This window comes from Dipodomys merriami, unplaced genomic scaffold, assembly GCF_024711535.1.
Source record: "Dipodomys merriami isolate MVZ:Mamm:240054 unplaced genomic scaffold, mDipMer1.0.p SCAF_574, whole genome shotgun sequence".
Lineage (NCBI taxonomy): Eukaryota > Metazoa > Chordata > Mammalia > Rodentia > Heteromyidae > Dipodomys > Dipodomys merriami.
In genome coordinates, this window is record NW_027206151.1 from 571,037 (window position 1) to 677,500 (window position 106,464).

The window sequence follows — 106,464 nt, forward strand, 5'->3', positions numbered from 1 at the left end:
GCCCGCCGGCAGGGAAGAGTCACTTTATAAAAGGCAGCACCTGGTCGCCATTAGCGGCCGCTTTTCCAGTTTTTGAAAATCCCATTACTAATGAGAGAATTCTTGAGCCGGTTTCCTACTTCCAGCTTAAGGATTTAGTTGAGGCAGTCAGGACTTATGGAGTGACGGCCAATTATACCACTGCCTTGCTTCAAAGGCTAACTATTAATGCTATGATTCTGTGGGAGCAAAAACTGTTCAATATTTTCCTGAATTAGTGGCTAAACAGGCAATTTTGATCTGAGAAAAAAAATAAAAATAAAAATTAAAAAAAAAATAAAAAAACAGGCAATTTTGGGTATAAAGTATTGTTTAATGCATTTTGCAAAAATTCCAGATAAATTAATTATTCCATATACCCGTGAGCAAGTTGAAATTTTAGGTTTTAAGTTTTGCCTTTTTTGTTTTGTGTTGTGTATTCTACTACTGACTAAATGGTTCTAAAATACTGGGCATATCTATGCTAAAATTTTCATCACATCTAATGAGTTTTGTCATTTCAGAATATTTGTTGGTCAATTCTTGATAAGAACCAGGTAAGCTCTACTTATTCTACTTGATCTCCATGTTGCTTTAATTGAAAATAATAAAGGGCTTTTGTGGCAAAGATTTCAGTTCAAAGCCAGCTCGGGCTAAAAAATCCCTAAGACTCCATCTCCCAGCTAAACTCTGCAAGTGGTACTATAACTCAGTGTGGTAGAGTGCTAGCCTTGAGCGGAAGCGCTCAGGGACAGTGCCCAGGCCTTGAGTTCAAATCTTGAATACCAACTGGGACAAGCCATCCCAGCAACGAGCACCTAGACTCAGCCAGTCTAGGGAACAAGGGAACGTGGAAAGGAGTAAGAGGAGATGATGTCACATCAGCTACTTTGTGCCTGCCCTTTCAAAATTAACCTGAGCCGGGAGGTCAGTAGAAGTAAGAAGCCTGCCCATCCAATGTCTATACCTGTCTACCTATTAACTGAACAGGGATTTATATTCTTGCCTTTGTCACCTGAATTCTCTACCTAGTCGCCAGATGTCAGAAGTAACTAGGGACATTTCTACCAACATTTTCAGCCCCAAGTCCTTCCTCTTGCCATTTATTTGCTCTCTAGTTTTTTTTTTTTTTTTTCCAGCCCCTCAATGCTCATGAGACTTCTCCAGATTTCATCTAAGGACTCACGCAACCAAGGGACAGCTGCTGTTCACTACCTTCTCTGGGAGGAGACCAAATTCCAGCCTTTTACCCCTATTGTCGACGCCCCTTGTCAGCAGGAAGTAGCCAGAGAGAATCCTCGCCCTATTTCATGATTATTAAAAGGCTGGAATGTAAGGTCCGCTCCTGGATGGCGAGCAAGTTGAAATTTTAGCAGCCACAATGGATATGTGGGCAATTCTTGTTTGCTCATTTCCAAATGTAATTGATAATCATTATCCTAAGCATCCTCTGCTTGCCATAGTTAACAAAAATTTAGTGTATTTTCCTGTTGTCACTTCAAAGGAGCCCTTGGTTGATGCTCTAACCATCTTTACGGATGGATCAAAATCTGGACAAGGTGCCTTTTTTGTTCAAGGACACAAACAGCCGGTAGTCTTTAATTTTCGGCCGAATGTCCCACAGGCTGTTGAATGTTTAATTGTGCTTGAAGTTTTTAAAAGATTTGATCAACCTTTTAACTTATTTTCTGATTCATTATATGTTGTAAATGCCGTTGCTTCTCTTGAAGTTGCTGCTTCAATTAAGCAGGCCAGTACAATTTCTAATGTTTTATTACAGATTCAATCCCTTATCTTAAACAGAAAACATCCCTTTTATATTGGACATATTCGTGCCCACTCTATGTTGCCGGGCCCGATGGCAAAGTGTAATGATTTGGTGGACCAGGCAACTCGGGCTATGGCTCTGGTTGCTGCTGATCCTGTAGAATTGACAAAAGACTTTCATAGATTGTATCATGTACCTGCTAATACCCTTAGGAAAAGATATAATTTGTCCAGGCATGTGGCAAGAGATATTGTTAAAGCCTGTAAATCTTGTGTTACCTTTCTTCATCCTCCCCATGTGGGGGTAAACCCCAGGGGGTTGAGACCAAATGCCCTATGGCAAATGGATGTTACTCATCTGACAGAATTTGGTAAGTTGAAATATTTACATGTGTCTGTGGACACCTTTTCCGGTGTCATTCATGCCACACCTTTGGCAGGAGAAAAGGTGTCTCACGTCAGAATACACTGCTTAGAAGCTTGGGCAGCTTGGGGAAAGCCCCTTAGACTCAAGACGGATAATGGCCCTGCTTATACTTCCCATGGTTTTCGCGCCTTTTGCGCACAAATGCAGGTTGCCCACACCACCGGATTGCCCTACAATCCTCAAGGACAAGGTATAGTGGAAAGAGCTAATAGAAGCATAAAAGAAATGCTTCAAAAACAAAAAGGGGGAGTTGCTGAGTCCGCGTCCCCCAGGGAAAGACTTTCTCTTGCGCTCTTTACCCTTAATTTTTTAATTCTAAATGACAACGATCAGTCTGCCGCAGATCGGCATATGACAAGAGACTCCATGGATACTAAAGACATGGTTATGTGGAAGGATGTTATTAATAATAAATGGTATGGACCGGATCCGGTAATAACGAGATCCAGGGGAGCTGTTTGTGTTTTTCCACAGAGTCAAGAAGTACCTCACTGGGTGCCAACGAGACTGACCAGGCCAGTGGAGACTGCAGAAGAACCCCATCTTGAAGATGCCATCCACTCGTCTCCTGATACAGCTGATCTTCCTGCTGTTAGCAACAGTGCTAATAGCAATCCCTGTGATAGCTAAACCGATGATGCTGTGGGCTGTCACAATTTACTGACTGGATTGCCTCTGTGGTGTCCTTTGTCAAAGAGCGGGTGGGAGTCGGAATGTTTTTAGCCTGCTGCTTGGGAGGATGCGTGGTCTGCCTATGGTTGGTCTGTCGCCTTCGAGCCCAAACCAGAAGGGACAAGGTTGTTATCTTGCAAGCATTAGCCGCTTTGGAGAGTAGATCCTCACCCCAGATCTGGCTGTCGGCCCTAAGAGGCAGTTAAGCCTTACCGTTCTGCATAGCCTTAGCACCCCGAGGGATCAGGGGATCCCATTGCACCGGGACAGGTATGCAATTTGCAATTTGGGACAGGGTGCAAGGCAAGTGCACTGCACTTGAGGAGATGGTTCTCATCTCCTCAAGAAGAGCATGCTGGGTTGCAAGTGGGTTGATGCCCAAGATCCCACCTCTGCAAAAAAGGCATCGGACGGGCCTGGTCATCACTGGGGAAGGCGCCCCTCAGGCGAAGGCCAGTGCAAGGTCCTCTCATTAATGTCTTAGACAGAGGCCCAACCTCTACTCTTACCTGTTGCCATAAAACAAAGAAGGGGGAACTGTAGGGAGCCGAGGCGAGACTCCGCCCACTCCCTTGCAGTTTTGAGGATTACCACTCCAGACGGTGCTTGGCGCGTGCGCGAGCAAGGTAGTGTCCCCAGCCAATCCCATGACACCTGGTGACGGTAAAAGGCAGGCGACCAACAATAGAAAAGACCCGTGTTCGAATTCCCTATATAAGCGGCTGTATTTCGGGTGCACGCTCTCTCGCGCCCAAGCTCTCCTACAACTAAAAGGCTCTCCAATAAAGCGTGATCTGAGAAGACTCCTGGAGTGGTGGTCGTTTTTCCTCGCTGGTCGAGTAGGCGGTCACTACAAGTGAGCCTGCCACACTCACCCAAATCTTCCCTACCTCAGAAAACATAAAATGAACACACACACTAAACAAGACAAACAAGTGGCCACAAAGACAAAATCAGGTCTCAGTGAATGGGGCGACATCTCACCACCATTCACTTACTAGGGGACTCAACACCCCTACTCACCTCCAGAGGATTTCTTTTTTCTTTTTTCTTTTTTTTAGATTCCTGCAAGCATTGACCCAGGGGCCTTCCAAGGCGGAGGAGAATTTCCAGTCATCTTGGGGCAAGGGAAAAAAAAATCCCTAGCGGCCGTCCCCTCAGACTGACAGGTTCTCCCCCACGCTCAGACCCCCTGAACCAAGGCCCAAGGCTGAGATCTAACTGGGGCCACTCGCAGGTGGTCAGTGGCAATTTCATAATTGACAAACAAGCAGGTTCCTAAAACCTGACAATCTGGGCTCGAGCTGTAACTTTTTTCCAGTGATCTAAAGTCAGACTTAAGGGGGTTGTTAGTTGCCACCCCTTCACTTTAAGGACAACAAGACAGACAACAGAGACAATTAACATTAAACAGAAACAGAGGAAACCAGGACTGCAAACAGAAAAAGCAACTTCAGATGGTAATGGCCATCTGAACATGTTTTTTGTTTATGATAGCCTGAGCCTCTGCCTTATCTATAAATTCAGCCTTCCAGGTTAAATATTGACCTCTGGTCAGGACCGATTGTACAATCTTATTCCATTCATGAGGCAGCAGGTGTCCTCCGTTAAAATCAATAAGCGGGCACCATCTCTTCCCTTTTCTACCTCTTTTAAAATGTCCCTGATAATCCCATAAAAACTAAAAAAGGCCTCGGGAATTTCTTCTCCTTTAGCTGCTAAATCATTAATATTTTTCCCTACTTTACTCCAGGTAAGGGGATGAATGTCTGGGCCACTCAAAATTAGCCAAGGACATTTTTCCCCCGACAAAACAAAAAAATTTTATAAGATCCTTTCTTTTTACTCTTATTCCTCTCTCCCTAAGAGCTTCCTTCATTTCCTTTATAAATAATGGCTCTTTAGACAACATCTTGCCCATGGTTTATGGGACGGCAAACTTACCTCGACTTCCCACGGTGCACGAGTGATGCGATGTGGGCGTCTCTACCCTTAGATTATTGGGGATCCCCGTCTCCATCACCGTCCGGTAGGCCACCATGCCTCGAGCCCCATGTTGGGCGCCACTTGACCCGTCCAGCAGGTTCAGTTATTCGTTAGGCTCGAGGAGGCGCCTCCTAAAAACCAATGGTGGCGAGAGAGAAAAGAGACCAAGCGCATAAAGGAAGACAAAGTCAGTCTGAGTCGCCTCAAGGTCTGCTTTATTAAAGTGAGGCAGGGTTTATATACCCGAAGGGACAGGGGAAGGGAAAGAATGAAAAACTTTGCAGAAGCAAGGGTGAGAAGTCCCAGGGTCAAGGATGGGTCATGCTTTTCCTTTGGCCGTTGTGCTAGTCTAAGAAATATTTATGGTTAGCCAGGCACCACTTGCTTAGGGCTGGAGATAAGAGAAATATTTATAGTTAGTCAAATGTTGTCTGCTTAGGGCTGGAGGAATATTTATGGTTAGCCAAATGTAGTTTGCTTAGGGCTGGAGGAATCTTATCTTTCCATACACTTTCTTGGCTCCCAACATTTTAGTACTATCACAGATTACTGACAAGTTCCTGTCCCTACAAGGTAGATAGTCATGGACATAAGGCATGCTTACAAACTATCTTCCCATGACCTCCTGGCTCTGACCAATTTTTGAAGGGCCACGCACCAATGACTCTAGGATCTGACATTTTTGCCATCCAAGCAGTGGCTTACTGCCTCTGGATGCTCCTCCATTGCTCTTGTCCCATGAGTGTTTTCTCTACACTGAGATAAATGCCTCATTTGCATTTCCCTTAGCTGGTCGCTGGACTTGAACTCGGGGCCTGAGCACTGTCCCTCAGCTCTACAACTCAAGGCTAGCACTCTGCCACTATGAGTCCCAAAGCAACTCTGCTTGCTCTTTCAGCACTCTGCTGGCTGAGTAGAGGTGACAGTCTCACAGGAACCTTTTTGTGCCCGGGCTGGCTTTGAACCAGTTTGCAGATCAATGAGTCTTATAAAAGGCCACTTTACTTCAATTAAAAGCAACAAGGTGGTCAACATAGAAGTAGCTATTAAGCATGCTCTTACCTGAAACTTGTTAAGAGCCAAAGTTACATCTGACAAACTTATAAGAATCCTCTGTCCTTTGCTCTTGGCTTGCTGGAAACTTAAAAAAACTTATAAGAGCAAACTGGAATAGCAATTATTTTGGTAATCCTAATTTTTTTACTTTGAGGCAAATGTTAAGAACAGTTTTACTTTTAAACTTTATATCCAAAAATCCATTCCTATTTTTAAGCCTCCTATTAATCTCTTTTATTATTTTATATTTTAGTTTTTAGTTACATTAAAAAAATCCCTTAAAATCTTGAGGCCAAGTGTCACTCATTGTCTCTTGGCTGCTTGTTTTAAAACAGATACACATTAAAACTTTTAAACTCAAATTTTTTCTTAATGCAAGAATTACAATCACCATCACTCTACCAAGAAGTTAAACTTAACACATTTATGACTTTTAAAAACATATCCCAATTATAAAACATCATAGAAAGCAAGTCACATTATACAAAAACATTTTTTAACCCTCTTTTTAAGTCCAAGGGGCAGTTTTAGCACTACTAAGCAGATCATCACATCACTAATTTTTACCATCATGTTTTTAGTATTTATCTGTAGAGAAAAAGGACAGAACAAAGCTGGGCCACTTGGCCCCTCCTGTGGAATGGGCACGCACCTAATCTCACTCTTTAGGGTTAGATGAACTGCGTTTGTGCCAGCTTGTCCTCTTTCACCATGCGTGGACTCCTCCCATGGCCCGTCCCACCATATATGGCCAGCTGAACTGCACTTTTACCTGTTTACCCCTTGTCCCCAAAGATAGGTCTTTTGTTGGCTTTTAAGTTTTTTTCCTTTTCTTATCTCTTGGTTTTTGAATGAAAATACACAGTTTTAGACAGACAGAACAGGTAATGTCTTTTACAGTGTTAAGCAAACTTTTATATTTAAACTTTTAATATTTATCCCCAAATTTTAGCCAAGAGAACTAAATTTCAAACAGCCAATGCATTTTTGTTAAGCCAGATAACTTGATTACAGTGTAAACAGCCTTATGCATTTTAAAATACCAGATTTTTTAATTTTTTAAGCTAAAGAATCCTTAAAAAGTCATTTAAAACAATGTGAATTTTTTTTTCAATTTTTGGTAATGTCCAAACCTCATAACCTTTTAAATTTTAAACTTAAGCTCACAATTGTTACAGCATGTTGATAATTTTTATCTTGAACATGTTCACAAACACATACAAAACACACACAGATCTTAAAGCATGCAAAAATCAAAATCAGTTGTACGTACATTTAAAACTGGTACCAATTCTAAAACAGAACTAGACAAGACAACAAACAAAGGCTGAGTTGGGACTGAGTTTATCTTTATCTCTACCAGAACTGTGTGCTGTTTTCACTCAGCAAGCTGAATCCAAAGTCTCTGAGTGAGCCTGCCACGCTCACCCAGAACTTCCCTACCTCAGAAAACATAGAGCAAACAAACACACTAAAGTAAACAAGACAAACAAGTGGCCACAAAGACAAAATCAGGTCTCAGTGAATGGGGCAACATCTCACCACCATTCACAAGTGGGACTCAAACCCACTTACCAGGGGACTTGGACCCCCTCTACTCACCTCCGGAGGATTTTTCTTTTAGATTTCTGCAATCGTTGGCCCAGGGGCCTTCCAAGGTGGAGGAGAATTCCCAGTCATCTTGGGGCAAGGGAAAGAAGTCCCTAGTGGCCATCCCCTCAGACGGACAGGTTCTCCCCCATACTCAGACCCCCTGAGCCAAGGCCCAAGACTAAGATCTTGCTGGTGTCACTTGCAGGTGGTCAGTGGCAGTTTTATCTGGCTGCGAGTTCTCCCTGCTGGCCCTTTTAAGTTATTGTTAGATCCTCCAGGTTTTTCACCACCCATCACCCCCCTACTTCTGGATCCAGAGAGGGTGGAGGAGGTGGCAGTGAAGGGTAGAAAGGGGGTCAGTTTAAAGTGTAAGTAACAAAGAAGGAGCTAGAGAGAAACAGATATTTGAAAGACCCTAGTCCCCTAGGATACTTTCGTCAACGGGAGGGCGCCCCAGAAAACTCAGACTCCAGGCCGGGAGATGCAATAAGCAAGAGGAGTTTATTTGATGTTTGTGCAAACGGACTCTCTGTCCCGAGCAGACAGGGAGCCCCGAGCAGCAGCTACAAGCCTTTTTAAAGGCAAAAAGCACAAGATTAACGCATAACACAAAGCATCCCATGATTAGTCCATTTAAAGGTCACCATATGCACCAACAATCACTTTGCCACGTGGGAAATTTTGTAACACTCTTTGTAAAATGACTGGCCCATGGTTGGTTTAAGGGGGGTTTACATGGTTACAGGCCCATGATTGGTTGACACTTGGCTCAGCTTATGGTCTTGCCAGGTGGTCATTGTCAAGGTTTGTCTCAGGGATTGCTTAATTAATCTGGAACTGAAAAACATGTACTATCTATAACCGCTGTCCTTGTCCTGGGTGGGCTGATATCCGGACATCTGGGCCGGCCAATATCCTTGAGTCACTGCCCAGTTTTATCTCCCAGGGAAGGGGGTCTGAATGCAAGCATATTTATAGAAGCAAAATCAGCAGTTAGCAAGATAGTAATGGTAATGGTAAAGTGAGGTTTTAAATTTTTAACCCTTCAATATTGAGGGGGTGTTAGCCAGTTTCCTCCGGGCTCTTGCATCAGGATGAATCTGAGAGAAGAAACATTTCAAGAATTCCAAAATACATACACAAACATTGAGAAAAAACACATTTACAGCATGCGCGTTGTAGGCTGTCAGACAGAAGGAAGGTGCCGGACTACAGACGGGCCCAAATGTCCGCACTAGTGGATAGTTTACCCTGAAGGGGATCCGGGGGACGTCTCCCACAGGCCCCGTTGGCTGTCTTATAGCGCGTCCGCCAAGACTCTTGCCAACCCCAATACAGAACCTGCAGGCTACACAGATACCAGACAATTAAAAAGCAGCAATGTTTTAACTTACAGGCCATTTGCACCATGGTGTCCCTGAATCCTTTTTTCCAAAAAAAAAAATTATTTTTTTTTTAAGTTTTAAAACTAATGGTTCCTTCCTCCGGGAACCAGGGGTATACTTCCTCAACAAAGTGAAAGACACATTCTAACTGACTCTGTCTAACTTTCACTCCTTGAGCGTGAAGCATACCCTTGAGAGCCTGCACGTATAACGTGCGGCTGTTTCCTTGCCCCATAATTTCTTACTCCCGACTACACTATCACCCGCTCTTTTTCTGGACGCGTCCTCTTACCTTAGCGGGGTCCTCTGCCTTGATCCCAGGTTTTCAGGGTCACTGTTCGGGCGCCACTTGCCGGAACCAGCCGGCAACGAAAGGGACTCCTGATTTAGGGGGCGAGGACGGAAAAATAAAGACATAAGACAAAGGATGGGGTTGGGAGGTCTGCAGCTCAAGACTGCAGCCCCGTTTATTTTTAACTCTCCTTATTTATACTATTAGAAGTCAAGAGGTAACCTAAGGTCACCATAGTGCAGAAAAGCAAGAAAAGTCTTTAATAAAAACAAGGGTGCTGAAAGAAACAAGACATGGTCAACTGATAGAAAGTAAAACAAATTCTACAGACATAGCAAGGCAAACCCGGACACCTGGTGTTTTTCATGAAAGCCAGTTCCTTGTACATGCCTTTAAGTGAGCACAAGGGTCAAGATGACCTTGGAGCTTTACTGTCAGCTCCCAACAGTCAGTGATTATGATTTTGTTACCCGTATCTTCTATATAAGTTTATCTGATTTGGGGAAGGAAAGGGTAATAACCAAGGACAAAAGGTGAGCCAGGGCAACAGCAATATCCACAAGACATGATGTTGGAAATGACCTTTACAAATTCGGGAGAAGGGGATTTGGGGAGAGCGGGGGGGGGGGAGAGGATAGGGGGGAAGTGGGAGAACACAAGGGGAGCTACAGGTTCAACAAGAAATGTCCTCATTACTTATGTAACTGCAACTCCTCTGTGTATCACATTTACAACGAAATTAAATTAAAAAAGAAAGAGTGATAATGGAGAAAGATTTCCACTTAATTCTCTACAACAAAATTATGCCCTGTACAAGTTATATACCTGAATAAGGCCTCGGGTTAGAGCCTCAGTACTATATAGACCCCCTCCACAAAAAACGCACATATTAGCTAGAGATACATGCTATATTCAGCAAAAGGCACATACTATGTATATTGGTGTACCTTTTAAAACTAGAGACTACCTCTAAAAATTAGTCAACTGCCTTTCTTTGCTTTTTCTTCCCACTGAATTTTCTAGTTGATTTCCCAAAGTGGAAGAGGGCTCATAAGTTAATTTTCCCTTCTCCACAATTTCCAAGTGGTGATCCAAGTGTCCTGGGGCAGCTAAGACAATCTGATTGGAAGGTAGAAGATGTTTGCACTACTTAACCTCTAGCCTGTCTGGACCGGTCACACATGCCTCATGTTACATTACATAACCCTACCCCATCAAACTCATGTAAACATGATCTGAACGCCCTTGCTGTATCAAGGGGGAGGGCGGTCTCCCACCCCCAGGACTGGCCTATGGGCTGGTGAATGGTTGATGTGTTTACTGGCAATGTGACAAGGATCACATATTGGCAAACCCAGCCTCATCCTTGCCAAACCACAGATGCAACTTCCAATAGGCAACTACTCTAGGGATCACACTTTGAAGTGTTGCCCAGCGGCAGCTAATAACCAGCCAATCCCTGGGGCCAAGGGAAAGAGCAAGTGTCATTGGTTGGTGGGTCACCCTCCTCTCAATAATGCATTATAAAAGCTTTGCTTTCCCTGCAGGTCATCCCTACAAGTCAGCCCAGGACCCCAGATGCCATGGCTGCCCTTTGCATCACCGTGGCTCTGCTGGTGTGGATGGCCACCCTCCTGGTCATATCCTTCTGGAGGCAGATACTCAGCAGCTGGAACCTGCCCCCGGGGCCCTTCCCACTGCCTATTGTTGGGAACTTTTTCAGTGTGGATTTGAAGGATATTCCTAAGTCCTTAAACAAGGTAATATAAACATTGTTATTTTAGGGACAAAGCGTTGGGAATTATCTTATGTGAGGGTTTTAAATTGTTATCCAGTACTAGCCTAGTTCAGAATTAACTGAATTAATAGTAATATCCAAGAGTGATAACCAATGGTACACCTCAGGCATGCAGCATGCAGAATGGCTTTGCCACACAAGGACCATGTAGTGGGATGACTGTGAGGCTGATGTGGCTGGCATTGCCCCGGGGCAGCTGTGATGTAATGTCAGGTGCATCTTGGCTGGTGTCACACCATTAGATGCCAAAGCAATGACAACAGGTAAGTGCTGGCCCGTGATGTTTCACCAGAACATCAGGCCCTGTGTCCTGGGCATGTTGTGTGAGTTGACTGAAGCCAAATGCCATCAAGCAGATCTGGCGCTTGACATTTGCTTTAGGGTGTTGGTAAGCACTGCAGAGAGGATACAGGCTATGGGGCCACAGACTGTAGGTCAGCGGGCAGCATCATGGGGTCTGTTGCCACAGGGAAGAGACATGAGGGGCCAATGTCCACAGATTTGGTGTCCAGGTAAAGAGAGGGTTTCCCTGCAAGTAATGCAGCCTCTTGTGGGAAGTGTCCCCACATCAGGCTAGACAAAGACAGCCTTTCCCCAGATCCCTCCACAGCCAAAGTCTTAATAACGCCTGGCAGTGTTGTTCCTGACCCACTCTGTGCTGATCCCCACAGCTGGCAGAGCGCTTCGGGCCTGTCTTCACTCTGCACCTGGGTTTTAACCGTATTGTGGTCCTGCATGGCTACAAGGCCGTGAAGGAGGGGCTGTTGAAATACAAGAATGAGTTCTCTGGCAGAGCGGACATCCCTGCCTTCAAGGAGTATGAGAACAAGGGTGAGTCCACCTCCTAAGCAGCAAGTATGTTCAGGCCCACCAGGGACAGGGACGTGCCCCTCCCAAGTCCTACCCAAACAATCGTAGTGACAGCAATGACAGTATGAAATCAGAAAGACAAAACAGGGGTTAGGGGCCAGCTTAATTGATGGAGCAGTAGCCAAAGAGCAAAAGCGTTAGCTACTAACTTTTGTCCTGGTCTCAGATATTTATAAAAAAGAAGGAAAGAAAAAAGAAAGCCAAAAGACCCTGACCATTTGGGGATGGGTTGTCCTTGTATGAAAGCTGCTGTGAAGTTTTTGTTGAGTAGGTGCTGTGAATTGCTTATCCCAGAATGCCCAGCGCCCAGCAAGTACCTTATAGACAGCAGGTACCCACATACACTTGTTGGAGAAGGGCCATGGATAAATGAAGAGGAGGGAGGAGGTAGAGAGGAAGGGACAGGGGCCTCTGGAGTACAGGAAGCACAAGGCGCCAGAGACTCTGCTTGGCAGGAACAGAGTGGGGCTGTGGCAGCCCTGGACTGCTGAAACTTGTTGCAAGGGACGCAAGTCGCTATTAACACTTCCAAGGACAAAAGAACATGGTTTTAGATCTGTTCATTCCAAATGTCTCCATGCTCCTGAGAGTCCAGCAGGCCACATTCTGGAGGAGGGAAAGACAGGGTAGGACTGTGTCCTAGAAGGCTGCTGAGGGGGAAGTGCTCAGTCTTCCCAGCTTGAGGTGCCAACAGAGTCCGGAGGCCTTCAGAGCTTCGTGAATGAGATTGCTGGGAAGCCGCAGTGCCGCGAGTTGAGATGTTTCGAACTTGATGGTTAAAATCCATGGGAACAGAAGGCCACACAAGAATTTTGTTGATAGGCAGAAAGTGGCTAGCTCTCTTGATTTGGCTGTGGGGGTTTCATTTTTGTTTAGCATGGAGAAGACTAGCGGTAAGTGTAAAACCAAAGAAAATAAACTGCCACTAAGACGCAGACATCCAGGAAGGGTTGAACGTGCCAGAGAAACAAGGCCTGCCCCTTCCCTTCTTGGGGACTTGTTGCACAGTTTCACATCACAACTGGTACTGAGCCTCTGATGAGGTCAGCCCAGTCCTCCTGTTTCTTTGAGACTTGTGCAACTGGAGTAAATTCTGCTGGCCCCTATTTTTCAGGAATTATTTTCAACAATTCTCACACCTGGAGGGATGTCCGCCGGTTTTCCCTGAGCATCCTCCGAGACTATGGGATGGGGAAACAGGGCAATGAGGAGCGCATCCAGAGGGAGGCTCGCTTCCTGGTGGAGGAGCTCAGGAAGACCCAGGGTGAGTATTCCCAGGCAGACAGAGGGAGGAGGGTCCTGGACAGGCCCCGAGAAGGCTCTGAACACCTGGAAGTGGTAGGCAGCTACTCTCCTCCAGGAGAGAGTGATGATGCTTCTCAGCACTACTCTCTTGATTCATTTCCAGTTCTGCTCTGTGATGGAGCAGGATGCACACCAAGTGTGCCTGCTGCGTTCTAGAGAGCACTGAACAGTGAGGACAGTGGAGAAGGCCCTGTTCTCACAGGGACTGGTGCGGACTCAGTGGAGGCTGAGGGGTTGGCCAGCCAGCCGTGGCTAGTGTCCTTCCCCAACATGGGCTCCAACATCTCACCTGTTTTCCAGGCCAGCCCTTTGACCCTACTTTTCTCATTGGTTGTGCACCCTGCAATGTCATTGCCGACATCCTCTTCAACAGGCGTTTCGATTATAATGACAGGACGGTTCATAGGCTCATGCGTTTGTTCAATGAGGACTTCTACTTGCTTAGCACTCCTTGGCTCCAGGTAGTTATTTGGTTCCTTTTCATTAATCTTTGGTTGTACAGTTACCATAGAAATAGAGGGTCAATTTAGGTCATATGGGATAGAAAGGTTTAGAAAAGCCCTCGAACAGGAGCAGGTCACAAAGTATTTGACTAGATAGTTCCAGGAGCCCTTTAAGAGATGTCTATGCGTCCATGAGCATCTTTGTCCTAACCCAACCATGCTTTTCATCCACAAGTCAGCACATTTTCATCACAGAGATATAATGCCTGGGAGAATAATTACTCTCACCACAAAGACATTGTTGCTCAAAATATCCTAAATTGTATGGTTATCTCAGGCATGAATTGATGTTTGGGGTTTATGATCCCAGCACATAAAATAATGTGGCATCCAGAAAAATATACAGTAACATATTCTTCCTTTTAGCTTTATAACATTTCGTCAGGCTACCTACGCTTCCTGCCTGGAAGCCACAGAAAACTGCTTAAGAATGTGTCTGAAATAAAACAGTACACACTTGAAAAAGCCAAGGAACATCTCCAGTCTCTGGATCTCAACTGCCCGCGTGATGTGACTGACTGCCTGCTGGTGGAAATGGAGAAGGTATCTGGCATAGAATAGAAGGTGGATGTGGTATATTTTTCAGACTGAGGCCATATCCCACTTGCTGGCATCTAGAGTGTTCACCCTGGTTGCTCTTGATGCTCTTTTATTGTTAAAGACACATTGGGCTCAGCATGACCACTGAGCTCTTCTTTCCACTCTTGGGAGGATTGGAGAAGGGTGGATGGGCAGGTGGATCTCTCCTTCAGTTTCCCAGGCCGGATAGGGCTGTAGTGCTTTCAGAATCCTTCAGAACAGCGGGTGGCACTTATTCCTCAGCAGTGCTAGACTTCTCGAGGTTCTGGCCCTCCCCAGTTTCATGGTTTTGTAACCCCTTGGACTAGTCTGGCCCATTTGGTGAGGCCCCTAGTACCCTTTTATAACATGTCAATGCATGCTAATTCCCCATGGATGGCTTCTGAGGCTGAGACTTCTCCTCCTCAGCTGAGCCCTCGCTGCCCAAGTCTGGAAGAAGACTCAGCAGCTCATGCAGCTGGAAGCACAAAACCTGGAGGCCCTCAGTTCCCCCAGGAGAGCCCTAGCTCTGTTGATGGAGATAGCTCTGTGGCCTTGTTGAGGAGCTTTGTCCTCATGTTAGCTTGTGTTCTAAGAGCCTCTGTTTGCCTATCTGTGAGGCAGAGATGATCAAATCCTGGTTGAACCAGGAGATCCTGTCATACCACTGGTTCTACTCTGCTGAAGGGCAATAGATATCACTTTCAGCACCTGGGGACAACATCTCACCCAGTACCTGTCTGTCTCCTACTCCTCAGGAAAAACATAGCAAAGAGCCTGTGTACACACTGGAAAGTATTGCTGTGACCTTGGCAGACCTGTTCTTTGCAGGGACAGAAACTACCAGTACCACTCTGAGATATGGGCTCCTGATTCTAATGAAATACCCCGAGATTGAAGGTATGCACATAACAAACAGAAGCCTGTGTGTCATGGTTGAGTCTCTGCATGACTAGTCTTAAGCCTTTAGGCCTCAGCTGTCAGCCTACAGCTGCTTGTTCCCTTTCTCAGGATCATGGAATGACTTCCTTTAAGGGGAGATGTCCCTGTGGTTCCTCTGAACACTGTTATCCCAAGCCCCACCAGAGCCTCTGGTTACAAAAAAGAGAAGCTCCTCACTGAAGTAGGGAGAGGACATCAGCCTGCATTCTGTCTGCCTTATAAACAACGTCTTTATGACAGTGACAACAGTGTGCAGCTGCCTCCGGTGGAGCCTGGGCTTAGGCAGAGCTGGGTTCAGGGACAAGGCTGGAGTTGTCTTGGGACAACTGAAGATGGAACCTAGAGAGAAGCAACCCAAAGCTTCCTCAGAGCCACATCATTCCACAGACTTCCCAGCCGCACATAGGCAGGTAGGCTCCATGTCTGGAGCAGGCCTGGTGCAGGCAAGGAGGCCTGGGCTTGGTGTGCAGAGGGTCATGCCCTGGCCCCGCCCCCAGCCAGGTAGAGGCAAGGTGAGGACAATTCAATGGAAACAGCTTGTTGGTGCTAACCTCCAAGTAACGAGAAGTGGGGTGAGGGCACCCGTAGATCCGGAGCCCTGTCACCGTTTTTCCTTGGTACACTCTGTCCAGAGCACTGCTCCAAGCACACTTGCTGCTGACTGGACCTGGACTAAGTTCTGGGCAAAGGGCAGTCCTTCAGTGCGCTGTGTTCTTCCAGCTCACCAGGTCTTGAGAGCCAGTGTGGAATGAAGCCATGGCCCCAGGCAGTGGGTGCATGAGAGGTCCAGGGTCAGGCCTGATCCCTGGTCTTTCAGCCAGAAACGTTTTTGTTTTTTGTCACACAGAAATGTGAAGGATGAAGGAGCCAGAAGTCCAGAGAGAGAGATTGTATGCATGGGCAGCATGTATAAGAAAAACTTTTTTGCAGTAGGGGATTGAACCCAGGTCTTTGTGCATATTAAGCATGAGCTCTATCCCTGAGTCATGCTTCAAGCCCATAGAAAACCTTTGACCAAGCCGTGTGCCGGTGGCTCATGCCTATAATCCTAGCTATTCAGGAGGCTGAGATCTGAGGACCGTGGTTCAAAGGCAGCCCTGCAGGAAAGACCGTGAGACTCCTATGTCCAATAAGCCACCAGAAAACCAGAAGTGGCGCTGTAGCTCAAGTGCTAGAGCGCTTGCCTTGTGCTGAAGAGCTGAGGGACAGCACCCAAGCCCAGAGTTCAACCCCACAACCTACCAAAAAAATTAAAAAAAAAAACTTTTGTCCACTGTGCCATGAGAATTAAGTTTGGATCACTTTACCATGATAACCATGATCTAAGAAAGATTTAAAATGATTAATTTTGAAGCTGGGTACCAGTGGTTCATGCCTGTAATCCTAGCCATGCAGGAGGGCAAGATCTGAAGATCGTGGTTCAAAGCTATCCTGCGTAGGAAACTCCATGAGACTCTTATCTCCAATTAACCACCAGAAAAAGGGAAGTGATGATGTGGCTGTCATGGTAGAGTGCTTGTCTGGAGCTGAAAAGCTCAGGGACAGTGCCCAGATCCAGAGTGTGAGCCTACCACCGACAGAAAAGTTATTAATTATGAGGAATTCCTAATAGAGTCATAAAGTAAATATGACAACTCCCCAACGCTCATTGCCAAATTTAACATGTACATGTTCAGAGACAGCCAAAGCCCTACCAACTCCTGCCTGCCTGCCCAGAGATGGCACTGTTTCAGGTTTGCTACCTATTGTCCCTCAGAGCCTTTACTATTAACTCAATGCCCATTCACACCTTTGCTGTATACAGCTTAACACTCTACCTGGTTTCCATGCTATAAATGACATATTGAAGTTTGCTTTTTCATCGAATGTTTCCTAAAGTTTATTGGGTGATTTCAAACAGAGAAGGATTGAGAAATTTTCTAATGGCTGTATTACCTCTGGCAGAGAGGGACTTTCAGATTCCAAGTAGTCTGTGGCCAGGTATTATGGGACAGATCTGTAATTCAAGCTACTCTGTAGGTGTTGGCCAGCCTTGCAAGAGATACTGGTGAGACTCAATCTCCAAACAAAATAAAAATCTAGGCATTGGTGGTTCATGCCTGTAATACTAAATACTCAGGAGACTAAGATCTTAGAATGGTTAATCAAATAGGGCAGAAATGTCGATGAGACGATCTCCAATTAACCAGCCAAAAGCTGAAAGGGGAGCAATGGCTCAAGTGGTAGAACACTAGCCTTGAGCATCAACCACAGGGACAGTGTCCAGGCCCTGAGTTTAATCCTCAGACCAGCGTGCACACACGCTCACACACGCTCTCTCTCTCTCTCACACACACACACACACACATGCACACACATACACACACACATACACACAGAGGCTAGAGCATAATTTGAGTGGCAAAATGTTTGTGTAACATTCTCAAGCTCAACCACACAGCACATCCAAAGAAAGGGGAGTATGCATGTCCAGTTCCATTGTTACCCCTTAATTGTTTTTTGTATTGGTCATGGGTCTTAAGCTCTGGGTTTGTTTCCTGACCCACAGTTCTTCAGCTCAAAGTGAGCACTCCACCGCTTGAGCCACAGCACCACTTCCAGTTTTCTAGTGGTTTATTGGAGATAAGAGGCTCACAGCCTTTCCTTCCCAGGCTGGCTTTTAACCGCGATTCTCAGATCTGAGCATCCTGAGTAGCTAGGATTACAAGCGTGAGCCACCAGCGCCCGTCTTCCCTCATATAATTTTGAAGCACAGAGCAAATCAGCCATGGGCAATAATGACAAGTATTTCTCTGCAAGAAAAAAACTTCAAAGACCTTCTTATTGTTCTTTATTCCTGAAAATAAGTGGATAAACCATCATTAGGTAAGATAATAGATTACAAGCTTTCTATTGACTGAATATCAATCTCACATCCAGGAATGTGAGGCCTTAGGTCTTGTTGACATTTATAGGGGAATTATCCAGATTTTGAATTACCTGGGTACCAAATTTAAGATGAAACATAAATGTGACACGTGGTGAGAGGGTGATTGGATAGATGTGTGCATGGATGAGAGGTGCATGGATAGAGGGACAGGCATGTAACCAAGGGGTGGGCAGGTGAGTAGGAGGGTGGCATGAAGATGAACGGGCAGGTGATAGGTAGATGAGTGGGTAGCTGGAAATCGGATTAGATACACGGGAGGATGTGGGCGGGAAATCAACTTATTCATCGATTCTCACATTTTTATTAGCACCAATTAATTGTACCAAAGGGTTTCCTTTAGACATGTCCATATGGGCATACAATTTACTTTGATCAGGATCAGCTCTTTAAATGGATCTCATTCATATCTTGGCAGAGAAACTTCATGAAGAAATCGACAGGGTTATTGGGCCAAGTCGCGCCCCTGCCGTCAAAGACAGGCTGGAGATGCCCTACATGGATGCTGTGGTGCATGAGATTCAGAGATTCATCAACCTTGTGCCCTCCAATTTTCCCCATGTGGTGACGCGGGACATCATGTTCCGAGGATACCGGATTCCCAAGGTCAGAGACAAGATGAAATGCCTCCTGTGAGCCTTGTCCTGATGACTGGCTCACCCTTGGCCTGCTGGGGTCCAGACAGGAATTCCAGGGCTTCTGTCGTGAGGGTGACTGGATGGTGGTCCAGGTCAGCACTCCCACGCTGTGGAGTGCCACTGCCAGGGATGTTCTCGTGTGACTTGGTGACTAGAGAAACGTGCATACTAGGAGAGTACATTCCTAAAGGAGGCCTGGAAATCCTAGCACATTCTAACCCCAGGAGCCAAAATCACCAGCCAAGACCGGGTTTTTGTCCTGTGAAGAGTTTCAGGTTGTTATCTCATTTAGGATTGACTCCTGGTTGTTTTCCGTCTAGTCCTTAACTAAACAACTTTCCTAACTAGATATTTAATATCCTGCACAATAAAAATCAGATAATCTTTTATTCATTGGGACTTCCAGGTGAAAGACCATATTTTCTAAAGCTGACTGACTGATGCGTCTACTTTTTCTAGGGCACAGTTGTAATTCCAGCCCTGGATTCACTTTTGTATGACAGCCAAGAATTTCCAGAACCAGATAAATTTAAGCCAGAGCACTTTTTGAATGAAAATGGGAAGTTCAAGTACAGCGATTACTTTAAGCCATTTTCTGCAGGTAAGCAGGGTCCCAGAGTAGTGCTTTCCAGGGTCACATCCTCCACTCCTCATTTCCACTCCTTGTCTGTCTTGCCATCACCCCAACATGGACCACACCCAGTCCTGCCATGCCCCGGTTTGTATGTAGAACATGATCTGAGCATGTTCCTCCCTGTTCAGAGAAGTTAGATTACATGTTTTATCAATTCAGTGTTTTGGATGGAATGCGTTTTTACATTCATTGTTAAACTGTGTTTACTTTACTGGACATAGTAAGAATATATCAAAACCATATTTCTTGCCGGGTGCTGGTGGCTCATGCCTGTAATCCTAGCTACTCAGGAGGAGGCTGAGATCTGAGGATCACGGTTCAGAGCCAGCCCGGGTAGAAAAGTCCATGAGACTCTTACCTCCAATTACCCATGAGAGAACTGGAAGTAGTGCTGCTATACCGAAATTCGGGGCCCCCCAGAAGACCACCAGAGACCACGATCAATGTAAGCAACAAAGCCAGTTTATTGCAAGCTCGAGCTTGGTCCTCCGCGCACATGGTAACTGGTGACGCTAAGAGGCCCTGAGCATAGAATCAGCACAGTTTTTATAGTAATGAACAAACAACTTTAAGGAAATTTTACATAAGAAATTACATGATTGGTTAACATTTACATTTAAAGCAAGCTAAACTGGGCAAATAATGATTGGTCGATCTTTACAGAAAAAATGTCCTTGGTCCATAGCTTGACCGAAAAAGGTTACTAGTCACACCCGGACCAACAGAATGCATGGCATGTCTTGCCCCGGGCTCTGAAGAATGGGTTGGTTAACAACTCTTAGTCCTAGGTGGGTGGGGGGGCAACACCACTTGGGGGCTAACACCTGCCTTAAGCAAATGCCATCTATGGCTCCAAGAATTGTGCATGGCTTTCTGTCATAAATTCCTAGCATTGGGGCTAAAATGGATCACGAGTCAAGTCGCAGAACTGAGATAGAGTGTTAAACAAAAATGGAGTTGCTTAGGTTTCTTAAAACATTATATTTCTTTCCTAGGGCCTTACTGCCTCGGCCTCCAGGAGGGGCGTTACACCTGTGGGGATAATTCTGAGGACTTTGCCCCCTTGGTCAAGGCTGTAAACCCTTTGAAGTCTTTTATTAAGCAACTCTAGGCTCCCAGGCTGACATTCCACTACTAAGTAACTAAAACCAGTCACAGTTAAAATCATACAAAAACCATACAATCATCCAGTACAAAGCAATTCATACAGAAGCAAAAATGGCTGTTAGGTGCTGTCATATATATATATATATATATGTTTTTTTGCGTTCTTCAGTGCTGTGGCTCAAGTGGTAGAGCCTTCACCTTGAGCTGAAGAGCTCAGGGATAAAATCCAAGCCCAGTAAGCCCAGAGTTCAAGCCCCAGGACCAATAAAAAAAAACAAACCCAAAACCTATTTCCTAATTCCTCATCATTTTAAACAAGGCTTACTAACCAAAACAAAACAAAAGCCCTGCAGCCTTTGATTCCGTAGTCTCTCTCTCCTTAGGAAGTAGCAAGGCCTTCTCTGATATGACTGGGTGCCTTGTTCCCTTGCCAGTGCCTCACCACGGTTCTGGTGAAGGAAGCTGCTAGGACCAGCTTGATAGATGAACACCTCCTGTTTGAACGGGCTTCTAACCTCAATCACTGCCTTTCCTGGGGAATCAGGGGGAGCGTTAGATGTTTCCTTCTCCACAGGTTGGAAACAATTTCCCTAACCTAATGCTGTTTTTTAAAATTTGATTTAACAACTCTTTATTGTAACTTTTTGTTTTTATTTATCAATACTTTATTCTGACACTAGTTATTGCAGCTGAGTTCTGCATGATTGTTGTAGTATACAAACTGGTCCTTGAATAAGTTACTAATATTCTTGTGTTTTGTCAATAAGATGTTTTGTGCTTCTCATCGTCTGGGAGGGTGTCTTCTGCTTTAGGCTGTAGTTGCCTATAGCCCCTCCTGCTCTCCCTTTGAGGCCCTACTATTAATAGTGTTAATAACCTCTGGAGGCTCCCTTCTTGTCTCATCAGTATTGTTACTTCTAGGAAAACGAGTGTGTGTCGGAGAAGGCCTGGCCCGCATGGAATTGTTTCTGCTCCTGTCTGCTATCCTGCAGCATTTTAATCTGAAGTCTCTGGTGGACCCCACGGCCATTGACCTTACCCCGATTGCAGTTGGTTTAGGCAGCATCCCTCCACACTACAAACTGTGTGTCATTCCTCGGTCGGACTGTAAACAAATGTACCTCAGAGACCAGTGTCTGGGCGACAGCCTACAGAGCCCCTCAGTGTCAGGAAGATGGGCAGTGCAAGTGGATGAATTAGATCAAAGGAAATGCTTTCCAAAGTCGGTCTCCATCTAGTGATGCCAAGTCCAAGGTAGATGTTGTGAAGCTAAACTGTGCATCTGCTCCAGGCTGTGTTCAAATCTGGTAATTAAATCTGGTAGCTATGAATCTTTTGCTGTCACTGGTAGCTCAGTTTTTCTGAAAAAGTAAGTCTATCTCATTCACTAGTTAGTTCCTAGAAACAATTAACAAAAGAAAATGGGATTCTCTAGGTTGGCAAAGGGAGAAGTAATATGGTTTTGGTAGGATTTGGTAGTCCTGTCAAAAGCAAGTCACCTTGCTTTAGAATGAGGAAGCAATTCCTTGGGCTTCAGTGTTAACGACATTCTCTCCTACATTCTAAGGTAAAATATGCATAACAGTTCAGTACAATCACTTCCAATTATATCTTAAATATTAAAGTGTGACTTTGTTTTTGGGAAAAAGACTTCTAGTATGGCACAGACTGGCTCTGTCGGGACGACGGAGGACACCTGGTGGAGGAACTGGAATGGGGGGGAGATGGCAAACAGACAACTCACACACAAGAGGAGTGGATGCTGAGTGCAATTTAATGCAGAGGATAACAACCTTTTCTAGCAAAAGGCTACACAATCTTGCTGCAGGGCTTCATTCTTGAGTGGTCACCAGCTGGTTGCCTGATAGGCACTTGTTTCCGGCTTATCTCTATTTTTAAGAAATACAATGGGTTTCGATGTTTGTCACCAATTAACCATTCCTTTTTTCTATAGAGGCCTTAACTGTCCCTTAAGATCTTTCCTGTTCCTTCTTTAATAGTAAGCACCAAGGAGGCCTAGATCTAGCAAGTCTCTTAGTAAATGAAAGAGAGTAACAGGAAGTTCTTTCTCTTAAAAGTAGTTATCCCAGCAATTGCCATACATTCTTTCTGTTCTAGCCATGCCTACAGCTTCTTGTAAATCTCTTACAAACAATTCCTTCTGCTGAAGTGACATCGTGAAACCCCCAATACTTTTATATTTGCTTATGACTTGTCTACTAGCCTCCATCAGAGGGGCTTTCAGGGTAGCACTTAACTCTGGTGAGTTAGTCGTATTTTTAAGACACTCATCAGATGTTGGAGTTGTCAACACTCTTAAGAAAGAGCTTTGAATAAGGGAATGTTGAGCATGAGTAAGTACAATGAGCAGCAGGAACAGTAAAAGATTAATAGGCACTCCTATACAGTGAAGAAAAGAAAAGCAGGGACAGAAACACATCTTTCCCAGGGGCTTGCCAGCCTTTACGGAAGGTAGGCCTCTTTGAAGCCCCATTCTCTGAGGTAGACTTCGGTGAAGTCCCATTCTCACAGATAGTCTTCTGTGAAGCCCCATTCTCTGGTCTGAAAGCAGGTTTCCCTTGCTAAGCACACTCCACCGGAGTAGGCGTGGCACTAGTATGTATTCTCTCATGAAAAAAGGTAAAAAGGAAGAATGAAGAATAATGGATGAAATGCTAATGTGAAACGTGAGAGGGGTTGGTTCCTGACCCTGTAGGCCGGCACACATAGCCAGCTTTGCTGTGGATAACACTGCCTCAGCATCCCCCTTTCCCGAGGGATATGAGCGACCCCTCTCCAGTGCACACACTTCCCACCACATTGAGCTGGCAGTGCAGCATCTCCCAGCCTGTCTCTGTCTCTGGTCCTCCTCCCTCTCCCTCAGAAGACTGCCTTATGAATGGGCCACCCAGATAGTTCAGGGTGATCTCCTCATCTTAAGGTCCTGAACTCAGTTATGTACTCAAAGGATCATATTAATAGGAGTAGGATATGGGCATCTTTGGGGATACTGTTCTGCAGACCACACCTTCCAGCTCATCCTCCCGGGACACTACTGAGGCTCAGAGCTGACAGACAGGCTGAAGGGACAGTCACTCCACAGAAAGCCCTTGCATTTGTCACCATCATATGTCCACAGCACAAGACTGCTTTCTGAAGAGTGTGTATCAAAATGTATTTTAATTTGTTTTGGGTCAGGAAAGTATCAGCTTAATAGATTCCAAGTTGCCAAATTCTAAGTAATGAGGGGGAACTGCTGGGGCGGGTGTGGGAGCCTTTGGGGCCCCTGTCTAACCGAACGAAGTGTCTTTAAGCACTAGTCCTCTGAGGCTGACATCCTGGTCAGCTGCTTCCTCAGTGGTTTCCTGAGCCTGGGTTGTGACAGGCCTGCTGTCTCCTCAAGGGAGGAGCACTAACCCCAGAGTTGATGTCACTTTGGAAATAAGTCTTCCTTAAGAAACTATCTACTGCTACCAACTGCATTTTCCAAAGTAAGGACAATAAAGCGTCAATAGAAAGGGTATGGGTAACGGAAGGAGAAATGGCGGTTGAATTGGAATGGGATGCTCGATTCAGCTCTCAGCAGAGACATTCAAGTCCTGTTTCCAGGCCACGCTCTGTCTCAGGCTTGACTTGTAGGAGCACATGCAAGTGACCAAGACTGTGGCTCCCGCATTTCATTGCTGTTAAGGGTCTTCCTGGATACTCATGAAATCACACAGGGCAGTCTGATTATTCTCTCCTCTCTCTACTTTTGGCTGGTGGATGATGTTATAAACCTGTAGATACCCCGTGTGACATGTATTTACTGGTCACTCCAGTGGGCCAGGCCTTGCTTCCTTCTGGTTCTGTACTGTAGCAGCAGTGTCTAGTAGGGAAGACCACAGTGTCAGGCCTGCTGAGTAGACTCAGTGCCCTCTTTGGAGGAGGAAGAACATGACCGAGAGCTCTGAGGGCTGAACAAGACAAGAGTGCCATTGTGCTTTGCTGCACCACAGTTATCCAGGCATAGAAGTTGTCCAAGACAGGCTGCTCCCTCATATGCTCTGTTCCCCAATAGTTACAGCCACAGATGCCCAGAAGATCCACTCCTTGGAAGCTATCTAGCTATCATTAAGCATACTCCAAGCCAGCCGGGCGCCTGTGGCTCATGCCATAGCTAGCTACTCAGGATGCTGAGATCTGAGGATTGTGGTTTAAAGCCAGCCTGGGCAGGAAAGTCCGTGAAACTCTTATCTCCAATAAACCACTAGAAAACTGGAAATGGCTCTGTAGCTCAAGTGGTAGAGCGCTTGCCTTGAGCTGAAGAGCTCAGGGACATTGCCTAGGCCCAGAGTTCATGCTCTCAGACTGACCAAAAAAAAAAAAAAAAAAAGAATACTGTAAGCCAGGGTCCAGTGGCTCAATCCTGTAATCCTAGCTACTCAGGAAGCTGAGATCTGAGGATCACTGTTCCAAGTCAGCAGGAGCAGAAATCTCTATGACACTCTTCTCCAATTAACCACCAGAAAACCAGAAGTGGCACTGTGGTTCAAGTGGTAGAGTGCTTGCCTTGAGCTGAAGAGCTGAGGGATAGTACCCAGGCCCAGAGTTCTAGCCCCATAATTGACCAAAAAAAAAAAATACTGCAACAACTTCAGCACTTTGGACAGTATTTAATAGCTTCCATTCTCGGGACCAGCCCACTTTTTCACCATATTTTCCCTTCTTTATTGGCATTATTGAAGTGTGATTTATATATCATAAAATTTAATCCATTTTATACAGTTAATGAGACTTCCTAGGTATACCTTCATGAAGATGCCACCACAGTGGCCTTTTCAGTGGAACATTTCCAGGACCTCGGAGTTTGCTTCATACCTGTTACAGGTAGGATGTAAACCCCATCCTCAAGCCTTGGTCACCAACTTGATGTGCGTTCCAGAAGGCCCATGATCCTGGATGCTACTCAAACAAAGCTAGTGACTTTCCATATGGAATGGCTTTTGCTTGTAAGAGAGATGGAAGGAATTACAGTTCAAGGCCCATCTGGATAAAAAGTTTGTCAGACTCTATTCCCACCAAGGGCGGTGCTCTGTGGCACATGGCTATTATCCCAACAATACAGGGAAACACGAGTAGGAAGATCGTGGTCCAGAACAGCCTGGACATGCAGCAAGACCCTATTTCAAAAATAAGAAATTACAAAGGACGGTAGAATGGCTCAAGCCATAGTGCCTGCTTAGCAAGCAGTATGAGTCCTTGAGTCCAAACCTCAGTACTGCCCGGGCTGGTTGAAGAAAAGTTGTTGGGGTGAGGAAAAGACAGCCTTTGGAGAGCTAGCAAACCAAAGGAGATGAGGCCATTTCTGGCAAAGACCTTCCTGCCGTGGAGTTTCTGGTTTAGGGCTCTCTGGGGTGTGTGGGCACATCAGACAGGCAGTCACCAGGGCAGTTTCAGATGTCAGGTGGTTGCTCCTCGGATGCATGGTCTGCTGCTCTCTGTCTGCCACCGCTTCTTCTGCATCTGTAAAGCTCAAGAAAAGTTACTGATTATAGGGTCTTACGACTCTTGTCATTTTAGTTCTTGTTCCTAGGAATAGTTAATTCTGTAACCATTAGTAACTGAAAAAGCATCTTTCCCCCAGAGAACATGGGACAATAGCAAACAGCTAATTTCCCCCTAGAGAACAGGAACAGTAGCAAAGAACTGGGTTTCCCCAGTGCACAGCATTCCTGTGCTCACAGGGGAGGTAGCGTTTGCTGGAGAGGAGTTTTTAACCGGTTCAGTGGCTTTAGTCAAAGGTGATTCTGCATTGCAGCTAGTGGGAAACCAACAGCATACGCCCAACTGCAGGGTCTCCAAGATTAGATCCTTAAACTCCACTAAAGGCAAGTGGAGCTAGAGGCTTTGTTTGGCCTTTTCATTAGTAATACTTCCTTAGTGTTAACTCTGCAAGAAAGTGGTGGAAATAGAGTTACACGCCCTGAAGAAGACGTGTCTTGGACATTAGCATTGTCAGTGCTGGCGTGGCTCACTGTGGCACACCGTTGGTGATGGATGGTGACAGGACCTGGAGGGCTGGCAGGACGTGTCTTTCGCCTCTCATTGGCCACAAATGCATAGAAGGTGGAGTGTGACTGGTTTCACCTCTCCTCAGGGAGAGACCTTGCTCTGTGCACTCGATACCACTGTGATACCTGGACACCAAGCCAGTAAGCAGTGCTGGGGTAGAGGATGACTTGGAGGTGAGGTCAGTGTCATGTCATAGATGATGGCCTCCAGGGACACAGTATGTCTGCAGTCAGATCATGAGTCAGTATGGCCTCAGTGTTCACATTTTCTACTGCAAGTAGCCCTTTCTGAGTGCCTGCAGCATGGCGAGCACCCACTTCAGACACCACAATCACTGTCTTCTGACTGCAGTCTACATAGCCCTGGCACCATGCTTATACCCACTGGAACCCTCTTTTTCCCTCTCTCTCTGTAGCCTTCTTACATTTTCCCCTAAATGTATTGATTTGCCTGGAGTTTGAGCGTGGAGGAGATCATCAGCAAGCCTGAAGGCTTATAATCATGAGGTAGGATGGAAGATCAGTCTCAGTTTGGTAATAAATGCTGGCAATCTGTGTCAGCTGATCAAACTCTCTTTGTGTATGTCTTCTCTAAAATGAGGATGATAGTCTTTCACTCCTTTTTTGTAGTTTTGTGAAGATTTTTATTATCGTCTACTGGTTGTAGAAGGAGTTTCCATCTTTTTTTGTGTGTGTATGTCCGGTCATGGGGCCTGAACTCTGGGCCTGGGCACTGTCCCTCAGCCCTTCAGCTCAAGGCTAGCGCTCTACCACTTGAGCCACAGCGCCACTTTCGGCTTTTTTCTTTTTGCTGATGTGGTGCTGAGGAATCGAACCCAGGGCCTCAGGCATGCAAGGCAAGCACTCTGCCACTGAGCCACCTTCCCAGCCCATGGAGTTTCCATCTTAATACATCCAAATATGTTTATTTCCTCTTGATCATACCCACCCCCTATAATTCTCCCTCATAAATTCTCCTCCCTTCCCACATTGGTGTATGGTATCATTTACTTCTGCAGTTTTTTGCAGATTTTTCATCTGGATGACCTATCTAATGAGGAAAGCAAGATAATAGAGTCTGCTACCATCACTGTCTTGAGAGCTATCTGGGCTTTTAAATCCAGTAATGTCCATCTGATGACTTGGAATGCACCAACATTTGATGCATTTATGTTACTAGTTATTGTCTCTTGATACCTTTTTTTTTTCCTTCACCATAAGCCAATGTGGTCTTATGTCAGTAAGATGTGGTTCTTGTAGGCAACAAGTGATCAGGTCTTGCTTTTTAATCCTGGTTATCATTCTATGTCTTTTGCTTGGAGAATTAAGACTCTTAATATTCAGTGTTATTACGGAAAGGTATGAATTGATCTTTGCCATTTTATTGTTTATATGCCTGATTCTTTCCTGTTCTTCCTTTGCTTATCTCCTTATCTGATGAGCTTTGTTTCGTGCCTATTTTCTTTCTTTCTTTGTTTCTTTCTTTCTTTCTTCCTTTCATTCATTCTTTCTTTCTTTGTTTCTTTCTTTCTTTCTTCCTTTCATTCATTCTTTCTTTCTTTCTCTTTCTTTCTTTCTCTTTCCTTTCTCTCTTTTTCTTTCTTCCTTTCTTCCTTTCTTTCTTTCTTTCTTTCTTTCTTTCTTTCTTTCTTTCTTTCATTCTTTCTCATTTCTCTCTTTCTCTCTTTCTTTCTTTCTTTTTCTTTCTTCCTTTCTTCCTTCCTTCCTTTCTTCTTTCCTTCCTTCCTTCCTTCTTTCCTTCCTTCCTTCCTTCCTTCCTTCCTTCCTTCTTTCCTTCCTTCCTTCCTTCCTTTCTTCCTTCCTTCCTTCCTTTCTTTCTTTCTTTCTTTCTTTCTTTCTTTCTTTCTTTCTTTCTTTCTTTCTTTCTTTCTTTCTTTCTTTCTTTCTTTCTTTCTTTCTTCTCTTTCTTATGAGTTACAATTCTGATGGGTTACAATGTGCAAGGTAATGACTACATTTCTCATCAAGCATTGTTGCCTCCTCCTTTGTTTCCCCTTCCCATCCTTTCCCATTTCTGCCCCACCCCCTCGCCCTCCCCTTCTTCTTATTTTCATGATTAACTTCATCTTCCTCATGTGTAAGGCTGCTGGTTTTAAGTTCTTTGTTTCCGGTATTATTACTGTTACTGGGCTTCTGTTGGCCTTCGGAGGTATTGTGCTGCTTTTTGTTGTAGCTGTTGTGTTTCTGCACTGAGAGCCACATATCTGAGACCATCTCATTGGTTGAATGAGTTAAAGGTTTGCGGTCTTGCAGCTCAAGCATTCACAGTGCTCAGAGAGCATTGCAGTGGAGGACTGCAGAGTAGTTTCACTCCATAGCATTGGGAGATAGCTCTGTGGCCACGCTTCTGCCTCCCCGTGTAAGGCACCACACCTCGTTCCCATGCCCCTCAGGTGGAGGAGAACGAGCTGGGCCTCAGGTATTTCCATGTGTTTGTGTTGGTGTTACATGTCAGTAGAGGGTGGTACCAGTCAAAGGTCAATCGTCCACTTCTGTGCTGCTTCCGTCTTTGTGTACTGTAAACCACTGCTGGGTGTAATAGCTGACTGCAGTGTTTGGCTATTGTGACAGAGCTAAAAATGCTACCAGGTGCCCAATAACCAAAGAACACACACACACACACACACACACACACTATGGCATATTACTCAACAATAAAGAAAAATGAAATTCTGTCATTTTCAGGAAAATGGACTGGAGATCATTATACTGAGCAAGGTAGCCAATCTCAAAACCCCAGTGACTCAAAATTTTGCTTATTTATGGGACCTATACCTCATTTATGAAGCCTACACCTAAAATTGTGCTAATACTTATGTGTTACCATACTTGTGTGGACATTTCTTTATATCCATGACTATTGCGCAAGTTTAGCATACATCGTCCACAGCCAGTTTCCTGTATATACCAAGCTATTCTCCAACTTGGGTCACAGAAATTGAATTATTCCACATTTTTATTGGTATTGTTTGTCAACTGGTAGTGCTTTTAATTTATTTTAATTACTAAAGATGTATAGCACATTTCATATTTACTGAACATTTAGAAATTTCCTATATGAATTAGATATTAATCTCTTGATATCTTTTTTGATGAGTTATCTATATTTGCCTATTAAAAGTATACAGTTATATGTGACAATATAATTTGCTCCACATTTTGCTTACCTTTGCTTATCTTTTTTTTTTTTGTCAATCATGGGGCTTGAAATCTGGGCCTGGGCACTGTCCCTTGAGCCACAGCACCACTTATGGTTTTCTAGTGGTTTATTGGAGATAAGAGTCTCCTGAACTTTCCTGCCCGGGCTGGCTTAGAACTGTGATCCTCAGATATCAGCCTCCTGAGTAATTAGGATTACAGGCATGAGCCACCGGTGCCCAACTTGCTTATCATTTTTGATTGATGCCATTTAATGACAATTTTAACTTGGCATGCACTAACTGCTGGAAATATAAGTTCCATTATGAAATTTTTATAGATGCATACAAGGTATTTTAATCATATTCCCCCTCCTACTAACCAAACTTATTTACCATTTGCCTTTCCACTGGTTATTCAAATATGAAATTTAAAATCTTTAATAGTTATCATGTCTTAAAACTCCACATGAGTGAAAACATGTGATATATGAGTCTGAGGTATTTTGCTTAACCTCATGCTTGCCAGTTCCATATACATTCCATATATATTCTCCCTGCAAATGACAGGATTCCATTATTCTTCACTGGACATGTATATGTGTATGTGTGGGCATGCACTCATACACATTTGCCTGATACATTGACCTATTGGTGGACACTTGGACTGATTCCATGGTTTGGCTGTTATAAGCAGTGTCATGCAGGTATCTTTCTTATATTCTGCCTTTGCTGGATCCTGTAGCAGTCTACTTTTACCTTTGGAGGAATCTCTATATTGTTTTTGATAATAGATAGGCTAAATTATATTCCTACCAACAGTATATAAGGGCTATAGAAATAGATAATTCCAATGCAGGTTCATGTGAATTTGTCAACTTTTTTCTTTACAAGTTATGCTCTACATTGGGTGCTGATGGCTCATATCTATAATCCTGGCTACTCAGGAGGCTGAGGTGTGAGAATTGTGATTGGAAGCCAGCAGTGGAAAGAAAGTCCATGAGACTCTTCTCTCCAGTTAACTACCAAAAATCCAGAAATGAAGGTGTGCCCAAGCAGTGGAGTGTCAGCCCTGGGTAATCAAGCTAAGGGTCTGAGGGCCCCGAGTTTAAGCCATAGTACCTGCACAAAATAAATAAATAAGATGTAAAAGGTACAATTTAAGAATGATTGTCTAATAACCAGTTAATGAAGTTTGTATTCAAAATCAAACATTTAACGCTATGGCCCTTTGGTATGGTTTTAGGGTTAAATGATAGTATCTTTTCCTTTTCCTTTTATTTGACCCAGCGATGTTGATACATTTGCCATTCAGTAGGCATGAACAAGCACCAGCCTCTTCCCAAACTCTGGTCTCTCTCCCCATCAATATACAAAGCTTCCTCCACTGTTCTGACAAGTTTCTGATTCCACACAGACATGTCCTCTCATCCCGTTCACTTTAAAGATTATATTGGAGCCATTTTGGTCTTTATATTTTCAAGGTGGGCTGTACATTTATCTAAAAGTAACCTGTAAAATGTTTATGAAAACTTTATAATAGTTCTGTGTATCAATTTGGACATAAATTTAATACAAGAATTTCTTATTCATGACCAGAATGTCTGTCCATTTGTTTAGTTCTTTTAAATTTTTAATTATATAGTTTTTTTGGGAATGATTATATAAATATGTCATTAATACAAAAAGTGATTTTTTTTTATATTGGAAGAATCTATTTAAAAATTTTTGCTCTTTCTTTCCTTCTTTCCTTCTGTCTTCCTTCCTTCCTTTCTTTTTTCTTTCTTTCTTTCCTTCTTTCTTTCTTTCTTTCTTTCTTTCTTTCTTTCCTTCTTTCTTTCTTTCCTTTTTTCTTTCTTTCTTTCTTTCCTTCTTTCTTTCCTTCTTTCTTTCCTTCTTGCTTTCTTTCTTTCTTTCTTTCTTTCTTTCTTTCTTTCTTTCTTTCTTTCTTTCTTTCCTTCTTTCTTTCCTTCTTTCTTTCCTTCTTTCTTTCTTTCTTTCTTCTTTGTAAGTTATGAGGCTTGAACTCTGGGCCTGGGCACTGTCCCTCAGCTCAAAGCTTGTGCTCTACCACTTGAGCCACAGCACCACTTCTGGTTTTCTGGTGGTTTACTGGATATCAGAGTCTCACAGACTTTCCTGCCTGGGCTGGCTTTGAACTGCAGTCCTCAGATTTCAGCCTCCTAAGCAGCTAGAATTCCAAGGGTGAGTCACTGGTGTCTGGCTTATTTCTTTTATACTATTTTAATCCCAGCTGGAGTAGAATGAGTAAAATTCTTTTGAGGGGTACGATGCACTTCTGTGGCACTGAGGTATAAATGTAGGGTTCCTGCCATCGTGTCTGCATTGTTCATTGATGAGCATGAAACTGACGATTGGTCAGGTTTTCAGTTTGCCTTGGTGAAGACAGAAGAGAGCCTTCTGTGGAGTGTTCTGCAGTTACAATCTTCCCACAGGCTTAGCAGGTGTGAGAAGTCCTGTTTGCCCTTCAGTTGGGGGTTCCTGTACCTTAGGTGCTCTGTGTTCACACACCAAGTTCCTGACTGGAGGAGGACATGCTGTGGTACAACCTTACAGAGAGAGACTGAAACCTTCCTCCATGGACCACACTGTGAGCCAGCCTGGGGCTGACCAGATGCATAGACACGAGGCAGCGCTTGTCCCAAGTTTCTGACTTGTGACTCGGGCTTTTGGTAGTCAAGCACCACTGATGTGATGCTTTGCATTTCCCTTGGGTTTCTGGGTAAGCTGCAGCCTATTCAGGGCCTAGCAGGCTGCTTTCTCCACTCTGCAGCCAATTCTTGGTGCTGTTTGTAGGAAAACAATGTTGTTTGCTCCCAGAATGTTACATAACAGTTCAGACTTGGAGGAAGAACCAATTGGCAGATAAGAGAATACATCACATAAATCTCAATTCTTTGATGTGGAAAACTTTGTCACTAGTCCAAGCTGTCTTGCCCTTTGGACACTGACTTTGCACATTTGGTGCTTTTGTTGTACTTGGAAAGATTTTGCCTCTGTGATGGTTACTGTTTATAATGAGAAATCTTATTGCATTAGACACTGGTTTAACAAATTTTTGTTCTGCAACCTTCTTGTTTCATTGGAAATAGAGTTTACCAAGGCTGGACTCCTCTTACCATACAAAGTAAGAAAATATTCCTAGAGGAGAGCCCTCACATCAACTCTTTGGAGTGGTTTACAACACTACCCCTGTTCTACTCTGTTTTATTCTGTAGCTTTCTAGATTCCCAGAAGTTTAACATTCTTCTATCTTCCATCATGCCTAAGGAGTTATGGCTGTTACGTGTCCTCTTAGAGATCTTCTGGCATATTTCATACTCCTTCTCGTGAATATGAAGGAAGGGAGACATCTGATCTGCCTCTAAGCAAACTTAACTGTGTGGAAGAGACCAAGGGGCAGGAAAATGGGTATTTCACATATGTCCTTTGTGTAGCCTGTCCTCTCCCCATGAAATCTGTTTATTTCATAAGTTTTGTCTTCTTTATATTTAAATTTACTTCATTGTTATGCTAGAGCTGATATACACAGGGGTTACATTTGCATGAGTCAGATAATACATTTCCTTTCGTACAGTGTCATCTGTTCCCTCATTCTCTTCCATTCCATCTCCACCCACGAGTTGGGTAGCTCACTTTCATCCATGTCCATTGCACTCTACTGCTGCACTTTTACACCCTTTTCCCTCCGGTTCTGTGCCCTCCCTCCCTCGCCTTCCCACAGACAAGCACATGAATACACTGTATGTAAGGTAAAGAATACAGCATCACCAAAAAAGAGAAAAACACATAAAAATCTTTTGTTTTCATAGCTTCAGAGTTTGTTTCAGAATGTATATTATTTTATATAAATATGAAGAGGAACTTAGGCATTGTACCTTTGTGATTCTCTCCTAAGACTATCCTCTTTTGGTCTCATTGTATGGGGGTATCTAGAATCCTGTGTAATTTGTCATATTCCAGTGCATTTTAGATCCAACTTCTGCATATCAGAAAGAACATGCACTGTTTGTCTCTCTGAGCTTGGCTTACCTCACTGAACATGACTTGTTCTGGTTCCATTCATTTCCCTGCAAAAAACATTATTTTGTTCTTTCTAATGGCTGTGTACAATCCCATTGTATATAAGTACCACATTGTTTGGATCCACTCATATATTGTGGGGCATCTGGGCTGTTTCCATATCGTGGCTATTGTGAAAATCTGGTTTTAAGTGTAGAAGATTTTGGGAGCATGCATCCAAGACAGACAAGATATAATATAAAAGATAAGACTAAACACCAGTGTAGCACAAATAATCATTTGACTGTAAATATGAATATTCTAATAAGATATAATAAGATAGAAGAAAATATATTTGAACAAATTTAAAACTTTTATTCTGTAACTGAAAATTCCCAAGAGCAGAAGTAAAATGGTATGTTGCATGAGGAGTAGAGAAAAATACTGATGAAAATCTCTTATTCAAATCAGAAACTTAATTATTTCAGTAATTAAGAATATAAATACTTAATTAGAACATATATACTATCCAATTAAATAGCAGTTACTATAGATTAATAAAAAGTCATTGTAATTCCAAAACATCAAGAAAGAGAAGGAACAAATAAAATATAATCAAGCCAGCAAAAGACAGGGAAAGAGAAGGGCTCAGGGGCTCACATGTCTGTGTATACACACACACACACACACACACACACACACACACACACACACACACACACACACACACACACACACAAACGCACAGCACAGTACCAGATTTACCAGGGATATTATAAACATGATTAGTTCTCCTATTAAAAGGAAAACATTTCCAAAAAGGTATTGACACTTATCAAGAAAATATAATGTACGGATTCTTTTAAGTGTAGAATTAACCAAGATATGCCAGAAAAGTACTAGAAAAAGACAATGCTTGTAGCTGTAACAATCAGCAGTGACAGTGCTCATGCAGTCACTTTTCAAACAGAAAATGCATTGGTAACTACTTGTGGTTATAGTGACCAGTGGTGACGCCTTGTCTGTGTAGTGAACAGCAGTGACATCTTGTGGCTGTAATAATGACTGGGGATGACTTTTGTCTGTAACCATTACTGGGGATGACCTATGCTGTAATGATCACTGGGGATGACTTGTGTCTGTAATGGTCACTGGGGATGACTTGTGTCTGTAATGATCACTGGGGATGACTTATGTCTGTAATGGTCACTGGGGTTGACTTATGTCTGTAATGGTCACTGGGGTTGACTTGTGTAATGATCACTGGGGATGACTTATGTCTGTAGTGATCACTGGGGTTGACTTGTGTCTGTAGTGATCACTGGTGATGACATGTCTGTAGTGATCACTGGGGATAACTTGTGTCTGTAGTAATCACTGGTGATGACTTGTGTCTGTAGTGATCATTGGGGTTGACTTGTATCTGTAGTGATCACTGGTGATGACTTATGCTGTAATGATCACTGGTGATGACTTGTGTCTGTAGTGATCATTGGAGATGACTTGTATCTGTAGTGATCACTAGTGATGACTTGTCTCTGTAATGATCACTGGGGATGAATTGTTTCTGTAGTTATCACTGGGGATGATTTGTCTCTCTAATTATTATTGGTGATGACTTGTGTCTGTAGTGATCACTGGGGTTGACTTGTGTCTGTAGTGATCACTGGGGAAGACTTGTGTCTGTAATGATCACTGGAGATGACTTGTGTCTATAGTGATCACTGGTGATGACCTATGCTGTAATGATCACTGGAGATGACTTGTGTCTGTAGTGATCACTGGGGATGACCTATGCTGTAATGCTCACTGGTGATGACTTGTGGCTCCAGGATGACTGTTGATTACCTGTGCTGTAGTGACTAGCAGTAATGATCTGTGTCTGTAATGACCAGTGATGAGGACATAACCGATACCACTTTCCAGACTTTTGCAGATAGGATAGGCCATGTTATAACCAATATTTAAAACATCTCTGGGGCTGGGAAGGTGGCTCAGTGGTAGAGCACTTGCCTTGCAAGCCTGAGGCCCTGGGTTCAATTCCTAAGCACCACATAAGCAAAGAGAAAAAACCCGGAAGTGGCGCTATGGCTCAAGTGGTAGAGCGCTAGCCTTGAGCTGAAGAGCCAAGGGACAGCGCCAAGGCCCAGAGTTCAGGCCCCACGACCGGACCCCCCCAAAAAATCTCTGATTTTTGTAAATGTCTTTGGAAGTGCTCTCATTGTCCTGTTGCAAAGGATAGGTTAGAAAATTTCTTCCAGAAAGAGAGAGGAAGAAGCTTTGGAGTCTTTTCTTCTAGAAGGAAAATGGGAACATTAGCAACATTTTTAACATTAAAAATAAATCTTAGGACAGAGCCTCAGAGGCCTGTAAGTCATCAATAATATCTGTTGGAGACCCGAAACCTGCCTGAGAATGCTCTGGCCTCTTTCAAACACCTAATTGACAAGTAGCCGTTCTTGGAAATTCCAAGGTGCATATTTAGATAATATTTGGCTAACCATAAATATTCCTTTAGCCCTAAACAAACTACATTTGGCTAACCATAAATATTCCTTCAGCCCTAAGTAAACTACATTTGGCTAACCATAAAACTTCTCTTATCTCCAGCCCTAAGCAAAGGGCGCCTGGCTAAACCATAAATGTCTCTTAAAGAAATCACAGGAGACACCTTTAAGATTAGCACAACGGCCAAAAGGACAAGCACGACCCATCCCTGACCCCGGGACTCCTCACCCTTGCTTCTGCAAAGTTTTTTTCATTCTTTCCCTTCCCCTGTCCCTTTGGGTATATAAACCCTGCCTCACTTTAATAAAGCAGACCTTGACGCGACTCAGAATGGCTCTGTCTTTCTTTATGCGCTTGGTCTCGATCCTCTCTCACCCCCCTTGGTTCTTTTAGGAGGTGCCCCCTCGGATCCCCCACAAAATTACCTGGCCTGCTGGACAGGTCAAATATCCAGTCCAAAAAGAAGAGAAAAGAAGAATATTAAAAAAAAAACTATTTAAAGAGTAGTGGCTGGCCACAACAGATAAATGAGTTGAAAATTGTGACACACAGACACATGTGTATGTGCATGTGTGTGCAGTCAGTCAGGCTGAGAGAGACAAAGGGAATCTGTTTTCTATTATATGGAAGTTATAAATTATAAACAGATATGAAAACATACATAGGGGTATATGCATATATACATAAACATCTGGTCTAAAGTATGGCATTTGCAGGGGAATATTGCAATGGTGTAAGTCTGAAATACGTGTTGTCAGGAGCAGAGAAAGTCAAAGTGTGGTGACAGAATGGAGAGAGGCAAGATGGGCAAATATAGTCACAGTGGTCAATGTGCATATGTGACAATGGAACCATGTAACTAGGGGGTGGATGGGGGCTGGGAAAGATAGTAGAGAGCAATGGAAGAGGTGACATTGACTGAGATGCTCTGTACTCATAACCTGGTGTGTTGAATTTAAATCCATGTAGACATTAGAGTTAAAAAATTAAAAGAGAAATAGTGACTGAAACCTCCCACATCTGACAGAAAACGGATCTATACGTGCAAGAACCTTAGCAAAATCCACACAGACGAAATGAATGCAGAAACACCTAGATATGTGATAGTGCAGATAAACACTCTGGAAAGCAGCGGCACAGAGCAAGATACCATGGAGAGCCTCATTTCTCACACAGCATCAGATTCACATAAGAAGTGCTAGGGGAGTCTTCAACTCCCATTTCCTAAGCAGAGAGCAGGAAACATTTCTTTGTTCTATTTCTTCCTACTTTAACCTGGTTATAATCAGATAAGTCCTTATTTAAAACCTGGGAACAGAAGGTGGGGATGGTGCATTCAAAATGCTGAGAGCAAAGTCTTGCCAACCAAAAACTCTGTATACATGAAAAGAAGAGAAATATAACCGGGAGCAGGCCATAAGCAGTCCCGTCTTACAAGAAACACTAACGAAGTTCTTCAGGTCAAAACAAAAGGGCCCTGGATAACAATTCAAACTCCCTGATATACAGAATGAAATTACAAAAGAAATATTTTAGAAGGCATAAAATAAAATTCAAAATCATAAAAAGAGAATTAGTCGCATGTTTTCTTTCTTAATGAAGTTTAAAATGTGGAAGCTACCTCGGGGAGGTGAGCTTTGACTCACTTTGGGCTTCATCCATTACCATATTGTTTGGGTGTTTTACTTTTCCAATTAAGAGTATCTCTTCAGAGAGGCACAGTGGCTCACACCTGTAACATGAATACTCAGGAGGCAGAGGCCAGGAGGATCATCATTCAGAGCCAGCTGGGGGAAAAGTTAGTGAGACCCATCTTGACCAAGCCGATGGTTGGGTGTGGTGGTGCATACCTGTCATCCCAGCTGTATGAAGGAGCAAAAATAGGAGGACTGATGTCTGTGCCAGCCAGGATAACACTAGACACACCATCCCCCAAACAGCTGAACCGGAAAGCACTTGGGGCTTGGCTCAGAGGTACAGTGACTACCCTGCAAGCACAAGGTCCTACGTCCTAACATTTATAAGTAATCCACTGTGATATTTATTTTCTAATATCCCCAGAGATGTAGAAAAGCCCAGGATGGCAATACACAAACTAAGATCTTTACAGATTACCAGGCAGAAGACAAAATAAAAATCAGTACCTTCATTATTACCACACATAAAAAGTCTCCATAAAATACCTAGAGATAGCTCTCAGGAAAGTGGACTATCTCTCTCTCTCTCTCTCTATATATATATATATAGAGAGAGAGAGAGAGAGAGAGAGAGAGAGAGAGAAAGAGAGAGAGAGAGAGAGAGAGAGAGAGAGAGAGAGAGAGAGAGAAGGAGAGAGGGAGAGAGAGAAGTAGACAGAGAGAGGAAGAGATGAAGAGAGAGAGTCAGTACTAGTCTTGAGCACAGGGCCTTGTTCTTATTTTTACATTTTTAAAAAGTGTTAATAAAATGTCATTAATCAAAATCAATTGAAAGTAGCTAGGTGTTGGAGGCTCACCCTGTAATCCTAGCTACTCAGGAGGCTGAGATCTGAGGATCACAGTTAAAAGACAGCTCAGGCAGGAAAATCTGTGAGATTCTTATTTCCAATAAACTGCTAGAAAACTGGAAGTGATGCTATGGCTCAAGTGATAGAGTGCTCATCTTGAACTGAAGAGCTGAGGGACAGTGCCCAGGCCGAGTTAGACCCATGACTTACAATAAAAAAAAAGGACTGAAGGTTTTGGAAATGAGTTTTTTTTTTCATTTTTTAATGTACTATGTGATATTTTTGTTTTCTTTTTTCCTTTGTTTTACCCCTTGTTGTCAGTGATTACGATTTTGTTACCCCATTTCTTGTATATAAGTTTATCTGATTTGGGGAAGGAAAGGGTAATAACAAAGGGTAATAAACAAGGACAAAGGTGAGCCAAGGCAACAGTGATACCCACAAGACATGATGTTGGAAATGACCTTTACAAATTCGGGAGAAGGGGATTTGGGGAGAGCGGGGGGTGCGGGGGAGGGTAAGGGGGAAGTGGGAGAACACAAGGGGAGTTACAGGTTCAACAAGAAATGTCCTCATTACTTACGTAACTGCAACTCCTCTGTGTATCACATTTACAACGAAATTAAATTAAAAAAGAAAGTGATAATGGAGAAAGACTTCCACTTAATTCTCTACAACAAAATTATGCCCTGTACAAATTATATCCCTGAATAAGGTCTCAGGTTAGAGCCTCAGTACTATATAGACCCCCTCCACACACAAACGCACATATTAGCTAGATATACATGCATATATTCAGCAAAAGGCACATACTATGTATATTGGTGTACCTTTTAAAACTAGAGACTACCTCTAAAAATTAGTCAACTGCCTTTTTTTGCTTTTTCTTCCCACTGAATTTTCTAGTTGATTTCCCAAAGTGGAAGAGGGCTCATAAGTTAATTTTCCCTTCTCCACAATTTCCAAGTGGTGATCCAAGTGTCCTGGGGCAGCTAAGACAATTCTGATTGGAAGGTAAAAAATGTTTGCACTACTTAACCTCTAGCCTGTCTGGACCGGTCACACATACCTCATGTTACATTACATAACCCTACCCCATCAAACTCATGTAAACATGATCTGAATGCCCTTGCTGTATCAAGGGGGAGGGCGGTCTCCCACCCCCAGGACTGGCCTATGGGCTGGTGAATGGTTGATGTGTTTACTGGCAATGTGACAAGGATCACATATTGGCAAACCCAGCCTCATCCTTGCCAAACCACAGATGCAACTTCCAATAGGCAACTACTCTAGGGATCACACTTTGAAGTGTTGCCCAGCGGCAGCTAATAACCAGCCAATCCCTGGGGCCAAGGGAAAGAGCAAGTGTCATTGGTTGGTGGGTCACCCTCCTCTCAATAATGCATTATAAAAGCTTTGCTTTCCCTGCAGGTCATCCCTACAAGTCAGCCCAGGACCCCAGATGCCATGGCTGCCCTTTGCATCACCGTGGCTCTGCTGGTGTGGATGGCCACCCTCCTGGTCATATCCTTCTGGAGGCAGATACTCAGCAGCTGGAACCTGCCCCCGGGGCCCTTCCCACTGCCTATTGTTGGGAACTTTTTCAGTGTGGATTTGAAGGATGTTCCTAAGTCCTTAAACAAGGTAATATAAACATTGTTATTTTAGGGACAAGGTGTTGGGAATTATCTTATGTGAGGGTTTTAAATTGTTATCCAGTACTAGCCTAGTTCAGAATTAACTGAATTAATAGTAATATCCAAGAGTGATAACCAATGGTACACCTCAGGCATGCAGCATGCAGAATGGCTTTGCCACACAAGGACCATGTAGTGGGATGACTGTGAGGCTGATGTGGCTGGCATTGCCCCGGGCCAGCTGTGATGTAATGTCAGGTGCATCTTGGCTGGTGTCACACCATTAGATGCCAAAGCAAAGACAACAGGTAAGTGCTGGCCGGTGACGTTTCACTAGAACATCAGGCCCTGTGTCCTGGGCATGTTGTGTGAGTTGACTGAAGCCAAATGCCATCAAGCAGATCTGGCGCTTGACATTTGCTTTAGGGTGTTGGTAAGCACTGCAGAGAGGATACAGGCTATGGGGCCACAGACTGTAGGTCAGCGGGCAGCATCATGGGGTCTGTTGCCACAGGGAAGAGACATGTGGGGCCAATGTCCACAGTTTTGGTGTCCAGGTAAAGAGAGGGTTTCCCTGCAAGTAATGCAGCCTGTTGTGGGGAGTGTCCCCACATCAGGCTAGACAAAGACAGCCTTTCCCCAGATCCCTCCACAGCCAAAGTCTTAATAACGCCTGGCAGTGTTGTTCCTGACCCACTCTGTGCTGATCCCCACAGCTGGCAGAGCGCTTCGGGCCTGTCTTCACTCTGCACCTGGGTTTTAACCGTATTGTGGTCCTGCATGGCTACAAGGCCGTGAAGGAGGGGCTGTTGAAATACAAGAATGAGTTCTCTGGCAGAGCGGACATCCCTGCCTTCAAGGAGCATGAGAACAAAGGTGAGTCCACCTCCTAGTCAGCAAGTATGGTCAGGCCCACCAGGGACAGGGACGTGCCCCTCCCAAGTCCTACCCAAACAATCGTAGTGACAGCAATGACAGTATGAAATCAGAAAGACAAAACAAGGGTTAGGGGCCAGCTTAATTGGTGGAGCAGTAGCCAAAGAGCAAAAGCGTTAGCTACTAACTTCTGTCCTAGTCTCAGATATTTATAAAAAAGAAGGAAAGAAAAAAGAAAGCCAAAAGACCCTGACCATTTGGGGATGGGTTGTCCTTGTATGAAAGCTGCTGTGAAGTTTTTGTTGAGTAGGTGCTGTGAATTGCTTATCCCAGAATGCCCAGCGCCCAGCAAGTACCTTATAGACAGCAGGTACCCACATACACTTGTTGGAGAAGGGCCATGGATAAATGAAGAGGAGGGAGGAGGTAGAGAGGAAGGGACAGGGGCCTCTGGAGTACAGGAAGCACAAGGCGCCAGAGACTCTGCTTGGCAGGACCAGTGTGGGGCTGTGGCAGCCCTGGACTGCTGAAACTCGTTGCAAGGGACGCAAGTCTCTATTAACACTTTCAAGGACAAAAGAACATGGTTTTAGATCTGTTCATTCCAAATGTCTCTGCGGCGGACCAGGTTCTTTTGGGACGACGGAGGATACCTAGGGGAGGAACCTGGAATAGGATGGGGATATGGCAAACAGACAACTCACACACATTAGGAGTGGATGCTGAGTGCTGAGTGCGATTTAATGCAGAGGGTAACAAACTTTTATAGCAAAAAGTCTCCATAAGAAAGGGCAAAAGGTTACACAATCTTGCTACAGGGCTTCATTCTTGGATGGTCACCAGCTGGTCACCTGAAAGGCACTTGTTTCCGGCTTATCTCTAAGAAATATAATGGGTTTCGACGTTTGTCACCATCTAACCATTACCTTATTTCTATAGAGGCCTTAATTGTCCCATAAGATCTTTCCTGTTCCTTCTTTAATAGTAAGGTCACGGAGACCTAGATCTAGCAAGTCTCTTAGTAAATGAAAGAGAGTAACAGGAAGTTCTTTCTCCTAAGTAGTTATTTCAGCAATTGCCATACATTCTGAAAGACCCCAGACCCCCTGGGGTGCTTTCTTCAACAGGAGGGCACCCCAAGAACCAAGACTCTAAACCAGCAGCTGCAATAAGCAAGAGGAGTTTATTTGGCATTTGCGCAAATGGGCTCTCTGTCCAGGGCAGACAGGGAGCCCTGAGCAGTGGTTACAGCACTTTTAAAGACAAAAGACCACAGGATTAGCATATAACACCAGGTGTCCCTGGGACTGGCCTGTTTAAAAGGTCACTATGTACTTTAGCAATTATTTTTTTACTACCCGGGGAAGTTTATAACACTCTTTGCAATAAGACAATTAGTGCAGATGGAGGTATTCACTCTGGGAGATAAGGGTTAGGAGATTTACAGTGTTACAGGTTTGTGATTGATTAACAATTTGGCCTAGTCTGCAGAGCCCACCAGATGGCCCTTATCTTGAGCCCCCTAAACCGGGAATTTCTGCACAGGAATGCCGAGGAACATACTCTTTGTTCCTTATCTTGGGTCCCATTTGGCCATTTGGGGAATTTATTTGTTAGCTCTTTATTTACGACTACAGAGCTTGTCCCAGGGCCGACACCTATAGACTCCGAAGCTTTTTATATATCTCCAGGGAGGGGAAGGGTCAGTGCTAGCAAGTTTACAGAAGCAAAACCAGCAGTTAGCATTTGTAAAAATGTAACTCTAATTTTTAATCTTTCACATTCCTTCTGTTCTAGCGGCACCTATAGCTTTTGCAAATCTCTTACAGACAATTCCTTCTGCTGGAGTGACTTCGTGAAACCCCCAATACTTTTATATTTGCTTATGACTTGTCTACTAGCCTCCATAAGAGGGGTTTCAGGGTAGCACTTAACTCTGGTGAGTTAGTCATATTTTTAAGACACTCATCAGATATTGGAGTCGTCAACACTCTTAAGAAAGAGCTTTAAAATAAGGGAACGTTGACAATGAGTAAGTACAATGAACAGCAGAAACAGTAAAATATTAATAGGCACTCTTAGGAGGAGAAGAAAGACAGAAACACATCTTTCCCAGGGGTTTGCCAGCCTTTTTCCAGGAGTAGGCCTCTTAGAAGCCCTATTCTCCGAGGTAGACTTTGGTGAAGTCCCAAAACTTGGAGATAGGTTTCTGTAAAGCCCCATTCTCTGAGGTAGACTTCGGTGAAGTCCCAAAACTCAGAGATAGGTCTCTGAAGCCCCTATCTTGGTCTGATAGATGGTTTCCCATGCTAAGCAGACTACACTGGAGTCGGCGTGGCATGTCTCCATGCTCCTGAGAGTCCAGCAGGCCACATTCTGGAGGAGGGAAAGACAGGGTAGGACTGTGTCCTAGAAGGCTGCTGAGGGGGAAGTGCTCAGTCTTCCCAGCTTGAGGTGCCCACAGCAGAGTCCGGAGGCCTTCAGAGCTTCGTGAATGAGATTGCTGGGAAGCCGCAGTGCCGCGAGTTGAGATGTTTCGAACTTGATGGTTAAAATCCATGGGAACAGAAGGCCACACAAGAATTTTGTTGATAGGCAGAAAGTGGCTAGCTCTCTTGATTTGGCTGTGGGGGTTCATTTTTGTTTAGCATGGAGAAGACTAGCGGTAAGTGTAAAACCAAAGAAAATAAACTGCCGCTAAGACGCAGACATCCAGGAAGGGTTGAACGTGCCAGAGAAACAAGGCCTGCCCCTTCCCTTCTTGGGGACTTGTTGCACAGTTTCACATCACAACTGGTACTGAGCCTCTGATGAGATCAGCCCAGTCCTCTTGTTTCTTTGAGACTTGTGCAACTGGAGTAAATTCTGCTGGCCCCTATTTTTCAGGAGTAATTTTCAACAATTCTCACACCTGGAGGGATGTCCGCCGGTTTTCCCTGAGCATCCTCCGAGACTATGGGATGGGGAAACAGGGCAATGAGGAGCGCATCCAGAGGGAGGCTCGCTTCCTGGTGGAGGAGCTCAGGAAGACCCAGGGTGAGTATTCCCAGGCAGACAGAGGGAGGAGGGTCCTGGACAGGCCCCGAGAAGGCTCTGAACACCTGGAAGTGGTAGGCAGCTACTCTCCTCCAGGAGAGAGTGATGATGCTTCTCAGCACTGCTCTCTTGATTCATTTCCAGTTCTGCTCTGTGATGGAGCAGGATGCACACCAAGTGTGACTGCTGCGCTCTAGAGAGCACTGAACAGTGAGGACAGTGGAGAAGGCCCTGTTCTCACAGGGACTGGTGCGGACTCAGTGGAGGCTGAGGGGTTGGCCAGCCAGCCGTGGCTAGTGTCCTTCCCCAACATGGGCTCCAACATCTCACCTGTTTTCCAGGCCAGCCCTTTGACCCTACTTTTCTCATTGGTTGTGCACCCTGCAATGTCATCGCCGACATCCTCTTCAACAGGCGTTTCGATTATAATGACAGGACATGTCAAAAGCTCCTGCGTTTGTTCAATGAGGACTTCCACTTGTTAAGCACTGCTTGGGTCCAGGTAGTTATTTGGTTTCTTTTCATTAATCTTTGGTTGTACAGTTACCATAGAAATAGAGGGACAAGTGCTGGGAAGGTGGCCCAGTGGTAGAGTGCGTGTCTCCCATGCATGAGGCCCTGGGTTCAATTCCTCAGCACTACATAAACAAAAAGCCAGAAGTGGGGGCTGGGGGACAATGGGAAGGGATAGGAAGGGGAAACAAAGGAGGAGGCTACAATGCTTCATAAGAATTGTACCTATTATCTTGACCATGTAATTGTAACCCCTCTGTACAGTATTTTCACAATAAAAAAATGCCAGAATTGGTGCTGACGATCAAGGAGTAGAGCGCTAACCTTGAGCTAAAGAGTGCAGGGAGAGCACCCAGGCCCAGAGTTCAAGCCCTATGACTGACAAAAAAAAAATGAAAAAAAGAAACAGTGACAATTTAGGTCAAATGGACAGAAAGGTTTAGAAAACCCTAGAACAGGAGCAGGTCAGAAAGTATTTGACTAGATTGTTCCAGGAGCCCTTTAAGAGATGTCTATGCGTCCATGAGCATCTTTGTCCTAACCCAACCATGCTTTTCATCCACAAGTCAGCACATTTTCATCACAGAGATATTATGCCTGGGAGAATAATTACTCTCACCATAAAGACATTGTTGCACAAAATACCCTAAATTGTATGGTTATCTCAGGCATGAATTGATGTTTGGGGTTTATGATCCCAGCACATAAAATGATGTGGCATCCAGAACAATAATACAGTAACATATTCTTCCTTTTAGCTTTATAACAATTCATCGGGCTACCTACGCTTCCTGCCTGGAAGCCACAGAAAACTGCTTAAGAATGTGTCTGAAATAAAACAGTACACACTTGAAAAAGCCAAGGAACATCTCCAGTCTGTGGATCTCAACTGCCCGCGTGATGTGACTGACTGCCTGCTGGTGGAAATGGAGAAGGTATCTGGCATAGAATAGAAGGTGGATGTGGTATATTTTTCAGACTGATGCCATATCCCACTTGCTGGCATCTAGAGTGTTCACCCTGGTTGCTCTTGATGCTCTTTTATTGTTTAAGACACATTGGGCTCAGCATGACCACTGAGCTCTTCTTTCCACTCTTGGTAGGATTGGAGAAGGGTGGATGGGCAGGTGGATCTCTCCTTCAATTTCCCAGGCCGGATAGGGCTGTAGTGCTTTCAGAATCCTTCAGAACAGCTGGTGGCACTTATTCCTCAGCAGTGCTAGACTTCTCGAGGTTCTGGCCCTCCCCAGTTTCATGGTTTTGTAACCCCTTGGACTAGTCTGGCCCATTTGGTGAGGTCTCTAGTACCCTTTTATAACTTGTCAATGCATGCTAATTCCCCATGGATGGCTTCTGAGGCTGAGACTTCTTCTCCTCAGCTGAGCCCTCCCTGCCCAAGTCTGGAAGAAGACTCAGCAGCTCATGCAGCTGGAGGCCCAAAATCTGAGGCTAGAGTTCCTCAGTTCCCCAGGAGAGCCCTAGCTCTGTTGATGGAGATAGCTCTGTGGCCTTGTTGAGGAGCTTTGTCCTCATGTTAGCTTGTGTTCTAAGAGCCTCTGTTTGCCTATCTGTGAGGCAGAGATGATCAAATCCTGGTTGAACCAGGAGATCCTGTCATACCACTGGTTCTACTCTGCTGAAGGGCAAAAGACATCACTTTCAGCACCTGGGGACAACCTGTCACTCAGTACCTGTCTGTCTCCTACTCCACAGGAAAAACATAGCAAAGAGCCTGTGTACACACTGGAAAATGTATCCGTGACCTTGGCAGACCTGTTCTTTGCAGGGACAGAAACTACCAGTACCACTCTGAGATATGGGCTCCTGATTCTAATGAAATACCCCGAGATTGAAGGTATGCACATAACAAACAGAAGCCTGTGTGTCATGGTTGAGTCTCTGCATGACTAGTCTTAAGCCTTTAGGCCTCAGCTGTCAGCCTACAGCTGCTTGTTCCCTTTCTCAGGATCATGGAATGACTTCCTTTAAGGGGAGATGTCCCTGTGGTTCCTCTGAACACTGTTATCCCAAGCCCCACCAGAGCCTCTGGTTACAAAAAAGAGAAGCTCCTCACTGAAGTAGGGAGAGGACATCAGCCTGCATTCTGCCTTATAAACAACGTCTTTATGACAGTGACAACAGTGTGCAGCTGCCTCCGGTGGAGCCTGGGCTTAGGCAGAGCTGGGTTCAGGGACAAGGCTGGAGTTGTCTTGGGACAACTGAAGATGGAACCTAGAGAGAAGCAACCCAAAGCTTCCTCAGAGCCACATCATTCCACAGACTTCCCAGCCGCACATAGGCAGGTAGGCTCCATGTCTGGAGCAGGCCTGGTGCAGGCAAGGAGGCCTGGGCTTGGTGTGCAGAGGGTCATGCCCTGGCCCCGCCCCCAGCCAGGTAGAGGCAAGGTGAGGACAATTCAATGGAAACAGCTTGTTGGTGCTAACCTCCAAGTAACGAGAAGTGGGGTGAGGGCACCCGTAGATCTGGAGCCCTGTCACCGTTTTTCCTTGGTACACTCTGTCCAGAGCACTGCTCCAAGCACACTTGCTGCTGACTGGACCTGGACTAAGTTCTGGGCAAAGGGCAGTCCTTCAGTGCGCTGTGTTCTTCCAGCTCACCAGGTCTTGAGAGCCAGTGTGGAATGAAGCCATGGCCCCAGGCAGTGGGTGCATGAGAGGTCCAGGGTCAGGCCTGATCCCTGGTCTTTCAGCCAGAAACATTTTTGTTTTTTTTGTCACACAGAAATGTGAAGGATGAAGGAGCCAGAAGTCCAGAGAGAGAGATTGTATGTATGGGCAGCATGTATAAGAAAAACTTTTTTGCAGTAGGGGATTGAACCCAGGTCTTTGTGCATATTAAGCATGTGCTCTATCCCTGAGTCATGCATCAGGCCCATAGAAAACCTTTTGACCAAGCCCTGTGCCGGTGGCTCATGCCTGTAATCCTAGCTATTCAGGAGGCTGAGATCTGAGGACCGTGGTTCAAAGGCAGCCCAGCAGGAAAGACCGTGAGACTCCTATGTCCAATAAGCCACCAGAAAACTGGAAGTGGCGCTGCAGCTCAAGTGCTAGAGCGCTTGCCTTGAACTGAAGAGCTGAGGGACAGCACCCAAGCCCAGAGTTCAACCCCACAACCGACCGAAATAAAAATAAAAGCTTTTGACCACTGTGCTATGAGAATTAAGTGTGGATCACTGTACCATGATAACCATGATCTAAGAAAGATTTAAAATGATTAATTTTGAAGCCAGGTACTAGTGGTTCATGCCTGTAATCCTAGCCATTCCGGAGGACAAGATCTGAAGATCGTGGTTCAAAGCTATCCTGCGTAGGAAACTCCATGAGACCCTTATCTCCAATTAACCACCAGAAAAAGGGAAGTGATGATGTGGCTGTCATGGTAGAGTGCTTGTCTGGAGCTGAAAAGCTCAGGGACAGTGCCCAGATCCAGAGTGTGAGCCTACCACCGACAGAAAAGTTATTAATTATGAGGAATTCCTAATAGAGACATAAAGTAAATATGACAACTCCCCAACGCTCATTGCCAAATTTAACATGTACATGTTCAGAGACAGCCAAAGCCCTACCAACTCCTGCCTGCCTGCCCAGAGATGGCGCTGTTTCAGGTTTGCTACCTATTGTCCCTCAGAGCCTTTACTATTAACTCAATGCCCATTCACTACTTTGCTGTATACAGCTTAACACTCTACCTGGTTTCCATGCTATAAATGACATATTGAAGTTTGCTTTTTCATCTAATGTTTCCTAAAGTTTATTGGGTGATTTCAAACAGAGAAGGATTGAGAAATTTTCTAATGGCTGTATTACCTCTGGCAGAGAGGGACTTTCAGATTCCAAGTAGTCTGTGGCCAGGTATTATGGGACACATCTGTAATTCAAGCTACTTTGTAGGTGTGGACCAGCCTTGCAAAAGGGAGTGGTGAGACTCAGTCTCAAAACAAAATAAAAATCTAGGCACTGGTGGTTCATGCCTGTAATACTAGCTACCCGGGAGACTAAGATCTTAGAATGGTTAATCAAATACATATATGGCAAGAATGTCGATGAGACGATCTCCAATTAGTCAGCCAAAAGCTGAAAGGGGAGCAATACCTCAAGTGGTAGAACACTAGCCTTGAGCATCAAACCTCAGGGACAGTGTCCAGGCCCTGAGTTCAAGCTCGAGGACCAACACACACACTTTTGTACGCACACACATACACATACACACACACACACACACACACACACACACATATGCGCATAAGTGAAAAGTTGCAGCATAATTTGAGTGACAAATGTTTGTGTAGCATGCTCAAGGCTTAACCCCCAAATGATGGAAAAGTTCTATAATGTTTCCCCTTTATATTTTTTGAAGCATAGAGTAAAGCAGCCAGGAGTGATAATCACACAAGTATTTCCTTCCAAGGAGTAACTTCCAAGATCTTTTTGTTGTTTTTTTTTCCCTAACAATACCTGGATAAACAATAATTAGGTAAGATAATGGATAACAAACTATTTGTTGACTGAATAATCTCACATCCAGAAATGTGAGACCTTAGGTCTTCTTTGCATTTGAATTACCTGGGGTTCCAAATTAAAGATATGCCATAAATGTTATGATCTTAAACTTGTGGTACATGGATAGAAGGATAGGTATATAACAGACTGGTGGGCAGAAGAGTAGGTGGATGTGTGGAGGCGTGGTAGAATGATGTATGGGTAGATGAGTAGAAACATGGGTAGGTAGATGGAAAACTGATTAGATACACCGGAGGATGTGGATGGGAAATCAATTATTTATTCACCTGTTCCCACATTTGTATTAACATCGTTGTACCAAGGGGTTTCTTTTAGACATGTCCATATGGGCTTGCAATTTCTTTGATCAGGATCAGCTCTTTAAATGGATCTCATTCATATCTTGGCAGAGAAACTTCATGAAGAAATCGACAGGGTTATTGGGCCAAGTCGCGCCCCTGCCGTCAAAGACAGGCTGGAGATGCCCTACATGGATGCTGTGGTGCATGAGATTCAGAGATTCATCAACCTTGTGCCCTCCAGCCTTCCCCATGAGGTGACGCGGGACATCATGTTCCGAGGATACCGGATTCCCAAGGTCAGAGACAAGATGAAATGCCTCCTGTGAGCCTTGTCCTGATGACTGGCTCACCCTTTGCCTGCTGGGGTCCAGACAGGAATTCCAGGGCTTCTGTTGTGAGGGTGACTGGATGGTGGTCCAGGTCAGCACTCCCACGCTGTGGAGTGCCACTGCCAGGGACGTTCTCGCGTGACTTGGTGACTAGAGAAACGTGCATACTAGGAGAGTACATTCCTAAAGGAGGCCTGGAAATCCTAGCACATTCTAACCCCAGGAGCCAAAATCACCAGCCAAGACCGGGTTTTTATCCTGTGAAGAGTTTCAGGTTGTTATCTCATTTAGGATTGACTCCTGGTTGTTTTCTGTCTAGTCCTTAACTAAACAACTTTCCTAACTAGATATTTAATATCCTGCACAATAAAAATCAGATAATCTTTTATTCATTGGGACTTCCAGGTGAAAGACCATATTTTCTAAAGCTGACTGACTGATGCGTCTACTTTTTCTAGGGCACAGTTGTAATTCCAGCCCTGGATTCACTTTTGTATGACAGCCAAGAATTTCCAGAACCAGATAAATTTAAGCCAGAGCACTTTTTGAATGAAAATGGGAAGTTCAAGTACAGCGATTACTTTAAGCCATTTTCTGCAGGTAAGCAGGGTCCCAGAGTAGTGCTTTCCTGGGTCACATCCTCCACTCCTCATTTCCACTCCTTGTCTGTCTTGCCATCACCCCAACATGGACCACACCCAGTCCTGCCATGCCCCGGTTTGTATGTAGAACATGATCTGAGCATGTTCCTCCCTGTTCAGAGAAGTTAGATTACATGTTTTATTAATTCAGTGTTTTGGATGGAATGTGTTTTTACATTCATTGTTAAACTGTGTTTACTTTACTGGACATAGTAAGAATATATCAAAACCATATTTCTTGCCGGGCGCTGGTGGCTCATGCCTGTAATCCTAGCTACTCAGGAGGAGGCTGAGATCTGAGGATCACAGTTCAGAGCCAGCCCGGGTAGAAAAGTCCATGAGACTCTTACCTCCAATTACCCATGAGAGAATTGGAAGTAGTGCTGTGGCTCAAGTGGTAGAGCCTTCACCTTGAGCTGAAGAGCTCAGGGATAATACCCAAGCCCAGTAAGCCCAGAGTTCAAGCCCCAGGACCAATAAAAAAAAAACAAACCCAAAACCTATTTCCTAATTCCTCATCATTTTAAACAAGGCTTACTAAACCAAAACAAAACAAAAGCCCTGCAGCCTTTGATTCCGTAGTCTCTCTCTCCTTAGGAAGTAGCAAGGCCTTCTCTGATATGACTGGGTGCCTTGTTCCCTTGCCAGTGCCTCACCACGGTTCTGGTGAAGGAAGCTGCTAGGACCAACTTGAATCTATCCTGTTTGAACGGGCTTCTAACCTCAATCACTGCCTTTCCTGGCGGAATCAGGGGGAGCGTTAGATGTTTCCTTCTCCACAGGTTGGAAACAATTTCCCTAACCTAATGCTGTTTTTTAAAATTTGATTTAACAACTCTTTATTGTAACTTTTTGTTTTTATTTATCAATACTTTATTCTGACACTAGTTATTGCAGCTGAGTTCTGCATGATTGTTGTAGTATACAATCAGATCCTTGAATAAGTTACTAATATTCTTGTGTTTTGTCAATATGTTTTGTGTTTCTCATCGTCTGGGAGGGTGTCTTCTGCTTTAGGCTGTAGTTGCCTATAGCCCCTCCTGCTCTCCCTTTGAGGCCCTACTATTAATAGTGTTAATAACCTCTGGAGGCTCCCTTCTTGTCTCATCAGTATTGTTACTTCTAGGAAAACGAGTGTGTGTCGGAGAAGGCCTGGCCCGCATGGAATTGTTTCTGCTCCTGTCTGCTATCCTGCAGCATTTTAATCTGAAGTCTCTGGTGGACCCCACGGCCATTGACCTTACCCCGATTGCAGTTGGTTTAGGCAGCGTCCCTCCACACTACAAACTGTGTGTCATTCCTCGGTCATGACTTTGAACAAATGTACCTCAGAGACCAGTGTCTGGGCGACAGCCTACAGAGCCCCTCAGTGTCAGGAAGATGGGCAGTGCAAGTGGATGAATTAGATCAAAGGAAAAGCTTTCCAAAGTCGGTCTCCATCTAGTGATGCCAAGTCCAAGGTAGATGTTGTGAAGCTAAACTGTGCATCTGCTCCAGGCTGTGTTGAAATCTGGTAGTTAAATCTGGTAGCTATGAATCTGTCACTGTCACTGTAAGCTCAGTTTTTCTGAAAAAGTCAGTCTTCTATCTCATTCACTAGTTAGTTCCTAGAAACAATTAACAAAAGAAAATGGGGTTCTATAGGTTGGCAAAGGGAGAAGTAATATGGTTTTGGTAGGATTTGGTAGTCCTGTCAAAAGTAAGTCACCTTGCTTTAGAATGAGGAAGCAATTCCTTGGGCTTCAGTGTTAACGACATTCACTCCGACATTCTAAGGTGAAATATGCATAACAATTCAGTACAATCACTCCCTATTATATCTTAAATATTAAAGTGTGACTTTGTATTTGGGAAAAAGAGTTCTAGTATGTATTCTCTCTCATGAAAAAAGGTAAAAAGGAAGAATGAAGAATAATGGATGAAATGCTAATGTGAAACATGAGAGGGGTTGGTTCCTGACCCTGTAGGCCGGCACACATAGCCAGCTTTGCTGTGGATAACACTGCCTCAGCATCCCCCTTTCCCGAGGGATATGAGCGACCCCTCTCCAGTGCACACACTTCCCACCACATTGAGCTGGCAGTGCAGCATCTCCCAGCCTGTCTCTGTCTCTGGTCCTCCTCCCTCTCCCTCAGAAAACTGCCTTATGAATGGGCCACCCAGATAGTTCAGGGTGATCTCCTCATCTTAAGGTCCTGAACTCAGTTATGTACTCAAAGGATCATATTAATAGGAGTAGGATATGGGCATCTTTGGGGATACTGTTCTGCAGACCACACCTTCCAGCTCATCCTCCCGGGACACTACTGAGGCTCAGAGCTGACAGACAGGCTGAAGGGACAGTCACTCCACAGAAAGCCCTTGCATTTGTCACCATCATATGTCCACAGCACAAGACTGCTTTCTGAAGAGTGTGTATCAAAATGTATTTTAATTTGTTTTGGGTCAGGAAAGTATCAGCTTAATAGATTCTAAGTAATGAGGGGAAATGCTGGGGTGGGTGTGGGAGCCTTTGGGGCCCCTGTCTAACCGAACGAAGTGTCTTTAAGCACTAGTCCTCTGAGGCTGACATCCTGGTCAGCTGCTTCCTCAGTGGTTTCCTGAGCCTGGGTTGTGACAGGCCTGCTGTCTCCACAAGGGAGGAGCACTAACCCCAGAGTTGATGTCACTTTGGAAATAAGTCTTCCTTAAGAAACTATCTACTGCTACCAACTGCATTTTCCAAAGTAAGGACAATAAAGCGTCAATAGAAAGGGTATGGGTAACGGAAGGAGAAATGGCGGTTGAATTGGAATGGGATGCTCGATTCAGCTCTCAGCAGAGACATTCAAGTCCTGTTTCCAGGCCACGCTCTGTCTCAGGCTTGACTTGTAGGAGCACATGCAAGTGACCAAGACTGTGGCTCCCGCATTTCATTGCTGTTAAGGGTCTTCCTGGATACTCATGAAATCACACAGGGCAGTCTGATTATTCTCTCCTCTCCCTACTTTTGGCTGGTGGATGATGCTATAAACCTGTAGATACCCCGTGTGACATGTATTTACTGGTCACTCCAGTGGGCCAGGCCTTGCTTCCTTCTGGTTCTGTACTGTAGCAGCAGTGTCTAGTAGGGAAGACCACAGTGTCAGGCCTGCTGAGTAGACTCAGTGCCCTCTTTGGAGGAGGAAGAACATGACCTAGAGCTCTGAGGGCTGAACAAGACAAGAGTGCCATTGTGCTTTGCTGCACCACAGTTATCCAGGCATAGAAGATGTCCAAGACAGGCTGCTCCCTCATATGCTCTGTTCCCCAGTAGTTACAGCCACAGATGCCCAGAAGATCCACTCCTTGGAAGCTATCTAGCTATCATTAAGCATACTCCAAGCCAGCTGGGCGCCTGTGGCTCATGCCATAGCTAGCTACTCAGGATGCTGAGATCTGAGGATTGTGGATCAAAGCCAGCCTGGGCAGGAAAGTCTGTGAGACTCTTATCTCCAATAAACCACTAGAAACCTGGAAATGGCACTGTGGCTCAAGTGGTAGAGCACTCGCCTTGAGCTGAAGAGCTCAGGGACATTGCTTATGCCCAGAGTTCAAGCTCTCAGACTGACAAAAAAAAAAAAAAAAAAAGAATACTGTAAGCCAGGGTCCAGTGGCTCAATCCTGTACTCCTAGCTACTCAGGAGGCAGAGATCTGAGGATCACTGTTCCAAGTCAGCACTCGCAGAAATCTCTATGACACTCTTCTCCAATTAACCACCAGAAATCCAGAAATGGCACTGTGGTTCAAGTGGTAGAGTGCTTGCCTTGAGCTGAAGAGCTGAGGGACAGTGCCCAGGCCCAGAGTTCTAGTCCCTCAAGTGACCAAAAAAAAAAAAATACTGCAACAACTTCAGGACTTTGGACAGTATTTAATGGCTTCCATTCTCGGGACCAGCCCACTCTCTCACCATATTTTCTCTTCTTTATTAGCATTATTGAAGTGTGATTTATATATCATAAAATATAATCCATTTTATACCTTTAATGAGAGAAACTTCCCAGGTATACCTTCATGAAGATGCCCCCACAGTGGCCTTTTCCAGTGGAACATTTCCAGGACCTCAGAGTTTGCTTCATACCTGTTACAGGTGGGATGTAAACCCCATCCTCAAGCCTTGGTCACAGCTTGATCTGTGTTCTGGAAGGCTGTGGAGCAAATGGGCAGGAAAGATGGCGCTGGGAGGGGGTTGAGTGGGCAGAGCCTAATTTACTATAGAGCACATGGCCAGCCAAGATGGCTCTGGGAGTGAGTAGAGTGGGCAGACCCCAATTGATCTTCCGATCAGTACCTAACCAGCCCGTGAAGGCTCAGGTGAATGATAGGGTGTGACCTTGACAGTGATTGGTTCCTCTTCCTCCTTTACCATACCACCCACCCTTTTTGTCTTTAAAAGGGGCTGCTCTCTGTTAATAAACAAGTTTTTCTACCTGCTGGATTTGGCTCCCCGCTGTGTCTGATTGTCCCCTGGGCTGAGGGAGGCTAGGGAACGGGCGAGCGCCACACTTACCTTTCCTCGGACCCCGTCTGTCTTTTGTGGGACAGACGAAGACCCAACAGAAGGCCCATGGTCCTGGATGCTACTCAAACAAAGCTAGTGATTTTCCATATGGAATGGCTTTTGCTTGTAAGAGAGATGGAAGGAATTACAGTTCAAGGGCCATCTGGATAAAAAGTTTGTCAGACTCTATTCCCACCAAGGGCGGTGCTCTGTGGCACATGGCTATTATCCCAACAATATGGGGAAACACGAGTAGGAAGTCTGTGGTCCAGAACAGCCTGGACATGCAGCAAGACCCTATTTCAAAAATAAGAAATTACAAAGGACGGTAGAATGGCTCAAGCCGTAGTGCCTGCTTAGTAAGCAGTATGAGTCCTTGAGTCCAGACCTCAGTACTGCCCGGGCTGGTTGAAGACAAGTTGTTGGGGTGAGGAAAAGACAGCCTTTGGAAAGCTAGCAAACCAAAGGAGATGAGGCCATTTCTGGCAAAGACCTTCCTGCCGTGGAGTTTCTGGTTTAGGGCTCTCTGGGGTGTGTGGGCACATCATACAGGCAGTCACCAGGGCAGTTTCAGATGTCAGGTGGTTGCTCCTCAGATGCATGGTCTGCTGCTCTCTGTCTGCCACCGCATCTTCTGCATCTGTAAAGCTCAAGAGAAGTTACTGATTATAGGGTCTTACGACTCTTGTCATTTTAGTTCTTGTTCCTAGGAATAGTTAATTCTGTAACCATTAGTAACTGAAAAAGCATCTTTCCCCCAGAGAACATGGGACAATAGCAAACAGCTAATTTCCCCCTAGAGAACAGGAACAGTAGCAAAGAACTGGGTTTCCCCAGTGTTGGGTCTTCGTCCGTCCCACAAAAGACGGACGGGGTCCGAGGAAAGGTAAGTGCGGCGCTCGCCCGTTTCCTAGCCTCCCTCAGCCCAGGAGACAATCAGACAAAGCGGGGAGCCAAATCCAGTAGGTAGAAAAACTCGTTTATTAACAGAGAGCAGCCCCTTTTAAAGACAAAAAGGGTGGGTGGTATGGTAAGGGAGGAAGTGGAACCAATCACTGTCAAGGACACACCCTATCATTCACCTGAGCCTTCACGGGCTGGTTAGGTACTGATCAGGAGAGCAATTGGGGTCTGCCCACTCTACCCTCTCCCAGAGCCATCTTGGCTGGCCATGTGCTCCACAGATTCCCCCCCCTTTTTTTTGTTTTAATGACAGACCCACCTAGCACAGTAATAAACATCAGTCCCACCACAGTTAGAAATGTCCAAAGCAGTTCAATTAATTCCTGGGCACCTGGTGTCTTTTAAGTAAGCCAGTTCCTTGTACGTGCCTTTAAGCTAGCACAGGAGTCAAGATGACCTTTGAGCTTTACTGTCAGCTCCCAATTGCTCCCAACATCATCTCCCCCTGTCTTTGCTTAAAGAAGTGAACCCGCCTGTCTTAGGTTGGGTGGATCGCCTTGTCTGCCTTACCCGTCATCGGGAACTTCTTCAGAGCGAAGCTGAAGGCCCTGTCTTAGGTTGGTCAGACTGACACCCCCTCTTACCCGTCTCTGGCTGCGATTCCTCTCTGGGGGGGGGGGGAAATTCATTCATCTGGAGCTTGATAACTGGCTGGCTAAGCTCATAAGAGTTTTGCAGTGCACATATAACGCAAGGAAGGCATAGAAAAACCATCAGCAAAAGCATTCCCAGGCCAGGAAATGTCACCACTAGTCCTTTAACCTTAGTGAAGGATGGGATAGCAGTCTTTGCCACTTCAGAGTCCAGAGGTGGGGGACTGTTCTCATCCAGCTCTTTGCCTGTGGGGTTGGACAAAATCTAAGCTGAAAGCATAACAAAAGGTGGTTGTTTAACAATTAAGTATGAATTCAATGCTGCTATACAAGCAATTAGTACAAGAACAATTAAAGCAGGTAACATTAAAATAATTAACTCCTAAAAAATATTAAACAGTCCATAGGGTGGTGATCAAAATGAAGGTCAGGCCACCAGGTCGAAGGGACAGCTTCTCTTGTGGTGCTCCTGATGATTTCTGCATTGCCAGCGTTGATCACTGCCCAGGTCACTTGTTGAGGTTGATGCAGATGCAGATTCCATAGGGCCGTTCACAGGATCGGGAGAGTCAGGACAGCCAACAGCTGGAGTATCGCCATCTGCAATTGTTAGAGAACACAAGAGCTGCTCAAGGGCTGGTTGCCCTTGGGGATGGTTAATGATTGTCTTTCTGGCTTTTGTCTTTAGCTTATTCTTGGGCATCCTCCTGTATAGAGGAAATGGGTAAAAACTTAAGGTTCCTGGCAGGGATCCAAATGGGAGCAGACTCCCCTATGGGGAAAACGCATCCAAATTCCCTGCCCATAGTAACTAGGGGGTCAGGTCCTCTCCATTGTTGTGTCAGGGGGTCCTTCCACCTGACTTTTACTTGGGGCTTAGGGTTTAGTTGTCCCCAGTGCTTCTGAAATCTGGATTCAGTTGCCCCTTTTGAAAAATTTAAAACAAAGCTATCTGAAACTGTATATGGGGGCTAACTCCCCCTTTTTTGTTTTATAGGCTATCAGAATACAAATTAAAGGGTTTTTGAATGTCCTGAAGGGCCATAATTATGGCCAGCATTTCCTTATATTGTAATTGTTGGGACAGAAACCCATGGCAACAGCCAATTGATTTCCCCTGACTCTGAAGTTGGGATAAGGTCAGAGAGGCTGGAATATCCAGCAAAGGCTTAAGGGGGCTGGCCTGAGTCAAGGTAAGGTGGGTCCCGAGCACCTTAAAAGGAGCTACCTTTTGAATTTTATTAAGGGCTATGGTAAAACCCCCCATTTTTTAATATGTCCAGAACCTGGGCCAGAAGGCCCTCCAGGCAGCTTGGGTCTCGGTGCCCCAGAATTATATCGTCCATGTAGGCATAGGCAAGGGAGGTATCTGAACCCAGCACAGGCTCTAAAAGTGTGGCCAAGTATTGTTGGCAGAAGGCCAGGCTATTGGCCATACCCTGTGGCAGCACTGTCCATTCAAACCTCCGATCAGGCTGGGAAAAATTAAGAGAAGGTATAGAGAAAGCAAACTTCTCACAGTCATCTGGATGCAGAGGGATAGAGAAAAAACAATCTTTAATATCAATCACAACCAAGGTATATTCTGAAGGTATAGCAGGAGTCCAGGGCATGCCTCTTAGGGGCGTTCCTACTAGCTCCATCCTTTCATTTACCTTCCGTAGATCTTAGAGCATCCGCCAAGCCCCGGAGGCTTTTTGAATAACAAATACGGGTGTGTTCCAAGGACTTATAGAAGGGCAGATATGCCTGAGGCTTATCTGTTCCTCCACCAGAAGGTGGAGGGCTTCAAGTTTAGGTTTGGTCAATGGCCACTGCTCCACCCAGATTGGGCTTCCTGGCTTCCACCTAATGGGAGGTACTTGGGGGGCAGTGGCCTTTAGGATTGGGGGTGCACCCGAGCGGGTCCCCTATGTTCTTCTCTGTAATTATGAAAGTTAAAAAAATCCCCTTCCTTAACTCCCTCTCCATCCTGTTTAAGCCTTTGTGCTTCTTCCCCATCCAGGATATCATCATAGGATGCTCGATGATCCGTAGTGACCACGGCATCCATTTGTCTTAGCATATCTTGCCCTAGTAAATTGGCAGTGAGGTTCTTTGCCACTAAAGGGCATATCTTTCCCTGTTCTCCATCTGGGCTAGTCCATGCCATAAGGGCAACCGTTTCTTTGGTCTGGGAGTTGCCCCCTACCCCCAATATCGGGGGCCCAGGTGCAAGCTTCCAGTCCAAGGGCACTTCCTCCTCCCTGAGTATGGTTCGGTCTGCCCCAGTGTCAATTAAGCAGTGAAACCTCTTTCCGCCTATGAGAATACTCATTTTAGGGTGGAGTCCGTCCACCAGGGGGATGGTCCAATGGACCTGGGCTGCCCTGCCATGAGGCTGCCTGGGCCTCACAGCAGAGGGGGTTCCTCCTTGAGTTAATGGGGCTGGAGGATGCCCCTCCCCAAGTTTAAAGACTTCCCCTCTAAATCAAACTTGTATCCCTCCATGCCCCTGGGGCAGGATGTAGGGGGCGGTTTGCCCTCAGGCCGGTTGGTGGGGGGGATTGTTGTAAACAGTCCCTCTTAAAGCGCCCCTCCTGCCAGCATTTAAAACAAGTCCCTCTTCCCGTTAGTCTTGGGGTTTCTTGGCCCTGGGCTGCCAGCACCTGAGTAATAGCCTCAGGCATTGTAAACGCCAGAGCCTGTAAAGCTAAAGCTAGTGATTGGGACTGGTGATGTTGCATTCCCACATCCTGTGAGGCCACCACCCATCTGCTCAGGGAACTCTCTCTCAATCCCGCGGAGGCCTTGAGGTGGTCTGCATTCATCCCTTCCCAGACCAGCAGCTTAGTAATAGGTATCACTGGTTGAGCCTGCCGGTTACTCTCTGCCCTCACTCTGCATTCCTCCTTAAAGAAAGCACACCATTTAATAAACTGAGAACTAGTAAGAATGGCTTTGGCCACATCCTTCCAGTCCTTAGGGACACATGGGTGATAGGTAATGTCTTGTAATAGGGTCTGGGCCCAGGGAGAGTTTGGACCATCCTCCGCCACCGCCTTGCGGAGCTCTTTAAGATCCTTAGCTTCCCATGGATATCATTCCAAGGGCCTGTTAGCCCCTGATGCCACATTGACTGGATACGCTTGGGGAAGCGAATCCTGTGGCCGAGAGTCTGGGCTCTTGGGTGGCCCTTCCTTTCCAGAGGCCTCCGAGTAGGTTACTTTCCTGGCCCTTGGCCCCTCCAATGAAGGTTGGTAGGGGTCTGGGTCTTGCAAGTCCCTCTCGCAGGTCTCGTAGGGCGCCGTACCTCCCCTCCAATCAGGAGAATAGGGAGGGGGCCTAGGACCGTCAGTATCAGCTGGGTCAGAGGGGGTAATTTTTACCCCTGTTTTGATTTCTACTGTGCATGTCTCAGTGCGTTCTCGATCTGATTTGACCCTTTCCTTTTCCTTCTCATTTCCCAAGTCCTCCTGTACTCCTTTTAGGCCTAATGTTGCCGCCTCCTCCTTCTTCTGTGATATAGCATTACCCATATTTAGGGTTTCACTTACCCCGAGAGACTGCTTAGCCTCGGCCGGTATCTTTTCCTTTCGTGCCCCACGTTGGGTGCCAGATTTTGGGTCTTCGTCCGTCCCACAAAAGACGGACGAGGTCCGAGGAAAGGTAAGTGCGGCGCTCGCCCGTTTCCTAGCCTCCCTCAGCCCAGGAGACAATCAGACACAGCGGGGAGCCAAATCCAGCAGGTAGAAAAACTCGTTTATTAACAGAGAGCAGCCCCTTTTAAAGACAAAAAGGGTGGGTGGTATGGTAAAGGAGGAAGAGGAACCAATCACTGTCAAGGTCACACCCTATCATTCACCTGAGCCTTCACGGGCTGGTTAGGTACTGATCAGAAGATCAATTGGGGTCTGCCCACTCTACCCTCTCCCAGAGCCATCTTGGCTGGCCATGTGCTCCACACCCCAGTGCACAGCATTCCTGTGCACATAGGGGAGGTAGCGTTTGCTAGAGAGGAGTTTTTAACTGGTTCAGTGTCATGTCATAGATGATGGCCTCCAGGGACACAGTATGTCTGCAGTCAGATCATGAGTCAGTATGGCCTCAGTGTTCACATTTTCTACTGCAAGTAGCCCTTTCTGAGTGCCTGCAGCATGGCGAGCACCCACTTCAGACACCACAATCACTGTCTTCTGACTGCAGTCTACATAGCCCTGGCACCATGCTTATACCCACTGGAACCCTCTTTTTCCCTCTCTCTCTGTAGCCTTCTTACATTTTCCCCTAAATGTATTGATTTGCCTGGAGTTTGAGCGTGGAGGAGATCATCAGCAAGCCTGAAGGCTTATAATCATGATGTAGGATGGAAGATCAGTCTCAGTTTGGTAATAAATGCTGGCAATCTGTGTCAGCTGATCAAACTCTCTTTGTGTATGTCTTCTCTAAAATGAGGATGATAGTCTTTCACTCCTTTTTGGTAGTTTTGTGAAGATTTTTATTATTGTCCACTGGTTGTAGAAGGAGTTTCCATCTTGATACATCCAAATATGTTTATTTCCTCTTGATCATACCCACCCCCTATAATTCTCCCTTATAAACTCTCCTCCCTTCTCACATTGGTGTATGGTATCATTTACTTCTGCGGTTTGTTTGCAGATTTTTCATCTGGATGACCTATCTAATGAGGAAAGCAAGATAATAGTCTCCTACCATCACTGTCTTGAGAGCTATCTGGGCTTTTAAATCCAGTAATGTCCATCTGATGACGTGGAATGCACCAACATTTGGTGCATGTATGTTACTAGTTATTGTCTCTTGATCGATATCTTTTTTTTCCTTCACCATAAGCCAATGTGGTCTTTGGTCAGTAAGATGTGCTTCTTGTAGGCAAGTGGTCAGGTCTTGCTTTTTATTCCTGCTTATCATTCTGCCTTTTGCTTGGAGAATTAAGACTCTTAATATTGTGTTATTACTGAAAGGTATGAATTGATCTTTGCCATTTTATTGTTCATATGCGAAAGTTTAGCATACATTGTCCACAGCCAGTTTCCTGTATATACTAAGCTATTCTGCAACTTGAGTCACAGAAATTGAATTGTTCCTTTTTTATTGTTAGTTTGTTGACCAGTGGTGCTTTTAATTTATTTTAGTTACTAAAGATATATAGCACATTTCATATTTACTGAACATTTGGAAGTTTCCTGTATGAGGCAGATATTAGTTTCTTGACTTCCTTCCTGATGGGTTATCTTTTCCTATTAAAAATATCCAGTTAGCTATGTGCTGGTGGCTCACTCCTGTAATCCTAGTTACTCAGGAGACTGAGTCCTAGGATCACGGCTCAAAGATAGCCTTGGCAGGAAAGTCTGTGAGACTTTTAACCACCAGAAAATTGAAGTGGCACTGTGGCTCAAAGTGGCAGAGCACTGCCCTTGAGCACAGAAGCTCAGGTACAGCACTAGGCCCTGAGTTCAAACCCCACAACCAACAAAAAAAGTATCAAATTATATGTGAGGATATAATGTTCTCTATATTTTTGCTTATCTTTGTTTCCTGAATGACATCATTTAATGACTATAATTTTTATTTTAATATTTTTATTTAAAATTTTATATTTTAAATCTTAATATAATTTTATAGAATATTCTAATTTTACCCAATTTACAAATAGTTCATTTTCATAGTTTTGATACACTTTAAGAGAATCTGAGACTTTTGTTGTTTTTATGTTTAGATGTTTATTTTCCTCGGTGGTGACATTGACTAGGATCTAGAAAGGGCACAATAGCATGCATTTGTCACATAGATACCAAAGTGTCCAACACTTGCTTTATTTCATTAGAATTTCTTTTTTTGGGCTTAGTAGTTCAATCTCCTATTCTCAAGTGCCCAGAATGCAAGGTTTTCTTAATCTCTCTCTCTCTCTCTCTCTCTCTCTCTCTCTCCCTCTCTCTCTCTCTCTCTCTCTCTCTCTCTCTCTCTCTCTCTCTCTCTCTCTCGCTCGCTCGCTCGCTCGCTCACTCGCTCTCTCTCTCCCTCTTTAGTTCCACTGGCCTATTTGTCTAATTTCCAGTCCTACACTATTTGATTATGATTAGCTTATAACATATTTTTTAGAATTATATAATATACATTTTCACCTAATTTGCCAGAGAGAGAATGAATATTTGTCTGTTATTTAGTGCTAGTCTTGGGGCTTGAACTCAGGACTGGGGCTCTGTCCTTGAGCTTTTTTTCCCTCCTGAAGACTAGAGCTCTATAACTTGAGCCACAGCTCCACTTCCATTTTTTTGGGGGGTGGTTAATTGGAGTTAAGAGTCTTACAGACTTTCCTGCCCAGGCTAGTTTTAAACCAAGATCCTCAGATCTTAGCCTCCTGAATAGCTAGGATTACAGTCATTAGCCACTGGCACTTGGCTCCAATATCTACTTTTGTTAATTCTCTGTATACTAATTTTATTAAGGTGTTCATTTTTCCTTATAACTTTCTTTTATACATTTAAGTTTTTCCAATTTACTAAGATTATTATTTTCTAATGAATTCTTATTTACTTATTTTTCGATTATATGTTTCAATATTGGCTTTAAAAATCATCCTAACAATTTTTTTTTGTGTTGCTGATGGTCAAACCTAGGACTTGCAAATGCTGGACAAATGCTCTACCACTAAGCAAAGTCACAGCCTCATACCTTTACTTTTACACCAATTCTATTGTGGTATATTCAACAAAAGTGCACTACATCTGAGCTGTGGTTCAAAATGGAAGAGTGCTCTTCATGAGCAAAAGAGCTCAGGGACAGAGCCTGGGCCCTGAGTTCAACCCCTATAACCAACTATAAAAAGGAAAAGGAAAAAGTATTATGGCTAGATACCAACAGCTCACCCTTTACTCCAAAATTTCCTCATAACCCATACAGATCTTCCTGTCTGCTACTTTTCATCCTTTAACTGATAAAATAACAGATACAAAACCTACCTTCCTTCCTTTCGTGTGGGTGTATGTATGCTGGTCCCTGGGCTTGAACTCAGGTCCTAACTTTTGTGCTCAAGGCTAGCAATCTGTCACTTGGACCACAGCTTTGTTTCAGGTTTTTTGTGTGGCTAGTTTAAGAGTCTCAGAGACATTCTTGCTTGGGTTGGCTTTGAACCACAATCCTCTGATCTCAGCCCCAGATGGGAGGGGATTGATTATAGGTGTGAGCCGTTGATATCTAGTCATAATATTTTTCCTTTTTTTTTTGTTGGTTGTAGGGCTTGAACTCAGGGCCTAGGCTCTGTCCCTGAGCTTTTTTGCTCATGGAGAGCATTATACCACTTTGAACCACAGCTCACTTCTTGTTTTTGAGTGGTTATTTGGAGATAAGTGTCTGTCTCATTGGAGACTTTTCTGCCTGAGCTGGCCTTGAACTGTGATCCTTAGATCTCAGCCTCCTGAGTAGCTAGGATTACAGGTGTGAACCATTGGCTCCCATCACATTACTTTTTTTTTTTCTCTCTCTCTTTTTTTTTTTTTATTTTTTGGTCCGGTCTTGGGGCCTGAACTCTGGGCCTGGGCTCTGTCCCTAAGCTCTTCAGCTCAAGGCCAGCGCTCTACCACTTGAGCCACAGCGCCACTTCTGTCTTTTTTCTTTTTGCTTATGTGGTGCTGAGGAATTGAACCCAGGTCCTCAGGCATGCAAGGCAAGCACTCTACCACTGAGCCACCTTCCCAGCCCATACATTACTTTTTCTTAATGAGAGTAGCTATATAGTATGCAACTCGCTGGCCTTGAATTCTAGATTTAGCTTCATTTTTTTGTGAGAATTTGAGTAATCTAGGTCTACATGAAGGAATTACATTATCACAGGGAGGGCTTCTCAGCCTTTGGAGAAGGCCCACATTTGTATCCCTCTGCCTGGGCCCCGTCACTCCCACCCATCTACCTAGCCCAGACTCAGCAGAGATAGCTGTACCAAAATTTATCTTTTATTTCATGTATCCCCATGAGATAAGATTGGTGTGGGACATGTCTTCATGGTATCACGGTTTGGGAGGGTATCAGGCCCTGCTTGATGAGTGGCTCCTGGTCTTTTTCCTCACAGACTTCTAGAGACTTAGGACTGGCCTGTGGGAGGAGGTCAGGGTGCAGGGTGAGTTTTCTTACACTCATGCCCAAAGCTAACCCTTCCCACCTTTCTCTGACCTGTGTCCAGTCCCCATCCTTAGCTGTGTCCCCTGCTGGAATGCTCTTGCTCAAGATCATCCTCTTAGAACCCTCAGTACCTTCCCGCTTCCCTTCCCTAGCCTCCCTCAGGAACTATCTCTGCTCCTGACCACCTAATGCCAGGACTCACCTACTTCCTTTTGCGAGGTGGCCCCTTCTTTCATGCTCTGGGATTGAGCAAGGATCTGAGGTCCATGCTTTTCCAAGTCCTCTTTCAGCCTAGTTAGGAAGTTGTTTCAAGAGGAACAGAATGATGTAAGAGAGGGGTGTGAGGAGAAGACAGCCCTCATCCTCCTTCCTGGGTTGGGGACGGTCAGAAGGGCTCCCTGCCCACCTCCACCGCTTCTGCTGCAGATGCTGGCACCTCTGCCACAGCTGCTGGTGTTGCTGGGCTGCAGCCCCCAGGAGCTCCTCAGCTTTCTGGTTCTCCTCCTTAAACAGTTCCCTGAGGGTAGGGTGGGGTTAGCATCAGCCACTCCCTCCTCTGGCCCCCGCCTTCCCTTGCGTCTTACACCACTGCTGCCACTTCCTGGCTTCGGAGGAAGAACCCCTCACTGAGGGTGGAGGGCCCCTCGGGACCACACAGGGAGAGCAGCCCTTGCTTCACGTCCTCCAGCTTCACCTCAACCAGCTTCTCTGCAGAAGGAAGGGGAGGTGAACACTGAGGGCAGGCAATGGCAGGGCTGGGTCGCCTTCCTGCCCTGGCCTTACCTTCCTTCAGCAGTTGCTCCTTGTTGCTGTCCAGGGCACAGATCTCCCTTGCTGGCTGCTCCGGATTCTGAGGAGGACAAAACCAAGGTCTGGCTACATCTCCTATCTCCCCCATATCTCAGAGAAGCTTGCCTGGACCTGGTCATTTGACCCCTCATATCTCATTTCCTAGTACCCTGGCTCCTCTCTGCACACCAGCCAAAGCCCAGCTTTTAGGGTCTTTTCTACTGGCCATTCCTATTCCCTGCCTGTTCCTGCCCCCTACCCCCCGCCCCGCCACGGACCTCTCGTGAGAAATAGCTGCTGTGGCAAGTATTTAGTCACAGAAGAGTCTAAAGCTCCTACAACTCTGGCTGTTGCCCCAGCATGGCACTGTAGCTTCCGTCTCCCTCCCCTCCCTGTGATGGCCTACTCACTAACCCTCTTCCCCACGGACATTGCTTCCCAAGGCAAACACTGGTCATCTGTTCCCTGCTGTCTCCCCTGTGCCTATGACGGTCCCATCATATCCAGGAGTGTTCTGGATAGGTGCTATCAGGGCTCCTCCTGACCACTGAATGGACACACAGGGCAGCAGGAGTAAAGGTGTTCAGACCAGCAATGTGGACACCAAACAGAGGAATGGATTTGGGGTGATAGTGGTGATAGGTGACTAAGGCTTGCAAATGGGCAATATGTGGGAGTTAGGAGGCATGAAGCTGAATGACTCACATGGAATTCCCAGGGGTCCTTGTGTTGGCCCATCAGAGTCTCCAGCTGCTGCTCAAAGTCCAACCTGGAGGCCAACCACACAGGCATGAGGCTATGAGCCGGCAGCCTGGCCTGGGCCGGGCATCGTAGGGACCTTACTCATACTCTTCTCCATGAGGAGCACCTTCACCCCCTTGGCCCTCCAGGGCTCAGTTAGACTAGCTCCTCTCACACATCCTCAATATGATCTGATGCCCCCAGCCTCATGTACTGGAGTTTACCTCAGCTGCCTCTGTTTATTCTTCTCTTCCTCAATCTGGGAGTTCAGAGAAGAAATCCTCTCCTGGCACTCTTGCAACAGGGTGTGCTTCCTGGAAAGAAAGGCAATCCTCAGCCATTCTCTGACTCTCCTGGAACGGAGCTAGTAGTTTCCCCTCTGTTTAGATCCATATCTGTAACATGGTGGGAGGGGGGTTAGGATGACCTACTCCTGTGTTGTGAAGATTTGGGAGATCAATAGGGTCATAGTCTCTTACCTCTGGGCCTCATTTTCCTTTTCTTGGCAATGCAGTTGATGGATTCTCGGGGTTTCTATAGAGAGCAATAGGGTCCTGTAAGTGCCTGACAAGGCATCCACTCTGAGAAGACAGAACAGGTTCAGATTCTGTCAGACTGTGGATATCTTTCTGGGCTTTGACATTTCCCAGTCTGGTGTAAGCCATGGAGCCATGGAGGGATGCAACCTCAGGAGGTTTCAAGGCCTTTCTCAACTACAGAAACAAGGGCTTTCTGCAGGATCAATTGCAACAGTCTGAAGATGGAGGAGCTCAAAATACCTTGCTTTTTCCTGAAGATCTCCTTTAGTCGTACTTTCTCTTCATGTACTGAAAAACATAATGAATATTTACTTATCAGAGATCACCTAGACACTGTCAGGGATAGTCACAGGAGACTAGGTACATCCCTGACTCTAAACCAAACGTGGACCCCTCTAGGTGAGCCTCCTCACCTTGATACTCATACTCCCTTGTAATCACAAACAACCTTTACATTTGTAACATGTGTGCAAGGGTCCTGTGTGATGCCCATTAGGGCTTGAAAACAATAGCCATCAGAAAGTGGTGTCTTTATGTAGGGTGACTGGGAAGGCATTGGTGGTGTCTATATGTAGGATGATTGGAGGAGGCCTTTGGTGGTGTCTTTATGTAGGGTGACTGGGGAAGGCATCTATGAGAAGGGGATATCTCAGCTCAGCGACAAATAGTGTTCTGAGAAAAGAGGAATGAGTTATTTAAGAGAAAAGGAGCATGAGTGTATTCGGAGGGCATTTCCAGACCCCCACCACTAGAAGATCCAGGGATGGGGAGAACAGGAGGCTAGAGAGATGGCAGGCCCCTTGACCGTGAAGATGCTCAGTGTCTGGAATATTGGGTCAGGAAAAGCTGGAGACACTGTGGGGACCTCTAGTGGGCCGCAGCCAACTTACACGCGTCCAGTTCCTTCTGCAGCGCGTCCCAGACAGTTCTTGGCTCTCCCAGCTCTTCACCGGCTTTCCTTTTTGCTTATCAAAGAGTAGAACAGACATTGTGTGAGTGAAGTCTCTAGCTGCATTACTATCTTTCAAAACTGCGATTTCACATTTTTTTTCAAGCAAACCTGGAGTTTCTCAGAGTCCCAGGATCTTCCTGTTGGGTCCAAGTGGTATCAAGGCCAGGCTCATGACATAAAACTATAGTGGCACTTTCATGCAGAAGGGCAGCCCTGCACTTATACTGTGCATATTTTGTGGCCTGCTATTACTATTCTGTAATTTTGAGGATATTTTTGACCAAGGGCTCCTGTATTTTCACTTTGCATTGGACCTAAAGCAAAGCACACAAGTGATCCTAAATAGCAGCCAAGGTCTCTGAGCTCACCTTGCTGAACTTCATTAACTCGGTTAATCAGGACCTCAATCCGTGGCACCAGAGTTCCCACTGCAGAGAGGAAGAGAGGTTGAAACGGCAACACAACAGTCTGTATCTCTGCAGCTATCACTCCACACAAATCCACTGAGCATCTCCTGTATACAGGGGCTACATCATGGGCTCACACTAGGGACTAATGAGTCAAGCGGTGGTAACTTCATTCAAGAGAAATAAAGTGGGGCAAAGTTTCGAGAGTGAAGGAGTAGGACCTGATTCTTGGGTATGGAAAAGTGTCTTGTAGGTCTCCTCTCAAGTGAGTACTGCAGGCTCTGCAGCTCTCTGGGTGAAAGTGGGGCAGTCAGTACAGAGGCCTGCCCTGGTGTGGGGTCTAAGGGTACTGTGCAAGCCAAGTGGGGTGGCCAGCAGGAGGCTTGGGACAGGATTTGGGGAAAATATCTTTTCTTCTGTTTGCTTATATTTTTTGTAATTTTGAATCACCACTATTTTTGGCTAAAAGAATTAAAATGTAAAAGAAAGTGAAAGTTGAGGGAATAGGTTCCTGAGTTTCTGACTTGTGGGGGCTGGAATGGAATCTACACCTGCCTAACCCAAAACTTCAGCAAGCCGCAAACACAGAGGAAACCCAAGACCCTTCTGCAACTTTTTCACCATTTTGGCCAAGTCTTCAATTTTCTGTGTGTGTCTTGCCCTGTGGAGCAAAACCAAGCATTTCAAAACCCAATAGGATGAAATGCCAGGGGAAGGATTCAACATCCCAGCTGGATCTGGGATGAGTTGAAGGCATTATTCTGGTTAGAGTAGCGCCTTTAATCTTTAATGTGTAAGAGATAAGTTTGGCCCCTTCCTGGCCAGCCTTTCCCTATGTTTTGCAATGACACCACAGATATGCCCTTCATAAAACTCAAAGCAATGGTAGGGGCTGTGGTCCAACTGGAATCAGCATTCACAAAGTTATGACGTATTCAAACAAGTTGCTTTCCTTTAAGCCTTCAACCCTAGCTGTAGGACACTAAGGCAGGAGGATGGAGAGGAGCAGGAAGAGCCAATGTGGTGAGACTCAGTCTCAAAAATACTAATTATTTGAGATGTAGCTCAGCAAAGCACAGACCTTGCCTAGCATGTTCAAGGCCCTAGGTTCCATCAACTAGCATGGAAAGAAAAAAGAGGGTATTAAAAAAATTGAAAATGAGTTGAAAGTCACTGTACTGGCAGGTGACATTATCAGTGAGGAAGCTCTACAAAGTTTACAAAAGTTCTAAAAAAACACAAGGGGCTGGGAAGGTGGCTCAGTGGTAGAGCGCTTGCCTTGCAAGCACGAGGCCCTGGGTTCAATTCCTCAGCACCAATAAGCAGAAAATCCAGAAGTGGCACTGTGGCTCATGGTAGATCACTCACCTTGAGTTGAAGAGCTGAGGGACAGCACCCAGCTCAGGGTTCAGGGCCCACAATTGACAAAATAAATAAATAAATAAATAATAAATAAGTAAATAATAAAAAACATAAGAACTAGCAACAATATGTAATCAATTGTAGTTAATACAAATAGCTTTCCTATGTATAACCAATGCTAACTATGAAGCCTCTATTTAAGGTATTTCATAGTAACATTCTCTAGTCACTACATGCACCTATTTTAACTCACTAATGAATTAATAGATGTAGGAAATTACTTACAATATTAACATTATGATAATGTAAAGACATTTTGAGCCACTTGATATAAGAAGACATTATCTCTGGGTGCCTGTAGCTCACACCTGTAATCCTAGCTACTCAGGAGATGGAGATCTGAGGATCGTGGTTCAAAGCCAGCCTGTGCAAGAAAGTCAATGAGACTCTTTTTTTTTTTTTTTTTGGTCCGGTCGTGGGGCCTGAACTCTGGGCCTAGGCGCTGTCCCTCAGCTCTTCAGCTCAAGGCTAGCACTCTACCACTTGAGCCACAGCGCCACTTACAGCTTTTTTCTTTTTGCTTATGTGGTGCTGAGGAATCGAACCCAGGGCTTCAGGCATGCAAGGCAAGCGCTCTACCACTGAGCCACCTTCCCAGCCCAGTCAATGAGACTCTTATCTCCAATTAACCAACAAAAGTCAGAAGTGGAGTGCAGCTCAAGTGGTGGAGTGCTGGCTTCAGCACAAAAGCTCAAAGACCAGGCAAAGTTCAAGCCCCAGGACGGGCGCGCGCGCACACACACACACACACACACACACACACACACACACACACACAAAGACACTATCAGCTATTAAAAACCTGCTGAAAATGATAATGATGTTTATTAAAGCTTATGATCTAAATTCTAAATTCAGGGGATATTCACGGATAAAACAACATAGTGAATGGCACATGAGGGTGTATTTACCAACATCAAAACAGAGACATCACATAAAGACAACTGTTTAACAAATAAATTTGAAGGGGAAAGGGAGGAAGAAAAGAAGGTACCCAAAGGAACAAGGTGCCTTAGAAATATAAGCAATCTCTGCAATTGTGTGGTGATGGAGAGAAAAAAAAAGTATAACTTCCCATCACAACAAAATTTGGAAACTGGCTAGATATTTGATGAAATAAAGGAATTACTGCTGCTACTACATCAAAGTGGTAATGGTATCACTTTTCTGAAGAGAACTTACCTTTAGAGACATATATGGAAATATTTATGGATAATTATGATGTCTGAACTGCTTTATAATGAAATAGGAGAGTAAATGGTAAAGAATAAAAAGATTTGTCAGTGGTCAAGAACTATGAAAACTGGACCACTCATAGCTTGTTTTCTATTTTGCATATGCTTAAATATTTGGAAGGTCCCTGTCAATGGCGAGAAGGAAAATCATCTTCCTACAAAACAGAGAACAGAGGTGCTGCTAGCTGGCCATCCCTGCTGGGGCGTGCAAACTGAGGGACCTGCGTCGCTCCTGCTCGTGTCCTCTTTCTCCTTGCATGGCAGAAGCTGCGCCCTTTCCTCGGGGTTGGGTGAAGGTGGAAGGGGGGTCTTTTGCCCTGCAGGGCTCTGGTCTTGGTGCTTCTCTGGGGGAGGGGGCGATCTCCTTCCCTGCTGGACTCTGACCCTTGGTGACTCTCCAGAGTGGTCCCTCCTGACGGACTCATTGTCCCGGACACCTCCCTCCTGGAGGTCTCCTTCCCCGGGACGCGCTGTCCAGGACGCCCCCCCCGACACCCCCCCCACGGTCTCCTTCCGGGACGCCCCCCCCCCCGACACCCCCCCCACGGTCTCCTTCCGGGACGCCCCCCCCCCCGACACCCCCCCCACGGTCTCCTTCCGGGACGCCCCCCCCCGACACCCCCCCTCTCCTTCCGGGACGCCCCCCCCGACACCCCCCCTCTCCTTCCGGGACGCCCCCCCCGACACCCCCCCCCCCCCGTCTCCTTCCGGGAGCGCACTGCCTCTGGTCTAGGGGACAAACGCAGACCAGCCCCGCACAGGGCGGCCAGGCCCCGCCGCCATGCGAGCCCCGTGCGCCCCGCGCCTCAGCGTGGCGGGGCCTCTGGGCCCCGGCAGCCCCATGCTCGTCCAGCCCGGGCCCAGCACGGCGGCTACCTCCGGGCCCCTCGGGCCCCTCGGGTGGGTCCGCAGCTCCCGTGAGCTCCCCGCTTGCCGGACTGGGCCTGGCCGCCATGTCCCCTCCAGGCGCGCGCGCACACGCGCTCGGCGGCGGTTGGCGCCGGCGGCCGGGTGAGGAGCTGCTGCGCAGGCGCCGTGGTCGGCGCTGCCGCGAGGCCTCGACCTCGGCTGGGCCGCGAGGCCTCGGCTGGGCCGCGGTGCGTGCGTCCGGAAAAGAGAAAAAGACCTGGAGTCCTGGACAGCGTCACGGTCTCAGCAGCCTCGGGGCCACGCCGCAGAAAGGTTAGCGCCGCAGCCAGCCCGGGAGCTCCGCCGAGTCGAAGACGGGAGAAGTCCCCCGGTGGCACCGTGGGGGCTGCTGGCAGGCCCCGAAGCCAGACTGCGGCTCTGAGAACCCAGCACTTCCAGCGGACGCAGCGAGCCGTGAGACGGCACTTGTGTTGTTAACGCTCTGGCGCACGCCCTGGTGCTGGGCCCACAGGCAAGCTTCCAGAGCTAGGTCTACAGTGTTTGAGGCTTAGGCCTTCAGCCTTGGCAACTCTGTGACGAAGGCCCACATCTTCTTTCTACCACCGCCACAGCCCTTGCCTCCATAGGCTCTCTGTAACTTTTCAGCTGGAGACTTCTAGAATTTTTCTTGCTGCCATCACTGTTGTTGGGGCAGCTGAAGCTGCTGTCACCTCTACTGTTGCTGCAGCTCTGCATCTGCTTCTGTCATCTTTTCACATTACTGGCACAGCCCCTTCCATGAATGATTAAAAGTAGAAAAAAAAGGGGGGGGACTGGGAAGGTGGCTCAGTGGTAGAGTGCTTGCCTTGCATGCCTGAGGCCCTGGGTTCAATTCCTCAGCACCACATAAGCAAAAAGAAAAAAGCTGGAAGTGGCGCTGTGGCTCAAGTGGTAGAGCGCTAGCCTTGAGCTGAAGAGCTGAGGGACAGTGCCCAGGCCCAGAGTTCAGGCCCCACGACCGGAACCCCCCCCCTGCCCCCCCAAAAAGACCGGTAGATACAGAAGCCTTTTGTAGGGTGCCTAATGTTTCAACACCTGGTGGTTCAAAAAGCGAGCCCAATAGCCTGCTTACATGGACAGAAAGGGAAGTGTGGCTCCCTTTCTGGCCTGGATGGAAATGGCTGCATTTCCATAAGTGAAGAGGATCATTTCCAGATGATCCATCCTAACCCCAATCCCAACCTGAACCCAACCCTAACGTCTAACCACCCTAAACCTAATCCTAAACCCTAACTTTAATATCAACCTTAATCTTAAACTAATTCTAAGAATTAAAGTCATTTGAGATTTCACCATGAAAATTTATGCTTGTGTCTCTAGCTTTTTTAGGCAATAAAAATAAAAATATTCACATCTTTTCTATTGAAGGTTTCAGGTCTGCCACTTACACAATAGGGATGTTATTTGCCCGTGGAAGCATAGATTTTGTTCTCCATAACGGCTCTTTGATGAGTGGATGAGTGACTGGGTGAGAGGACGGGGCCCTCAAACGCCCTTGGGGTAACGCAGCATCTCCCTAGTGACGGCCTCCCTCCCACATGCCGTTATGGCCCCCAGGTGCTGGCAGCATCGGGGGATGGCACTGTGGCCACCGTTTCGGGTGTCCGCGCTCTGCCGCACTTTGGTGCAGCCCTGGAGGCCAGGGCAGGGTCAGGGGTTGGTCCGCCAAGCCCTTTCTTCCTTCCCCTGATGACAGCCTGGCTGCCCAGGCCAGATGCGGGTCCTGTCCTCACTTGTTTTCCCGGCCGCCCTTGGTAGCCAGGGCTTTCCAGAAGTGGAAACACGTCCCTTTGCCCAGTAGAAGATGGCTGGAATGAGAAGGCCCCAGCTAGCACGTCCTGTATCTTTGCTAGCAGATGTGCGGCCACTGCCAACACGGCCACGCCCCCAACGCGGCCACGCCCCAACATGACCCCGCCCCAACGCGGCCACGCCCCAACATGACCCCGCCCCAACGCGGCCACGCCCCAACATGACCCCGCCCCCAACGCGGCCACGCCCCAACACGGCCACGCCCCCAACGCGGCCACGCCCCAACATGACCCCGCCCCCAACGTGGCTACGCCCCAACACGGCCACGCCCCCAACACTGCCACGCCCCAACATGACCCCGCCCCCAACGGGGCCACGCCCCAACATGACCCCGCCCCCAACGTGGCTACGCCCCCAGCGTGGCCGCCGCGGTTGCCATGGCCACGCCATGCTGCGGTGCTGGTCACGCTCCCGCCAGCGTGGCCACCTCCCCGGATCTTCAGGCCGCGGCCCCGGGTGGGGACCCGCCGTCTTCTCCACGACTGTCCCCACCCGCGGCCCCGTCCTGCAGGGAGATCCGCTGCGACACGGCCGCCGCTGGAGCCCAGGCCGGGAGCAGCCGCGCGGGGCCCAGCGGGCCGCGGGGTGAGCGCCACCGCCGACGCCGCGGGCCGGGCCTCACGGTGGCCGCCGGCCTCGTGGGCCGGTCTGAGGCTCGGCCTCGGCCTCCTCCCGCCTCAGCGGCCGCGGGGCCGGCGTCAGCCGCAGGTGTCCCCGGCCTCGGCCTCCTCCCGCCTCCCGCCGCCCCCTCTGGGCCAGGCCCCGGGGCTGCCTTGCCGGCCCAGGCCCGAGCCCACCCAGGCTACCAGTGCCAGAGGAGAGCTCAGGTCAGCTTTGTAAAGAATGCTTAGCTCTTGTTCCCCATCTGTGACCCTAGTCCCAAGGAAGCAGGGAAGGGTCCTGGTTAGCAGCGAGCAGGAGTCCCAGAGTGTGTAGGAACCGGTGTGCAAGAGGTCAGCGTCACACAGAGTGGAAAAGCAGTGTGTAGGAACCGGTGTGTAAGAGGTCGGCGTCACACAGAGTGGAAAAGCAGAGTGTGTAGGAACCGGTGTGTAAGAGGTCAGCGTCACACAGAGTGGAAAAGCAGTGTGTAGGAACCGGTGTGTAAGAGGTCAGCGTCACACAGAGTGGAAAAGCAGAGTGTGCAAGAGGTCAGCGTCACACAGAGTGGAAAAGCAGAGTGCTGTAGAAGAGCTCACAGCAGTGCCCAGGCCTGATTTGAAGCCCCAGTATCAGCATAAAAAAAAATATGAAGTAAAACCAGAAACAGAACAAGTATGGCTGAAGAGGTCCTAAGTGCCTAAGTCTATTACCGCCAGAGGGTGTGAAATAAGGTACTGGAGAGGATCCACTGAAATGCTCCAGGGTATGTATTCATATACAAGATGTAACATGGAAGATAGGCGTCAAGGAGCTTTTTTCTTTGTTTTGCTTTCTTCCTTTTTTTCCTTTCTCTTTCTCTTTTTTCTCTCTTTTCCTCTTTTTACCTTTCTCCTTTTTTTATTGGTCAGAGATCAGTACTCAAACTCAGTATCTGAGGCTTGCTTTTGAGGTGGCTGGCAACCATCCAAGCCCTCTTTCCCTCAGTCTCATTGGCCTCATGAATCTTCACTTTCTTCCTGGGAGGCATGTGGTCCTGTTGCCTTCCAAGGATCCTTCAGCTGGACACATCCTGAGAGGTGAGGGCTAATTAGGGCTCCAGTCCAAAACGATTTCCTCACCTGGCTTTATTTACTCAGACACTTAATCCTACCTACACAGGAAGCTGAGTTGTGAGGATGGTAGTTTGAAGGCAGAATGTTGAAAACAGAAAAGAAGGTCATCCTGGTAAACTTAGAGAAAGAGTAGAATATCATCAGTGTAGGCTTGACTTGCAGCCCCTAGGTCCACTTGACTGCCCATCTGGCAGCTTGGCTTGGATATCTCCACTTTTCTCAAGTGCCAACCTGGCTGTGACCCAGCCTTTAGTCTCTCAGCATCCCACTCTTACTCTGAACCCCAGAAGGCTTGGCACAGCGACTGCCAGTGACACCTACAGAAGCTGGAGTAAGGGCGTCATTGAGGGAGCTGTGGGCCCTTGGGGCTGAGTGCTGATGGCGCTGACCTTGTCGTAGCTGCGGAGAGGACACCACTGCCGCCTGGGTGCTGGCTGTGAGGCGGCCATAGCTGATGGCTTGGGCCCCGTTCACTCCTTGCACCACGTCCGTATGTGGCCATGGGCTTTTGAGGGCACTGTGGGCCCTGGGGCCTGAGGGATGCTGCCATTGCCCTTGTTGCCACAGCTGCCAAGGGGACACTGCTGCTGAAAGGGCTCTGCCCATTAGGTGGTCATGTTTGATGACTCTGGGCCCCATTTCACTCCCTGCCACCCTGTGTGGCCATGCCCTTCGACCTCACCATGTGTGGCTCAGGCCTGGTAGGACCACGTGGTGGTAATGTGGGGCTGAGGGCTGCTTCCATACATCACCAGCTATCTCTATTAGCAGCTGCTACCCAAACATTGATATGGATACAGCCATTTCTAAAGTTTCCTAGGTTCTTGCTCTCTCCCCTATCCTCTGAGCCTGGCTGTGGGCATCCTGTGCATCCTCAGGTGCCTGGGGCCTAGGCCTGCACTGCCACAAGGGGTCTGTTGGGGCTGCAGGCTGATTGCATCACCAGTGCAGCCATAAAAACTGTCTTGAGGTCACTGCTGCCAGAGTGCTAGTTCCCGGGTATCTCTGTCTGAAATCGTACTTGCCCTGCTGTTTGTCCTCATTCTTCCGTAAGGCAAGGAGGGGGCATGGCTTGTGACCTCAGCCATGCCCTGTGCGGAGAGTAACAGTGACCGCCAGTGTTCCTTGAAGCTGGGCTGCCGGGGCACAGTCCTGAGGGCAGTCTTGTCTCAAATCCCGGTGTGCTCTGCTCTGGACTCCCTACTCCACCACGAGGCACGGAGCTTGTGAAACAATCGTCACCAATCAACCCTTGTGAGGACACTGAGGCCAGGGTACCTGTCCAAAGGCATCCTCGCCAGAAAAGTTGGGGAGCCTTTCCCTGTCCATGTTCTCCTTGAGGGTGAAGAACACCCCTCTGAACAGTGCCCTGTGGCTGGCCCTTGGCCCTGGGGGTTGCTTCCCTCACTGTGGTTAATGATGAAATCATTATCCACCTTTGTGATTTCTTTTGGCCCATGTTAGTTTACTGATTGTTTTTACTATTTGCTGAAATATGCCTTTGAATTTCTGCAGTATTTATGTTACTATTTCAGTCGTACTGTTTATTTCTAGAATTTTTATTTGGTTTTTATTTTGTCTCTTTTATTTCCGAGTTACTCATGTGTAAGTTCCCTTTTACTCAGTTTTATTTTTCACAATTTCTTTACTCTGCTGTCTACTGCAGTGCAGATATAGTAAATGGATCATTCTCAAACTATGCAATTTATAAATTAGCATGATATTATGGTTGTCCTTCTAAAACTTATTGGTGGCTGTTGTTATTCCCTTACTGTACCTAATTTCTTTGTTGAAATCTGTAATGGTATGTTTGAATAGGGGAGAACATAGGTAGATATGAACATAGGTAGATAGGTAGATAGAGTGAACCTTCTATAGGAGGAAACTTGAATTACAGGAGAAAAGTCATCTATAATCACAAAAGAGGAAATGAATTCACTTAGTCACAATATTTTGAAAACATTAAACAGGGGAGTTTAAATCCATGGAAAAATGTGTAAGACTGTCTTTCAGTTTCATATTACTCATGTAGGAGTAATTGAAAAGGAAGAAAGCTTATAGAGAGGCAAATTGAGGGAGGAGAGAAGAAAAAGGAAGAAGAAAAAGGAAGAAGAAAAAGGAACCAGGTGCTGGTGGTTTACGCCTGTCATCCCAGCTGCTTAGGAGGCTGAGATCTGCCTGGGCAGCAAAGTCCGTGAGACTCTTTTCTCCAATAAACCACCAGAAAACTGGAAGTGGCACTGTGTCTCAAGTGGTATAGCCCTAGCCTTGAGCTGAAGAGCTGAGGGACAGCGCCCAGGCCCAGAGATCAAGCCCCTTGACAGACAAAAAAAAAAAAAAAGCCAGAAAATTAGAAATGAAATAATTCAATTAACTGAGTGATTTAAATCTATAAAAATGTATAGCCTATTAGAATTACATGTTCAAATTAGTGTAACTTGCAAATCACTGGCATTAGCACATGAGAGGTGAGATGTTTTGGGGATTTTCCAGGTTCTCAAATCTCTCAAAATGCTTGCTGCTTAGCTACTAATTCCGTAAGTATAAGATGCTCACTTGAATAGGTGGTGATAGCCTCATCTCAGATCTTCACCATCTGCAGAGCTTCCAGATCCTTGCCAGGAGCCTTCTGAGAGCTCCCTTCACATCCTTATTCCTCAGAGTGTAGATGAAGGGATTCAGGGTGGGGGTGATTATGGAATAGAAGAGAGAGGTAAACTTGCCCTGCTCCTGGGAGTATCTGGAGGGAGGCTGCAGGTACATGTAGATGGCAGGTAGGTAGAAGAGAGAGACCACCACCAGGTGGGAAGAACAAGTCCCAAATGCCTTGTGCCTTCCCGTGGAGGACTGGATCCTGAGCACAGCTCGGGCAATGAAGCCATAGGAGAGAAGGATGAGAGCTAGGGGGACAAGCACAAAGAAGCCCACCAGCACCGCTAGTGTCGTATCATTCACGGTCGTGTCAGCACAGGACAACTTGATCATGGCTGGCACCTCACAAAAGAAGTTGTTTAGCACCTGCCGCCCACAGAAGGGCAATTGTACAGTCAGAACCACTTAACCAAGAGAGTTGCCAAAGCCACTGAGCCAGGCCACAGCCACCAGCTGCTGGCAGAGAGAGCGGTGCATGATGATGGCATACCGGAGGGGCTCGCAGATGGCCACGTAGCGATCCAGGGCCATGGCGGCCAAGACAATGCATTCAGTGCACCCCAGCCAGTGGAAAATCGCATACTGCACTGTGCAGCCTCCGTAGCTGATGGTCTTCTCGGAGCTGCCCATGTTGAACAGCATCTGGGGTACCGTGGTGGTGGTATAGCAGAGGTCCAGGAAGGACAGGTGGCTGAGGAAGATGTACATGGGGCTGTGGAGTTGGGGATCCAGGCGGGACACCAGCATGATGGAAATGTTTCCCAACATTGCCAGAACGTAGGACACCAGGAGGACCACAAAGAGAGGCAGCTCCAGCCATGGTCGGTCAGAAACACCCAGAAGGATGAAGTCTGTCAGGGGACCCCCCGCGGTGCTGTGGTTGTCACTTCTCATGCCGAGGCATCTTCTGGTAGCGGTTAGGAGGCTCAAGCAAATAACTCGTGAGATAAATAGTGAAGCCTTTTTCTGGCGCCAGTGTCTTCCCTGTCTTCTTTCCAACCCTGTCTCACCTTCCTGACTTCTGTGAAGACACTGGGATGTGGAGCAGTCAGAAGCAAATCAGAACAGCAGCATGCAGTTCTTAGGTTTTCCTTTCTCTCTGATCTTAACTAAACCATGTAGTCTCTCAGAACTTCACTTTCTGCATCTGTTAAAATGAGGAAAACAAATCTGACTTCAGTGTCAGAATCTTGAAGATGGTTAAAGTCTTCATGTGATCCATACTACATGAGTAACAATTTTAAATAGTATTTCAGCCTTGGCTTAATCTTGACCCCACCCCTGATGACCTTCCTTGATAAGGTTCTGGAGCAGAGACTCTTCTTTTTTCTTTTCTCCCTCTCCCTCCCTCCCCTCCTCCCCCCTTCCCTCCCTCCCTCCCTCCCTCCCTCCTTCCTTCCTTCCTTCCTTCCTTCCTTCCTTCCTTCCTTCCTTCCTTCCTTCCTTCCTTCCTTCCTTCCTCTCTTTCTTTCTATACTGTTACTTGGGCTTTAATTTAGAACTTGGAGACTACTTTAGCTTTTTCACTGAGGACTAGTACTCTAGCATTTGAGCGAAATTGGTTAATTGGAGATATGAGTTTCACAGACTTTGCTTCCTTGACTGGCTTCAAATCTGAACCTCCCGAGTAGCTCGGATAACAGGCCTAAACCTGGCTTAGAATTATTTTCTAATGTGCCTGCCTGCCTTCCCGCCCACCCGCCCCACACATTTTCACTATAATCTATTCATCTTCACCATATCACTCTGTTTGCCCCCTTCCTTCTTCCCAAAACAATTTCAGCAGATTTTATTCCATTTTCACAGTTGTAAATGACTGATTAGTACAGTATTCATCGTCCTTCATCCTCTTGTTAGCCCAATGTTTTCCTGCTTGTACCCACTCACAGAATTTTTCTTTCCTTGCCCAACCTCATTTTGATCACCTGTTATCATTTTCTTTATGTTTTTTTCATATATACTTGAAATGTGTTACAGAGTTACTCATGCTCTTTTTGTTCTCCCTTCCCCTTTGCTTCTCAATTTGGTTTATGTGCTATATTTTCCATAGAAACAATTATAGTAGAATGTCAGCCATCAAGAAAGCAACCAGTTGGGCTGGGAAGTTGGACTGGGAAGGTGGCTCAGTGTTAGAGTGCTTGCTTGCCTTGCATGCATGATGCCCTGGGTTAGATTCCTCAGCACCACATAGGCAGAAAAAGCCAGAAGTGGCGCTGTGGTTCAATGTCATAGGGTACTACCCTTGAGCCGAAAAGCTGAGGGACAGTGCCAGGGCCCAGAGTTCAGGCCCTATGACCAGCCCAAAAAAAAAAAAAAAAAAAAACAACAACCAAAAAAACACAAAACCATGGGCTGGGAAGGTGGCTCAGTGGTAGAGCGCTTGCCTTGCATCCATGAGGCCCTGGGTTCCATTCCTCAGCCCCTTATAAGCAGAAAAAAGTCAGAAATGGCACTGTGGTTCAATGTCGTAGGGTGCTAGCCTTGAACTGAAGAGCTGAGGAACAGCGTCCAGGCCCAGAGTTCAGCCGCCAGGACCGACCAAAAAAGAAAGCAACCAACATCATATGCTTGTGAAGATGCAGAGAAACCAGAAACTTCATACCCTCTGGGTGAGAAGTACAGCCAATTTGTAAATCAGTATAGAGGTTCTTCAAAAGACTAAAAGTGGATTTTTCTTATGACCGGGTTATACCACTATTGAGCATATATCCAAATGAGTATAAATTCATACACAGAAAGACACCTGTCTACCCATGTTTATTGCTATGCTATTCATAATAGCCAAACAATGGTGTCAACTGAGACACCCAAAATGGTTGAGTTGATAAAGATTATGTACACACACATATACATATATAGAATATATACTATACATTTAGTGTATAGTATATTTTATATACTGTGAAATATTACATAATCACAAAAAGATGAAATTGTTTCATTTGCAGTAAAATGGATGCATTTGGAGAACATTATCTTGAGTGAGACAAACCAAATTCAAAACACAAAGTTATTGTATGTTTTGGATCATATGTAGAAGCTAGGCTTAAAAGACATAGCTATTTATAAGCATAGAATTTTTAACAAAGGAAGAAAGCTCTTGTGCAGTGTAGCAAATAACTGTTGGGGTTTAATAAAAAATAAGATGGCCTTAGAAATTAGTCTAGTGCTAACTGGTCTCACACTGGAGTGACATTTAGATTTCAGGTAGACTTTTTGCCAAGCAGCTGATCTCTTAGTGATAGAAAACAAGTGAATGTAACGTGTGGATACTGTCACTATCAAGACACCATGGCATTGCCTTCTGCTGGTTTGTGGCTTTGCTACAGAGCCCCTTTAGCTTCCAGCCTTCTACCTCAAGCCCTGCCCATTCTAATGGGAGTACTGTGCTCTTTGATAAACCTGAAAATAAATCCTACATGCAAGTAATTTATGGAGCTTCCCCCCCCCAAATTATTGACTTGGTGCTTTATCCACAGATTGTAAGACTTACAGAGATCTATTTCACTTAGAGGTTGCAAAAAGCAGATTTTCATGAGTTGCTATCTTAAAGAACTCAGTAGTTATTTAAAAATGACTCAAATCCTGGGGCTGGGAATGTGGCTCAGTGGTAGAGTGCTTGTCTTGTAATGCATGAGGCCCTGGGTTCAATTCCTCAGCACCACATAGGAAAAAAGCCGGAAGTGGCGCTGTGGCTCAAGTGGTAGAGCATTAGCCTTGAGCTGAAGAGCTGAGGGACAGCGCCCAGGCCCAGAGTTCAGGCCCCACAACCGGACCAAAAAAAAAAAAAAATGACTTAAATCCTAAAGTTTAAGTGGTTAAATGTAAATTTCCCTTTTCTTTCAGTAGTGTGAAAGTATATACTGTTTGCTGTAATGCTCTCAATATTCTTTTTTTGTTTTTTTTTTTTTTTGGTCCGGTCATGGGCCTGAACTCTGGGCCTGGGTGCTGTCCCTCAGCTCTTCAGCTCAAGGCTAGCGCTCTACCACTTGAGCCACAGCGCCACTTCCGGCTTTTTTTCTTTTTGCTTATGTGGTGCTGAGGAATCGAACCCAGGGCCTCAGGCTTGCAAGGCAAGCGCTCTACCACTGAGCCACCTTCCCAGCCCCTGCTCTCAATATTCTTGTGAAATAATCATTATACTTTCCCCCACTATTAAGAGTAGTTAAAGAGATTAGTTTTACAAATGGAATTTTGTCTCTAATCAAGATCTGTTTTAACACTGCAAGCTGTGACAGGGCACAGTCAGGTTTAGCACTTTTAGAAATTAGTTAATTAGTTTATATTTGTGGTGGTCCTGGTGTTTGAACTCAGAGCCTGGTGCTGTCCCTTAGCTTTTATTCCTCAAGGTTGATGTTCTATTATTTGAGCCATAGCCCACTTCTGGCTTTTTGGAGGTTAATTGGAGCTAAGAGTCTCATGGACTTTCCTGCTGGGTCTGTCTTCAAATCTCAGTCCTGAGAGCCTCCAAAGTTGCTAAGATTACAGGTGTGAGTCATTGGCCCTTGGCTCCTGTGGTCTTTCTTTTGTTTTTTGAGTCATGGGGCTTGAACTCTGGGCCTGGGCGCTGTCCCTCAGCTCTTCAGCTCAAGGCTAGTGCCCTACCACTTGAGCCACAGCGCCACTTTCCGTTTTCTGAGTGATTTATTGGAGATAAGAGTCTCTTGGACTTTCGTGCCTGGGCTGGCTTTGAACCGTGATCCTCAGATCTCAGCCTCCTGAGTAGCTAGGGTTATAGGTGTGAGCCACCGGCACCTAGCCTGGTGTGCTTTTAAAGCCCACTTTTTTATGGTATATATTAGGCCCATGTCTGCACTTGTCTGCATTCATGATGGTAATGGCAATGTGAGATTACGGTCTCAATGATACCCTAGGGGGTTATAAGGAGGTGGGTCTCTGGCCTGACTGGTTGTTGCTAACTCTACAGCTTCCCTCACTTTCTGACTTCACTCATTGCCTTGTCACAGCTTGCAGTGTTAAAACAGATCTTGATAGAGACAAAATTCCATTTGTATGTTTGTTTTTTTTGGTAGGTCGTGGGGCTTGAACTCTGGACCTGGGCACTGTCCCTGCACTCTTCAGCTCAAGGTGAGCGCTCTACCACTTGAGCTACGGCGCCACTTCCAGTTTTCTGGTGGTTTATTGGAGATAGGAGTCTCACAGTCTCTCCTGCCCGGGCTGGCTTTGAACCACGATCCTCAGATCTCAGCCTCCTGAGTAGCTAGGATTACAGGCGTGAGCCACCAGTGCCCGGCTACAAAATTCCATTTGTAAAACTAATCTCTTTAAGAACTCTCTAGGGGCTGGGAAGGTAGCTCAGTGGTAGAGCGCTTGCCTTGCATGCACGAGGCCCTGGGCTCGATTCCTCAGCACCACATAAGCAGAAAAATCTGGAAGTGGTATTGTGGCTCAAGTGGTAGAGCACTAGCCTTGAGCTGAAGAGATGAGGAACAGCGCCCAGGCCCAGAGTTCAAGCCTTCAAGCCCCATCTCTCTCTCTCTCTCTCTGTCTCTCTCTCTCTGTCTCTCTCTCTCTGTCTCTCTCTCTCTGTCTCTCTCTCTCACACACACACACACATACACACACACACACAGTACTCAATAGAATAGTGGGGGAAAGTATAATGATTGTTTCACAAGAATATTGAGAGCGGGCTGGGAAGGTGGCTCAGTGGTAGAGCGCTTGCCTTGCATGCCTGAGGCCCTGGGCTCGATTCCTCAGCACCACATAAGCAAAAAGAAAAAAGCCAGAAGTGGTGCTGTGGCTCAAGTGGTAGAGCACTAGCCTTGAGCTGAAGAGCTGAGGGACAGTGCCCAGGCCCAGAGTTCAGGCCCCACGACTGGACCCCCCCCCCAAAAAAAAAAAAAAGAATATTGAGAGCATTCCACCTACTCTACCACATGAAAAAGGAAATTCTTTGGAGTAGCACAGGAGTGGAAACACAGCTTTATTGAAAAGATCTAAGCATCTTTTAAAAACTCAATCTGAAATTCTACTTAGGGTTCTTGTCATCTAAGAAAACAGAAGGCCCTGGGCACCTGCCAAGGCCAGACCTAGATCACACCACAGACTCGATCCTAGGGAGGAGGCCTGGGGAAGCCAGCGTTTTAACTGATGCCAGAGGTGCGTCCTCATCCTAGCAGCAGTGGGAAGTACAGGATGTACTTGCAGCCCTAATTCAATAGCATGCTCTTTATTAGACAGAGGTTCTGATTAAAATAAATCAAAACATTAGCTGACAGAATGAGAGATTCTAACAGTGAAATCTCAACTCTTGTCTTCAATACTTGTCTGCTAAAATAAAACAAAAGCCTTTTAAAAAATCTGTCCTGGGGCTTGAACTCAAGGCCTAGGTGCTGACCTGTGCTTTTGTGCTCAAGGCTAGTACTCTTACCATAGCCACAGATCTATGTCTTGTCTTTTTCTAAAAAGTCATTTAGAGATAATAGTTTCACAGACTTTCTTTCCTGCCTGGTTGCAAAAGCTTTTATACTGCAGTTTTAGTTTCTACCTATTAAATTTTTTGAAAGTAAATATTGCAAAAACTAAACACAAGGTCCACTACTTCATAATGCAGAGTTTTTGTTTGTCCCAAGTCAAGGGCACCATGAGGGATTTACCTTGATGGATCCATGGCTTCTACAGAAGACTTGGTTTAAAGATGGAGCAGCCTGAGGCGTGTCTACTGGGAAGATACACTCTGCACATGTGGAGCATATATTAGGAAAGTGCCTCTTGTTGGTGTTCAGATGAGGCTACTGAGACGTTGTCCATACCTGACCTTGGCAGGCATTGAAAACTCATTCTAACAGTTGAGGTTCCTCACTGCAGGCCTGCTGGGGACATGCAGGGCTTTGGGGTTTTCCTGGTGTCACAGGTCTGGAGATTTTCTCTAAGTTGTGCTACTTGGAGATGGTATAGCAAGCAAACACACTTACACAGTGGAGATGACCTCTGAGGAACACAACGGGTCTTTCAATGACCTGCTTCCTGCTTATTTCAAAAGTATTCTGAGATTAAACTTGACCTTATCTTCTCCACTGTTTTCTAGGAGAGTTTTGCTCTTTTCCCTGAGAGACTGGGAGGAAAAGCTTATTTTCTGTTTGGGGATGTTTTCCCTGATGTTTTATTTAATTAGTGTCTAGGGGTTGGCTGATAATTGAGGCATTCTTTGATCCTGAAGTACTTGTAATTAATGAGCAAATTATACAAGAACAGAGGACCAGAAGAAATGGAGAAATGAGAGAGCATGAGACTTATTATTATTATAATAATAATTATTATTTAGAGCTGAGGAGCTAAGCACTGTGAATTCAGAGTGGAGGTTCAATGTGTTCAATTAGTGGTTGAGGTCTGAACTGACTTCAGGACTGAAGTCTATCACTCTGCAGTCTCAGAGCCTCTGGGCAGGTCATTAACTTCTCCAAGCCCCATTTGCATTTGCAAAATACAGGAGTTATTATATTTTTGTATGTGCCAGTACTGGGGTTTGAACTGGGAGCTTAGTACTATTGCTAATTTTTTTCTCTCAAAGCTGGTGCTGGTGGTTCATTCACATACTCCTACATACTCCTGAGGCTGAAATCTGGGGATCATAGTTTGAAGTCAGCCCAGGCTTTCTTCATGAAAGTCTTATGTCCAATTAACTATCCCTTGCCACCTCCTCCCCCCAATAAAAGCCAAAGGTGGAGCTATGGTTCAAGTGGTAGACCAGCAAAAAGCTCAGGGTTATTCCTCAGACCATGAGTTCAAGCCCCAGGACTGGCATATGCACGCGCGTGCGCGCACGCGCGCACACACACACACACACACACAGGAGCGCGCGCGCATACTGCCGCTCTAGCACTTGAGCCACATGTCCACTTCCAGCTTTTTTTTCTAGTTAATTGGGGATAAGAATCTTCCAGACCTTCCTGCCCAGTCTGGCTTTGAACAGTGGTCCTCAGAACAGCCTCCTGTGTAGCTAGGGTTAGATGTGTCAGCCGTCAGCACCGGTCAAGAACTGCTTTTGCCCTCCAAATCTGTCACGGGGATGCATGAGCTGATGTTTGTAACGCACTTGGAATGTTGACAGGTACAGAGAATACCACAGTCAGCTGCCTGTTCAGAAGGGGCAAAAAAAATCTTTGGTTAGCGGGGCGCTGGTGGCTCACGCTGTAATCCTAGCTACTCAGGAGACTGCCATCTGAGGATCACCGAGAACATGGTGACAACCACCAAGTGGGAACTAAGTGGGAACTGTAGGACAGCCCTAGCAATGAGGGTGTAGGAGATGAGCACCAGAAGGGAGCCATCACTGCAAAAGGGATGGCTCCCAAGGTCGAGGAGAGACAATTAACAAGTCAGCTGTATTAGGGCAGACACCTCACAGAAGAAGTCCATGGTGTGATGCCCACCGAGGGGAAGCTGGGGGTGAATGTAGTCTGTAGCAGGGAATTGGCGAGGACACAGCTCCAGACACACATGCCCAGGGATGCATGATGAGACTGTATCTGAGAGGATGGCAGATTGCCACATAGATCAAAGCCCATCACGGCCATCACTGCCAACAGTGCACATTCACATCGATCAGTCCAAGGGAAGAGGTAGGCTGGGTGGTGCATCCCCAGGAGGAAATGGACTTCTCTGGGCCCTAGAGGTTGGACAGAAGCAGCTGACAGTAGTGCAGGTGATGCAGAGTCCAGTAGGACAAGTTGTCTAGGAAGACAACTGGAGACTGGGCTCCATCATGAACAGAAGCATGGTGGAGCTGTTGCCAGTGAGGGTGAGGATGTGGGAGACCAGAAGCACTGCAAAGATGGGGAGCTGCAGCTATGTCTGCTCTGAGAAGCCCAGAAGGACAAATGTGTTGGGGAAAGATTTTCTCTTTCCATGACCTTCTGCTTTACACACATATAAATATATGTGTATATGTATGTATACATATATGTGTAAGTACAAACATACATATACATATATTACCAAGGAAAGAGATAAGTAGAACTTTTCTATTTCCATAACTCTATGACAATGACCACAAGTTTCCCAATCTATTGATAGGATGATTCCCTAATAGAATTCTTAAATATTGGGTGATTCTCTGTCATACTAACCTATGCTCTGCTTTGAAGTAGGGATAAAGTTAGTGTTGGAATGTCCCAAACATAACGGGTAATCTCTATACATTCAGTCAACTCTAATAACTTTACAATATTATTCCCTCTTGTTCTCTCTGTCTTCTATGTCCTTCCTATCTTTAAAATCCCCCTCCTGCCACCATTTTTATCTTCCAGTCCAAACTGCTCTCATGTCACATAAATGCATCACACAGTCTTTTTCTCTAGCACATCACGTCCAGGAAAATTATTAAGGGAATTCATAACCAGTGTTGTTTTATTTTCTCAGTTCAGTTGGATTAAAGATGTAGGTGGCTCAAATAGCAGATTTTAGTTTGAGAATGCTCAAGTAGCTACATAGTTATACAACTTTTTTCTTGTTGAAAGAGGCCATCAAATGAGACTTAACTTAGAGCCTTGCAGTTTCACTCAGGTATTGTAATATACAGGACATACCATTGAGCAAAACATGTTTATGTGTAGAATATTTAAGTGTACAGATTAGTGGTATTGTGTATTTGTATTGTTCTCCATCACTACCATTCAACTCTAGAATCTATCAGTCTAAGTAGTCCTAGTAAAATTACCTCCCTGTTCATTCATCCCTAACCCTAGATACTGTCATCCATCATTTCATTTTTAATCATCATTTTACTATATACGATTCAAACTAGTCTCTATACTTCAGAGAAATAGAATCACCCAATGTTTGTTATTTTTTTTCTATTGGCTTCTTACATATAAATAAGATCCAGATTCATCTATGTTGTGAAATAGGTATATTTGTTCAGAGAACATAGGTAGATACATTTACACTAAATATTCCCCAGTCAATGGAAAGAAAAGCTTCTGTAGCAGGAAGCTTGAGTTACAGGAGAAAAAAGTTATCTCTGATCACAGAAGAGGAAAAGAATCCATTTATTTTCTATAATATTTTGAAAACATTAAACTTAGGGACAGTTTAAATCTATGGAGAAAATGTGTAAGACTGTTTGAGTTTCATATTACACAATTGTATGAATAATTGAAAAGGAAGAAAGCAGCTTAAAGAGACAAATTTGGGCTGGGAAGGTGGCTCGGTAGAGTGCTTGCCTTGCATGCATGAGGACTTGGCTTTGATTCCACAGTACCACATAAGCAGAAAAAAGCTGGAAGTGGCACGGTGGCTCAAGTGGGAGTGCTAGCCTTGAGCTGAAGAGCTGAGGGACAGTGCCCAGGCCCAGAGTTCAGGCCCCATGACAAAAAAAAAAAAAAAAAAGACAAATTTCAGGGGTTGTAGAATAAAAATAGGAAAAAGAAAAAAGAAGAATGAGAAAATTAGAAATGCAATAATTCCATAAAGAGTGACTTAAATCTATAAAAAATATATGGCCTATTAGAATTACATGTTCAGAATCACCTTAACTTTCAAATCTGTCACGATGATTACCTGAGGTGGGATAGAGGATTTTTGAGGTTCTCAAATCTCTGAAAACACTTTCTGCTTAACACCATGACTGCTTCCTTTGGTCTCTATTCCAGGTGGCTTATCACTGAAAATGCAAGAGTCCTGTGGTTTACTCAGTTGGCTCAGCAATGGTCTACATCGACACGTGGAACAGATAATGAATGAATGCTGGCTGCGGTAGGCCTGCCTTCTCCCTCCAAGAGGGCGCTCAGAAGGGTGGGTAAGGGACTGTCTGCCACATCTCGACTTGGACGGCCTACGAGGAGGCTGTGAGGCCAGCATGTCCTCCTGCAGGCCCAGCAGGAGTGGGCTCTTGAGGACTCAGAGGGCATTTGGCTCTCTCCCATTCTGGGCAGGCAGCAGGCTGTCCTGAAAGTTCTAGAACTCTGACTTGGCAGCTGCTTCATGTGCACATTGAGTAAAGTTGCTGACTGTTGCTGGGCCTGGGCCTCCTGAGAAGGGTCACTCCACACTGGTCAGAGGCCCTCATGTGGATGGAGCAGAAGGCCCCTCGTCAGTCCTCACTCCTGTGGGGAGGAGTTCCTAACCTTAGCATCCTGACACCCAGCCTCTTTCTTCTCTTTCCCCCTTGTGGTTTTGCCCCAGGCCTCTCTGAGAAGCAGGGTGTGGATACACAGCCTGTTCCACCCTCCCCCCTTTAAAGGGCCAGCCTGGGCTCGGTGGACATGGGCGAAATGCCATGACCAGCTTGAATAGCCTCTTCACGAACCTTCCTGAGTCACGTTTCCCACTGAGTTCACAAGAGACATCTTGGCTGTTCCAAGCACAGGTGACCCAAGCGCTGGGATCCTGAGATCCAGCATCAGCAGCGTAGAGGCTCACCAGCTTCAGAACATCATACCTCTGTTTCTTGGCATAATTTCCCCTCTGGTCCCAGGAGGTGGAGAGCCGAGCCCGTGGATGCCAGACAGACGCAAGTGACCACCTGGCCATGGCTATGTCCTGTGAAGGGCCCTGCTTTCCATAAAACCCTTTGTGTGAACTTGGGGGAGGCACTGTGGTCTGGAGAGCGTGTGGAAAGAGTGGAACACTTGTGTGTTATTTCCCTAGTGTGGCTCTGACACACCACTGCAGACTGGGTGGTTTAGAGATCTGTGTTCACAGCTCTGAAGTCCAGCAGCATGGAATCAGTGTCTTCTGGGCCGCATTCCCTCAGGAGGTACAAGACACGGTGTGTTCTAGGTCTTCTCTCAGCTTCTGAGTCTGTGAGAGCAGGGTGACGTCTCTGCAGAGGATCATCCCTGGGTGCATTTCTGGGACCCAATTTCCCACTTTTAGGGGCACAGTAACAACAGGAACTGGAGTTGATCTCCTGCCAAGGCCTACTTCCATGTAAGGTCACATTCACAGGTACCAGGTGATGAGAGCATCCATATATGAACTTTGGGAGCACAACCCATTACAATGTTCCTGCCTCTGCCGGCAGCCTCTACCTCCATATTTGACCTCCCTATTGATGGGGCCCCCCATCTCCTTCCTGGCACCCGGCAGATCACTGCTGGCCGTGACTGCTGGGCCTGAGCTGACACTGTGAGAATTCACTGAGAGATGGTGTAGGGCGAAGGGTCTCCTAGACTGTGAAGGTCCCAGACTGTGTGAGCAAAACTAAACTGAGAAATCGATCCTTTACTAAAAACAAAGAGAGGCCATGAAGGGAGACCTTAAAGCATATTTCACATGGACTTCAGCCCTATGTCATACTCTGCCCAATTAGAACAGTGCCTGCTGTGCTGTGCATCCCACCCCGTGATCGATTGCCTCCTGCTTCAAGGGAGTCGATGCCTCGGTGTGCACATTGTGTATCCTCCTGTAGCTATCTCTGTAATAAAGCTCCTGTAGCTGTCTTTGTAACAGCCCCCAGCTTCAAGGATGCAGGGACATAGGACATTATGTTTCCGGAATATACAAACCCCAAGAGTAAGAATATCCACCTACTTTGTGTGGGGACCCCAAATTTGACCGCTAATTCAAGCAAGAATGATAGGTTAGTCCACACAGTTCCTAGGAGACAGACTGTAACCCACCGGCCACGGACATAAACATGCAACCCTTATGTCTGTGTTATAATCCTGTTGGCCACCTGTGCGTGGCCAGGCTGGACCACGTGGATGTTGCCTTTAAAAACCCTAGCTTGTGGGCCATTCGGGGTCGCAGTTTCAGCTCCTGAGTCTGTGCTGTGTCCTGGGCAGAAGTAGCTGCAGCTACAGGCTAGCAGGAGGAGTGGAGCACCGCAGGGGTGGGGCAGGAGCAGGAAGTGAGCAGTCCAGGGGCGGGGCTTGTGGGAGGCCAAGGGTCCTGAGGACAGTGCACACACCTAGAGCACCATCTGGTGGGAAGCAGTGGTCACTGCACCTCTCTGGTCCTGAGATGAGGAGGATCATGTGCAGGCCTAGAGCACCATCTGGTGGGAAACATTGGTCACTGCATTCCCTGGACCAGAGAAGAAGAGGCCGGACGGTACACACACTTAGAGCACCATCTGGTGGGAATGAGCAGTCACTGCACCTCTCTGGTCCTGAGACGAGAAGGATCATGTACACAGCTAGAGCACCATCTGGTGGGAATCAGTGGTCACTGCACCCCCTGGTCCTGAGAAGAAGACAATGCACACAGCTAGAGCACCATTTGGTGGGAATGAGTGGTCACTGCACCCTCTAGTCCTGAGACGACGAGGATCGTGTACACAGCTAGAGCACCATCTGGTGGGAATCAGCACTCACTGCACCCCTTGGTCTTGAGGAAAGGAGGACAGTGAGCATGCCTAGAGTACCCTCTGGTGGGAAACAGCCCTCATTGCACCCCTGGTCCTGAGAAGAGAAGCCAGGTGCTCACCTGTCTTGCGTGCCCTCCGGTTGGAATCAGCCATCACTGCACCCTAGGTCCTGAGGAGAGGACAGTGTGCAAGCCTAGAGCACACTCTTGCGGGAATCAGTGCTCACTGCATCCTCTGGTTTTGTGGGCGGAGCAGAACAAGAAGTGAGAGGTGCAGGGGTGGGGCTTGTGGAAGAGCAGAGCACAGGAGGGGTGGAGCAAGAGCGAGGAAGTGAGCAGTGCAGGGGTGGGCTTGTGGGAGGACCTTGGGTCCTGAGGAGGACAGTATGGACACCTAGAGCACCATCTGGTGGGAATCAGTGATCACTGCACCCCTGGCCGGGAGGAGAGGAGCACAGTGTGCATACCTAGAGCGCCCTCTGGCCAGAATCAGTGCTCACTGCGCCCTCAGGTTTTGTGGGCGGAGCAGAGCACGAGAGAGGTGGGCAAGAGCCCAGAAGTGAGCGGCCCAGGGGCGGGGCTTGTGGACTGGCAGAGCACTAGAGGGGAGGGGCAAGAGCCTGGAAGTGAGGCAGAGCTTGTGGAGGGTCAAAGCTTGAGAGGGATGGGGCAAGCGTGCAAAAGAGCAGATCAATGGGGGCTTGTGGAGAGGCAGAGCACGAGAAGGGAGGGGCAAGAGCTTGGGAGTGAGCAGTCCAAGGGCGGGGCTTGTGGAAAAGCAGAGCACAGGAGGGGTGTGGCAAGGGAGCAGAAGTGAGGGGTCCAGGGGAGGGGCTAGTGGGAGGCCCTGGGGTCCTAGGAGGATGGTGTACACACCTAGAGCACCATGTGGTGAGAATCAGTGGTCACTGCACCCCCTGGACCTGAGGAGGACAGTGCACACACCCAGAGCGCCCTCTGGTGGGAATTAGTGGTCACTGTACCCTCTGGTCCTGAGAAGGACAGTGCACACACCTAGAGCACCCTCTGGTGGGAATCAGTGTTCACTGCACCCTCTGGACCTGAGGAGGACAGTGCACACACCCAGAGCTCCCTCTGGTGGGAATTAGTGGTCACTGTACCCTCTGATCCTGAGAAGGATGGTGCACACACCTAGAGCGCCCTCTGGTGGGAATCAGTGTTCACTGCACCCTCTGGTCCTGAGAACAGTGCACACACCTAGAGCGCCCTCTGGTGGGAATTAGTGGTCACTGCACCCTCTAGTCCTGAGGACAGTGCACACACCTAGAGCACCCTCTGGTGGGAATCAGTGTTCACTGCACCCTCTGGTCCTGGGAACAGTGCACATACCTAGAGCGCCCTCTGGTGGGAATCAGTGCTCACTGCACCCTCTAGTTTGTGGGAGGAGCAGAGCATGGAAGTGAACGGTCCAGAGGCGGGGCTTGTGGAGGGACAGAGAGTGATAGGGGTGGGGCAAGAAGGAGTCCAGAGGCTGGGCTTGTGGGGAGGCAGAGCACAGGAGGGGTGTGGCAAAGGAGAAGTGAGCAGGCCAGGGGCGGAGATTGTGGGAGGCCCCGGGGTCCTGAGGAGGACGGTGCACACAGCTAGAGCGCCCTCTGGTGGGAAGCAGTGGTCACTGCACCCCCTGGTGGTGAGGAGGACAGTGCACATGCCTAGAGCGCCCTCTGGTGGGAAGCAGCCCTCACTGCACCCAGTGTCCTCCATGGACAGTGCACCTGCCTGGAGCACCTTCTGCCTAGAGCAGGGAAGTGTGCAGCCCAGGGGCAGGGCTTGTGGAAAAGCAGAGCACTGGAGCATCTTGGGTACATGTTAGGGTGCAGGTAAGGCTCACTTAGAGTACACGTTAGGGTACTTGTTAGGGTACATGTTAATGTTTACCACAAATTTTAGGGTTGAGGTACATAGGGTGTTAGAGTTAGGGTACATGCTGGCGTATGGATGTCAGTCAGGGTACATGTTAGGGTGTGAGTATGGGCCAGAGTTAGGGTGTGTGATGAGGTATATGTTAGGGAATATTTTAGGGTACATGTATGTGTCAGGACTAGGGCCTGGGTCAGGTTACACATTTGGAGTACACATAAGGTTACCTGTATGGTTTAGACAATGTATTAGAATTTAGAGTATTCATTAGGGGATGTGCTACGTTTAGGGTACATGTTAAGTTACAGTTTGTTAGGGTACATTCAGAGTACACGTACAGTTTATAGAATATGTGAATTGGTACTTGTTACCATATGGGTTCGTGTCCAGAGCATGTTTAGTGTATTACAGTATATTGGGAATCTGTTAGGTTTAACATACATGTTAAAGTAATGGCACGTATTAGGGTATGTGTTTGAGTCCATGTTAGGGTATGTGTTAGAGTTAGGCTACTTGATAGGGGATTTGTTAGGGTTACGGTACATGTTGGAGTGTGTGTTAGGGCACATATTATGGTATGTATTAGAGTTAGCATACTTCACAGGGGATTCGTTAGGGTGAAGGTTCATGTTAAGACTATAGCACATGTTAGGCTATATGTTAGGGAACATTGATGGTACATGTTAGGGTGCATGTAAGGATACTTGTGTGGTTTACAGTACTTGTTAGGGGATGTTAAGGTGCATGTTAGGGTACATGTTAGGGTTAAGGCACATGTTAGGATATGTTTGAGTCACGTGTTAGGGTACATTTATTTTTTAGAGTACGTGTCAAGGTATTTGGGGTATATGTAAAGGTCAGAGTTAGAGTATGTTAGGTACATTCAGGGTACGTGTAAGGTTACCTGTATGCTTTATAGAGTATGTGTTAGGGTATTTGTTAGAGTATGTGTGTCTAGAGTATGTTTAATGTGTTAGAGTACTATTGGGAAATCTGTTAGGGTTAAAAGACACGTTAAAGTCAGGGCACATATTAGGGTGTACATTGGGTTACTTTTGGGTACAAGTTTGAGTGTATTTAAGGGTATTTGCATGGTTTTCAATAAGTGTTAGGGTCCTTGTTAGGGTATGAGTTAGTGTTTAGAGTACATGTTAGCAAACAGGGTATGTTTTGTGCACATGCTAGGGTACATGTATGACTTGAAGTACATGTTAGAGTACTTGTTAGGATACACGTAAATGTTTAGAGTGTGTGTTAGAGTACGTGTTTGGGTATGTGTTAAGGTTACAGTTATGGTTTGGGTTAGGCAACATGTTAGGAAGTATGTTGGGATAACTTTAGGGTACTTGTTAGGGTATATGTAAGCTTTAGAGTACATGATAATGGTTAGGGTCTGTGTTAATCAATAGGGTATATGTTAGAGTATTTGTTAGGGTTTGGCTTAGGGTTAAGGTTATGTATTAGGGTATGTTTGGGCATGTATTAGAGTGCATGTAAGAGTAGTTGTTACCACACATTTTAGTGTTTAGAGTATATGTTATGGCATGTGTTTGAGTTAGGATGAAGTTTATGGTATATGTCAGGGTTTGTGTTAGAGTTTGGGTATTTTTAGGGTTAAGGTATATGCTATAGTGTATATTAGGGTTATAGTTTGGGTTAAGGGCAAGTGTTAGGGTATGTGTTAAAGTGAATTCGAGGTAGATCATAGGGTGTATGTAAATGTACCTGTATGGTTTACAGTACTTGTTAGGGTACTTGATAGAATGTGACACTGTTTACTATATTTGTTATGGTACTTATTAGGGTATGTGTTACAGTTTAGGGCTTTAGAGTAAAGGTATGTGTTAGGATAACTGATAGGGTACATGTTGGAGCATGTTCTATGGTATGGGTTAGGGTTGTGGGTTAGGGTCAGAGTCAGGGTCATTGTCAGTGTTAGGATTATGGGTTAAAGTTCTCGATCTGGTGAGGTTAGGGCTAGCATTTGGATTATGGAATAGGTCAGGCTTAAGGTCAGGAAAGGGTGTAGGGAATATGGTAGACAAAGGGTGATGTTGGGGATGCACTTGAGGAAATGTTAGAGTAAGGGTCCAGGAAAGGTTTAGGGTTAGGGAATGTGTGAGGAAGAACTCTGTGGGATGGGTTGGGGTTATGGATATGGTATGGATATGGAGTAGTCTTCAAAGTTGATTATGGAACAGGTGAGGATCAGTGAACTTGTTAGGGTTTGGATTGCAGAAAGTGTTAGTTGTGTAGTTATGTATGGATTGGGGTTAGTAGATGGTTTAGAGTGAGACATAAGATTGGTGAGTAGCTTGGGGTACATATTAGGGTATGAGTTGGGTTTGGGCACATGCTAGGATGTGAGTATGGGTCAGAGTTAGGATGTATGGTGGAGTACATGTTAGGGAACACGTTAAGATAGTGTTTGGGTTTAAGGTGCATGTTAGGGTGTTAGGTTTTGGCACACATGTTAGGGCATGCATTGGGGTAGGCTTGGGTTACATGTTACAGGGCATGTAATGGTATTGCTATGATTTAGAGTAAATGTTAGCGTAGGAAATGACAGGGTTAAGGTACCTGTTAGGGCTAAGGCATGTTAGAGTATTTGTTAGGGTGCATTTGGGGTACATGTTAGGGTGCATGTAAGGGTGGTTTTGAGTACTGTTAGGGTGCTTGTTAGGATACATGTTAATGTTGAAATAATATTTTGAGGTTAGAGCACGTTTTAAGGTACATGGTAAGATATGTGTTAGTTATGGTACATGTCAAGGTATGGATTTTGGTTAGGTTTACAAATTAGGGAGTTAGTATGGGCTAGAGATAGGATATGTATATATGTTAGAGAACATGTCAGGATACATGTTAGGATCATGGCAAGTTATAGGCTACCGTTATGCCATACATTTGGAGAACATGTTAGGCACATGTATCATTTAGAGTATGTGTTCATAGTTAGGCTACATATCAAGATATGTGCTAATGTTAATGGTTCATGTTAGGATATGTGATGGGGTAGTGTTAGGTTTAGGACATGTTTCAGGGTATAAGGTTTATGGTTTTGTTAAAGTTAACACATGTGTTAGGGAATATGTTAGATTACATTTGGGGTTAGAGTGCTTGTAAGGGTACCTGCATGGTTTTGAGTATGTTCTAGGGAATTAATTAGGATATGGGTTTAGATGATGTGTTAGGATTAGGGTACATGGCTAGGGTATGCGTTACGGTTAGGGCATGTATTAGGGTATTACTTAGGGTTGGAGTTTCAGTTAGTGTTAAGGTTCATTTGGATACATATTAGGGTGCATGTGAGGGTATCTGTATGTGTAAGAATACTTGTTATCGTATGTATTAGTGGTTAAGGTACACGTTAGTATACATGTTGGCGTTTGCCTTAGGGCATGTGTAAGGGTATTAAGGTTTGGGTTAGTTTTTGTGTTAAGGTATGAGTTAGGGTACATGTAAGGGTAACTATGGTTTACAGTACATTTTGTTAATATATCTGTTATGTATTGGGGTATGTGTTAGGATATGTGTTGGGGTACATATTAGGGTATATGTTAGAGTTAGGATAATTGATAAGGGATTTGTTGGTGTTATGGTCTGGGTTAGGGTTAGAGCACACATTAGGGCATGTTACAGAATGTGTTAGTGTTAGGGTACTCAATTGGGGTAGGGTTATGGTTACTGTTAGGGTTAGGGCACATGTTAGGATATGTGCTATGGTACATTGGCGGTACCCATTGGGGTACCTGTTTAGATTAAAATATTTGTTAGGGCATATTAGGGTGTATATTAGGGTATATCTTAGGGTTAAGGAACATGTTAGGGTATGTTGGAGGTACATGTTAGAGTACATGTATGGGCACATGTATTTATTAGAGTATGGGTTAGGATGCTTGTTAGAGCATGTGTTAGTGGCTAGGGTACATGTTAGGATTTATGTTATGGTCAGGATTAAGAGTATGTTAGGGTACATTCAGGGTACATGTAAGGGTTACCTGTATGAGTTATAGAGTATATGTTAGGGTTCTTGTTACCATATGTGTTAGTGTCTAAAGCATGTTTGGTGTGTTATAGTGAAAATACTATTGGGAAATCTGTTATGGTTAAGATACATGTTAAATCTAGGACACATATTAGGGTGTATATTAGTTTACTCTGGGGTACATGTTATTGTGCATGTAAGGGTTCCTGTATGGTTTTGAGTATGTGCTAGAGTACTTGTTAGGATATGAATAAGTGTTTTGGGTACATACTAGGATACATGGTATGTTTGGCACATGTTAGGGTAAATATACTGGTACATGTATGACTTATAGTACATGATAGAGTACTTGTTAGGAGACACATTCGGTTAGGCAACATGTTAGGATGTGTGTTGGCATAAGTTTAGGGTACTTGTTAGGGTATATGTAAGGTCTACAGTATATGATAGGGTTAGGGTACATGTTATGTCTAGGGTAAATGTTAGCGTATCTTTTAATTTTTATCTTCGGTTAGGGTATACATTAGAGTGTTTGGGGTACATGCTAGGGTATATGTAAGAGTAACTGTATGGTTCAAAGTTCACATAACAGTTACTGCTATGATACATGTTAGTGTTTAGAGTGTATGTTATGGTATGTATTAGGGTAAGGTAAAATTTATAGTATGTGGCAGGGTTTGTGTTACAGTTAGGGTATGTGTTATGGTTTAGGGATGTGTTGTGGTATATATTAAGGGTACATGTTAGGGTATGCATTACGAAAGACGTTGGTGTTTGGGTGTAGTAAGGGTGCCTCAGCACTCAGGCCTGCCGTGGGGACAGTCAGCCACCACAGGGACACTCAGCATGCAGGCTCACTGTGGGGATACTCAACACTCAGCCACCACAGGGACACTCAGCACTCAGGCCCACTGTGGGGACGCTCAGCCACCACAGGGACACTCAGCACTCAGGCTCACTGTGGGGACGCTCAGCACTCAGCCACCACAGGGACACCCAGCACTCAGGCCCACTGTGGGGACGCTCAGCCACCACAGGGACACTCAGCACTCAGGCCCACTGTGGGGACGCTCAGCACTCAGCCACCACAGGGACACTCAGCACTCAGGCTCACTGTGGGGACGCTCAGCAGTCAGACCCTCCATGGGGACACTTAGCACCTCCCCCCCACATACCCAGCAGCTGTCACCTGGGAGGAATCCTGGGCAGCCTGAGGCACAGGGTTGGGTCCCCAGCACATGCCACATGCCAGCCACCTGCTGTACCCACTCTCAGCCTCTGCTGCTCTTTGGGCAGACATTGACTCCAGACCTCAGGCTGCTGAAGATGACCCAGGAACATTAATGAAACCCCAGAAAGACCTTGACCTCCAGGAGACCCTGACCCCAGGCCTAGGAGACTCTGTCCCCCAGGAGACCCTGTCCTCTAGGAGACCCTGACCCCAGGAGACCCTGACCCTCAGGTCTAGGAGACCTGAACCCCAGGAGACCCTGTCCCCTAAGTCTAGGAGACATCTCTGCTGCCGCCTTTGATCTCAGCCCCTGCCCGGTCCCTTGTCTTCAAGTTCTGACCACCCCACGGCCACTCATCCCTGTCCCTAAATGCCCCTGGGCTCAGAGGAGGGGATCCTGCCCTCTTCTACCATCCCCTGTCCACCTGACCCCTATCTCCTGACCCCTCCTCCTGACCCCTCCTCCTGACCCCTCCACCTGACCTCCCTTCACCTGATCTCTCCTCCACCTGACCCCCTCCACCTGAACCCTCCATCTGACTCCTCCTCCATCTGACTCCTCCTCCATCTGACTCCTCCTCCATCTGACTCCTCCACCTGAGCCCTCCTCCACCTGACCTCCCTTCACCTGATCCCTCCTCCACCTGACCCCCTCCACCTGAACCCTCCATCTGACTCCTCCTCTATCTGACTCCTCCTCCATCTGACTCCTCCTCCATCTGACTCCTCCTCCATCTGACTCCTCCACCTGACCTCCCTCCACCTGATCCCTCCTCCACCTGACCCTCCTCCACCTGATCCCTCCTCTACCTGACCTCCCTCCACCTGACCTCCCTCCACCTGACCTCCCTCCACCTGATCCCTCCTCCACCTAACCTCCCTCCACCTGATCCCTCCTCCACCTGACCCTCCTCCACCTGACCCTCCTCCACCTGATCCCTCCTCCACCTGAGCCCTCCTCCTGACCCCAGTACCCCTCCCCTCACCCCTGCACAGACGCGGACTCCTCCCCCCCCACCCCGCACGGGTGTGCTGAGTTCCAGTACGGGGTCGGATCACGTGGGTTCGGGACTTATTTGTGCTTTTCTTTTTTCCTGTAGGGTCTCGAACCCAGGCGGTGCCGGCCTGTCCAGCGCTCCGCCCGTGGGCCCTGGCGCCTCTGACTTCCCGCCACTGCCGCTGCACTGCCCGGGCCACCGCGCCCGGGAACTCCTAGCCCCGCCCCTCCCCACAAGCCCCGCCCCGCGGCCCCGCCCCTCAGCCCCTCCCCTCCCCGGCCCCGCCCCACAGGAAATCCAGGCCCTGCCCGCGTGCCACACCCTGCGCCTCCAAGCCTCACAAGCACAGCGGCCACCGAGAGGCTTGGCGGGAAATCCCGGCCCCGCCCACCACACCCTGCGCCTCCAAGCCTCACAAGCACCACCACCTTGGCGGGAAATCCCGGCCCCGCCCCGCAGCCCACCCTGCTGGCCCCGCCCACGGGCGCTGGCTTTAACCCCGCCTCCTCCCCCTCTGCCACTCCTCCTCCGAGATTGCCCGCGGACCCCGCGGCTGCGGACTCCCATGATCACCACCAGCGCACCCTGCAGCGCTGGCCCGCCACCATTGGTTGGCTGCCTGCTGCTGGGCCTCTCGGCGCAGGGTGGGCGGGGCCTCTGCGGGGACCAGGGCGGGGCCTGCGGGGCGGGGTCTTCCGGCTGTGCAGGGCCAGGGCGGGGCCGGAAGCAGGGCCGGGCCTGCTGGGCTTTGCCGGACCAGGCCGGGCCTGTGGGGAGTGGAGTGGAGCCAGGGGCGCTTTGCAGGGACAGGGCGGGGCCTGTGGGGAGTGGAGTGGAGCCAGCGGCGCTTTGCAGGTGCAGGGGGGCCGGGAGCAGGGCGGGGCCTGTGGGGAGGGGGCGGAGCCAGCGGCGCTTTGCAGGAGCAGGGGGGGCGGGAGCAGGGCGGGGCCTGTGGGGAGGGGGCGGAGCCAGCTGCGCTTTGCAGGAGCAGGGGGGGCGGGAGCAGGGCGGGGCCTGTGGGGAGGGGGCAGAGCCAGCGGCGCTTTGCAGGAGCAGGGGGGCTGGGAGCAGGGTGGGGCCTGTGGGGAGTGGAGTGGAGCCAGGGGCGCTTTGCAGGAGCAGGGGGGCTGGGAGCAGGGCGGGGCCTGTGGGGAGTGGAGTGGAGCCAGGGGCGCTTTGCAGGAGCAGGGCGGGGCCTGCGGGGCTCTGCTGGGCTAGGGCGGGGCCTGCGGGGCTCTGCTGGGCTAGGGCGGGGCCTGCGGGGCTCTGCCGGGCTAGGGCGGGGCCTGCGGGGAGCGGGGCGGAGCCAGCGGCGCTTTGCAGGAGCAGGGCGGGGCCTGTGGGGAGCAGGGCGGGGCCTGTGGGGAGCGGGGCGGAGCTTGTGCGGGAGGGGGGAGGGGCGGGACTAGAGAGAGGAAGTGAGTGGTCCAGGGGCGGGACTTCGGGGGATAGAGCATGGGAAGGGCAGAACTAGATTGGGAGTGAGCAGGATATGGGCGGGGCTTGTGGGGCAGAGCGCGTGAGGGGCGGGGCAGGAGAGAGGAAGTGAGCGGGGCGGGGGCGGGCCGGAGGGCTGGACTAGTCTGGTTCGGTTCTTTCGGAGGCCGCGGGCAGCTCCTTCCTCCGAGCGCGCGCGGTGGCGTGCGGGCCTGCGGAGCTGTGGTCTTGTGGCGGGCTGGTCTTCCGACCCGGTCCTGTCAGGCGCCAGCGGCTTTTCTACGGGGGAAGCGCCTGGAAGAACGCGGGCTCTGCGCGGTCAGCTTGTCTGTGGAGAAGGCGGGACGCGGGGCCTGAGCGGACCGTGAGGCGGCTGCGGAGGACGAGCGGAGCTGAGCGGACCGTGAGGCGGCTGCGGAGGACGAGCGGAGCTGAGCGGACCGTGAGGCGGCTGCGGAGGACGAGCGGAGCTGAGCGGACCGAGAGGCGGCTGCGGAGGACGAGCGGAGCTGAGCGGACCGTGAGGCGACTGCGGAGGACGAGCGGCCTCCGGCCAGGTGCGGACGGGGCCTGGGGTGGTGCTGGTGGGGCACAGGGTGGAGCAGTGCGGCCTGCCTCTCCCGGTGTGTCATTTGTGTCCTTCTTGAGGTGACTTCGGTGCGTTTAGGCCCTGAGCCAGGCGTCTGGAGCTGTCTAGGCCCAGGCCTGGGTGCGGGTGTCTGTGGAAGGGTGTGAAGTGCGGTCTGCCTCTCCCGGTGTGTCATTTGTGCACTTCCTGAGGTGACTTCGGTGTTTAGGCCCTGAGCCAGGCGTCCGGAGCTGTTTTCCATGATTTTCAGACTTTGATGCATGTCGTCTTTCTCTGACTATAGGCATTTTGAGAAGAAAACACGCAGAGTGTCAGGATAAAATGGGGAGAGCCTGGAAGCTTGGAATCACGAATATAGGTTCATGGTGTATAGACTAATGTGGGATGGTCTGGACGGATCAGATCCCATCAGAACTTGCTCTTGCCGCTGGCATTTCTCGGAGTCTGCATCAAGTTTTCATCTATCCTTTCATGTCTACACTTGGGCCTGGAGAACGAGGTGAAGCCTCTCCCTTCCTGCTTGGTAAGTTGATACCTGTCAGAACAAATTTGACCACATTAGGCTCATCCCAGGCCTGTATCCATGTCACCAAGTCCTTACTGAGCTTTCAGCTATGTCCTGCATAAGGTATGGTGTTTAGGGGGTGAGAGGATGTGTGACACGTTTGTTTTCATTACATACACCTCACAGACATTTTGTCAGGCATTCCAAGGTATTTCAATTTTCTTTGTTGAATTCTGGTGATACTATGTTCAGGGCTCTTCACAGGCTAGGGCAACATCTCAACACTAAGCTCTCCATTTTATGCATTAGAAGCCAGTCAGTTTCTGTAGACTGGAGTCATGTCCACATTCTGATAAGGATTTTTTGAGGGAAGCAGAAGGCATAACCTAGCCTTTTTCTTTTCCTTGTCAGACATACCAGGTCCCCCTTGTCTGTGACAGGGCTCCTGGATGCCTATCCTTTGTTGCTGGTTGCCTGCCTCTGCCTGTAGGCACTTTGAGGAGAAAATGTACTGAGTGTCAGGAGAAGCTGGGGAGAGTTCGTACACTTTGAATTATGCATGTAGAATCTTGCTCTACAATTCAATGTATACTTTGGCAGACTGAGACCCAACTTAGGTCTGCATCCTCATCTCTACCGTGCTTTCATCTGTGCTTATGTTACCTGGAGAAGGGGTGAAGGCATTTGTGAGGAAGGGAGGCCTACTCCTTCCTGCTTGTAAGTTGATACTTGTCAGAACAACTTTGATGACTCTAGGTCCCAACCCTGCCCTCTGTCCTGTGCTGTGAGCTAACTCAAATCCATTCACAAAGTGTGTACCTAACACATTCAGGAGCTTTGACCAAATTCCCAAAGCTATGAGAGGCATAAGGTTATCAAAGAATTGTTGAGGAATTGGTTATAGGTGTAGGGTTGTTGATGCTAAGGGCAGGGTTAAGTTTGGGTGTTTTAGGGCTACTCAGGGTGGAAGTTAGAATTAAATTTTTTGTTATGGATCAGAACTAGGTTAGATCAGGTGCTGGGTTTTCAATTAGCCAAACAGAGCAGGTTTGTATGAAGAGCTAAGTTAGTGTTAGGGTCAATGTTACCATATGATAATGGATTAGTTAGAGAATGGGTTAGGGATCTGGTGAAGTTACATTTGGATTATGGAATGGGTCAGGCTAAGGTTAGGTTTATAGAGTACATATTTGGGTACTTATACATTTGGGGTATATGTAAGGTTACCTGTGTTGTACACACTTCAGGGTACATGTAATACTTGAAGTACATGTTAGAGTACTTGTAGGATACATGTAAGTGTTTAGAGCTTGTATTAGAGTATATGTTTGGATGTGTGTTAGGGTTACAGTTTTTTAGAGTGCTTGTTAGAGTACATGTTAAGGTCGGGGTTAGAGATTCTAGGGTACATTCAGGGTACATGTAAGGTTACATGTATGGTTTACAGAGTATGTGTTAGGCTATTTTTAACCATATGTGTTAGGGTCTAGAGTATGTGTAATGTATTAGAGTGCTATTGTGAAATCTGTTAGGGTTAAAATACATGTTAAAGTTAGGTTCAGAGTTATTTTGGGAACGTGCAAGGAAGAACTTTGTGGGATGGGTTAGGATATTGGATATGTTATGGAGCAGTCGTCAGAGTGGGTATCGAACAAGTGAGGATTAGGTAATTTGTTAGTACAGGATTAATGTAGGTTTGGGGAGTTGTAGAAAGTGTTAGTCAAACAGTTATGGATTTGGGTTAGCAGCTGGTTTAGTGTGAGGCCATAAGATTGCTGAGTGGCTTAGGGTATGTCTTAGGGTATGAGTATGAGTGTGGGATAAGTCACATGTTAAGATGTGAGTATGGGTTCAGAGTTAGGGTGTATGGTGGGGTACATGTTAGGGAACAAGTTAAGATAGTGTTTGGGTTTAAGGTACATTAGGGTACATGTTAGGGCATGCATTTAGGGTAGGTTTGGAGTACATGTTAGGGTGTACATAAACCTTTATGGTTTAAAGTACATGTTAGGGTACTTGATTCTGTACAGATTAGTGGTTAGGGTATACATTAGGGTACATGGTACAGTTATGGTAAGTGTTTGGGATTGTTAGGGTTAAGCTATGTGTTAGGGTTAGGTATGTGTAAGGGTACATGTTAGGGTACATGTAAGGATACATGTTAGGGTGCATGTAAGGATCACTTGGAGTACGTGTTAGGGTACTTGTTAGGTACGTGTTAGGTATGTGTAAGGGTACATGTTAGGATGCATGTTGGGTACATGTTAGGGTGCATGTAAGGATCACTTGGAGTACATGTTAGGGTACTTGTTAGGATACATGTTAATGTTTACCATACATTTTATGATTGAGGCACATTTTAAGGTACATAAGGTGTTAGGGTACATGTTTGTGTGTGGATTTAGGTTAGGGCATATGTTAGGGTGTGAGTATGGGCCAGAGTTAGGGTGTATGATGGGGTATATGCTAGGGAACATTTTCGGTACATGTTAGGGTTTAGGTACATGTTAGGACTAGAGCCAGCACTAGGTCATATGTCAGGTTATACATTTGTGGTACATGAAGGTTACCTGTAATGGTTTAGACCATGTATTAGTGGTTAGGGTATTTATTAGGATATGTGTTTGAGTATGTGTTTGGGTTAGGACATGGATTAGGACATATGTTAGGGTATTGGTTAAGGTTATGGTTTTGGTTATTTTTCGGGCATGTGTTAGGGTATGTGTTGGGTTACATTTCGAGTACATGTTAGGGTGCTTGTAAGGGTACCTAGGTAAAAGAGCACATGTTAGGTAACTATGATGTTTCAGGGCACAAGTCAATATTGTGTTAGGTTTACGACGTGTGTTAGGGTATTGCTTAGGGTTAGTGTTAGGGTACATTTGGGGTACATGTTAAGGTGCTTATAAGAGTACCTGTATGTGTTAGGGTACTTGTTACTGTGTGTTAGTGGTTGGGGCACATGTTAATATACATGTTAGGATTAGAGTATGTGTAAGGGTAGTAAGTTTTGGGTTACTTTTTGTGTGAAGGTATGAGTTAGGGTATATGTAAGGGTAACTATGGGTTAGAGTACATGTTAGGGTCCTTGTTACCATATTTATTAGTAGAGTATGGATTATATTTTGTTAGGGTATATTCAGGGTACACTTGTGGTTTATAGAGTACATGTTTCAGTACTTGTTACCATATGGGTTAGGGTCCAGAGCATGTTTAGTGCATTACAGTGCTATTGGGAAATCTGTTAGGTTTAATATACATGGTAAAGTAATGGCACACATTAGGCTATGTGTTTGGGTCCATGTTAGGGTATGTTTTAGAATTAGGGTACTTGATAGGGGATTTGTTAGGGTTACAGTACATGTTAGGGCACTTGTTAGAGTGTGTCTTAGGGCAGATACTATGGTATGTGTTAGGGGATCTTTTAGGGTTAGGGCACATGTTAGGCTGTGTTATTGAACATTGGGGATACATGTTAGGATGCAAAAAAACATACTTGTGTGGTTTACAGTACTTATTAGGGTATGTTAGAACAGATGTTAGGGTACATGCTAGCTTATGTTTGAGTCATGTTAGGGTACATGTATGGATACTTGTATATTTTACAGTACATGTCAAGGTACTTGATAGAATACATGTTAGGGTCAGGGTTAGAGTATATTAGGTGATTGTAGGGTACATGTAAGGTTACCTGTATGCTTTATAGAGTACATGTTAGGGTACTTGTTACCATTTATGTTAGTATCTAGAGTATGTTTAATGTGTTAGAGTACTATTGGGAAATCTGTTAGGGTTAAAATACTTGGTAAAGTTAGGGCAAATATTAGGGTTTATATTAGGTTACTTTGGGGTACACGTTTGAGTGAGTTTAAGATTACTTGCATGGTTTTGAATAAGTGTTAGGGTGCTTGTTAGGATATGAGTTATTATTTGGAGTATATGTTAGGAAACAGTATATGTTGTGCATGTGTTAGAGTACACTCATGACTTGAAGTACACGAGATTACGTTGTAAGATATGTGCACATGTTTAGAGTGTGTGTTTGAGTACATGTTTGAGTATGTTGGGGTTACAGTTATGGTTTGGGTTAGGCAACATGTTAGGATGTGTGTTGGCATAAGTTTAGGGTACTTCTTAGGGTATATGTAAGGTTTACAGTACGTGACAGTGGTTAAGGTACATGTTATGTTTAGGTTACATGTCAGAGTATCTTTTAATTTCTATCTTAGGGTATACATTAGAGTGTTTGGGGTACATGCTAGGATACATGTAAGAGTAACTGTTTTGTTCAAAGTTCATGTAAGAATAATTGTTACCATACATGTTAGTATCTCGATTATATGTTACAATACGTGTTAGGGTAAGGGTAAAATTTTAGTATGTAGCAGGTTTGTGTTAGAGGTCGGGTATGTGTTAGGGTTTAGGTATGTCATGGTTTAGGTTTTAGGTATGTTTGGTAGGATTATGGTATATATTAGGAGTACATGTTAGGGTATTGTTAAGACACGTTGTTCGGGTGTATGCAAGGGTGTGTGTATGGTTTAGACTGCGTTAGGGTAATTGTTACTGTACGTTAGTAATTAGGGCACATGTTAGGGTTAGAGTATGTGTTAGGATACATGTTACGGTTAAGTTATG

General features: G+C 46.3%; 3 protein-coding genes, 1 long non-coding RNA gene and 1 pseudogene across 4 annotated transcripts; 3 read left to right on the forward strand and 2 right to left on the reverse strand.

Moving 5' to 3' along the window:
- Nucleotides 1-10,745: 10,745 nt before the first annotated feature.
- Nucleotides 10,746-21,808, forward strand: LOC138813022 (cytochrome P450 2E1-like). Its single transcript, XM_070001301.1, has 9 exons — nt 10,746-10,956; nt 11,666-11,825; nt 12,979-13,128; nt 13,470-13,630; nt 14,039-14,215; nt 14,989-15,130; nt 18,517-18,704; nt 19,196-19,337; nt 21,399-21,808. Exons 1-9 carry the CDS (start codon nt 10,780-10,782, stop codon nt 21,713-21,715), a joined length of 1,614 nt encoding a protein of 537 aa, XP_069857402.1. The 5' UTR covers nt 10,746-10,779; the 3' UTR covers nt 21,716-21,808.
- An 18,329-nt stretch (nt 21,809-40,137) lies between these two features.
- LOC138813023 (cytochrome P450 2E1-like) lies at nt 40,138-52,415 on the forward strand. Its single transcript, XM_070001303.1, has 9 exons — nt 40,138-40,348; nt 41,058-41,217; nt 44,104-44,253; nt 44,595-44,755; nt 45,525-45,701; nt 46,480-46,621; nt 49,697-49,884; nt 50,376-50,517; nt 51,685-52,415. The coding sequence occupies exons 1-9, from the start codon at nt 40,172-40,174 to the stop codon at nt 51,867-51,869; spliced, it is 1,482 nt and encodes a 493-aa protein (XP_069857404.1). The 5' UTR covers nt 40,138-40,171; the 3' UTR covers nt 51,870-52,415.
- An 11,971-nt stretch (nt 52,416-64,386) lies between these two features.
- On the reverse strand, nt 64,387-71,827 carry LOC138812988 (synaptonemal complex central element protein 1-like). Its single transcript, XM_070001227.1, has 12 exons — nt 71,711-71,827; nt 68,139-68,198; nt 67,709-67,783; nt 67,059-67,106; nt 66,759-66,813; nt 66,504-66,593; nt 66,244-66,307; nt 65,533-65,599; nt 65,334-65,457; nt 65,156-65,266; nt 64,952-65,040; nt 64,387-64,722 (listed from the first exon to the last, which is right to left on the reverse strand). The coding sequence occupies exons 1-12, from the start codon at nt 71,787-71,789 to the stop codon at nt 64,712-64,714; spliced, it is 873 nt and encodes a 290-aa protein (XP_069857328.1). The 5' UTR covers nt 71,790-71,827; the 3' UTR covers nt 64,387-64,711.
- Nucleotides 71,828-74,442: 2,615 nt separating this feature from the next.
- Nucleotides 74,443-90,289, forward strand: LOC138812989 (uncharacterized). Its single transcript, XR_011367674.1, has 3 exons — nt 74,443-74,921; nt 88,539-88,641; nt 89,071-90,289. It is a non-coding gene; the product is annotated as an uncharacterized lncRNA (long non-coding RNA).
- LOC138812978 (olfactory receptor 2B11-like) lies at nt 77,860-78,816 on the reverse strand (annotated as a pseudogene).
- Nucleotides 90,290-106,464: the final 16,175 nt, after the last annotated feature.

Excerpts from the sequence above, each read along its gene's own strand:
- LOC138813022 (XM_070001301.1), top strand. The coding sequence starts at position 10,780 with ATGGCTGCCCTTTGCATCACCGTGGCTCTGCTGGTGTGGATGGCCACC. Across the intron at positions 13,631-14,038 it reads TTAGCACTCCTTGGCTCCAG|CTTTATAACATTTCGTCAGG; the intron begins GTAGTTATTTGG and ends TCTTCCTTTTAG. Across the intron at positions 15,131-18,516 it reads GAAATACCCCGAGATTGAAG|AGAAACTTCATGAAGAAATC; the intron begins GTATGCACATAA and ends ATATCTTGGCAG.
- LOC138813023 (XM_070001303.1), top strand. The coding sequence starts at position 40,172 with ATGGCTGCCCTTTGCATCACCGTGGCTCTGCTGGTGTGGATGGCCACC. Across the intron at positions 40,349-41,057 it reads TTCCTAAGTCCTTAAACAAG|CTGGCAGAGCGCTTCGGGCC; the intron begins GTAATATAAACA and ends TGATCCCCACAG. Across the intron at positions 45,702-46,479 it reads TGCTGGTGGAAATGGAGAAG|GAAAAACATAGCAAAGAGCC; the intron begins GTATCTGGCATA and ends CCTACTCCACAG.
- LOC138812988 (XM_070001227.1), bottom strand. The coding sequence starts at position 71,789 with ATGGCGGCCAGGCCCAGTCCGGCAAGCGGGGAGCTCACGGGAGCTGCG. Across the intron at positions 66,308-66,503 it reads AATAAACAGAGGCAGCTGAG|GTTGGACTTTGAGCAGCAGC; the intron begins GTAAACTCCAGT and ends GTTGGCCTCCAG. Across the intron at positions 65,041-65,155 it reads CTGCAGCAGAAGCGGTGGAG|GCTGAAAGAGGACTTGGAAA; the intron begins GTGGGCAGGGAG and ends CTTCCTAACTAG.